Below are 144,179 nucleotides of genomic sequence, written 5' to 3'. Positions count from 1 at the left end.
GACCCCGAGGGGAGGGCAGTTCGACGAGGGGGTGGGGTGATTCTCAGATAAAATATGGTAAAGCATGAAAACCAGAAACCCAGGTCCTCTCGTCCGAAAAGACAATGGGAAAGGGTTCCAATCACCAAGTCGAAAGGTCCTGATTCTCGGGCATCCACCCCAGGACCAATGTTTCCATGATGGCTTGTACGTCCAACCACACCTCCAAAAAGCTATAAGCCTGTGCCCAAAGGAGGTCCCTTTTTCAGTTCTAAAAGGAAGCTGTCCTTAGTGGTCGGAGCCAGGATCCCCGTACACCTAGGATGGGGGAAACCCTACACACCCCACAGCTCACACACAAAGAGCCAACAAGCTGCAAGGCATCCACATGGCATCAAATCAGTTGGAGGGTTCACCAGGGTGATCAGGAGTCCCAGAATTTCTGAGTCTGTTCCAGTTCATAATCATCACCCAGCAGACTTCGGCAAAAAGTTTCTTGTCGAAGCCTTAGGTCTCCCATGTTTTCTGCTCCCAGCCATGTTTTTGATCGATTTCTTAGATTTCCAAGGTCTGACCACTGTGTCACACACCTCCAAAATAGCCACAAACATACCAGTTCATTAGGAGATCCCAAACACAAGCCAGGGACAGCAGGCCCAAATGCGATAAAAGTCAGCAGGATGTGATTCGAGGGAGAGAGGGGAATCCCCAATGTCCACTACAGGTCCAGGCGAAGACAGGACACTGGAGACGCTCACCCTCATAATAGGCCGAGCGATTAACAGACATTCCAAGCCTTGCAAGCACCATCCGGAAAAAGCATGAGGCACGACCTCTGACACCACACGACGGCAAGGGCAGGGGTAAATGGGAGCCATAGAGTAATCACCGACGTCCTCCTTCTCGTGGCAGATGAAGTAGTAGGTCATGCGAGACCTAGGAAAACACCCAGAATTAACTAAAACCGCCCAAAGTTAGCTCAAAAATAGGTTTCTATAGAAAGGGCAGGATCGCGAAACTTTTTCCCACAAGGGAGGGTCACGTTGCACATCACCAACAACACTCAATAGCGACGCACCCTCATCGCATATTCCCGTTCACATGCAGGTTGAAAGATGCAACTCACACGGATGGCACCTCTAGGCGCGCACCAGGCAAGACACGCTCTTAGGTAGCTAGTGGCATTCATGGAGCCCCGGCTAAATGTAAAGCGTTCCACTATTCCAAACATCCAGTTAGGTATGGACTAAAAGGGGGGGACTCAAGGGCTCATAAAAGAGATTGATCTATCTGATGACTGATAAACCACCCTTAATTTTTAAACTATCAAACGATACCCCAAATGGTGCCACCTTTCGGTGCCTCACTAAAATCGCGACTAGTCGTTTGTGGAAAACACAAAACTGAGGAAAATATAGGAGCCCTGGAAAAATCATTGATTATGATGCACATGTAATGTTTTCAAATTAACAAAATGAACCAAGTTATTATACACAGGTCAACAACAAGATCTCCAAGTACACCACGACTCCGCTGCCCCATCAACACCCCAGCACGGATCAGAAGTGTATGAATCAAGATTATGAACTAATACCGCAAACCTTTTGTTTGAACTGTTAGTGGAAAACCACAGTCACCAGAGGACTGCAGACACCTTACACAGGATCCATACCAAGACCTGCATTGTCTAATGAAAAGTTATGTATTATCGGACTTCCATGTACCCTCTGACTATTAAGGGTGATACCGCACCTATTCACTGCTAAGGAACTGCGTAGCCAAATTGAGTCAGTTCGAAAATTGTCCCAGCGCTTGCGTAGGAATCTCTCCCATGTCATCTACAATAACACTAATCCAAAAACTGGCATCCCACATGCACTACAAAGTGCCCTTTTGCACACCATGTGGTATTAGCACATGACCACAATATGCTCCCAGATATCAGCCAGGTCATATTATAGTTTGTTTGTTGATACTGCATGCAGTAGGCACAGACAGACTTTACTTATCCCAAGAGATAGCCCCTGAAAAAAACAAAATGCCTTCTTCACTTATATCTATGTAGAATTAGGGCCAAACTCCAATCCAACAAGGTAGAACCCCACAGGGTAGTAGTGAATATGAAACCAACCCAGAGGCTTTAAAGCTCTTCACTAAGCCTAGTGAGATTCAAACCGAGCTGGACAGGATGCACTGAAAGGGCACCATAGAGGAGGATAATGTTTGGCCCCAAGAATCCTCAGAGAAGAGATTCTTTGAGGTAGAAAAACCCCCAATTCAATGCACAAACACATCCGCTTCCGCCTCAATATGTGGTCCATGGATGGTCCTTAGCATATCCGGGGCAGTCTTCTTTAACAACAAGTGGAACCTCGACATGGAATGTGTTAGACCCGGCCCTCGTAACATAGCCATACCTGACCCCTGCACCTCACACAAGCCCCCGAGCCCACGGCCTAGCCGATCCTTCCCACCAGAACACACACACCCGACCCGGACTTCCCCGTCCGTGGCCTTCCTCCTTTCGGCCACACCGGGCCCGCATGCCCACTTCATGCACCATGATGGCCGCCCGACCCCAGCGCGACCCTGGCCTAGAGGCGCCACTCCGGCTGGGGGACATCGCGCTCCCTTTGGGATGAGAGAGGGAGGAGCAGTTTCCATCGCACCTCTGAACTTCCCTGGGAAGGTGGGTTTCGATCGGCCCACCGGCCTCCCCGAGGGCTGGCTCCACGGCTGCTGGGTGTCTGGGACTCCCGACCCGGCCCTGAAAGGATCAAACGACAATGGCAGGAAACCCCGACAAGCGGCCCCCAGGTGACAAGACCCCTGCCTGCACAGACTCCGGACATCAAAGAGGAGTCGCCCTATAACAAGGGCTGCTCTGGGACTGTCCGGCAGATTCGCCTTTGGAAACACCTGAGCCCTGTTGAGTGACTTGCGGCTCCCTGAAACTCGTAAGACCTCCGGACTTGTGCTTGAGCCCTGCTGAGTGACTCGCGGCTCCCTGAAGATCGTAAGACCTCCGAACTTGTACCTGAGCCCTGCTGAGTGACTCGCGGCTCCCACAGACTCTCTTGGTCCCGCCGGACCCCACGACGACAAGCGTATCCCCCAGCTCGAGGATTGTGAGCTGTGCGCCGGGTACGCTCCTGCATTTGATCCATATCCCCAAAGACTGTCCCGCTACCTCCTACCCCCCCTCCAAGACTCTGTGAGCCCGCGCTCCACTTGTATATATTGGCCTTGCTGATCATAAAGATCCTCCAACTCTGATCTGATAAAGATTTGTTCTTAAGAACTCCCGGTGTGGTGTCTCTTTGTCGTGTGGTGCCGAGTGTACGATCCTAGATACGAGTTTCCTCCCCTGAGGAGTCTCCAGCCAGTGCCCGGCTACGATACCTCGAGGGTTGGTCTCAGGATAATCAGGGCCCCCTCCGGGCTCCTCTGAGGTCACCCTCTAACAGAATGTCTCTGTAGGGCTGCCCAGCTCAGGGACAGAAAGGGGAATGAATCCCATTAGGGACGGTTGAATGACAGGAAATCTGGGATACCTAGGTGGGTGGATACACTTGGCTAGAAGGGAAGAGGCAACCTCTAATTGGACGGAAACTTAAACTGTATTCCTTGTGTTTCAAAGGTAAAGGAAAGCTTCCACAGGGCACAAATGAGAACTGTGGAACAATTATGCACATTCCAGATATGCAATGGGGCACCTACACTCTGATGGATTTCTACTGGAAAAGCAGTGTGTTTGCCCATACTCATCTCATCCCTGGATGATGCAGACTCTGTTCCCTGGTCACCATACACACCCTGACCCTGGTCATTCCTGGAGAAGAACTGTCATAATTGCACCAACACCCTTTAAGATAGAAGACAATTTAGCTGCATCAAGCTCATGAAAAAATAACTGCAGACTGATTTGGCTGGGCTCAGTACAAGGAAATTCCCAAAGAATGTGTAGTCAGGCAGGATCTGAGATTTAGGCCTGAGGTCACTGATTGATAGCTCACAGGTGGGGTTTCACATAGCCGGCAGGCAAACACACGAACAGGAAATCCCCAATCAATACCACAATGTTACTGGGGGATTGGCCCCCATAAAGCACACATGGCAGGAGGGGTATGCATGCTCCTAAAACACCATAAAGTGAGATAAATCAAGACACAGCACATGCAGAGATCACATGCTCCCCATGCCAGACATCTGGACACATTTGCCACTGGCCACTTTGTGTCCACGCAAAGTCGAAGCCCACCTAGATTATCTATTGAAAAATTAATTTATGACTCCAAAGGCAGCAACTTGCATTCTTTACCATACAAGGATCACTGTAATCGTTTATGACATACAATGAGCTGTATATAAAAATGTTCCAGATCAATTGCAAATTGAGAAAGTCCTCAGACCCTATGCCTATAACTGATCTCCCGGCCACAATGTTTAATTAAACAAATTGTTCCTGTTTTGCCAAACACCTCTTGTCTCTTGTTTTATTCAATGTATTAAATGTTCAAGCAACAAACTTAAGGAGCTGGACATCAAGGCCAGACAGGCAGAATCCAGCAGTAATGGTGGCAGCATACCTCCAGTGTCCCCTGGAAAAGTAAGGGTTGGGATACCAAAGGATTTGGTGCCTAATTATGTGGTGGGAGGCAACATTGACAAGTGGTTCTCAGCTTATTAAGTGGCTCTAACGGTGGACAAGGTTCCTGAGGAGTACTGGGTGATAGCTTGTAGAGGTACATGTCCCCGGTGAGGAGGGATATACTTCTAACACTAGAGGTAGAGGTCCAGGTAGTACTTCAATACTGTCAAGAAATTTGAGTTGACCCCCTGAGAGGTATAGACAGAAGTTCAGGGGCAGTCACAATCTTTCCACGTAGACCTGGGTGGGTTTTCTAGATTATTCCAGCAAGTCACTGAAGGGCTGGGTGAGAGGCAGCAAGGTAGAAGATTATACTGGGTTGTACAACTTAATGTTGAAGTAGCACATGCTTGATATTTGTTTAACAGGGCGGCACCAACACCTGTTTCATAGCAAGCTGACTAACCCCAGTAAGCCTGCTGAGTAGGGGGACCTCAGGGTCAGCACAAGAGTGTCCAAGAAGGCATCTGGGGGGACCAGAAGAAGGAAAGGGGAGATAAAAAGAAGGAGTTTTTGCGAAGCTCCCAGAACAATTCTCAAGGGAAAGGGTTCCATTTCCCCAAAAAGAGTTGCCCTAATAAGAATCAGAACAAGACTCCGAAGTGCTATGAGTTCATTACAAGGGGAATCCCAAATGTCCCAAAAGGGCACAGCCTCCCACTGGAGGTAAGACACCAGGGCTGGCTAGTGTAGTGCTTGGGGAGGAGTGTGTCCCATTCTGTGGGTTAGACATCAGTGAGGTTACCCTAGTGTCCCTGCATGATGTGGAGATGATGCCTAAAGCCCACACGCCTTCCAATACTGCAAAGTATGGTCAATGGGTCACCATCAATGGGAAGAGAGTTGAGGCTCTAACGGACACAAGAGCTTGACTTCGGTACGGAGTCAGCTGGTGGCCTCAAAGCAGAATGTACCCAATACTTTTCACCAGGTTGCAGTAGCTGACAACTGGGAGGGCCTATAAAGGTAGGCCTGAAGTCATGTTTGCACTGCCAATGTAGTAGATGGCACAACAGGTGCTGCAGTCCACTAGTGGCCACACTGTTCATTGCAAAATATGGAAACCAATTATAATTAAAATAAGCCCAAAGTTGGGTTATTTAGTCCCCTAAGTTATCCTACTTAGGAGTATACCAAATCGAACATGTTTAACCTCTTCTGTGCCCATGACGAGATAGTCTCGTCATGGAGCACGTTCGTGCTGTGCCCATGACGAGACTATCTCGTCATGAAACCCACCCACTAAGGAAACGCCCGGCACAGGAGGGGGAAAAGGCGTGGCACCGAAGGGGTTAAAGGGAGAGCACAGGCATTTTTACTACTGGTCAGCAGAGGAAAAGTGCACAGAGGTTTAATGCCAGCAACAAGAATAGGCTCCAGTAAAGGCTAAAAACTGGGGTGCTGCTATCTCCTGTGAATGCCAGCTCTCAGAGCAACCTTCTGCCGTCGGGATGTATTCAGTGCATATGAAAGAGGTTAACTCCTCCTCTGTGTGCTGCACCTGCACGCATGACACAGCACTCAGGAACGCGGAAGCACGGCAGTATCCCTGCTGGCTTCTCTACTTTAATCAGCCCCAGAGGTCTCCCTGATAACATCTGGATCATTGCACTGTTGATATTAGGCAGAAGCACGGGCAGCTTGCCTTGACAAAGTAAGTAGGGAGGCCTCATCTGTATGTACGAGATACCTCATCTGATTCACGTTCAGAGCAGTTAAGTAAGGATGACTTTCTTACAGTATTGCTGATGATATTTTGACCAGTGTGTGACTACAGGCCCCACCCACCCTGGCTGATCCATGTCGCCTGAAGTCCACGCGTCATGAAGTATGTTATTTTACGATCTATGCACTATCATTCACAGCTCTCAGTCAAATCAATGCGTACATTAAGATTTCACTTACCCCTGATTTTAAGAATTTGAGTTTGTATGCTGCACCTGTGATTGCACTGCACTTGCCCTGCCATTTTATATTTATGTTTCTCACCAATACACCACACCTCTTGCATAAGAAAGGTTATTGTTGACGGAATGGCGTTAATCCAATATTTTTCATCGTACACGCTTTTAAATATGTAAAAGCACTATGCAAGAGGAGACTTTGCACTCACTAAGTTGTGAGCATAAAAATGTTTGTTAACACAGTAGAACTTATTGTGTTTCGATGCCCTGAACACCATTACATGATATGGGCATGATAGTGGGCTATATATGTTTTGGAGGCTCGTCAAGCTACTGTTTTTGGCCTGTTTAATGTACTCACATTTTATTTACTTCAAATTTCAGTAATAGAGTTCAGTGGAAACCGTAAGTTACGATCAACCATACTTTCGCTGCATGCCTTAGTGCGTATGCTCACACAACACTAGGCTTGTTCCTAGTACACCTGGTACTGAACAAAACCACAGGGACTTCATATCACACCTAATTGACTGAAACATGTAATTCATACTCCATAATGTTCAAGACCATTATTTTCTCACTTTACATCAGTTGCTTTTACTTCCCTACCCAAGGCATCCATGAATAAAAAAATTTGATTGGAAAGGACAAAGCTTGAGGCAGTTTTCAAACCACTCACAAATTCGCAACCACATAAAACAAAATTCAGCTGTGCTTTAATCAGGCGTCGCAGCGCACAAAGCATCTTGGGTTGGAACCCAATGATGAAGCATGCCATCAACTAGGTTGGTGGGTGAGGGTTCTTTTAAAATACCTAATAGTTCCCTGGATGCATGAGTGAAGAAAATTCATGACATTGGTTGCAAGCTAGTTCTTGTGATAAAAACTGTGGCGACCATATAGAAAAGTTGGTTTCCTACCTTTTGTTTGTAAAGTTGCCTCGGCTAAATCAAACACCTTTGGGCTTATTTTCATTATAATTGCTTCCCATATTTAGCAATTAACGCAAAGTTATCATTTCTTCAAAGAAAATTGTCCTCTGGCTCCATTTCTCTAAGAAGTGTGATAGCCACCATCATCCTTTCAATCGGGGATTCTTTTCATGGGTTTGCCATGCCTGTCATGCCCATAATATGTACCACTGAACCTGAAACATCTAATAACTTGCCCAATAGTCTTTCCAATTCTTTTGTGGATCTCGGCCAATCTGAAAAAGCTAATTGTCAAGCTTCAAATTAGGTGTATTACACTCCTTGTTCTCATGATTAGGTGTTCGGTTCTCTACCGTCACAGTAGATCCATTCTAATATATAATGCCCGACATGCACCATGGGTTATCAATCTGCACTTAGGGGATGTCATAAAATTTGGACTAAACATGCCATTCCCAATGGAACCTTCAACACACCCTTGACACTCAAGTCATCATCTTTGCCCATCAAATTCTCCTGTTCATAATCTTCCTCTTCTACATCTAGTATGCATTCATCACCATATTGATCACCTTCTCTCTCATTAGAAAACTGATCAAAATGATCTTCCTTCTCAGAATACTGTGTAAGCTCTTTTGTTTCTCTAAGAACACCTTTCCTTTACTTACCACTAAGGATACACTTTGTTTCAATGGTGCTGTGACTATCTCATCGTACCATACTGAAAAAGTTTCCTCTTTATTTAATTAATTTAAATGCTTAGTTCACTTGATGCACTTACCACCATTAGCGCTCCTTACATTTCTCTTTTCTTTCTCTGAAAGTGACAAATAGTCTTAACTTTCTACCTCTGTTTGTACAAAACATGTTGTTATATCATCTTGTTAGAAATCACTAATTACATTTGCAATAATCTGCAATTTGCAATAATCTTCTCTAGCTCTACTATTTCTAAAACACCTTCTGTACATACTTCACACCAAAACATGATTTCAGTCTCATGGCCTTTCTTTATTTTCTCTTCCAATATTTCTGAGGTCATTAGTACGTCTTGCTCAGCTTGTTCTGACAGCTGTTTTTTGTTATGTTATGTATATTTGTAAAGTGCACTATCACTTGCAAGGTTATCCTGGTGCTGAGCAGGTCTGTGTAACCAGCTCTGCCTATGGTAGGTTAGTTAACAGAAAAGCCAGGGGGTATATTCTCAAGGAGCTATTGCCGAGTTATCGGCACTTTATCGCAGCCAAAGTTGCGATCAAATTACCGCCCCATTCACAAGCTGGTGCAAGCAGCCAATACCACCAGTTTTCTGGCGATAGCATCCTCCAAAAACATCGCCACGGATGACCCTGGCAACTATTGCTAATGAGATGCTGAGTAGGCGTTCCTGAGCAAAAAGCCGCGACAACACCACTCCACAACATTCACAACGACCAGCCTGATCTGCGATAAGAACACAAAACAGGCGATAAGGCGTGTTAGCAGCAGGAAACTAACACCTGCTCTGACCTGGTGCAAAGTCGGATGACAGCCGGCAGCAGCCAAGAGAGCATAGCCCATAGCCAAACATGAAGAACAGATGCCTGCGAGCAACTGAACATGCAGCCCGGAGCGCCAAGAGGGCAGCAACATACACCGCCAGCCCCCGCACCCCCCACCTTCCGACAAAGAGAATGCACATCAACTCCACGAAACCATGCCCCAAACAAATCGCCTGAAGTCACACAACCACAACACCTAACATACTGGTGTGGCCATAAAAATGGAAACACACATCCACATCATATAACCAAAAAAAAACATTTATTACAGATGAAACAAAAAAAATGAATCATGAAGAGGCACGACGGGTCTTCTCCGGGCATTCCGTAAGTCACAGCCTGCAAGACAGAAAGACAGATGAGAAGGTGTGACATGCGCCCATCAAAGGACAGAGAGGGAGAGCGACAGAGAGAGAGAGGGTGAGAGCGGGATAGAGAAAGAGAGAGGGAGAGAGAAAAAGAGAGGGAGAGAGAAAAAGAGAGAGAGAGAGGGAGAGAGAAAGAGAGAGGGAGAGAGAAAGAGAGTGTGAGAGAGGGAGAGATAAAGAGAGAGTGAGAGAGTGAGAGAGGGAGAGAGGGAGAGAGAGGGACAGAGGGAGAGAGAAAGAGAGAGTGAGAGAGGGAGAGAGAAAGAGAGAGGGCGAGAGGGAGTGAGAAAGAAAGAGGGAGAAAGGGAGGGTGGAGGAGAGAGGGAGAGAGAGTGCCGACACTGCGGACCCAGGCCCCACTGCTCACCTGCAGCCACTGGTGTGTCTCCAACCACGTGCCGGTACACACTGCAGTCCCCCATGTCACTCATCTGAAACAGTTGCCAGAGACATGAATGGCAGAGTCATCATCATGTGCATGCCCCTGCGCACACATGCTGCTGCACCCCAGCCCCTCCCGCTGCCCAGAAGAGACTGCCCGCCCCTGCGCGACCAATCCTCATTGCTCACCTTCTGCCACCGGCGTGTCTCCAAGAAGGCCCACCACATGCAGGTGGGAGCTCCAAGCCCGTGGCCCACGAACATGGCACCCTCCACATCATGCAGGCATGCCCCGCGGGCCACCAGGTCACACACCTGATTCTGGGTCTTGATTTTGCAATGGCAGAGAACACATCAGTGCACAGGGCATCATCGCAGGCTGCACACCAGCTCAGCCCAATAGGTGCCACTAACTCTGTGAACTGCGAGTCAATGCAACGTGGAGGGAGGCCCGCAGTGCTCGCTGGCCAAGCCTACACTGCAGTCCAGCAGGGCTCACACCAATGCCACCATTCCAGACCGCCCGGATGGTGCATCATTGCATGCTGCACACCCGCTCAGCACTGAAGGTGCCCCTATCTCAATGCACCGAAAGACACCGTCCCGTGGCGGTGTGCCTGCCGCAGTGCATCCGATGCCACCAAGTCTTTGCACCGCTAGCCATGGACGCTTTATGATTGAGTCCCGTGGTGCGGACGCCATCATGTCACCACCGGCACTGGGCAATGTGACGTGGCAGGGCCCTAGGCCCTCATGCATAAGTTGTCCAGTTTTAGGTTTAAACCTATAATAACTGATAAAACCCCACTGAAAGAGAAATAGCCCTCACTAGTGAAAACATATAAACATTGAAAAAACACCTGCACAACCACAAACTAAATGCCATTCAAAGAAAGGAAAAAGAGAGTGAAAGAGTAATTTTCTTTCTTACTGAAGCGGCAATATAATGTAACTTTGTTATACAAGCTAGCAGTAAGAAAGTCGGGGCTGACATTATTCTGCTTGAGTTTTGCTGTTTAGGGATACCACTAAAATATTGTTTTTTCTTCCTTTTGTTTTGTTCAGTTTTGTGGTCTTTGGTGTAAAGATGCAGGGTTTTGAACCATGTTTTAGGTCTTGTTTAATTATTTTATAATCTGTAGAGAATCAGGAAATATCAAAATTATATTTGATATTTTGGCTACGTTTGATTCTTTCACTGATAGGTAAAATGGCTGGTTTCATAAGAATATTTCCTAATATGTGTCATCACATTTACCCACAGAGAATGGGTAAAAACCGTTAATACATCAGTCCCCAGTTTCTGGTGAGTCAGTATTGATAGTAGGCGAATTGCCAACACCTCAGGCTTTAAAAAATTCAAAGCAAAGTATAGTGACAAGTAAATGTGAAAAGAGCGCTATTACCAAGCATCTGGGATCGTGGTTAAAACATGACACCAGGCTTTTTTGGAAAACATGGAATGCAGCGTCACTTGGAATGCTCTGCAAAAAAGATTCTTTCCAAGTTCAACAAAGATTGGAGTGATACTGTTTGTATTTGCAGTGATTCAGCTACGTATATATAAAAAAGTTGTGTAATGACCTGTCAAAACTGATACCTGAGCTGAAGTGCTTTCCTGTAAGAGATCCTTGCCTCTTGTTAGATGGTATGCTGAAAGCCTCTTTACAATCTTCAGAGTTAATGAGGAATGTTATTGATTTTTTAGTCCATTCTGGTGCACTGTTTTCTAATGCACAGGAACTAAAACGCAAATAATTTCGTGCTTACTGTGGCTTCAAACAAAGAGTCATCCCAACTGTGTCCCTTAGCTGATGGTTCTCGGTCCAAGGGGCTAGGAATGCTACATTATCCATGTGGCAACCATTTACAGAATTTTTGCTGCGTGATGATGCCAAAGACAAGAAATGTGAGGATCTTTGGTCACATATTGATAGTGATTTGAAAAAAGTACACTCTACTGCATTCTTAGATTTTTACAGGAAAACATAACTCCTGAATTGGACATAATAAAAAAGTAGTGTCTGAAAACACCCTTGTCTGCCAAGTGTTCAGCATAATTGGTGTAGATGTGAAACATCTCCTTGAGAGTAGGCTGGGTGACACCTTTAGTGACTTTAGCACTGCAACATGTTCCATGTTAGAGTGTTTGCCTCTTGGTAAGCAAAGCAATGGTGAAGAGCAATTCAGGAACTTTTATTTTACAATGTATGAGATATGGCTTTCAATGATACATAGAAATTCCCCTTCACCACCAATGGCATTTGAAGTCAATGAAACCTCACTGTGGTACTCTGTTCTAGATCCCTTCCGTAAAAGGGGAATTTCCTCAGTAGTTTCAAAAGTGCTGCTTCATTTTTGACCGCTTCAAGAACTCTGAGGGCATAAGCGCCCAGATCAGCGCAAATGTTGCAGAACCTGCCCTGAGAACCACAATTTTCAAGTGAACCAGTATTGCCATGGAAAGCTATGTTAGTGGCCAGAGTTGCAAACTTGAGTATTGGCTGTTTTGGTGTTGCCCATCTCAAGTGCCAATGTTGAGAGGGCCTTTTCACAGAAGTTTACATGGGAAGGAAAGAGTGAGCGCACATGACCAAAGACTCACTGAAGAAGTATTGCATGGTGTACTACATACAATAAGTTTAATTTGCAAAAATCTATTTGGACCTCATATACACTATACTTACTCTGTCTATATACCATGTTCTATCAGTGCAGAAAGTAAGCAATAATAAAAGCAAAACGTTCCATAAACACTGGAAAAAACACTGTTTCTGTAGTTTTTAATGGGGCATAAATGTGTAACCACTGTTTCTTAAGGTATTGAAATCTCTTGAAAACACTGAAAAAACCCCACAAGAATTTACCAAAAATAGAAACTAAAAACAGGAAAGCCTATGCATACCGGATACCCGCACGGAGACAGCCATTTGGAGAGTCGAAATTACGTCCAGCACGTGCACCAGGCCCTTTTTTTTGGCAGGGTCACATGTCCTGTGACGCCGGTGCCGAATGGGTGTGGTGTGGGTGTGAATCAGCCATGAGGGAGTGGCTGTGGCATGTAGACAACTAGACCTGTGAGCAGCAGATCCCTACAGGGTAGACCTGGGACATGTAGCATTGTCGACCCCCCTGTGAGCGTGAGCAGAGTGGGCTGGCATGGCGTATGACAGTCCAGCGTAAGTGTGTGAACAATGACCTCGGGGCTGTGGGCGTGCTTCCGTTCTGGCCTGGACAAGGAAGTATCAAATGCGTGTTTCCCCGTTCTAGTATCAGCGCCACCCGACATGCAATCGGCAATGTGTCACCCTGTGACCCAAGCCCCACAACATAAGCAACATGAACGTAAGGTGAAATCATTGACCCTACATGCATCCTTCCCACCACACTTGCAAGATCATAGACATGACACTCCGTTGTGTAAATGAATGTTTAAAGCACATTCAATAGAGTGTTGTAGCTGGAGTTCTACAGGGCCATGCAAACCCCACCTTGCAGCATTGGCCCATGGAGGGCCAGCAAAGTCCTTCTGGGAATACATGTACATCAGTAGTGGAGGAGTTCAGTCCGCAGTCTGATATCTGTGTCATTGGTGACCAAACAGAATATGGGAGTCCATGTCGAGGTCCAAGTGAGTGTCTCAGAGTGCATCGGGGGACAGTGGAAGGGGATGATGCTGAGGGCAGAACCAAGCAGAAACAGGCCATATGGCGGACATGAATGCTACCGCTTCCTTCTGACCACGGGGGCAGATTCATCCGCATCTTCGCCCTCTGCTGTTTCATGTGCCTCACATGTGGGTAGTGGTGTTCTGTCTCCAGCACTGTGTGGCAGTGACACCGCAGGGGCCGGAGATGTGAATGGAGTGCTAGCAGCAGCATGCATCAGTGCCAGGCCTTGTGGCAGCAATGCCATGAGGATGGTCTTTATGGCATTGAGGGACCCAGCTAACTCTCGCTGGTGTGAAGCCGTGTCAGCCGCTGCTTCTGCACGCTTACGCTCCATGTCCTCCATGAGCCTCTGCATGAGTCCCAACTCCCGTGCGAGCTTGCTGGAGCCACTATGACTGGCCAGTCATTCTTGCCTCTGACTCAGGACCCTGGCGATGTCAGCCGTGGTTCGTTGGAGAGCATGGAGTGGACTGTCTGTGTCCATTAGGGACTGTGAGTGGTCCCTGATGGGACTTAGACACCCACGTATGGCGTCTAGTTTGGCTGCCATGCGGTCGAACCCCACCTGCATCTGTTCAGCCAGCTTCTCCTGGCACCCTAACACACTGAGTTGGAAGGCCATGTGTTCGTTGTGGGAATCCTGGGAGGCAGCCGTGGTGGTGGGTGCTGCCTGCTGTGTGTACTGTGCAGGGGGTGGGTTCTCCTCGTAGCAGCTGGGCTGCCCTGCTCCTGGAAGTGGGCTGTGGAATCTGTCCACGTGCAGTTGGAGGGCATCAGAGTAGAAGGTCTGGTTGTCCTCTTCGTCATCAGAGAAGAGAGGTTGGGACTGCTCTGTAGGAGGTGTTGAATTTCCCTCTGCAATGTGAAGGGAAGATGCAGTTTAACATTGTGTTCACATGTATGTTGACGCATTGTACATGTTTACATGCAGACTCAATGACGGTGTGCATTGTTACTGTTTGTGGGGAGCTACCTATGTGATGTGGGACAGTGGACATTTCGACAACTTCACGATGTGTGTTTGTACTTGTACATTGTCAACTCACATTTCTCTGCGATGCCATATGTGATTGGCCAATTACTGCACACAAGCGGGACCAGTTGTGTCCCCTGTTCTGTTGTGGACGTGTTGCGGATTGTGCCACATCATTGTCAATGTTGATGTGCTCTGTATGTGATGTATGTGCCGCTTTTGGGGGTAGTCGCCCCTGCAACTCTGATTTGGCTGCCCCTGATCCGTTACATGCGGTGTGCCTCTGACGTCTGTGATTCTACAGTGCTGGAATGTTGCATTTTTAGGTGCATTGGTATCTTGGTGGGAGTTTGGGTTTCTGGGCAATGGTTTGTCTGAAGATGTGCTATGCTTACTTGTGCATGTGTGCCATTGTGCCCATCTCCCCCCTTCCCCCAAGTCCCTGGTCGTTACTCACCCTGTTGCTGTTGTGTACAGTCTTGTTGAGCAGTGTCGGGCCCCCAACTACTGCCACCGTCTCCCCACTGATGACTGTGGACACCATTTCCTCCATCTCGTCCAGTTCCTCCTGTGGCGCTGGACTCCCACCTCCAGTCTGCATTGCTGCCTTCCGGTTGTTTGCGAGCTTCTGCTTGGTTTGACGTTTGACATCATTCCAGCGCCTCTTGACCTCGTCCATTGTCCTCTTCAGCACTCCGACTGCATTCACCTTGTCCACGATGGTCTGCCATATTCCATTTTTAGTTGCCAGTGACACAGTGGAGGAGACAAACAGTAGTTGATGGTGTTCTGTCACCTCCATTATCAGGCTCCTATTTTCCTGCGGGCTGAACCTTTTCTTCCTACTCTTCTTCTCCTTGCCCTTCCCTGACCCTGAAGTCCCAGGCTGGTCCTCCAGGGTGCTTGTGGAGTTCTGGTTGTCCTCTGCACTTACTCCGGCTGACTCCATTGTGCTTCGCTGTTGTTTGGCTTTTGTATGTGGGTTTTTCACCTTTTGTAGTGCATTTTCCCGCATGTCGCGTGGGGATTGCAGGCCTGTGGCTGGTTTTCGCAGATTTTTGTATCGCGATTGGCGTCATCGCCACTTTTACGCGTTGGTGTTTCGCATTTTTGCAGCGTCGCGTTGATTTTAACGCGTTGGTTTGATGTGTTGTCGTGGGACTATCACATGGTGACGCTGGCTTGGGAATACCACGTTGACACAGAGTTATTTTCCCGCAATGGACTGCAATGTGAAGAGTTGCATTATGTTACTTTTGCCTTAGTTATCACACGTTCTTGAGAATATTCCCCTAGGTCTTCAGATTTTAGCGCAATTCAAGAAGAGAGGAGGAGGCTCTGATGTGGAGAGGGGGGATGTTTCATGCTTTAGGATTGATGTAAGAGAATGCCTGCCCCCCTCATCTGGTTCTGTGTATGAGTGGGATATGTGCGAGTAGGAGTCCTGGGGGGTGCGGAGGTGTCTGGTTGATTGGTGGAATAAGATGCAACTGTTCAGGTAGGTGGAGCCTAAGTTATGTAATGCCTTTAGGTATTTGAAATGAGCCTGCATGTGTATCTGTTGCCAGCCGTGTTCCCTGAGTTGTGGTGTGATGTGATCTTTATGGGAGGTTCCAGATGAGTCTGGCTGCGAAGTTGTGGATGATTTGTCGTTTTCTGGTTCTTTGCTTGAAGATCCCGGAGTGGAGGGTTTTCCAGCAGTCCAACTCGCTGTTGACTAGGGCGTGAGTTGTTGGGGTCTATTTGAAGATCTTTCTCAGCATCTTCAGGGTGTGGAATCAGGACGCAGTGATGGTGCTGACTTGTGAGTCATATTCAGATTGCTGTTGATGATGATTCTGAGGTTCCTGGCAAAGTACTGGGAGTGGGTTCAAATTTGATTGGCCACCAGGTGGAGTCCCATGGTGAGGTGTTCTTGCCAAACATCACGACTTCTGTCTGGTCAGTGTTGAGCTTGAGCAGCTAGCTTTAATCCAGTTAGTGACTTTGGTCATGCAGACGGTGAGCTTGTTTCATGTGTTGGGGAACCAAGAAGGAGAGTATGAGTTGCATGTTGTCGGCATAGGAGAGGTTGTGGATCTCGTGTGTGCAGATGACATTGGCCACGCCAGCTGCTTGAACATGTAACCCCACTGCCACTTATTTCTTACTATTTGTGTACTGTCTTCCTTATCCAAAATGACAGGTAAGTCTTGTAATACCTGTGATATCTTCTAAAACATCATGATATTTACATGCCACTTAATCAGTTTAACCAGTGAAATGCTTGCACTTGCAATTAATTGCAAGTACAGCAGAAATCCTGCAATCCAGTTTTCACACATTTCCTCCTGATCATCTGGCTGTTTTCCAATAGGACTAATTATTCACCCATTGCACACTGCCACCATATTTTGCTTTGTTTATCCAACATAAAAATAAATTAAAACTCCTTGCTTTAGCTTGCACAGCCATGCACAAATGCAATTTGTAATAACAAATCGAATTAAAGCTCATCTGTTAATACTAAAATAAACATCATTACTGAAATACCCATTCAAGCCCCAGCCTAATGCTCTTAGTAATTGGAAGCTGTAGCCCTCATCCTTTCTTATCACGCCATACAAATTAATACCCGTATTTTCTACTGAAAAGTGAAAACATCTTCAATTGCCATCCTTCTTAGAGGTTATTATGCCATATGTAGCATCTTCCCCAGCCCAGGAGCATGCAGGTGAAGTATGCCACCCAAGAGCTTTGGTCAAGCATTACTTTATTCTTCAGCACACACTCACACACTGTGCATTAAATCATACTTCCCATTAACCAAACCCTAACACCTCCACCCATATTACGCATTTCCTGTTCAGAGTCTGCCCAGAACCACAAGGGTCCTAGTGTACATAACATCAATATGCTACATCTTCCACTTTGATAAATAAAAAGAGCCAGACATCACCAAAATCACATTTCCTCGATTAGTCGGCGAGGCGCTCGCATTTGTCGGCCGGCTCAGTTGGTCCGAGGTGATCGAGGTTCACCCTGATTTGGCTACGGCGACATTGGCTCAGGCACTTTAGCCGGACCTGCTGGCAGGGTCACCTCATGTGTGGTTTCAGGAGTCAACAAGTGTCAGGGTAGGTGTTTAAAATGTGATATGTCCCGAGTAATGGATTGCCCAGGACGAAGTGCTGTCACCATATGTCCCTTGCATGCCATGACCTGTAAAGGATCTGCGGCAAAAGGAGTGTTCTTTTTCTGTCTTGTCTCTGCTTAACCAGTTCCCAATATTCTTTGTCAAAGACTATCTCCTGGGCATGGTGACTCTGATCTGCATAAGTTTTTATTTTCCTTTTCTGTGTTCCGTCGGTGTCTCGAACCTTGTCAGTATTCACTGATCCGGGTCAATTGAAGTTGTTTTGTTTTGATGGCTCTCCTAAATAGCAAGGTGGCTGGACTCTCACCAATTGTGGAGTGAGGAGTTGATCAATAGGCCCGGAGAGCCTGGCGCATGACTTGGTTCAGATCGTTTTCCTCCAAGGACGCTCGCTGAATGGCCCTATTGAGGGAGCCCATGAATTGTTCAGCTACACTATTGTCTTGGGCCAGAGGGGTGTTTGATGTTGAGTTGGACAAGAAATTCTTTGAAATGTTTGCGTTTAAAGGGCGGGCCATTATCAGATTTGAGGAATTTGAGGATACCCCACATTACAAAGATGTCCTCAAGCCATTCTATGGCTCTATCATAGGTTGTCGAAGATACGTCTTCCACCAAAGTAAAACGCGACTATTCATCTATGACTACCATTAGATGGTGTCCATTTCCGAAAGGCCCAAAAAAGTAATCTGCAACCCTCTCCCAGGCATAGGCAGGAAGGTTAGAAATTGTCACTGGGTGCTGCGTCACCTTGGAGGACAAACAATTGCAAATGTGGCATGCCTTCAGCTCTGTCCCAACTTGCTCATCTAGCCAAGGGAACCACATTAGATCTCTAAAGGCTCTCTTGGTGGCCACGATACCACGGTGTCATTCATGGGCCAACTCGATGTCCTGCTGCCTTAGGCTCTCAGGTATGACGATTCTCAAGCCTCGCAGTATTACACCTTCTTGGGTAACTGCTAACTCATCCTGTACATTTGTTTACTTGTGGCATTGAACAGCATCGGCAAGAGGCCGGGTAATTCTCCTCCATGATTGCGTGGTAATAAATTCTTCGATTAAGGCCATGTCTTTATCTGCATTAGTGGCAGCAATGATTTGTTCCACAGACAGAGTGGCTAGTGTGCGGATCTCATAATAAAGTTGAGGTATGCTTAATCTGTCTTGGATGTCGAATTGTGATGATGTAACAGTACTCGTGAAAAGCAATCTGCCAGGTTTTGATCCTTCCCCAATTTGTGAACGAACTCATAGTAAAACTCTTGCAGTCTTAACCTCCACCTCTCAAAGCGAAAGGGCATTTTAGAATTCGGGTTTCCAAAAATTGTAAGTAGCACCTGGTGATCCGTGATGACAATGAATCGTTTGCCTTACAGGAATACATGAAAATGTTTGTAGGCCAGGGTGGGCACTATAATGAATGTGCTTTTCATTAAAAGGACACACCCAAACCCTGCACTCCCACTTTGGAGGCAAATATACCACTGCACCTTTAAATAATATACACTTTGAGCAGCACCCCCTAAAGATGAGGAAAAGGAAAAGGACGCAGCATTCCCTTTAGGCGCGGCAAGAAAACAAATCGAAGTGCATTTGAAATGACACACACATTTATTAATGCAATATATTTAGAAAGGCAGACCGAATATATCAGCAATTGCAGACTCCCAAGTGCCAATTAACTACAATAAACAATTAGAATAAAATGCAGTATGTATACAATTAGCAAAGAGTAGATAATATGTACAAAATGGTTAGGAACACCTCACCAATTGAATTTGCACCATCCTTGCCAACTCAAGCTGGGGAAGCCCTTCAACGTCCCAGGAAGGAGTTCATTAAGTATTAAAGGGATAACCCCCAAAAAATCACCCGACCTAGGTTAGTAATGCAGTACAAATATTTACATGACCACAGATTTTGTAATCAAGAATTTTGACTCTTGGCTACACTCCTTTTCAGACATTTTGGATTTGTTCAGACCTACTCCAAGAGGGATTAAGAAACTGCTGTAGGAGTTTCTTCATTTATTGATGTCTGATTGATGCCTGAGTAAATTAACAAATTGGCACGACTTTAATTAGATTGGTCTCTGACTCAGATAGCAGATATTTGACTGTGTTTCACCTTCACCTTTAGGAACCATTCCAAGCCCATAACTTCAAAACATGCGGCGGAGTAGTCCCACTGTCTTACCGAGTAGGTATTATTTACCAGACACACCAATAGCATTCACACGATTTTTATGTCCCTATTCCCCCCCACACACACTGTTTTGATTATTCAGAGGTGCTCATTAACCCAGCCTGCACCTTAGGGGTCGAAACGTCGACAATACTCAGACAACATACAACACAAACTCTGGCGAAGGATTAAAAAAGTAGATGTTCATTAGAGTTATGTGTATAACCAGGAACATTTGACCTATTCCAGGACGGAAAGGTTCATACAGGTATAATTGATGTATATATGTCACAACCACCTCTTCCCTTCACCCACATGCTACCACTTGACCCCATACTTTTCCCTTCTTCTACTCACACTAAGAGCACTGTATATAATATATTGCACTGTGATATAATTGAGCAACTGTGTTGCCATCATCTATTAATCCTTTGAAGTTAATTGCATTAGATGCTCCTTTTCTAATTGAATAAATTGTGCTCATGCTTTATGAAAACTGGTGAATGCTATTTTTTATTGTCAGTCAAATGTGTTGCTACTGTGACCACTCTTCTATTTGTACTGCATGAAGGAGTTCAGTCAGGACTCCAGTTCCATCACCTCCACAGCAATACGTCTATTCTGTGGTGAACTTCCACCTGGTCCCCGTAGGTTCCCAGCTTTAATACCATTACTCAACGTGGGGCGAAGCTTCTAGAAAACCTCGCCCCCTTCTCATGAGAAAGAACCGAGCTGGCTGTACCAGTTTGCGTCAAGGCCAAGACGGAGGCTGGCCAAGCCTCCGTATTTTGACTTTGAGGCAGAGTTGCACATTCTACAGATAATATCCAGTTCACTCTGGTCAGTGAAGAGCAAAAAACAAGTGAGGAGCAGTAAAATGCCCTCCCCACTTTGAAGCTACGTGCGAGCATCAAAGGAAAAGTCAGAAAACAAGATGACATGAGGCCATGTCAAAGCCAATAGTAAGAGCTCATAATTCTCATCACCCAAATAACTTACAAGCAGTGCTGTGCACGCAGAAGCAAAGCAAAATCAGAAAACAAGATGACATGAGGCCATGTCAAAGCCAATAGTCAAAGTCAGAAAACAAGATGACATGAGGCCATTTCAAAGCCAATAGTACTGTTCTACTCCGTGACAGCTCCCAACACCACCCTCAGAGGAACTCTCGTCTACAGACCCCCCGGACCCCGAGCACAGTTCAGCGACTCCATCACCGACCTTGTCAGCACACACGCCCTCGCCTCCACAGACTACATCCTCCTCGGGGACCTAAATTTCCACCTCGAGAACAACAATGACACCAACTCCACCACCCTGATCGACAACCTCGACAACCTCAGACTCAGACAACTCGTCACTACACCCACCCACTCTGCTGGCCACACGCTTGACCCCATCTTCTCCGCAAGCTCCCACGTCTCCTTCAACCACACCACGGAGCTCCACTGGACCGATCACCGCTGCATCCACTTCACCTTCTGGAAACCCACCACGCACCACCGCACCCAACAGATGCAGCACCGCTGCTGGAGCAAAGTCACCGAAGACCAGCTTTCCACCACCCTCACCCGGAGCCCACCCGCAGACCCGACCGACCCCGACGCCGCCGCTCGCAACTTCAGACAGTGGATCAACGACTGCGCCAACACCCTCGCCCCGCTCAAGATGCCCTCCAACACCCATACCAGCAAGAAAGCCAGCTGGTTCACGAGAGACCTCCAGGTCTCCAAGCAAAGCTGCCGAAAACTCGAAAAAAACTAGATCCGTGAACGAAAGCTACAAAGCCCACAAGAACGCCACCCGCAGACACCACCACCTCATCAGATCCACCAAAAGGAGCTCCTTCAAAGACCGCCTAAACAACAACGCACACAACAGCAAAGAGCTCTTCAACATTGTGAAGGAACTCTCCAACCCCAGCTCCAACACCAACGACATCCCACCTTCACAAGACCTGTGCGACTCGCTGGCCACCCTCTTCCATCACAAGATCGCAGACATCCACAACAGCTTCAACGCCGTGACCACCCCGGCAACCACTGATACCACTGCTCCCACGACCACCACCCACACCAACCGCCTGCTCTCCTGGACCAACATCAACAACGACGACACCATCAAGATCATGAACACCATCCACTCCGGATCCCCGGCAGACCCCTGCCCACACTACATCTTCAACAAAGCCAGCAGCACCATCGCACCCCATCTCCGGCAAACCATCAACATCTCCTTCGAGACAGCGACCTTCCCGGAGAGCTGGAAGCACGCAGAGATCAACGCCTTACTCAAGAAACCCAAGGCGGACATCAAAAACTTCTGACCCATCTCCCTACTCCCGTTCCCGGTGAGGGTCATCGAAAAGGCCGTCAGCAAACAACTGAACAGCTTCCTCGAGGAGAACAGCATCCTGGACCCGTCGCAGTCCGGCTTCCGCGGCAACCAGAGCACCAAAACTGCCCTCATCGCTGCCACCGATGACATCAGGACCCTGCTAGACAACGGAGAAACCGCGGCCCTCATCCTCCTTGAACTGTCAGCCGCCTCCGACGCGGTCTGCCACCGCACACTACGCACACACCTCTACGACGCCGGAATCCAAGAGAAGGCCCTGAACTGGACCTCCTCCTTCCTCTCTGGCAGAACACAGAGCGTCCGCCTGCCCCCCTTCAACTCCGAAGCCACCGGGATCATCTGCGACGTACCCCAAGGCTCATCCCTCAGCCCAACATTGTTCAACGTCTACATGGCACTGCTCGCCCACGTCGCACGACGGTACGACCTCAACATCATCTCCTACGCCGACGACACCCAGCTGATCCTCTCCCTCACCAAGGACCCCACACCGCCAAAACCAACCTCCACGAATGAATGAAGGCCTTCGCCAACTGGATGAGGAAAAGCCAACTGAAGCTGAACTCGGACAAGACGGAGGTCCTCATCCTCGGATCCACCCCCTCGGCCTGGGACGACTCCTGGTGGCCGCCTGAACTAGGAACCCCCCCAACTCCCACCGACCACGCATGCAACCTAGGGGTCATCCTCGACTCTACCCTCTCCATGACAAAGCAGGTCAACGTCGTCTCCTCCTCCTGCTTCAACACCCTCTGCATGCTTCGCATGATCTTCAAGTGGATCCCCACCGAATCGAGAAGGACGGTCACCCAGGCCCTCGTCAGCAGTAGACTGGACTACGGAAACACCCTCTACGCAGGAGCCTCGGCCAAACTCCTGAAACGGCTCCAACGCATCCAGAACGCCTGCGCATACCTGATCCTCGACATCCCTCGCCGCAGCGATTTCACACCCTACCTGAGAGACCTGCACTGGCTCCCTGTCAACAAGAGGATTACCTTCAAACTCCTCACCCACGCACACAAGGCACTCCACAACACCGGACCAGCGTACCTCAACAGCCGACTCAGCCTCTACACCCCCACCCGCCAGCTACGCTCCGCAGACCGTGCCCTCACCACCGCCCCCCACATCCGAAGCGCGACCGCCGGCAGCAGATCATTCTCCCACCTCGCCGCCAAGACATGGAATACAATCCCCATCCACCTACGGCAGACTTCCCAAGACCTGGCTCTTCGAACTGTAGCAGCTTCCCCCCACCCCAGCGCTTTGAGACCCTCACGGGTATGTAGTGCGCTTTACAAATGCTATGATTGATTAATTGATTGACTAAAAGACAGCAAGATTACAAGACAGACGAGAAGCAGGCATATGCAGGACCGTCCTACATTAAGGCTAGGGTAGAATAACACACTAAAGTCAATTAAAATGGTGGTATTCGAATGTCATCATAGGGTGCCCAACCACAAGAGTGGCTCTTTCATTACAGGCATGTTCTGTTTTCAAACAGGCTTCGACTGGCATAAGCCACAATGTGTCTCTGAGCATTCAGATGGGCATTGTCCTGAGCAAGGATTGCCACTAGCCTAACTGGGCTCGCATCAACCATTATTTTGGTATGTAACTCGGGGTCAATGAACATCATTTTAGTACCTTTCTCAATTGCCTGTTTAATTTTTTTGAAACTCTGATCACCTTCAGGAGACCACTGAAAGTAGACATTTCGTTTTTTCAACTCTCTTAATGAGGCACCACTGTAGCAAAGCTGTGACTGTATCTTGAGCGATAGCTGACCATGCCTAAAAAGGATCGCAGCATGGTAACATTCTGGGGGATCTGGAGGGGGCCAAGTAGAAGACAGTACTTGCACCTTATCTGGAATCATTCCCTTATCAAAGAATAGGTGGCCAAAAAACTTGAGTTTCGTTTTGTGAAACTCACACTTTGCAGCGTTCAGAGTCAGACCTGCATCAACATGTAACTGGCACAGTTGGGTAAGGGGGGATGACATCACTGTAATTGAAAACATGTGAAACAGGTTGTATTGCTTGCCAAATTACATCCTGAAATATCTCAGCTTCCGAAGATATTCCAAAATTCAGTCTCTCATATGTGAACAAACCAACATGAATTGAAAAGGAAGTAATGAACCTGCAGTCCTCCTCCAATTTAAGTTGATGTTTGATCCTTTGTTCAGGTCAAGACGGGAAATGACTTTGGCTCTGTTCAATTGCATGATAATGTCTGCTATGTGTGGACCTAGATGTCTCTCCCTCTCAATTGCTTTGTTTTCCATGGCGCATATTAACACAAATGCACATTGTTCCGCTGCTGTCCATTTTTGGTACTACTACTATGGCATGGGGCCTATGGAGCGATCAATGATGTCATGTTTTAAAAGTTCTTCCAACTCTTTATCTGCAGGTTCTTGTATGTGAGAAACAACTCCAAGTGGCCTCTGAGCAACAGGGTAAATGTCTTCATTGATATGAAGCTGTACTTTCATTTTCTTCAGTTTTCCCAGGCCATGGAACAGCGACAGAACAAACAGACCCTTGACAACGTCCCTTGTATAACATGACTGGTGGCTTTCACCAATGTCTTTTTGTGTTGCTTTGTCACTTTGAACAACCCTTGGCTTTGCTGTGGCTCAGAAGCAGCCAACGTATATACTTTTGTGCCTGCTAGAGTGAGGCGGGGCACATGGGATAGGCTGTTAAACCTTTCCATTGGCATGATATTAATCGACTCACCACTGTCTATGAATAAAGTTATTGGGTGATCATTCACTTTCAATGTGATTTTATGCCAGTGTCCAAATGAAGTTTGTCACTTTGCTTGGTGAGTTTTCCTTGAACTGTGATCTTCTTTACAGGCACTGTGATCTTCTTTACAGGCAGCTAGCCTCACATGTGCACACCATTCTTTGGTAGATATCATCAGTGCACGCCCATCTTCTTTGCTTGTACTCAAAGGTGATGCTGAGGAACCTTTGTGCGATGAGCTTGACGACAACTGATTTTGTCTGGTTTCCATTTGTCATAGCTGATGTTGCTTTTGGTTTTGGGAGAGAGGTAAGAATGCTTCTGGAACGTTTCGTGTCCATTTTCTTTTGCCTTCTTGATTTTTCTTTAGCTCAGCACACAGTTATGAAGTGGTTCTCTTTCCCATAACTTTTGCAGACTTGTCCTGTGGCTGGACATTTTCGTAAAATCGAAAATCTACATCGGAAACATAGCTTTGTTTTCTTTGGAGACATCGACTTATGTGCATCTTTTTTATACTTGTCCTTGCTTTTCACGGTAAACCCTGATTCATTGTGCTGTTCCTGCTTCCATATCAGCAGCTTGTCGGTCTACTTGTTCTTGTGCTCTCACAGCCATCAGCATTGCTCTATACTGTGTGTTTCTCACATTTGGCATCGGATTGAACTTGGCCTCCAATGCTTCTTTTACCTTTTGGTATGATTTAGCATCAGTCTGTGAAATATTCTTTATCACTTCTTTCACTCAATCACCTAGAAGGTTTTTCAAGTATTTGAAGATCTTCTTGCCATCTTCTGTTTCTAGCACATCTCTGAAGTCATCAAATGTTTCGATACAAGCAGAACCACCAGGCACCAATGTTCTGATTCTTAGAAGTGCCGAAAGGCAGTGGTAGATTTAGGAACACAGCAGCATTGTATTTCGCACTCCTTTCTGCCGCCATTGTGTTGTCACGGGCCATTCAGGCACTCATGGTGTAGGCTGGCACCCACTGACAACTTCTGCAAACACCAGCCTTGTGCTTGGGCATGGGTCGCAGAATGTTTCATTCGCACTTAGTGAGTACGTTTTCTGATTCTTGGACCTTGTTGAAGTGATCATTATTTCTTGCTTTGTCTGAATTTTTGCTCTATATGTGGGGCACTGTGCAGATGCTCTGTTGACCACCTCATCTGCGTTTTTGATGAGCATTTTGAATATACTCCTCTGTAGGGCCTTCCAGTTCTTCTGCGGACATGTATGGGCTGGAGCAGGGATTTCACTCCACATGTGCTGGTCATAAACTGCTTTGCATCAATTCTGGGCACACTTGGCACCCACAAGCAGTTTGCTGTATTGTTGCAAACTCTCAGGGAGAGCAGTCTTGTTTTCTTTGGGCACGTATTCACTACTTGTTGCCAGTTGTAGCATTTTTCCCAGCCCAGGAGCATGCAGATGAATTACGCCACAAGGGAGCTACGGTCAAGCATTACTTTGTTCTTCAGCATACACTCACACACTGCACATTACATCATACTTCCCATTAACCACACCCCAACACCTCCTTGCAGATTACATATTTCCTATTCAGAGTCCGCCCAGAATCACAAGGTTCCTAGTGTGCTTAACATCCATATGCTACACCATATACTTAAATGTCAGAGGGAGAATATTGGAAAGTAGGGCTGTTATTCAGCCAGAAGAATTCCAGTTCCGTAGTTTGTAAGAAGTTATGTTTTATCTCTTAAAGTGATGTGTAGACGAGTAGCAATAAAGAGGTAAGGCCAAAGCTGGCCTCTGGTTTTCCAATTAAAGTTAATCTGTTTCAGTACTGATATTCTTTGCTCATTCAGCAAGCATTGTTCTGTAGCGGCCACCATTAAAATAAATTGCCAGAAAAAAGAAATAAAAACATCTAGAAGTCTGATTAACCATCTTTATTGGCTGAATATCTATATTAATATATTATATATATGAAAAGTGTTATGAAAAAATTGTTGTGTGAACTAGTAGAAAGCATTCATCAAGGAAGCACATTTCAGATGTAATGGAGTCCAACTTGCAGATTCATTTAGCAAATGTAGAAGAAGGACAACATGACAATTCTACTTATCATTTGAAGTTGCACACTTCCCACACTTTCCATGTTTGGGTATGCATTGCTTTAAAACAATAGTTTTAGTGCAGTGAGCCTCAATTCAGTGCCATCACCTAAGCCCTGATTGCAAGTATGGCATAGAGGTATCCCTGGATGGGATACCGCTCTGCTTACGTACTACTATTCTGCTGTTTCCACACCAGTATTAGCCTGATGATTGAACATCAAGGCCAACTTTATCAGCCATTAACATTGGCCCCAGCTCTGGTCAACCACTTTCTAGTGCAGGGGGGCATCAAGAAATGCTCCCCTATTTAATACCACAGCTTGCCCTCTTCTCTGTCACTTTCCAAACCCTTTCCTCCAGGTCCCATTTACCATCTGCCCAGAGCAGGTGGAAAATGCTAGTGTTAATCTACATGATATTGGAAATTTTATTTAGAAATTGAGATTCAGCTATAATGGCTCAATGGGGATGGAAGTCACACTGTAACACACCTAAATCCTGCCCACTCGTGATCGAGTCCTTTGTGTAATGACATACGTCTTGCTATCAAATCTAACAGTATAATAGTATGTGTAAGCATAAGCAAAATGTTCTCAGGTAGTGTGGAACACAATGGATGAGAAATACTGTCATCATTAGTAAGTAACCTTCCATACAACAAAGGGCATATGTTTGTGATTTCTTTTATTTTCAAAAAATGTGGTGTGATTAGAACAATTTGGAAATATCAGCCTATTGATATCATTGACAAAAAATATAACTGAATATGCACAAAACCTAGAACCTGGAATTGTGCAATATTTATACAACTACAAATGTGTTAAGAAATATGTGCACAGAGTGGAGCGATATATGGATCCCATAGCACCCTGTAAGCATGAAAGCTGTTCAAGCAGAGACAAGACACAAATTGATATGTTTTCATGCCTACGGCTTCAATGGAGACCCATACCCATACATTTCCTCTACATCCTCATCATTATCAGGTATCTTAAGTGGGAAGAAGGAGTAGATCCTTTGACCCAGATTTACTATCACTTTGCACCAGACTTACGCTTCTTTTGTAATGCAAACCTGACTCAAAGTGTTATGCTGGGATTTCCTATCCTGCGCAAATACCAATTTGCATTCAACAGTTTCCCAAAGTAACATAATGCACTATGCGCTGCTTTGTGTTACTTTGCATCAAGCGCGCATTCCAAGAGTGGTATGTGGGTATTCACAGGCAACCACCTATGGGTTATGATGGTAAACCCTATCGACAAACACTCATAGACAGAGATTAATGACAAAATCTTATGCTTCCTCGAGGCAGGCATAAAGAAGTGGAATGCTATCATTTCTCCTAGTTTTTCCTACTTTGCATGTGTGCTTCATTGTACAGCACACAGACAAAGCAGGAAAAGTGTTAAAGAATAGTTTTCGTACTGAAAGCAAAAACTATCCCTTGCAGAACACACAAACCCTTGCAGTATGGTGCAAAGGTGTGTGCATTGGCCCATGGCAGCCTAAAGTACGCCAGCACAGGGAGAAAGCAAAAGAGCACCATATCTTAGTAGATATGGCACTATTTTACTCTCTCCCTTTGATGCAATCGCTGCATTGATTGAATCTTTCGTACATTGGGCCCCACTTTTTAGTGAAGCAGCTAATCTGTAGTGGGTGTATTTGTTTACATGTACATTTTATACACGTTGAGTACTATTGGATCCTATAGGACTATTATACATATATTTCATTGCAGACGTAATGATCTGGAATGGTTGTATACTTATTAGTGACATTTCTTTTGTAGACACTCTTGTGTAGCATTTTTGCAATTCAAGACACACAGCATGCCTTTTATTCTGGAGAAAGGTCGAGGTGGAGATGCATGGACATGCCCATTATCAACAGCTTGTTTTCTGTCTAGAACTGCCGGGTACACCATGGTAGCACAAACGTGAAAATAACCTGCACATGCTGCGAGAAATCGTAATGAACATCCACACAATTTCTTTTTTATTTTACAAAAGCAACCCCTGCCCCGTCTTGGGGGATTGTGTTTGAAAAATTGAAATATTGCTGACCGTTTCGAATCTCTACGTGGAAAATTAAACAGACTTCAATTTCTTACATTTAATGAAAGGGTCCGCAGCGTGTCAGTGGAAGCAGTTTCAGCAAGAAACCCAGCCAATTCCAGACAAACAATACAGAAAGTATGAATATGGCCCTTCTAGGCCCTAAATGAGGGCCTAAACAGAGACGGTGGTCGTTGGATCCATCAGATTTTACCATTATAATATAGTCTAATCTGGTCACTATAGTGTGTACTCTACAGAAAGAATTAGACACACAGTCTCTTTTTCTCTCTCCTTCACTGGATTTGCTGCCGTAGAATTCTGGATAACAAAAAAAAGACAGCTTTGCAGATTGACAGTGGAAATACAGACACACTATGGCTGGGACCGGAGTGTCACTCTCTGCAAACCAGAGTGCACAATTAGGGCATAATTACGAGTCTGGGAGTCCTCGGAATGCCAGACTCATGGTGGGGCAGTGGTGGTGGTCTTGCGACCACTACATTACAGCCATGGAGGGTGTGCCGCCCTGGAACCGACGACTCCGCCAGGGAACCGCCATACCCTGGTGGTGGCACAGCGAGCTTGAGGCAGTAATATGCTTGGCAGGACCGCAACAGTCCTGCCAAGCATAATACAACTTTCCTCACTGATTTAATGGATGTCTTTCCTCCATAAAATCAGTGGTGATGAGGAAATAAACTCCATGTGAAATCACAAAGTGTGCATGCACCTCCCGTTCCAGCCCGGCATGGACTTCGCTGTACATGCCATGCTGTAACTTCCTTTGATATTCCTGTTGCAGTGCCTATTTTGTAGGCACCGCTGTGGGAACGCCAAAGAAACAGCCCAGCAGTGACTAAAAAAAGTAATAATACGGCAGGCGGTTCTCACGCAGATTTGGCGGTGAGGCGGCAGGTCGGTACCGCCGCCACACCTCTAAACTTGTAATTGGGGTCAAACCGTATTTGAACCTGTGTAAATGGTTGCTCCTTAGAATCTATGCTGACATGCTAGTCAGACTCCAGGGTATCTCCGAGTTTTCTAACGATAGAGCCACCTCTAGCTCTGCCATCAGGAACTTTAGATGTGGTGGCCTGTCCACCACATCCCTTTCAGATAAAAGTGAGGTTTGCCCTGCTGTAATTGCCCACTAAAAGTGGCACAGTAGCAAGAAGGTTAAGAGTATGTGCCTTTCCAGGAAATTCTCTTTTAGGAGCATTGCAAGGTGCTAGTACATGTCTCGGAGAAGCAGGAAAAGAAGGAAGGTCTGTGACTGGACTTCACAAGGTATGTTAAAAGGTTAGTGACACATACTATGGGGTGACATCAGAGGAGATTGTATGTTGATGTCAAGTTAACATAGACTTACAGATGCACCAAAGGTATACTGAAATGGTCTTTCTGGTGTGTGGCCAATGAGAGCCCCAAAGAGCAAATGATGTTGTAGACAACTGCAAGAATATGTCAAACCTTGCTTTAGTGAAGCTCCATGGAGAACTCTTTCTAGAAGGTATTGTAGCCATCCTGGCATATTCAAAGGTATGCATCCCTATGTTAACACTTGTGAAGCTGAGTCACATCATCCTTTTCCTTGCAAGGCCCCACCTGCTTCCCAGGAGGACATAAAAAGGAAAGTTCAAGAGATGTTGGTAATATGGACAACTAGCAATTTTAGCACTGAGTGGGTAAGCAGAATAGTCCTCACTCCAGAGGCTGATGTGACCACACAGGTTTTAAATGATTAAAGGAATTTTAACCACATTATAATAGGTGGCCTCAAATCCTTACACAGGGTTGCTGAAATGCTGGAGGATCTGGAGCCTTAATATATATTGTTTCTACCATGGATCAGATAAGAGGAAGCTGCCAAATGAAGCTTACAGACAATGCTAGTGTTGGTTCCTCTTTTCAGCCACCTTGGCATCTTTGAATACTATGAACATCATAAAAATGAAGAAGATTGTTGGGATCTGGTGCGCATTCTATCATTTTGACATTCAATTATATACCCAATTCCTTTCACCGGATAGTTTGCTCCCTTGAAAACTTGCTTGTTTTCACAGATTACTGCCAAGATAATAGTTGGAACAAAGGTTCGAACACTTGAGGTTTACTTCTCTATCATAAATCGATGGACTGAGAACATTTGTCTTCATTTTTATCTTCATTTTACTTTTGTTTTTTAAATCAAACAGCACATTTTTGGAGTGTATTTTTATGGACCGTTAATGGCTCAATAATAACATTCATCCACACATGTCTTATGTTCATAAATGTATTTTTCGTGGTCTGCCATTTTATTATTCTTTTTATTCTCACATTGTCGCATCTGTCTATTATGGACTTATAATTCTTTTAATTTCTTTTCCATTTTGATGTTATTGTAGCAATTGTTTATGACGTGTCTTCAAATTTGGCCAGTTTGAGTCTAACTTCAGTTATGCTGGTCACAGCTTGTTTTGTATTTTGTTTATTTCTATTTCACTGTGGTGTTGAGGTGGCACATGATATGATTAATCACATGGTATAATCTATAAGTATTTGACACACTTGTGTTCACCAAATACCACATTCACTAAAGGACTGCATCAGTGCAGTTCATTTTACTGCTGCAGGTAAACTTAGGCCCATATTTAGTTCTTGGGGGGACTGAGACGAAGTGGGCTTTTTTGGTAGGCTTCCTGCCCGCCTACCTGGAGGTCCACCTGCCTGATTTAAATGGTGGAGTTCAATGGGCGAGAAGACTGCCGCAGTCCCAACAATTCCGCCAGGACTCCCCCTTCACCCCTTTCAAGTGGTGGGCTGCAGCAGGCGACGGTGGGACTCCAGCCAGGATTCTCGCTGTAAGTATTTGGCTTGTTTCAAGAGGGATTCTGCCGGGAGTCCCTCCTACTTTGAGTTGGCAGAAAGAGACAAAAAGGGGTGAAACCCCACCTTTTCCGGGGCACAGGCTACAGTTTCCTCCTCTTCACCTTCGTGCAGGTCTCCCCTGTCCTGGCGCACCTTGACTACGACAGACCGGCACCCTGTTTTGATGGACTCAAAGGTAAGTGTACATGGTGTGTGCGGGTATACAGTGCATGGTGTGTGTATGTTGGCGGGGTTCAGTGCGTAATGTACAACATGGGGTCACTACACATATACGGACACATACATGTGCTATACGTACAAAATAAAATGTCACTTGCCTGTCTCCCCACCACCACAGTTGCCCTCCATTTTCAATCCGCGGATAGAACCCCAGAAGCCCAACGGAAACATCCAAATTGGCTCAGAGGGACCCCTCTGTCAGGAAGGCCATGGAGGGCGGGTTGCCAGCACAGAAGACTGCTGCAGGGGTGGTCTTCTGTGTTTCGCGTATACATTTAAATACGGCAGGCAGGATTTCATCAACCTGGCTGAATACTGGAGCCCGCTGCCACAGCGGGCTTGCAGTTGGGCCCCCAAGAACTAAATCAGGCCCTTAGTTTTCATGCAATGATGCACATCAGTTTGAAAGGCTTTGGTTTCTAGTTGCACACTTGCACGTTTTGCGCACGATTTTTGTATTCAGTTATGATTTATTGGATGCGCACGTTTCTGAGTTTAATTTATGAAAATGAGGGCAGATCACTTATCAATTGATGAACTTCTTGCGTACCATAATTATTTAGCATTTTTATGATTTTCAGTGTTTTATATATGTAGGTGTTAAATTAGCAGTTTTTTTGTGCTGATTTCTTGTAATAATCATGTACATTTGTACAATGTTTTACATGCAGTGATATAGTTTACATAGTAGTTTGTTTATGCTTATGTTCTATGTTTGCGGTCATCAGTGATGTCATTTGAGATGTCATCAGTGATGTCACTGACCATGTCATGAATGATGTAATATGTGACGTCATCAGCAGTGCATTGCGGGGCGCGAGTTATAGTTAGCTGAACTAACTATAATGCCGGAATTTTTTATGGTTTTGTACGAGTGAAATGTCCAACTAACTATAACGTCCCTGAAACCTATGTTTTTTTCAGTGAATTTCTAAGGTTTTTTAAATGCTAATTTCTAACTATAACATAGCAGTCACGTTTGCAGAGTGGTGGAGAAAGGTGAGCGTGGCCTTCAAGCACCTTTTAGCAATCCCACTGTGTGGGATTTAGCAAAAGTAACAGGAGGGATAGTTAGCCCCAACGTCAACCTTGCAGGCCAAAGGATTCTCGGAGGACGGACTATGCAGGAGGGGATGTGGTATGGTGGGTACTTTCCTGCATATCATTTGGGAATGTGGTGTCATCACGGAATTCTGGCGGAGAGTCCATGCAGTGATGGGGGAGGTGACGGGCATTGCTATGCAGCCGGAAGCGCGGTGTTGTCTCCTGAATGTCTGGGGGCCCACGGATCACAATGCGGCGCAGACCCAATGGGTGACTCTGGGCAACATGGTCGCTAAGAGAGATATAGCGCGATTGTGGGGATCCGTGGGCCCCCCCACATTGACCGCGTGGAAAGAAAATATGGACTGGAGTATGCTAAGGGAGAAGACGGTATAATGCGCTAGAGGCCGCCCTCGGAAGTGGCACGCCATCTGGGGGTGGTGGAACCAATACAGGGGGGGAATTTGTCGTGCCCCTGATCTGGATCCCCCCGAGGAACAGCTTTCCTCCTAACCTTCTTTCCAGCTCAGTATGGTTAATGGACTTCTTTGGCCTCTGCTGTCCCCCTTCTTCCTCTTTTCACGGTACTGTAAATGGTAGATGATTGGGGTCCTGCCTCCCCTGGGGGGCTATCACCATGGGCAGTCAGTGTTCTTGCCTTGCTGGGGGTTGTTGTGTGTTTTGTGTTTATTTAAAAAATGGAATCTTTGCACTCCTCCGTCACTGTACTGTGGACGCATCTCTGTTCCTCTTTACCGAAGCTGCCGAACCTCTGGGTTGTCGGCTGAATAGCTGTGTCCAGACTTTTGAAAATAAAGGTTTTTTTTAAAAAAAAAACCTTGCAGGCCAACTACCCCTTTTATTACCTCCAGTAAGTCCCACATTGCAGGATTGCTAACTTTTTATATCAGGCTCCACCTCCTCCCTGCAGCACTCTGCAAACGCGCCCCTTGGCGCATTCTACGTTGGGGGGATTATGTCCCCTGGAATCCTGCTGGTCCCTGGGGGCCAGCTAGGCCACCAGGTACCTCCATTAAACGCCACAGAGCTGCGTTGCAGAGAGGTGTAAAAAAGGGTGTGGCCTCAGACCACCTCTCTGCAACGCAGCTCTGTGGCACTTACTGGAGGTACATGGTGGGCTAGTTGGACCCCAGGGACCCTCAGGATTGAAGAGGACGTAATCCACCAATTTACAGCATGCCAGGGGGCGTATTAGCACACTTGTTATGTCAGGCCCTGCCCCCTCCTTGCACCACTGCGCAAACGCCCCCCCTGGTGCATTGTAAGTTGGGGAATTAAGTCCCCTTGAATCCTGAGGGTCCCTGGGGGCCAACTAGCCCACCAGGTACCTCCAGTAAGTACCACAGAGCTGCATGCAGGGAGGTGTAAAAAGAGGCGTATTAATTATTTCCCCAACTTACAACGCGCCAGGGGGCGCAATTGCTGAGTGCTGCAGGGAGGGGGTGGGGCTTCCGGCATAATGCCGGCTTTTTTATTTTTTATTTTGCAAGGTTGGCTGTGTGGCTCCCCTTTCTTTTACATTATTTGCGGCCCTGGGGACCCCATCCCCAGGGCCTGCTCTTTTTCTTTTACATTTAAAAAACAAAAAACGGGAAGGTGGTCGCGCGGCCTTCCTCCCGAGGCCAATTTTGGCCCCGGGGACCCCATCCCCCGGGGCATGGCCACATGTTTAATATTTTTTATAAAGGGGGGGCTGCGCGGCCCCCCTCCTGAGGCCATTATTGGCCCCGGGTACCCCATTCCCCGGGGCTGTGCCTCTATATTATTTTTTTTATATATATTTTTTTAATCAGGGAGGGGGGCCACGTGGCCCCCCTTCCTTGGGCCAGTTCTGGCCCATGGGACCCCATCCCCCGGGGCATTCCCAATAACTTATTTCTTTGAGGGAGGAGGGCAGCATGACCCCCCTCCCCAGGCTGATTTCGACCTCAGGGACCCCATGCCCCGGTGCCTGGCCATTCTTCTTTTTAATTCCCTCCCGGGCCACTTCTGGCCCCGGGGACCCAATCCCCCGGGGCCAGCCCTTTCCATTGGGGACCGTGCGGGAAGCCCCAATGCCCCCACGGTCCTGCCAGCTCCCCACGTCCTGCGGGAGCAGGCACTGCTTTTCCATAAGGGGAGCTGCTGACATGCAGCTCCCCTTGTGGAAAAGCAATCCTGCTTTGCTTCATTGAAGCGATGAAGCAAAGCAAAGTTTGCTATGAAAGGGCGGGAGCCGCACGGCTTCCCCCCTGCCATAGCAAACAGCAGTGTCCCAGGGGTGGGCACCCCGGGACACTGCAGGAGCCGGCACTGGGGGGTGGCGGTCCGCAGGGCCATCAAGGGCTCCAGAAGGGTGGCCGCGGGCCCCCCTCGCTTTGTCAAAATAGTCCCGGGGACCACCACCTCCCAGGTCCACTGCGGACCCCCAGATTTAAATATAGAGTGCCCTGGGGAGATGGTGGTCCCTGGGGTGTGTGGGGGTGCTCGAGCCCCCCACACATCTTTTAAATATTTATTACAGAGCCCTGGGGAGGTGGCGGTCATAGGGCTGCAGGGGGCCGCGTGCCCCCGTGGTTTATTTTGAAAGCCCCGGGGCGGCGGTGGTCCCCGAGGCAGTGTGGGGGGGATTGGGACCCCCCCACACATTTATTTTTCATCCCCCGGAGAGGTGGTGGTCCCCAGGGCTGTGGCAGCCGCATTGCCCCCGCTTACAATAAAATAAGCCCCGGGGAGGTGCCAGACAATGAGATTGAAGCTCGTGCTAGGGAGGGTTCGCGAACCCTCCGCGCCACAGATATCGAAACTTTTTATTTTTCTAATTTCTCAGCAACTACTGAACTGAGTTATACCATTTAACAAAAAGGGCTCTTACTGAACCAAGTGCTACCTTTTTTGCCAAATTTGGTGCAATTCCGTCCAGCAGTTCGGGCTGTAGGTTTGTCTAAACTTTCCGATGGAAATTAACATTGGGAAAGCACGTTTTGAGACCCCCCTTTTTTCTCGGCCCCCGCTTCACGTATCGCCCGGAATCTTTCAAGACAGGAGCTGACCAGAGCGGGCCACTAGTTTTGAAAATTTTGAGAAGATTCGTTAACCGGCGCCAAAGTTATTGGGAAAAGAAAAAATGCTTTTTGAATAGAAACGAGGTCCTAACAATAACTACCTACTGGCGACCGCCAGTAGGTAATATATATATGTATATATATATTTATCTTATAATGTTAGAAACACTGCTGTCCATCTCATATAATGTGTTATGCCCGCTTCCAGGATGCGCTTGATGCCCACAGCACATGTAATCGTCAGCACCTGCTTGTGCTATTCTTGGCGAACTGGAGTCTGCTTACTGCTCCTGTGTTGGCATTCACCTCAAACAGCTCTGCCTTAGCAGTATCAAGCTCTGCAGTTGCACTGTACACACACCAGTATTTATGCACAGTTTGAAGCAGCATAGATTATGGGTTTAGATTGTGGGCATAAATCATTTACCTGAATAGTTGGGAATTTCTAGATTAGAATCCGCAAAAAATATCAGATATTACCAAGTATACTTTTACAGTTTACAACGCAATTTTTATATTGATAGTTATTACCATGCAATTTAATTGAAGCTTTTGTAAATTACAGTTACTATGCATAAGGCTAGAACACGTTTTTTTACTATGTGTGTTGTAAATAAAATTGTTTTTAAGAAAATACAAATAATAATAATGGTAGTTATAATATAACAAACATTTATAAAAATGTAAATTTTAGTATTCTTCCCCAAGAAAGATGGCTCCCATATTTGGACATATAAAAAGATCAAAACTCATATTTTTAAAATCATTTTAAAAAAAAGTATTTCAGCCAGGAAATTAATAAATAAAAAACTACATTCCAAAACATATTTTTGTACACAAAAACATCTACATATGAAAACATATATAAAATTGGCTGCTGCTATTTCGTCATCTCTCCTCAAGCCACAATTCCATGGAGAGGATGTGATATGAAAAAAAATAAAACTGTGCCATCTATCTCTAATCTTCGGTAAGAATTTTTTTTTTTTATAGTAATGTATGATAAACAATTGCATTAATTTGCCAATAGACTCTTTCTTTTCCTAATATTTCTATTATCTTCTGCAAAACAATTAAGATACATTTGGAAAGTTTTTTATATTGTTACTAAACTGTTTCATGAGAAAAGTAAACTTGAACAACAAAGGGAACATTGGTAAATAATTAGAAGGTGTTTTTTAAACAACTACTTCTAAAATGTATTCAGCAGAAACCAACCACAATATCTAATTAAGCATATACGTTTTCAGAAAGGCAAAAAGGACAGCTACAAGATTAAACAAATATATATAACATACTTCTTTATATTTGAAATATTTTTAAATGTTTTCTCTTTCAGATTCCCCAAAAAATCTGGAAAGTTTTCCAGCATTAATGTAAAGCAACAAGTAACATGATCAACACGGTCATTCCCAAAAAAAGTTAACCAAAGTCAGTGGAAAAATCAACAAATAATATTGAAATAGAAGTAAAGTAAAAACTAACCAACCAAATACTAACTAATTACACCATCAACTTCTTTTTTTGAAAACATACACCTTAATGACATTGTAATTGTGAGGTAAAACATGGAAAAAGCATAATTATTAAAGAAAATAAAAATGACACTTAAGAAAACAGATTAGAACAGAAGAATTGAAAAAATCCCTCTTTAAACAATTGAAAACATCTATGGAAAATAACAGCAGGATAAGGAGTAAGTAGTTAGTATAATAATAGGAGAACCTTTGGTGGCAGCAAAGGGCTTCTTTGGTCCCCACGGACCCTCATTCCACCAGGGGACTTCATTCCCCAAGACTCTATGCGCCAGGAGGTGCACCTGTAGTGAATTATCTGAAGGGAGCGTAGCCAGCCGTATGGTGTTCATAGTGCTTTCTGTAGTCCTGCTGTGTGGGAACATTTGATTGCAACAAAGAATGTCTTTTGGCCCACATGGACATTAACTACGCCAGGGCACTCCATGCACCAGGAGGTGCACCTGCAGTGAGTCTTCTGAAGGGGGCTTGACAAACCATTTCTCACTCATAACTGCGCAGGACGTGCATGGGCTGCGCCCGGGCCAAGGATGGGCCCGTCTTCGCCTGTCAACGCCTGGAGGTGGCTGGGCTGGGCCACTCCTCTTGAAACCTGCTATCTACATTGAAGCTGCGCCACCATGAAGCAATTTTATTGTATTAAGGTACTGTTTCCCATGATAAGAGCATTTCCCAGACTACTTTAAGACAATGGGCAAGCGGAAAGCACCACCACTGGCCTCGGGTCCCTCTCATGCCCACACTCCTTCCACCATAAATGGCTTTCTGGTGCGGGCAGTTGATGTCATACCTGAGGACATCCAATTGGCAGAAAGAAGAGGGTTGCACACAGCTGAAGATGTGATTCCCTTAGTTTCACCATTCTCTCACCTACCTTTACTCATATGGCCTACTCCACTGGATCACCACAGTATGATTCTTGTTGATGACCAACCCAATGATTGTATTCCTATTAATATTAGTATTAAAAGTTTATAAAGCGCGCAAATACCAAAGTGTTTTGGTGCTGACAGCAGAGATCTCCAGAAAGGCGGTACTGACCAATAAGGTACGGATCACTTACCCTAATTGGTATCTCAAAGCCAAGTCTTAAGTTGTTTTCTAAAAATTAGCAGATTTGACTACTCTCACGGCCCGAGTAAGTGAGCTCCAAAGTTTACCTCTCAGATGTTGTAAGCTCCTTCCACCTCATTTAGTTTTTCTTATCCTGGGAATTTTTACCAAGTGGGCTACTTTTTACAGGAGCATCCGTTGCGGGCAATATCTACGGAAGGTGGTCTGATGGTAATGCGAACCCTTTCCGTGCAAGGTTTAATGCTTTAAACCTAATCCTGTCCAATACTGGTAAGCAATTCAGGTCCTGTATATGTTCAGTGAATGAACAGAATTTGGGCACTTTCAACAGGAGCCGTGCAGCCGCATTTTGCAACAATTGCAATTTTTGTATGGCAACTTTTGTACTGCCCTGCAACAAGGTGTTACAATAATCTATTCTAGAGAGTATGATTGCGACTACAACAGTTTTTTGAAGATCGTGTGGGATAAAATAGAACACTTTTTCAGTAGTCTAATAATAAAATGGCATGTGGAGATGGCATGATTGATTTGCTCAGTGAAACTAAGTTGGTCATCAAAAATCACCATAAGAATTTTTTTCCTTAGAAACCGGGGTGGGTAGTGGGCTAAAATCAGTTGGCCACCAGGAAGAATTCCAAAAATGTGTGTTTTTTCCAAAAAGGATCACCTCTGTTTTTTTGGTTTTCAGTTTTAGAAGATTATTTTGTCTCCAGGTTTATACTTGGGTTAAGCAGTTTCTGATCTTTGAGACTGTCGGATCCTCTTCTTCCGGAATGGCCACAATAAATTAAGTGTCATCGGTGTAAGAGACCGCCAACAGGCCCCAGATCCCTGCGGAACCCTGCACGGCATGGAGAAAGGTTCAGATTTAACATCATTACCTTTCACTCTATGAAGCTTATCTTTTAGGAATGAACTGAGGAGGGTCAGATTGTGAGACCGGCCTCGTGGCGTGGACCCTCCCGACCAGTAAGCAACCCGGCAACCACACCTGATCTCCCGGTATCACAGACTTCCGGCCACCATGGCCCAATAAACCCGATGACCGGCCCGGGCCCCAGCAAAACCCAAGACACTACCACGCCTGCCGGCCGAGGGAGAGAGAAACCCCCCCAAGCAAGACCGGGAGGCGCCGTCTCTGTCACACCTCTGATCTCCTCCCCAAGGAGGGTTTCGATCGGCCATTAGGCCCCCGGTGCGTGGGCGCCTTGCATGCTGGGCGTCTGGAGTCCCTCCCAGACCAACCTGAACAGATCAGAGGGGCCGAGCGGCAGGAAATCCCAACACACCGCCCCAGGCACCAAGACCCCTCTCTGCGAGGACTCCGGACTTCAAAGAGGAGGGGGAGTATAACAAGGGGTGCTGAAGGGACAGGCGGCAGAGAAGACCTGGACCTACGAGAGCCCTGCTGATGCTGTCGCGGCTCCCCGAACTCTGAAACCATCTGAGCCCTGCTGACGCTGTCGCGGCTCCCTGAACTCTGAAACCATCTGAGCCCTGCTGACGCTGTCGCGGCTCCCCGACCTCTGAAACCATCTGAGCCCTGCTGACGCTGTCGCAGCTCCCCGAACTCTGAAACCACTTGAGCCCTGCTGACGTTGTCGCGGCTCCCCGAACTCTTAACCATCTGAGCCCTGCTGACGCCGTCGCGGCTCCCGAGAATCTGATACCACCTGTGCCTGCTGAGAGACTCGCGGCGCTTCTATCCAGAAGGATCGGCGGAGAGTGCCGAGTGAACCCAAATCCCCCAGCTCGAGGATTGAGAGCTGTGCGAAGGATACTCCACAAGAGACGCTGAACTACAGACTGTCCCGCTACCCATTGATCCAACGGCTGTATCACGGATCATAAAGATCCCCAGAAACTATCGATAAAGTATACTGTCTTACTAAGAACGACTGTGTGGTGTCCCTCTGTCAAATAGTGTGAGCTCAGCGTGTACGATCCTAGGAACGAGACCCTTCCAGGAAGGGCCTCTTCACCAGCGCTTGGCCTAACTCTGGAAGAGGTGGGTCAAAGAGTGGTCAGGAACGTATTCCGAAGCCTCCCAGAGAACACCCTTCCAACACAGATCTATGCCATCAATCCTGATACTCCCCAGCCGCCCGATAACGACCTCATGGTTGAACTATCAAAAGCGTCTGAGAGGTCAAGAAGGATTAGCACTGCTCTTTTACCCCTCATCGATGACTCTACGGATTTATTCAGAGGCCTCCACTTAGGAAGATTCTAAGGAGTGCTGAGCTAAGAAGCCATGCTGGACCCGATTAAGGATTTTATTTGTTTCCAAGAAAACAGTGAGCTCTTTATTCAGTGCCTTTGAAAGGGTTTTAGCCGGAAAAGGCAATCAAAAAATTGGTTGATAATTCTTAGTGTCAGTTGGATCAAGATTTGGTTTTTTCAGTATGGGTAAAACTGATGCTACCTTCCAAGCTATTGGGAAAATTCCTGATTCTAAGGTCTGGTTCAGGAGTTTTGTAAGATGGAAACCCACTATATTTGGTGCTAGATGCCAAATGCACGGGCATGGATCATTTTGGAGAACCCAAATTTGAGGTCCCAATAAGATTCACAACCTCCTCCTCTAATATCAGGGAGAAGTTGTACAAATGTTCTTGATGGCATACACCCACTATTGTGGTGAATGGGGACATTGTGAGCAAGGACAATAGACTTAGGGGCCAATTACGATGGGGTAGGAAATGGCACCAACCCTGGGTCTGACGTTCATACAGCATCGTAATCGTCTGTTCGGATTCATTTCCAACTGACCCATTTAGATGGAGTTGGTCAAAAGGGAATCCGAACCGGATTTCCAAATGGCTTCCGATGGGATCAGAGAGCCAGTCTGTCATTCGGAAAGCCTGCAGTACTCCCAAGGGAGGTTCTTTACGCCCGAGGGATTACAATGTCAGATACCGACAGCCTTTCTGTGCCGACCTTTCAACACAGAAGAGCTGTTGGAAGATGACTTTGGGGGCCCCCAGCAGGGCCCCCATGGGTGCACGGACTCCGGTTGGAGGTCAAGGGGGCACCTGTGGGGGCCCCTTGTTGATCCCTGCACCCCATGGCAGGCACCTTGAGGTGCCATCCGACATTGAAGTCAGGCCCTAAGCGGTGACAGAGCCCTTAAAAGTGGCACCCTGAATATATCCTTCTCTGATTCTGGTGCCGCGGCTAGGCGTAGAAATGGGATTCTAAAAGTATCAAGTCAACCCAGTGTTACAAGTGTCAAACATTCTGGAATAGCTAACTCCCCGAGATTTGACAGCTCAATTTGGGATAACAATAGTGGGCTGTTGAGTGAATTATTTGATCTTAAACTTCGCCCTTTTTATGACCATCTTTCTGCAATTTAGAATGCCTTTGGGAAAGTCAGTAAGTGGGGGGAGGCATGTCAAATTGACATCTCTAAGGCTGGAACTAGTACAGGTATTATCCCAACATGTTCGGCATCCATGGGGGAGCTGCAAGTGAGATTAGCCCAAATGAAGCTTGCGCCACATAGATGTGAGTTGGATTGCCCCTATTGCCACGCCTTCTGTGCAGGAAAGCCATGGCCACCCCAACCATAAGAGATCGAAGAAAACCAGCACATCCCTTGTGGCGACCAGGGATAACATTCAAGAGGATCCCCTTCCTGTGATAAACTTACCCCCTGCTTCCTGCCCCTACATTGCTGTCCTAACCAGTGTCACAAGCCTCGCTCCTGATTTCACTGAGTCTACTCTTGAATTAAAAAACATTGGATTGGATTTATAGCAAAGTGGGTAGGGGACGTAACCTCCATGAGGAAATTATTTTTGTATGGAGAGTTGAGGGTATAGGGCCATCCACAAGCCTACTGACAGGGAATTGCATTATTAAAGCTTTCACAGGTCTTTAGTAGTGAGGGTAAGTCCTTCGCCAAGCTAACACCGACTTAATTTAGCTAGGGCACATCCCCTTTGTACCATTTTAAAAAACACCTAGGTCCTAAACCCAGAAGACATGTTCAAATCCAACCATATAGCCGTTTCCCATGGACAGACTAGCAGCTGCATGGGAATAGGTATCAGGCTCTCTCAGGATTGGAAGATAACGATTGACAGCAGGAGGGGGGGGGGGTGATCTTGTAATTGCCCTGCACAGCAGTGATACTGAATGTCCTCATACTATTTTCCCTGGTACCCCCTCCTAGCCTTGTTAACATCAACCCTAATCTGGGTAGTTTAACTACTACTCGTCAATCTGCAAAATTTCAATCTGATAAATTAGGCTTATCTGGTCTTCTGTGCATTGAAGATGTGGCCCCCAGCCTATGATATTCCAGGTAGTCTAGCTACTGATCCAGTAGGCTATCCTTATCCTCCAGAGCCCTCCATGAAAAATTCCTTCTCTTCTTTGACTTCGGTGGTTTCTTGGAATGTGTCTGGCCAGAGGAAAAAACTGAATAATCTGGTTGGAATGAATTAATTGGCAACTACAATGTATGCCTATTCCAAGAAACCTGGTCCCCGGAACTGTTATTCAAAGTGGGGTACTTATCCTACCAAATTCCAGCAAAAGAGAGCAAGTTTGTGAGGCCCATGGGTGGCCTAACAATATGGGTGAAATCCTCCCTAAACTGTAAAATTCTTCCCTTAGCAGTACACTGTCCTGACATTCTAGGCATTGAATAAGCAGGGATAGGGACTATAGTTTGATGCTTTGCGCGAGGGACAAAGGGCAGATATGCTTCCGATACTATAAAATCTTTGTAAGCACATCTGGAAAAGCTTGGGTGATGCCCACTGGTTATTTCAGCACTACATTTGAGCCCTTGGATACAGATGATGTTAAAATCACTGCTGAGGAAGATGAAAGACAGTCCATTTCCCACTTGGAGCTTGCCTCAATCAAAAAGTCTACATAGGCCACTCCTCAATGAAAAGCTCTCTCTATTGAATTGGGTGTGAGGGCAACAAATAGCCTAACTATATCTGAATTTAAGAGGGCATGTATATTTAATAAGTACATTTTCAAAAGCTGTATAGATGATATCCTCTGAATGGTTCATTCACTTCACAGCCCTGTACCATGTGGAGGCAGTTGCCACTGAGGAGGGGCCCTTGATGTGTAGTAGTCGTCAGGATTTTAATATCCCGCACTTTATTAGTGAGGGCGTAATAAAGTCCTTGTCAACCTTTGCGAGTGGCAGGGCTCCAGGCCCTAACTGCTTACCTGTAAATATATTTGCTCATGATATTGAAGTCTGGGTTAATTATATTTTAGTTCTTTCCAACGGGATTGCGCTGTGTGCCTTCATTCCAGAATCGTGGCAGGGTGCTGAGGTGAGCCTGGTTTATAAAAAGGGCGATAAGTCTCTACCTGTCAGTTACAGGCCCATTAGCCTCATTGACAGTATTCAAAAAAGTTTTTTGCATATGGTCTTGTCAAGAATTTAGCTTTGGATAGCAGAAGATGATATAAGCTTGCTACAAGCAGGGGTCAGGGTCTGAACCTTTACAATAGATCAGGTCGTTCAATGTGCCTTAATCTTTTGGAAGACCGTGTTGATCGGCAGGGGCAACTTGTTGATCTAAAATCTGCTTTCGATCTCTTCCTGTGACTGCTACTTTGGCAGGATCTGAAGGCGATGGGCATGCCTTATGACATGTTATATCTATTGATTATGGTTCATTAGAATAATTTGGCCAAGGTTAGCTGGGGGTCACAGGGCCAATTAACTAAAAAGATTCCAGTTTCAAAGGGTGTGCAGCAAGGGCATGTTTTGGCCCATGCCATTTTCTCTTTAAACTTAAATGAACCGTAGATTACCTCTCTGATTGTCAAGCGAATGCCCCCAGTCTAGCAAACATTAAGACCTCAATACTGTTATTTACAGACAACACTCTATTCATCTAAAAAACTCCACGTGGTCTGAAAAAAAACTGCTCATTATGATGTCGGTCGAAAAGCATTCTCGGAATGGTTTCGGACTGAATCGGATTTAGGGGGTCCAACCAACCAATTAGGATTTTTCCGAACACCGTTCGGTCGGACTCCGGCTCCCATTGACTTCAATGGAAGCCTGTGTTCAGACCAACACAGGCTACATGGTGCCTGCCATACTTTGCATAGTTGGAAAGAGGGGTCCCTTAGGTACCCCAATGGGCCCCATTTAGAGGGCCTGGGTGAAGTGGATTCTGACAGCCGATCCGTGTCGGAGAAACCGATTCATAAAGGCTGTCCGAATCCGACATTGTAATTGCTCGGTCGGCAACGCGGTCCGTAGAGCCATACGAGTCGGCTCCAACCGACTCGGTTTCTCGAAATGCCATTCGGACGCGAGTCGGAATGTCTGAACGGTTTCCGACCATCGTAATCGGTCGGTCAGAAATGTTTCCGAGTCGGTCTGAAGCAAGGCTTCCGACATGGATTCAGACTAACCAAATGCCATTCGGAGCTTTTCCGACCGACATCGTAATGAGGCCCTTAGTTTTTTTGTCAGGATCGTGGTCTAGAAATTAACATAGCCAGAACAAAATGTATAGTGTTTAGTAACCATAAAACTGTTAAGGGCTATCTATTGGTAAGGGGCAAGTCTCTTGAGAGGGTTGATTTGTTGGGTTATCTGGGGATCAAATTTTCATCTAATATGTCATGGTGCGTACACATTAACAGGGCTTGTTTGAAGCACATGCAGATTACTGGTGCAATTTTTAAATGAACACTGGGCATACTTTACGAAACCAATAGCACCAGTCCTCCAGGTTTATGAGTCTAAAGCCCTTGGTGCTGCGCTTTACGGTGCTGAGCTGCGGAGCATCATTGATGTCATTGTCAGGAGAGATCGAAGAATAGATTCTTAAGATCAATAGCATCTATCCGCCTAACACACCGTTGTATCCTTTATTTTTGGACATGGGGGTTAAGAAGGTAGCCCTCAAAGAATCTATACACCCATTGCTATACTGGCGAAGACTATGGGCTATCCCAGAGTTGGTCCATTGTGCTGCTGACATCATCAAGGTTGACAGATTTAACAAAATCCCTTGGTTGAGCTGGATTAAAAAAAATCACTGGTTTCTTCGGGCTTAGGTGAATTTTGGCAATATGCCACCGAAGCTCTAATTCCATCTAAAAGAGCATTGAAAAAACAGTACTGGGCATTTACATTACACAAGGAGGAGAAAAAATGGTGCTGGCACTTCTCTGGACAGGGGTCTTTTTTAAATTTTAAATCAGTTTGTGGTTTAGAGAAGTACTGGTATCTGATTACAGTCCCATCAGATGGCAAAATATACCACCAATGTAGAGTAGCAATGCTCCCCTTGAGGTTTTCTACCACAAAATGGGTGGTATTTGGTCTTGTATCTTGCTCTTTTTCCACTGGTCAAGCTGAGCCTGTGCTGCACATGCTATTTGCTTATGGCTGGCACCCATTTGTAGGCAACTGGGCACGTTCAGCCATTGTGCAGCTTTAAGATTACTGAGAATGGACTCCTCATCATTGATGAGGGCAAAAAGAAGAAATGCAATTAAATGATTATGGTTATATTATTGATTATTTTTAGGACACATTAGTATGTGCCTTTTTACAAACCTTGTACACTATATCAACCTTTTAATTGTATACAATCATATGTATGCACTTTTTGCACAGACTGATGTTTTGAACAGATTTTATGTTGCTATTAATGTACTTCCCCCATATCAAATTGCATTGTACAACTGTACATTTATTTTATTGTGTACTTTTTATGGCTTTGACGAAATAAAGTTTGTTTGACTTATTGACTGACTGACAGTATAAAAGTGAAAATAAAACACTTTATTACAAAATTAAAAAAACAAATGGTCATTTTTAATACATTTCTTTATAGATATGATAGACACATTTGTACATAATGCAGAACATGCCTATGTCTAATTTTATACTATACTTTATACCTGAACCTCTAACAAAATCATATAACCATGAACCCTTCACTCTTTATGACAATCACAACCCTCTAAAAGAATACTAACCTGTGCAATTCTTCATAATGTGGCTACTCTTGAAAATATTACATTTTGGATGATAGATGGGACATTAAAATCAACATTGCATCCATTTGCCCAGATTTACACTATTCGCTTGAAAATAAATAACACTACCATGCCACTACTGTATGCTACACTGCCGGATAAGCAGTCATAAACATATACTGAATCTCTAACATTTGTTAAAGACACAAAACAAAAGTCCTAAGAAAATAGGGATTAGATATGAAATGACAATAGTTATTATTAAAATTTACCCTTACACACAAATTCAAGGATTATTTTTTACTTTCCTCAGGCAATATGGAGAAACATTAAAAAAACACCCTTAGCAAATAATTACATGTCAGACAATAAGCTACAATTTAAACTAGAAAAAAAAGTGCATTAGCTTTTCTGCCTCCTACACACATTGATGATTTCTATAATTCAGTCAGAATATTTTACACAAAATAAATAATAATTGGCACTTTTACTAAATTACTTTACAGAAAAGTGGATCGACTATTATTAAAATGAAGTCAAACCAAATTAATGAATAAATGCCATTTATTGCAGCACGGTGAGAGATGGTCATATACGTGCAAGCTCCAGGTATAAACTGAGCCCAACAGTAGAATACAGCATTTCTCAAACAGTTAGAACAATGGAACACTATTGAAAGAATAACATATCGCATGCAGGAGCATGCGACCAAATGACATATGAATTTAAAGTGAACATACACATAATAAGAAACATAGAATGTAACATATCTCTCTTTTTAACAAAAGAAGACAAGGACAAAGAAAATGAAAATATTTACATGAAATCATTATATCTTTTTGGAACTTGTATAATACGTCTTGAATTTTTGACCCTGCGAGCAACAGAATCATTATTGTCAAGATTGACATCTGCATCAGAATTTCCTTTAAAGGAAGAATTAAAACTAGGACATTTAGCCAACCTTTTGACATTCCAAATTTTGCCATCGTGTGTCATTACACTATTAGTGAGGATTTCTTTTTAACTGGATGGCTTTGCCAAACTTATTGGCACCTTTGCTTACAAAACCAGGTTTGAGAATTTTTACCCAATCTCCTATTTGGAAAGAGTGTGACTTTGTCCTCCATTTGTTATCATGCCAACTCTTGGTTTTTAATTGTTTAATTTCCACTCATTTGACAACATCACTTATACACTCTTTTCTAAAACTAAGATTATGTAATTTCTCTCTTAACCACCACGGAAAAACTTTGGATGCAGGATTCCTGCCTTTGAAAAGTTTAAATGGACTCACCTCGGTGGTGGTGTGAGGTGTGATGCGGTATATCCATAAACGTTCTCTCAGAGCACTCACCCAATTTGACCCTAATTTAAGAGAATCAACAACAAAGCTTTTGAATACGCGGTTAAAACCTTCCACCTGACTATTTTCATGTGGTTCATAAAGTGACGTGAACCTGTGAATGATATTATACTCTTTAAGAAATTCTGCCATCTCAGAAGAAGTTAATTGAACACCATTATCTGTAATCAACACAGATGGACAACCTTCTCGAGTGAAAATTTCTTTAAAAAAATTGATCACTGCACATGTGGTAGGCTTAGGAACAAATTTTACTTCTGGCCACTTTGAGTGATAATCAATAATTACTAAAGCATATCGTGCAGACTCTGGCAACATGTGGAATGGACCAGAAATATCAAAAGCAATTTTTTGCCATGGTTCAGTGGGCCATTTGACAACTTTTAATGGTGGAATATGTGTCTTTAGCATTCTTTCACTTGAAACACAATCAGAACATTCTCTAACTACCCTATCAATAAATTTGTCAATACCGGGCCACCAAAAATAGCTTCTGACTAAACGTTTCATCGAAGAGATACCTGGATGGGTTTTGTGTGCAATTTGTAATGTAACTTCATACTTACCTTCTGGAGGAATGCATTTGCCCGACTTAAAGATGAAATCACTTTCTAATTCTAACTCTTCCGAAACATTGAAGAAGGGCAATCTTGAAGTATGTTATCAATGGTCTGCACAAACTCATGCTCTTTAACAACATTGACTTTGTATTGATCACACGGTAAGCATGATAGGAAATCAGCTGTGACATTTTTTTTCCAGGAACATATATTGTATTCAAATTATATTCCTGTAATTTGGAAATCAATCTGGCAATTCTGGCTGTGGAATTCCAACCCCCTCCAGCCGACAAGATGTTTACAAGTGGCTTATGGTCTGTTCTAAGAGTAAATTTTGTACCCCACACATACAATCTATAGTGTTCTATAGCCCAAACACAGGCTAGAAGTTCCCTTTCTATTACCGCATACTTCCGTTCACACTCATTCAGCGTTCTGGAAGCAAAATCCACATTCCACTCTTCCTTTCCCTCTTTCTGTGAGAGAACACCTCCTAAACCGTACAGGCTGGCATCTACAGTAATAATACATTCTTTATTGATGAGGAAAGGTTTGAAAGTGGGAGAATTGATTATATCATTCATAATGGCTTCAAAAGAACCTTGTTGTACATCAGTCCACTCATATTTGACACCTTGTCTCAAACGTTTTCATAAAGGTTCCATTTTTGTGGCAAAACCCTCAACAAACTTGCTGTAATACTCACACATACCAGCAAACGAAAGAAGTTGATCTCCGTTATTTGGTGAGGGAGCTTTGATAATTGCTTCTACATTGGATTTATTTGCAATAACACCATTCCCCGATAAGGTATGACCTAAATATTCAACTGATTTCTTAAATAATTTGTACTTGTGTGCTTTAAGGGTCAAACTATTTTGTTCCAATCTTTTACAAACTTCTTGTAAATGTCTTTCATGTTCATCCGTGTCCTTTGAAAAAACCAAAATATCATCCTGAAAGGATTTAACGTAATTATCTACATCTCTGAAAATGTGGACCATGACTCTTTGAAAAACTGATGCGGCTGATGCCAGTCCAAATGGCATGCAAGTGTATTGAAACAAACCTTGTGGGGTAATAAAGGCTGTGTACTTTTTAGAATCTTCAGTGAGTTCTATTTGGTGGTAAGCCGATCTGAGATCAAGTGTAGAAAATACTTGTGCACCATCTAAAAGAGACACCAACTCATTTATGTTCGGCAAGGGATGACAGTCTATAATTATGTTGGAATTTAACGCCCTCAAATCCACACATACTCTCAATTTTTGATCAGGCTTGCGTACCAAAACTATCGGAGACACCCATTCCGAAGACTCTATGGGTTCAATAATACCTTCCTTTGATAGGTCATCTAACATTCATTTAAGTTCTTCTCTGATGTTAATGGGGACACCTCTCAATTTTTGTACCACGGGTGTGTAATTTTCTTTTAACACAATTTTGTGGGAGACATTTTTGTGTTTGCCTAATTTGTCACAAAATACCATTCCAAACTTTTTGATAAGTGTACTTTCTTTGCTGGTTTGTGTCAAACTGTCTTCAACCACAGTAACCGTGTCCATTAAACAATCATCAAATAATGATACTGGTTCCTAGGAACGAGGATTCAGAATGATACCCAATTTCCACTGATCATACCATCCTAGAACATTTACACCTTTCTGGGAAATATATAGTTTTATCTCAGCCTTTCTATGTTTGAAATGTAATTCTACCTGAAAAAAGCCCATAATGTCAATTCTTGTACCACAAAAACTTTCAGCCACAATATCCGATTGTTGCAAATGGTTAAATGGGATAGAATCAGCTAAAGTGTCAATATAGTATTGATGAGAAATAATGGTCCATGGGGAACCAGAGTCAACCATAAGTAACAAATCGATACCATGAACTTGAAAGGTGCATTTGGGTGATCTCATTTGTACCTGTGTGTAGTTATCTAAATTAGACACCACAAAACCTTTGTCAATGCTGGGTGTAGTTTCTCTAATCGTGTTTATGTTATCTTCTGATAAAGAAAATACAGCTCCACGCCTCTGAAATTGTGGTAGTCTATCTCTACACATGTTGCTGAAATTACCTACCCTATTACACATTTTACACTCTCTTTTTAAAGCTGGACAACCTGGAAAAGAAGCATAGTGTGATTTGGTACCAGATCTGTAACATACACGATAGTTATTAAACCCTTCATTTCTTCTTTGAAGAGGATTCTGGTTAAACTTATTGACATTATATCTTCCTATAGTTTATGTAGTCTCTTGTTTATGTTCAATTTTGTGTCCAATAGCACAGATTTCTTCATCTGTAGATGTTGTCTGACAGTCTCCATCCACAAATCAGATTGTTCTTGGGCTTTGGCTGTGGCTATGGTTCATTTAAATTTGGATCACCCATGACCCATAAAATTGTAAAATTTGAAATGATTCAACGCTATATTAATTGTAGGTTTAAAACTCTTCTCCATTCTGGCTTGAGCTTCCGTATATACATTCATGGAATCACCTCCCCCTTCATTTTGTGTCGAAATCTGTGGTAAAGATCTAAATATAACTTGACCTTCCAAGCCAAGAGAATGTAAAAATATGCTTTTTTTCCTTTCAGAACCCATTCTTTCACCATCTATTGCTTTCATATATGTTAAGAATTCCTTTTTCCACCTGGACCACGGAATTGGTGGATCACCTTTAACTTGTAAACATTTTGGAGGTGGATCAAATTGCATGTTGTTTTGATAAATAGCAAAAATGCACTCCTAAATATGAAAAATAAATAAAATGAAAGAAGAAAAAAATAAATACCAACTTATTGAGATCCAGCGGTAGTGAGGATGTTGGCAGGTGTTTAATACAATACTGCGTTAAAGTAGGGTGAAAATGGGGTAGAATAAAATAACTCTCAATGCACTGTGGCTTAACAAATAAAGCGGACTATAATTATAAATTGAGTTGTTGCTTCGTCTGATTGCCGAAATATGATTGGTGAGTTTACCATAAGACAGTCGTGCGTGCGCTTAAAATAATAATAAAAGTTCAATTCGGCTTATCCAAACAAAGTTGTTGTTGTGAAGTGATCGCTGAAATATGTTTGGTGATGTTGAAAAGGCTGCCGTGCATGCGCTTAAAGTAAAATCATAGTTCCATGCGGCATATCCAAGCAGTGTAAAATTATGACGTCAACATGAAAGTTAATCGTAAAAGATGGTGTGCGTGAAGTTATTCTGTTGAAATAAACTTAAACGCCATGTCAGAGATAGATTGAGTAAACACTTACTTAAAAGCTTCAGCAGAAACGGCATAAATCACATCAATTGCCGGAGGTAAACTCTTCCACAAGTAACTATGGAGACAAAAGTTTTCAAAATGGCCGCCACGTAACGTAACGTTTTACATCATCACGTAGCTTACGTACGCGACGCGCTTGGACCGTACCTCCAAGAGATGAGCGTCATAAGAGGATCCGGCAATTTGGAACCCCGCCGATACTGCTCGGCACGCTCCACTGGAGGATGAAGGTATTTACTTTTAAAATGGTGTGCGCGCAGCTGAAGGCAAGGTTGATGAAAACCAATCATAAATTTCAGTCAAAAATCTCCAAATTAGTAAAAGAAAGGTCTTACAGAATCGGAATTTCAGCACATTGGGGATGTGAAGCTCCCCATATCTGCCGCAGGTACGATCAATGCACAACTTGTTTAGTTATGAATTCTGCCGCTGGTGCTATCATTACACTTAGTATATAACAATGAAAATGTGTCCAATATGAAACAAATGAAAAAACAAAGTACCATTCCAATGAAGTTGAATTTTGAAAGTAGACCTCTATCCATGGAGAAACTGGATGCTTCTTTTAAATCCGTTTAAATTTCTTTGATTTCTGGTGGGTTCACAATCACCACTCTGTGCTCGTGCTGCTGAAAAGAGTGATTTTCCCTCGTCGCCAATATTAAAATGAAGTCAATCCAAATTCATGAATAAATGCCATTTATTGCAGCATGGTGAGAGATGGTCATATACATGCAAGCTCCAGGTATAAACTGAGCCCAACAGTAGAATACAGGATTTCTCAAACAGTTAGAACAATGGAACACTATTGAAAGAATAAGAATTGACCAAATGACATATGAATTTAAAGTGAACATACACATAATGAGAAACATAGAATGTAACAGCTATCTCATGAGATATGGTCACAGAAGAGTTAAAAAATTCCAAATACCTGTCTTGTTTAGAGGGAGGAGCAAGGACTCGCAACCCAGGACTAACAACCACGAAGAGGGTTGGCATACTTCATTTACTAGTTCCATAGGAAAAGCACATTGTGATTTTTCGACTTTCAAGAAAAGGCACCAACGCCAATATGATGTTAGTCTTCAACCTAGAATCACTAAAACACAAAATAAATATTATTAACAACTCCTTTTGAAGATTGAATAATTTGGCATGCTTGGGGGTACAGACTATCTGGAAAATATAGCTTTTATCCTAGTAACAAACCTAACAAACTATTACAATATTGCTAAAGAAAACATTTTATGTTCCTGTTCTAAATTGAGAACAACTAAAATTGGATACTTTAAAAAATATAAAAGTTGTCCTACTTGAAGTAGACTTATGTTTTCAAGTAAGGGTAGTATTTGAAAATTATAACATCATTAGTCCAAATTAATCCAGAATGACAGAAACGATAAACAGTGCAATTTATCCCATAGGAATGAATTGAAAGGTGTGGGAAAGTGAAAAAGAAATTGTTCATAAAATTGTTTTCAAAGTTTTAGCATTTTCAAAAAAGTAATTAAAAGTAATAAAAAGATTGATGCATTTTATTAACTAAAACATCTTTTTAAAATATATATGTATTGACATTAAATATATATATATATATATATATATATATATATATATATATTGATCCCTGAACAAACAAGCATTTGCAATGCAATCGGTCTCGCCTTTGGGACCTTATATGCATTTAGCTATGCAGCACATTAGCCTGAATGCTGAAACATCTACTGTTCTTTAACATGGATGGAAAGTAAGCACCAAACTGTGTGACACGCCAGGTATCAGAAAGCATAGGAATGAATTGAAAGGTGTGGAAAAGTGAAAAAGAAATTGTTCATAAAATTGTTTTCAAAGTTTTAGCATTTTCAAAAAAGTAATTAAAAGTAATAAAAAGATTGATGCATTTTATTAATTAAAACATATTTTTAAAATATATATGTATTGACATTAAATATATATATATATATATATATAAATATATATATATATCCCTGAACAAACAAGCATTTGCAATGCAATCGGTCTCGCCTTTGGGACCTTATATGCATTTAGATATGCAGCACATTAGCCTGAATGCTGAAACTACTACTGTTCTTTAACATGGATGGAAGTAAGCACCAAACTGCGTGACACGCCAGGTATGAGAAAGCATGGAGAGAAATGTTGCCTTTCAGCCAGAAATGGTACAGTCCAAAGCTCTGTTTTTAATATAAAAGTAGGGCCTTCAGTGGTCATATCACTGAAAATACAAGATTTGAAAAAAATATTATTGTCTACGGGTGCTCGTGGAAAACAATTTCTATGGATTGGAAAATAGAGAATGCTAAAGTGATTCTGGTATTCTACTGACCTCTGCTGGTCGATTTCTATCAAGAAAGTTAAAAAGAGACAGTTGCAAGAAAAATAAAAAAAATAAAGTCCCTCAGCAGAAAGCAATTCTGGTATTTTACTGACCTCTGCTGGTCGTTTTCTATCAAGACAGTTAAATAGAGGCAGTTGAACAGAAAAAAAGACCTTAAGCGGAAGCAGATAAGTCCTAGGGCTGATCTCCAGAGCCCACAAAGTACATGCACCTTTAAGTATATACTAAAGTATATATACTAAAAGACCTAAAAAAATTATAGAGTCTGCAAATATAATGGTAAAAAACAAAACAGAAAAACATAAATAATATACTTAAACAAAAAGTATTCCCACCCATGGCCCCTAAACCCCGGTTTCACATCCCTAGAAGAACAAATGTACCAATTAATTTAATTTGAATTATTATTAAAAAAAAGTATTAGTATTTTGTAAAAATGCTTCCAGAAAAAACAGCACTTATCGAGTGCTAAAAAAAGGATTTAAAAAAATAAACCTCAAAAAGAAAAAAAGAAATACCCATATTTAAATACTCCTTAACCTGGTCCCATGTCCCATGGACCCCTAACATCCCTTTCCTGATTAAAATCAACTCCAAAAATATTTAAAAAAATGGATTTAACCCAGATCTTTTGACCGGGGGTGAGTATTTGAACATTTCCATCACTCCATCCATCACCTTGGGTTACATATATTACAACAGCCTTATCCCAAGAAAAGAGTAATTGTAGAGACAGATGCTTCTTACAGGGCAATTCGGGCAGTCTTTCTACAAGAACAGGACGAGAGCAGTCTAGAATATCTGGCATTCTACTTTTCCACACGTTCTAACAGAATGTGCGAAGAACTAATTAATGTAGGAAAATGGAATGACTGACCATGTATCTTGCCTGCTCTGAATGGACATTATTTGATATAAGCGCAAGAAACATTTGAAGTCTGAAGGGACCACAATAATTTACAATGCCTTCAGAATTTTCAGTGCTGAGATAGTTTTTAAACCCTACTATAGTCAATACAACTTTGTTGAAGATATCCAGAAATTCCATTGGTCGAACTTTGATTTCAGCCCACCAAATTGTTGGATCTGTTCATTCCTTCTTAGAAAAAGTTTGCTCTAATGATTCCAAACTGAAGGCTGAAGACTTAAAGTATCCCAAGGTTCCCCTATCTATAAGAGACACACTCTATTTCAAAGAGCAAGCTTTATATATTCCATCTGATAATTTAAAAGTTTTAAGGAAGTGTCATGACTCTTTGCTGACAGCACTTAGATGCGTTAAAAACACACTAGAAATAATCATTCAATCCTTTTGGCGGTCATCTGTCTGTGTAGACAAAGTACACATGATATCTTGCCTAGTCTTTGCCCAGAGAAATTCCCTGAGCACAAGGCCTTTTGGATATCTTTAACTACTAGTAATTACTCCTGAACTTTGGCGTACCACCTAAGCAGATTGCATTGCAAAACTTCCATGTTTTGATGGCTATTGTTTAATTATGGTTACTATATATGCCTAGACTAAGATGGGCCACATTTCTTCAATCAACAATATCATGAGCAAAGATGACTGTTAAAATGTTCTTTCACAAAAACATTAACTGAATTGATGTCTGGCTTCTGGCTTCTATCCCCAGCCAAAGGGTCATACTGACAGAGTTAACAAAGGATTAGAGCAATATTTGCACTGTTCATACAAATCTCCAAAAGAGGATTGGTCATTATATCGAGCCAAAGCTGAATTTTCTTGTAATTATTCAATTCACAGTGCAAGTGAAACTTCACCATGTTATTGCATACAAGGTTTTCATCCTAGAGCCTTCACAACTGTATCTGGAAAAATGCCCTCGGTTCCAATGGCAACTGAATTTTTGGATCAATTGCAGACTATGCGAACCAAGATTCAAGAACATTTACAAAAAGTGAACAAAATAATGAAACAGGATTCCGATATCCAACAATATCCTTTTCCTGGTATTAACCAGGAGGTACAGTTTGGCTCACTTCATGATTCCTTACATCCTATTTATTTTCAAACATATTTAAAGGGCGAACAAAGCAAACACTCGGAGATGATGGACGGAGCACTGAAACTTTTCACATACTCACTGTTAGATTTGGGGGTCTCTAGTTGGCATTGGTAGGTACCTTTGACCAAATAGGGACCCTGATGTCAATGTCAGGGTAAGGGGGTACACTCGTAAAATAACCCCTGCTCACCCCCTTGGTAGCTTGGCACGAGCAGGCAGGCTCATCTCAGAGGCAGTGTGTAAAGCATTTGTGAACACATACAGTAATCCAGTGACAACACTACAGATGGACACCACACAGGTTGTGTTAAAAAATTAGGTATTTTTTATATAGACTTAACACAAGACCAAACGACAAAAATCCACAGTACTATACTCAAAAATAGACTCTAAAATAGTAGAAAATAGCTCAGTTCTCTCAAGTTGTAAATGCAACACTTTACTCTCAAAGTACCTTGGATGCGTAACGCAATGCAAACAAAAGGGTTGCAGGGAAGGTGATGCGTCGGTTCCTTACACTCAGGGGAGTGGATGCGTCAGTTCCTTACTGCTGCGCATGGGAGTTGATGCTCGCTTCCTTACTGTGTGGGGAGGTGACGTGTCGGTTTCTTACTGCTCTCCGGTACGATGCAACAAGATGGCGCCTCGATGCGATATTCTTCTCCGGTGCGATGCGACAAAATGTCATCTTGCTCACGATGCGACAATGGTAATGTGATGCGTGCATGCCCGACGGCTGTGCGGTGACTCGATGATCTTTGGAGCCGCGACAGGCCCTGTGACGTGCTTCTCTGGTGATGTGAAGGTGACGTCTGCGGCGGCACACTTCTCCGGTGATGCGCAACACTTCGACGATGCGATGGCGACAGTGGCGGCATGCTTCCTTGGCGATGTGATGGCAACTGCTGCGGCGGCGACACGCTTCTCGTCGTTGAGTCGCGCTTCCAGCTCCCAGCGACACGCAGTCTCTCAGAAGGTCCAGCACAACAGCAGGCACTTCAATTCCCAGCCAGGGAATTCAGGGGGGAGCTGGTTGGTGAAGTCTTGTATCCCTGAGACTTCAGGCAGGAGGCAAACTCAAGTTCAAGCCCCAAACACACAGCACAGGGGTAGTCTCCTCCTTCAGCTTCCTGGTTCTTCTCCTCAGCAAAGGGTTGTCTTGATTACCAGAAGTGATCTAAAGTTCTGGGGTCTGGGTCCCCCTTTTTATACACCAAAGTCATTTGTCTCTGAAGGCTGAGAGTGTCTGTACCTAGTCCAAACCAGTTTTGTGCAGTCCTGGAACACTTTGTTTTTAGGACTCCTTCTTTCCTTTGACAGTGAGGGCCAGGGTCATCAGATAAACCACAGGAGGTGGAGCCAGCATTGTGGGAGGCAGGCACAGCCCTATTCAGGCCCAGGTGTTACTCCTCCAACCACTCTACATGTGAATGGGTCTATTCAGCCCTGTGCTGACTCGCCCTGTCTCCTGGAATCCCCCCAGCCCCTGTCACTCACAAACCAGACATGGAATACACAACCTAGCAGAGGCAGGCTTGGATGGTTAGGCAAGAAAATTCCTACTTTCTAAAAGTGGTATTTTCAAACACAGAATGTTAAAACTACCTTTAATAAAAGATGTATTTTATTATTCTGAGTTCAGGCATACTAAACTCGAATTTCTATCATGTTCCCTGGGTAAGTTAGGATTATAAGGTGTTATAATCAAACTGCCCATTCTTGCCTATGGGAGCAGGTGGCATGGCAATAGTGATAAATGCAAATGGCTGTAATTCACTATTAGGACATGCCACACACACCAGGGCATGTCCCACCTTTCACCTACAATACACCCTGCCCTTGGGCTTACCTTAGGGGTGTCTGATATGCAGAAAAGGGAAGGTTTGGGGACTGGCAAGTGGGTGCACTTGCCAAGTCAACCGGCAGTATCAGACTGCACACAGGCTCTGCAATGGCAGGCCTGAGACACACTTTACAAGCTGCTCCGGTGGGTGGCACAGTGCTGCAAGCCCACCAGCAGCATTTGATTTACAAGCCCTGGGCACACGCAGTGCACTGTACTAGGGTCTGACAAGTAAACCAAATAAGCCAATCATGGAGTCACTAATCCATACATCAATTTAGCATAGGGAGCACTTGCACTGTGGCACTGAATAGCAGTGGCACCGTGCCCAAAGCATCTAAAACCAGCAAAAACATCAGAGGCAACAGCAAAAAATGGAAGGGAGACCCACGCCAATGGTTCCAGGTCTAACACTCACCCTCAGTCAGGTGTTTCCCCGGAACAGGTACCAAGCTTCATGTTTTTGGTCCAGGGAATATCTGGCCTGGTAGTCCAGGCTGGACTGTTCCCATGAGGAATAGGGTCAAGACTGATTTGCATATGGCTGGTCTGAACTGGGGTTGCGAAGTAAGCTAAAGAATGATGATGTATTAAACCCAGATCTGTGACTGGGGTGAGTGTCTGAAACGTTTCAGCGCTCTCTCTGTCCATCATCTCCTTGTGTTTGCTCTGTTTACCCTCAGTAGGCAGGGTACCTCCGGTCACCACCAAGGATACTGCAACCCTCAGACCGCCACAGGACTGCCAGGGAACATTCGCAAAAGACGTAATATGGCAGTCGGACTGCCGGTGATGTGGTAACTGTACCGTCACTGCCGCATCCCCACAAGTCTGGCTGTCCTTGGACCGCTAGACCAGTAATCAGCCCCTAGGTGTCTAGGTCCTCAACCTCTCTGTTGATAAAAATGTTCAGTATCAAAAAAATTGTATTATTTCATTTTTTTTTTTAAAGCAGAAGTTTAAGCTAGCCTTCTTCACTGACTCTGATGCAATTAGCCAGTCATATTGACTGACTGAAGTACAAAGTACAACTTTTATTTTGTGTGACAGACTTTCAGAAATATAGAAAAATAACTTCTTTACCTCATCCTCTCCTCAAAATAAGATAAGCATACAATCTAAGGTAACTAATTGATTTTATTTAGTAGTATATAATTAGCAAATACTTTATTGCAATTTCATATATTTAGCAGTTACCCACCCTCAAGATGAAGACACCCACCCACCATCATACACTCACATACTCATAACTCTATTCCTAAGCTACACATACCAAACTATACATGCAAACAATATTCATGTTCAGCCTCTACATTAAATAAACACAAACATCATTACATACACAGTGATTCACTGCCTTAAAACATGTTTCCATACACAGCCCTGCCTCTCCAATAAAAGAGGATCTCTGTCATTATTCCACAGTGATATAACCATCACTTAGCTACACACCCAATATTATTATGTTTACATGCTTATACACAAGCGCCCTTTACCACTGCATATTGATATACTGTTCACATAAGCAAACTAATACTACAACTACCGCACACCAATTAAATACTCACATACTTTTTAACAGATGGAAACATGGAGAAAAACATGCTCTGCCTTTCTAAATACATACAACGATTATCATCAATGAGCACACCACTAACAATATATTTTTTCACCATTTACAATCATTCATGCACAAAAATATACATCTGCCCACCATTTCTTACTCATTTACACAATGAAATATATATACATATATATAGATACATCCTCATTCATTCACACTTTCACCCTTAATATTCCCCCAAGCTTAAAATAGACGGTTGTGGCCGTTTGCTATCTTGTGCATTCTCCCCACAGCCTTATTATTCCCTGCTGCTCAGCCAGTAAGTGAGGTTATTGTATGTTTGGAATGTTGAGAGTGTTTATGCTTGGATGAGTGGATAGTTGGAGTGGGAGGGGCTGAGCACCAGGATGCTGCTCTTGGTGGGGCTTTATCTGTAACCTACAACTAAGCTAATAAACCTACATCTTTATAACTCACGAGCAGCAATCCTTCATTGTAACACAGGCTCATTACTGGAAGCTGACATTGCCATCACCGACTTAAGAATCAAATTGCACATCCACATAATTTCATGCTACAAAAAAACACAAATATTAACCAAACTATTCTCAGAGAAATTCGTCCAAAATGCCTCAAAGTCAGCATAACAGAAACAAAACAAAACTATTGTATACAATCCAAACTGTTCACAACAGAACATTAAACAACCCACTGTGAAAGGCTTAATTTATGTAAAAAACAAGATTTTAAAACAAAAAAGCATTGAAAGATGCCATAATATACTAAAATATCTAACATTTATACATAGAAACCTTAACAAATGAATTGAACTTTAACAAATCTAATGTTTAGCGTGTATGAAAATAAATGAAAGAAGATCCAATATTTCTTGATGACTCCATAAATATTATAGGAGAATGGAAACGTACCAGCAAGATGGATTTAATACAGCAGAACAAACATAAAACAGGAACAAATATAATTTATTCTCTCCATCATAATGGTAGTTCTTATGAAATGAAATGTGAACATATCATGCCTATTGTACTTGGCCCTTTTTGCAGGGTAATCCCTGAACTTTCAGCCTTCCTCCTAGCTTTTTTCTGACCTGGTGTTGGTGGTTTTAGGACTCTGGGCACTTTAGCACTGCTGTCCAGTGTAAAGTGCGTTTGCTCTCTGTGGTAAACACGGTAAGATTGGTCTACACCTGTATTTAATTTATCTGTCAATCCCTTGTAAAGTGGTATCTCAGATACCCAGGGCCAGTAAATTAAATGCTACTGGTGGGCTTGCAGCGCTGATTGCGCCACCCACCAAAGTAGCCTTTCAAACCTGTCTCAGGCCTCTGCCATTGCAGGGCCTGTGCGCGCAGTGTGACGTGACACCTAAAGTGTGTGCCACGTCTTTGACCCCCCTTTTACTGCATGTCAGTCACCCCTAAGGTAGGCCCTAGCTAGCCATGTGGGCAGGGTGCATTGTAGGTAAAAGGTAGGACATGTACCTTAAATGTGAGACATGTCCTGGTATTGACAAACAGCCATTTTGGTTTCTCACTGCTGCGAAGCTGCCCTCTGATAGGAATGCATTGGAGATTCCCATATAAGTTTTTCAGTGGTATTTCCTGATATGAGAGGAGCAGCGTGGTCAGGTTTGGTATGTTTAGAATAGTAGTAATAAATGCTGCGCAATGGTGGGCACAGATTTGTTATCACTATTTTAGAAATGCCACTTTTAGAAGTTGCAAAAACAACAGTTGATTGACAGAATGCAGAACAATGTCATACATTCACCCCAGTACAGACATCTGGGCCTAAATCGATAATTTTTTTGCTCACCATGCCATTCCAGTTTGAACCCAGCCATATGCAAATCAGTCTTGACCCTGTGCCTCATGGGAACAGTCCAGCCCGAACTGCCAAGCCAGGTCCTCCCTGGACTGGAAATAAGCATCCTAGGACCGGTTTTGGGGTTTCACCCCTCTTCAGCCAGGATAGTTTGATTCCAGTGGCATGGAGAGCACAGGACCTACGTCTAGGCATACCCGTCCCACTCGGGGTGACAAATGCAAAAGCAACAGTTGATGGACAGAATGCAGAATAATGTCATACATTCACGCCGATCTGCCCCGGTGAGTGGGGCTGGTGTTGTGCATCAGTATTAGTGCTGAGGGAGTTTACCGGACGGAGCCCAGTGAATGGGGCTCTCAGGGCGCAGTTAGTGTCAGTGCTGGTTCATTTCCGCTAGCTGCACCGCAAGAGAGCGGGCAACTGCAATGAGATGGGGCATTTCTTTTGATGGCAGGGAAGGGGTGAGATACCCTCCCCTCCCCCCCAGTGCACTGTGCACAGTGTTTTTGCTGCCAAAGCAGCCAGAGTGCCAGTTGAAGGCCCTACAATTAGGAGCCCTGACTTTAGGACAGAGGGCATTTGGGCCCCAGCCAAAGGCCAGTTGGTCTGGGGTCATTTATATGGTGATGCCTAATGCGATTGCATAATGTGGTTATGCTGAAGGTGATGTATGCACCTCTGGAGTGCTACTACGGTGCACTCCTAAATGTGATTTATGCATAATGGGTTTTATGCCTAATGTGATGCAGACATAATGCGTTTCTGTTGCTTGTGATAATGCTAAGTACAGTATTTCTACCAGTAGTTGCTGTTTGCCTTATATTTGCTAATTGTGCTTTGTGATGGTCCTGAGAGCGGCCCGATTAGCCCTGTCATGTATATAATCCTCTGTAAACTACTACCTGGTGCCAGTTGGCAAAGTGTATATGTGTGGTTATGATCTAATGTGCTTTGGACATTACAAAGGCTATTTTTTATATAACCTTGTGTGGAGTTTCTTTTGTAGTGTGCCTAGTGTGTCACTGCTGTGTGTGTGTGTTGCGCAAACGCTTACACATTGCCTCTGGGATAAGTCTGACTGCTCATGCCAAGCTACCAAGGGGGTGAGCATGGGTTATCTTCAGCGTAAACCTCCCTTGCCCTGACTAGAGTGGTGGTTTCTGCCTGGCTTAGGCACAAGCCCTAGCCAACCAGAATCCAATTTCTAACAACGCCTCAGATACTTTTGAAGTTATATACAAAGCACAGGAAAGGGGGCCAGAAATAAGCAAACATGAAAGAAGAATTATTCTAATTGGGAAAGTAGTTCTACATGTTATATTCACAACCACTTCTATTTCCATTCATTAGACATTCTCAAAAAATCAAAAATGAAGAATAAACCTGAAAATAGAACAGCTTCAAAATATGGATCATTGTCCAGTCCACATCTCACAAATATAAAAGATCACTCCATTGCTTGTTTGAAAAAACTCAAAAGTGTTTAACATCCCATTTATTTGATTCTAGCACATCATATTGAAACCACAAAATTAGTATGTTAAATCTACAATGCCTGCTGGCCAGTGTTTGACCTAAAGAAAATATCATAAGTTAAAGGCACAACGTTTGTAGTAACAGTAGTAAATATTGGAATTATCTTCCAAGGCAGGCAGGAGAGAACTCTAAATTCTGACATGAACATGAACAGCCAAAAATACAACTCAAACATTATGAATAAAAATGAAAAATACATTCATAAATATGTGTTGACATCTGCTGAATTCTCGAGCGATATTTGCATATCCTGGTGAAGAACCTTTTATCACCTTCAAGTTCAGAGGATCACCTTAGCAGAAGAATTAGCATGTCAAAACAGTGACAAGAAGTACCAATTGATTACATATATTACTAACAAAAGAAAATATATTTTATCAGAACATTATACTATTTGCAAATTTTGCTATACAACAATTAAGAACAGCAAGATCACTGCAAGAAATGCACTTAAAGTCATAATTGTTGTTAAGATATTACAAGAATCCCAAACCTTAAACTCACATAAAAGTGGTTTAATACAAAGTGTGCATCCATTTCAAACTATTACTTAATTATGTGGAGTGGGTGCTATATTGCCCATTAAATAGAGGTGAATATACCATAACATTAGAAATCAATAATATTTAAGAAGACAGTTTCTACTGGGAGAACAACCTTCTTCACAGTGAGGCTAAGGCACCTGTGCATGGGGCAGCACGTGTGCCAGCAGTCCCCCATTGTTACAGGGCCTTCCGACTGGGTCTGGCTCATGAGATACCACTGGCCCCTGGGACAGGACAAGACTTTTGACAGACTTGTCACCCACTTTTATTGACCCAGGATGAGATGCTTTCTGTAGGACTTGTCTCAACTGCCAAGCTAGTGGGAAGACAGGGACGAAGCTCCTATTGGATCTGGTCCTTTTTGCAGGGTTAATTCAGAACTATTTGCCTTCCTCCTGTATTTTTTCTGACCTTTTTTTGTTGGTTTTATGACTCTTGGCACCTTGCCATTACTGATCAGTGCTAACGTGCATGTGCTCTCTCTTGTAAACTTGGTAACATTGGTCTACATCTGTTTTACATATTAAATGTACCTGTAAGTCCCTTGCAGTGTGGTATCCTGTGTACCCAGGGCCTGTAAATTAAATGCTACAAGTGGACCTGAAGCACTGCTTGCCCCACCCACAGAAGTAACTTTTCAAACCTGTCTCTGGCCACTGCAGCTGCAAGGCCTCGTGCGCAGTTTACTGGTATAGTGACATGGCATTTAAAGTGTTTGCCAAGTCTGAAACTTCTCTTTTACTACATATAGGTCACCCCTACGGTAGGCTCTAGGTATTTCACTGGTGTGATACTGCTCCTCTCATAGATTTGCACTGGGAGTTCCCTGATATGTGTTTCAGTGGTAATATCTGATATGAAAGGGGTAGCCTGGCCATGTTTAGCATGTTTGTAATGGTGGTGATAAATCCTGCATATTGGTGAAATGGATTTGTTATTACTATTTTAGAAAAGCCAATTTAAGAAGTGGGCTTCTGCATGCTTATGACTCTTTGTGCCCTGCCTAGTTGTGTATTCAATGTCTGCTTTAGACTGACAGGAGCAGGGGTAGGGCATTCACTCTAGACAGTCACTTGGGGGGTTGAGGTGTGTCCTGCCTTTCCTGGGTGATTCATAGCCAGGCTGAAAAGACCTGGTCTACATTTAGAGTAGTGGGAGGAGTTTCACCTGCACCTGAATAGGGCTGTGTCTGCCTTACATAATGCTGTATCTGCCGCCCTGTAGTATGCCTGGAGCCAGGAGTGGGGACTGAATGGGGGTGTTGTGCACATCTAAAGTTGTTTGAAGTGCCCCAGAACAATGACTTTGTTGGTATAAGTAGAGGGGCTGTGACCCCATGATTTTAGAAACTGCATGGACTTATACCCAGACACTGCTCACTCTACAAAATTCACATTGCCAGGAGTAGCTGTAATGCTGCCAGGAGGAACCACCATGGGACTTTGTTAGTTGTGGTGACCTGCCCAAAAGGACCCTGTGTGCTGACTACTGCCTGCACTCCTGTTTCGATGCCCCCAATGCTCTACAAGGAGTGATGTTATACCCCTTCCCTCTGTAAACTCTAGCGCATAGTGAAGCGCTTTATGTTTTGTTGCTAAAAGGTCTTCTTGTGTTTTTTTGCTGGAGAACCCCAGTGTGCCCTTGGGCCATCTCTGGGTAGAGCCCCCACTCACTGCTTTCAGCACTGTGTGCGTTCAAGATATCCCAGCGAAGATGGGTTCTGCATGTAAAAGTCCCCGGCATTGCCTGGAAACACGCCATGTTGAGAAGGGAGTGCAGCCCCGCCCTGCCTGCCTCAGAGTTGAGGATGCAGGGCGGAGTCTCAATGCAGCCGGAAAAAGGAGCTCTGCCTCAAGCGAGACGCTCTCAGGAGAAAAAGGGAGCACTTGCCAGCATCAGCCAGGAAGGCTGCACCAAGAAAGGAAGCCTGGATGCAGCCTTGCAGGTTTCCGTGGCAATTAAAGAGCCACAACAGAGACCAGCTGACACAGGAAAAGGAAGTTCCAGATGGGAGCTTTCCCCCATTGCTTCTCAACACTGATGCCAGAGGGTGCGGTGCCCAACCGCTGGAGGAAGCTGGAGCCTTGTGGCTCCGGCCAGCCGCAAGAGTTTGAGTGCCCTAGGGGTGAGCGAGTCCCAGCACAGTTCAGCCGCACCGAGGGCCTCAGGCCGCCGAGGTTGGGGCAGAGTCACCATATCACTACCAGCTGTGCTGCGGGCTTGCAGGTAGCCAGCCCTTTTACGAGGGGAGGTCTCCCTGCCAACGTGGGTAGTGTGGGTGCCTCCCCTCCTTGTTGTGCACATACTTGGGGGCACACGTCCTCCGCAGGCCCCCGTGTGTTATTAAAAAAGAAAATGCTGCATTGGTTCCGGCAGCTGCACCACATGCCCTTGTGTAGCTGCCTTTAAGGGCAAGGTCGCAGACAGTCACCCTTTTTTCTAGTTGAGGTCTCCCCACCTTTTGGGCACGTACCTGGGGCACTGTTGCTTGATTGTCAGGACGGGGTGATACCTCAACGGAGGCCCTAGATTCCCAGTGAGAAGTACTGCATTTCCCGTAATAGGGTCGCTGGTGCTGCTGCACCCAGGATCCTTGTGTTGCATTCCCATATAACGTCCAATTGGCGTACAGGTGCACTGCAGCCTATATTCTTATGGAGATATGTTGTGGTCCATGATGTTATTGTAGCATATGCTAATCCATGGTTTTCCATCCATGGGAGTTACTGCTGCAATTTATGCACTAACTTAGTGATGCAGGTTTGTCTGACGCTTGCACTGTCAGGTATGTGCAGTATTGGTGAGTCATTTGTTTTGGGTGCATTTGCCAAATGCTTCATGTTTATGCTCTGATATTGTGATGTAGGTTGTTTTCCTCACATTTCCAGGACTGGCATAGTATCCCAAGCAGCCATGATTTTTGTATGACCTAACCTGCATTTTAGCCCTGATGTTTTCTACTGTAGGTCGTTTTTGCCATGCATTGTCAGGATAATGAGCATTATTTCCAGATTTGCCTTGTGTGCGCAGGGATGGTGTTTCTATGATGTGTGCAACATATAAGTTCTTACTTTAGTGCACTAAATATGATGTTATGACAATTGTCTGGTTGGCAATGGGGTTTATGATCTATGTGATGTCATAACAATTGCCTAGTTGACAAAGGGATTTATGTGATTGTGGTCTAATGTGTTTTATGTATAATACAAAGGATAATTTGTATATAACTTTGTGTGGAGTCTCTTTATGTGTTGTGCCTGTTGTGTCCCTAGCGTGTGTTTGTTGTGCAAACGCTTTACACATTACCTCTGGGATAAGATTGACTGCTCTGCCAAGCCACCAAGGGGGTGAGCAGGGGTTATCTTGTGTGTGTAACTGCCTTACCCTGACAAGAGTGGTGGGTTCTGCCTCGCTTAGGTTCATAACCAAGACAACCAGAAACCCCATTTCTAACAGGTCCCCTGACTCTCAGGCCTGTCATTGGCACCCCGTTTGAGAGGGTGGGCATCAACATTGAATGAATGAATGAATGAATGAATGAATGAATGAAAAAGCATTTATGTAGCGTATGGCTACCCTGAGGCATCCCAGTGCTGATGTCAGACGCGGACCGAGAGAGCTCATGATTAAGTGGAATTTTGGAAAAAACAGGTTTTAAGGAGTTTCTGAAGGGCATCAAGTTGGGCTCCCCCTGTATGTGGGGAGGGAGGGCATTCCATAATTTTGCAGAGTTGTAAGAGAAGGAACGCCGGCCACATCCAGCTCTCTTTATTTTTAGGAGCATGGCGAGAGAGAGGGAGGCCGAGCGGAGGTTTCTGCTTGGGTGGTAGGGGGTGATCATGGATCGACTGATTGTCAGTCCATTCCCCCAGAAGGACTTATGTGTGATACACATAACCTTAAATTTGATTCTCTCCCTGCTAGGCAGCCAATTAAGGCTCCTAAGTGCAGGCCTTGCAGATTGTCGGGAGGGGATCTGGAGGAGCAGGCGAGCTGCGCAATTTTGGAGGATCTGGAGCTTGGAGATTGTGGCTTGGGGGCTCATAAATAGACGGCATTCCCACAGCACAGGCGAGATAGGATAAGAGCCTGGACCATTATTCTTCTTGCTAGGAATGGGAGGAGAGGGAGTATTTTGCGGAGCATCCTCAATAGGCCATAACACGTAGCCGATAATTTTGCCGCCTGATAATCAAAACTCAGAGACCGATCCAGCCATACGCCCGACTTTAAATCTGTTTTTTTGGTTCCGGAGCAGGGCCAAGACAGTTAGGCCAAAGCAGCTCTGAGTTGAAAGTTGGCGAGTTACCGAGGAGCATAAGCTCCATCTTGTCCCCATTGAGTTTTAGGCAAGAGAGCGCCATCCATTTGGCTTCCTCCTCAAGGCAAAGTCCTAGGCCGCCAGATAACTTTTGGAGATGGTTTAAGGCTACCACGAGCTGAGTGTCATCAGCGTAGGTGACAATTTTTATGCCAAATGGACAGACTATCTCTGCCAATGGACTCATGTAGACATTAAACAGTGTGGGACTCAGGGAGGTTCCCTGGGGCACACCACAACTGAGGGACATGCATTTGGAGATGATATCGCCTTCAAAGACCTGGAAGGAGCTGTCTTCTAAGAAATACTGCATCCATGTGATGACACCACCCGTCACCCCAAGACTCCTAAGTCTATGGGTCAGCGTTTCATAGTTGATGGTGTCAAATGCAGTTCAGAGGTCCAGGAGGATAATAGCTGCCGTGCCACCATGATCTAGAATTCTCCTGGACTCCTCAGTCACTGCTAAAAGGGCGGTTTCAGTCCCATGTTGGGGATGGAAGCCTTTCTGCGAAGGGTGAAGTAGCTTGTTGGATTCTAAAAACTCTACTAGGACTGTCTTGACGTGCCTCTCCGGGATTTTACTAAGCATGGGGAGGAGGGAGATGTGGCAATAATTCCCTAGATTATCCTGTTTAAGATTAAGAGCTTTCACCATTGCACATTTCCATGCCTGGGGAACGACTCCAGTGGAGATGGAGTTCAAGAAATACTGAGAGAATGTTTCCGGTAACGGAGGTCAGAGCAAGAAGAGGGGCGGGGTCCCTGGGGGAACATGATCTAACATGAGCTGTAACAGCTTCTAATGTTTTAAGGTCCAACAGAGGGATTTGTTCCAGCACTGCTTGGGTACAGTAGGATGGGGCAGTGATGGGTGCCATGTCTTTATGACTGTCTGTGGTGAAAGGTTGAGTATATCTTTTGTATTTTCTTGTGGAAAAACTCAGCCAGATTATTATAGTGGGCAAGGGCACCATCCGTAGTTATTTGTTGTGGGGGCATTTATAAAAGGGTTTTGGCGATACGGAAGATTTCCCTAGGGGAGTTAGATGCTAGATTGATTTTTTCCTCAAAATAGGAAGCTTGTCGGGACGTGGGCGGGTCGGTGGGTGGTCTGTATGGCGCTTTATGTTGGGTTGGTCTCTGAGCGAAATTACCCCTGAAGTGATGTTGCTTTTGTCTGATGCCCTTACATGTACTTTGTATAATTACAGACTGCTATGTGGTCGTGCCTACTGTAACTGCTGCGGATTTAATGTTAAAAAAAAGTTTATTTAAAAAAACAAAAATACTACTCATTGTATAAGTTAATGCAGCCTTGCATTTTCAATTGCCCGCTTTAAGTAACAAATCCATAAATTCCTATTTCAGCCCAGGAACAAATGTCATAATGAGGAACATGACGTGTTATTCAATATTAAAAATCTAATCTAAAAAAAAATAAAAAATAGGAAGCTTGTGCTGCTTTAATTCCGGCTTGATAGATTTTAATTGCCTCCCTGTATTTTAGTTTACTAGATTCCGCATAGTCCCTTCTCCATTTTCTTTCCAATCTTTTACAGATTTTTTTAAGTTCCCGTAACTTCGGAGAGTACCATGGAGAGATCTTTGGCCTACATTTTTTGTAGGTGTTTTTTTTTAGGAAGAACATCTTCTAAAGAGCTTTAGATCCAGTTGTTAAATTTGTCATTGGCCGAAATAGGGTTCGGGTCGCTGGCTAGCTTAGTGGCTTCAAGAACTGATATCCATTGTTCTAGGGGAAGCTTAGACCAGTTGAGTTCCTTGCTGCGACGAACTAAGTTGGAAGAGGAGATAGGACCTGTGATATCCCAAGACAGAGGGATCAGAAAGTGGTCTGTCAAGGCAGCGGTGATGGTGCTTCTACTTGCTGATAATGGGATCAAGTAGGTGCCCCTTGACGTGGGTCGGTCCAGAGACTAACTAAAACGCAGAGAGATTACTGATCATCTCAGCCGCAGTCGATTCCAAGGGATTGTCTAGATGTGGGTTGAGATCACCTAACACCGTGAAATTGGGGGGAGAGCTGGCCAGGTTAGCAATGGTTTCAGGGAGAGCCTTAAGAAATTGTCCATAAGCCCCAGGTGGGCAGTAAATTAATAGGCCTGAAAAGATGAAGGTGGGTGAAAAGTCTATGGAGAAGGAGAGGTTCTCGCAGTCCGGTAAAGGGTCTGCGGTAATGCGACAATTAAACAGATCTTTAAAAATGATTGCTATGCCCCCACCTCTGCCATTCTTACGATCCACCCGTTGTATAAGATAGTTATGAGGGAGGGATTGTGTGAGGACTGGATCGGATTCGTTGTTGAGCCAAGTTTCTGTCAGGAAGAGAGCATCTGGGCGTTCCTCCTCTAATAACATTGAGATTTCAGTGGCATGTTTATGAAATGATCTACAATTCAGTAGAAACATCATTAGAGAGGATTGCTTATTGGGAGGTCTCAGGACTTCAAGAGACGGACAGAATTTAAAAGCACAATGGGGACAGTTGGCCCTGGGCGTAGTGGGCGTAGTGAGGCTACGTGGAGCATTACGGAGTGGGGGCAAATCTACGCCCACCCGCACACTCCGCGTAGCCCCACTACATGCCGCCCGCCTCCCTCCCGCCCTCATTTTAAAATTACTTAAAACCTTATACAAATAAAGAAAATTACTTACCTGAGCTGCCGCGTCCCGCGTCCCGGGGCTCCATCATCCTGATTCCTGGCTAGCTTCTTCCTCACGAATGCGCATGCGCTGGCAAGAGTTGTCCTTCAGTCCCTGGACCCTAGTTTAGCATCAGTTCTAACTGTTTCTTAAGAAAAGCTGAGGATACAGACAATTTGCACTCCTCACGATGGAGAAGGGACCTCTTTGCACCGAGAATCGACAGCCAATGTGAAGCTCCAGTCAGACTTGCACCTAGCAGCAACAGTGACCATCTGTGATGACCAATAGTGCAAGACCTGCACTTCACTCCAACATTGACTCTTCACAACAATCAACCAATGCAACGCTCCAGCAGTGACCATCTCTTTGCACTACTGCAACAACCATCTACGACGCTTAACCTGCTGCCTCCTCGCAACCCCCTCCAACAGGAACACAACACTTCATCCGGACTTGAGAAAGTAACTCTTCAGCAGGACTAACCTGCTACATGTAGCTGACCCACACTCCATTGTGGTTGGCCTGAAATTGTTGCTTTTCCTGCGGTTTAGCAGAACCAGATAACTGTGAGTGGGACTTTGTGCTTCTTTGCGTTATTTCCACCTAAAACTTAAAAAATTAATATCGTCAGATTTATTGAATGGATTTTTGTCATTCTGGTATCATTCTGTTTATTACAATTTACTATATTTTTCTAAACTGCTTTGGGATTTTCTTTTTTTACTTTATTACTGTTTGTGTGCTGCATTAATACTTTACATATTGCCTCCAAGTTAAGCCTGACTGCTTTTGTGGCAAGCTACAGAGGGTTTAAGCACAATTTTATTTAGTGATTTTCTGGTTCACCCTGACAAGGATTGTATTTATTATTTGAGTGAGGCTTCCTCTCCTCTCAACCAATAACGCAATTCTTACAATTACCTTTGACACCTTTAACAAGAATGTATAGGGAACACTTACTTGCGATTTTTTGGAACTTTCTGAGCATAGCCTTTGGACTACATTAAAGAAACAGAACTGATTTTTAGGCATCATATGAAAGCCTATTTTAATTCCTTACTTCAGTGGTTTGCGGATGCACATTTTAAAGGATGACCGCAACCTGCCAACTAACACTTAATTTCTCATTCATGTTTCTAGTGTAGGCATCCATTGGAGTCAGGGCTTTGCGCCAACGAGCATAACGACTCCTTATTGAAGTTCCAGAGGAGTCAATATGCCTGAGTTGTACAATATTTATGGCTGCTGGCCCAAAATGGTCCTGAAAAGGGGAATAAGATAAGTAGCTGTTGGGACCCTGGTAAACAACAAGGACAGACAATAAATGCCGCCATACTGACCCTGTGACTCGTGCAAGCCTGGTGGCCTTACAGAACTGAATTCTCCATCTGGAGCAGGAGGGGGAATCTACCTATAAATGTATATCTACAACAGACCTTTCTCCCAAGGAAATTGAGTCACCTGCTCTACACATGATGCAGGGTGACATATTTGAATATACAATATTGGAGGTAAGGCTCCAATAGCCCGCAACACCCCGGAGCTCAAGATGCATGTAGTTCTTACCGGGGTGGATCAGAGAGTTAGAGGCAACCAAGGGAGAGGAGGAATGAGGCTGATGGGCACTTGCTAAGTGAGCAAGTCCCTCTATTCCAACTTACCTTGAGTGGGAGGATTGGAGATGATCACCGTCAAATATAAGAATAAAAAAGAGGACTATTACTGGAAGCGGAAATCATGAAATGGTCTCCTATTCTTAATATCACCACCATCAAGGCCAATCACACCATCAAGGCCAAATCACACACTCCTGACAGACACAGAAAGAGGACTTCTGAAACTGTAGGCCATCTTGGCTTGCCTTCATACACCAGGCCTTATACTTGAATTACCCTGAACACATCTTTAATGGACAACATGAATACATATATATTAACTTACAAAGGGCACAAAGTCTTGAAGGGTACAGAATCCCCCTAGAACAGTGACATCTATATTTTCGAAGATTGGGCAGCAGATACTTGTAGGACATCAGCTGATGCAAGCCTACAGAAGAAAACGTCCTACCATAAATCAGGTGTATAGATATTGCACACATAATCAAAGACAATACTAAATCTGGGAGTCACCCATTACTCCACAGCAGCATACCAAGTGCATCAGGGATGCCACACATTTCATCCATAAAGATAACCACCAAGCCTCCATTGGACCTTTGCGCTTTGCACGATCACCATCTACCATTGTGGATATATTGCGAGACCCAAACAAATGAGTCAATACCTCTTCTCAGAGGTAGTGGCTAAACGCCCACAGTAACAACCCGTTGCATCCGCCAACCTGCCTACTGCTCCCACAGTTACAGACACAGCTCTCACAGCGCTTTTAAAGGAATTAGCAGATATTAAAGTTTCAATAGAATCAGCAAACACAGCAGGTGAGGTGACCGAGGCATAAGTGCAGTCTTTAGGGAGGAAAGTTACAGCATTCAAGGTGTAACTAACAATGATGGAAAATCGGATTTCAGATGTTACAGAGTGAGCTTTTGTGCCTTCACAAGAAACCATCGATTTGGAGGACCTGAGCTGACAAGATATTGTGAAAATAATTAGAATCCTGGAGCCAGGGGAGAAAGATGATATAATGACCTTTCTAGGTAGCTTCATAGCAAAAACATTTAACAATACTTTATATCCTCCTTTGAAATTTCAGAGGGAACACCGAGTGCAAACTCATCTTATCTCCTCTCCTACTCATCTCAGACACATCCTAGTCTGCTGCATTCACAATCAACAAGCCAGGCAATTTATAATGATGACTAAAAAAACATGGCCCATACCAGTATTAGAACAGCTAAGTATTTCGCAGCAGACTCTTCAGTGGACACCAACGTTAATAGAAAAAGACTTCTAGCAAATTGCCCATGACTGTGGAAAAAGGACATCAAATACAGTCTCCTGAAACCCGCAACAATGATAGTCACGATTGATGGCGGCACAAGAGAATATGGAGAAACACAAGACCTAGAGGTCCTTCTGGACAAGCTAGAATGCACAGATATGGAAGCACAGTTTCCCACCGCAGCTGTGAGTCACCCAGGCCAGAGACTTCAGATCAGTGTAAAGATACGGTCATGCAGAACGACTAGGTTGGGAAAAATTGCCACAGAAATGGCCATCTATCAGTAAGCACGATACCTGGAAAACTCAGCAGTAAATGAACAAGTCCATATCACCCCTTAAAGTATGATAGGGATGAATAGATAATGGATCTACTTCATAAGGCTTATGGCATTTTGTGAAACATGACATTTGACCCACAGATCTGTCCTTCTCTGCTTGTTTGAGATCACAAAAGAAAACATCAATGACTATATGCTTGCAACTGACTCCGTTAGACCCTCAGATGTACAATTGGACTTAATCTAAGTATTATGAAATGTATATATAGTAATGTCTACTCCCTCTGTTTACTCGTTAGATTGATAGAGTGCTTTCAGCACTCTATTTTGTATGGGTGCATTATATTCATGGTTGTCATGCACCTATATACAATTATTTAGTTTGCAGTGTTTTTTGATCATGAACATGTATCCAGTAGACTAATTTAACCATTCACTGTAGTGCAATGTCTTAATATGAACATGTATGTATCGTCATGCCTGCATATACAGAGAGCAGGACAGTTTATAACCATATAATGTAACCGTTTCTTGTTTAAGTTGCCCGACTTCCTAGGCCCAAGACTGTACTTGTTTTTGCACCTCCTTGGCTTCTCGAGAAATAAATAATGAAATGCATATTGTTTTCAAGAAATAGCAGTGTTTTCATCCTACTGCAGGTATCGGAATGCCAACCCGTTATTTTCAGATTGGAGAAGATACAAGGAATGCTTTGAAGACAGTTAGAAGCGAGTAGGGAGGATGTCTTTCGTGTCTGGCTGCTCTGGGAAACAAGGCCACTTGTTGAACAAAGGAATACTAATTAAAAGAGCGTGAACCTCCCCACATAGAAAAAGTTGCAATGGAAAGTGTTACCAGGGTGAAGCAAGGAATCGATTTCTATATCGTATGATGTGCAGGGAAAGAGACCTCAGACTTCTGCTAGCTTTCAGAGAGAAAGGAGCATCTTAGAACTCGCTCTAGCCTTAAGCACCTTAACCCATTTGACGTGAGCACTTCTCAGGAAGTCATCACATGCTGACACCTTTGGGAATAGATGGAAGGGTATTAGATAGCATCTCCTATTAGTATAGTGTAGGGACACATTTGTTTTATTCCTAATGAGAAGAGATTTGGACTCTGCTTCTATTCTGAGTTGTATCTTGATCCTTGAATTCACCATTGTATTCTTGTTTTGCCGAATTACTTATATTCGTAGAATCAGCTCTGTATTGATTTTTCTATATCTATACATGCTAATCTTACGATGTGTATACATCTTATTATTCTTGGCCTTATAATAAATTGACAAACTTAAAGACTGAGGGCCCGATTCACAGAACTAACTTAAGACAAAATCCTAAACTTACTACCATTTTGGTATTCACAGAAGGCACTTACTCATTTCGGTATTCACAGAAGTTAGGAGTCCTAACTTTAGGACTCCTAAATGCCTTCTGTGAATACCGAAAGTCTTAAAATTAGGATTTTTCTCAGTTTAGTAGTAGTATAGTTAGGACTCCTAACTTTAGGACTCCTAAATGCCTTCTGTGAATACCGAAAGTCTTAAAATTAGGATTTTTCTCAATTTAGTAGTCCTAAATTTAGGACTCCTAACTTTAGGACTCCTAAATGCCTTCTGTGAATACCGAAAGCCTTAAAATTAGGATTTTTCTCAGTTTAGTAGTAGTATAGTTAGGACTCCTAACTTTAGGACTCCTAAATGCCTTCTGTGAATACCGAAAGTCTTAAAATTGGGATTTTTCTCAATTTAGTAGTCCTAAGTTTAGATTTAGGACTACTAAATTGAGAAAAATCCTAATTTTAAGACTTTCGGTATTCACAGAAGGCATTTAGGAGTCCTAAAGTTAGGAGTCCTAACTATACTACTACTAAACTGAGAAAAATCCTAATTTTAAGACTTTCGGTATTCACAGAAGGCATTTAGGAGTCCTAAAGTTTGGACTCCTAACTTCTGTGAATACCGAAATGAGTAAGTGCCTTCTGTGAATACCAAAATGAGTAAGTGCCTTCTGTGAATACCAAAATGGTAGTAAGTTTAGGATTTTGTCTTAAGTTAGTTCTGTGAATCGGGTCCCTAGTCTGTGGTATTTACAGGTATGATATTGCCATCTTGTTATGAAGTGTTTTCCCCTCCACCACTTTTAGTAGGTAAATAAAAGATCTTGAGCGCTAATTGTTAGGAGGAAGACAGGGGTGCAATTTAGCGTAATCAGATTATTCTAACTCCCGATACATATATTTAAAAGATATGCCAGCCTGTTTCGTGTCTGAAAGAAAAATGGGATGAGTTAAGTCCAGAAAACCAGGTGCCCTATGATGGCAAATAGATGGGTGGAAACTGTCAATGCCCTGCAGTGGGCAATACCCCTTGCGCCTACAGTAGTAAAGTAAATGGGAAGTATTAGGGTAGATAGTTTCAATCAGAATTTATTTTAATTGATTCTGTAGTCAGTAAAGTCTTTATCAAGTTGATTTATGAAACATGATTCAACCATTCCTAAACTTTTGATGAGCCAGCCAAGACGTGTTTTGCCCCTTAGGTGGCGCGCAGGCCTGTAGCTTTTTCAAGGATGTGTATAGTTATGTAGAGTTCCACACGTAATTTAAAAAAAAAATAGTAACAGTCATAACAGACATACCATAAGGAAAACACTGTAGAAAACACAATGGGGTAAAAGCATAATACATGCGACAATTAAATTTCAGGGAAAAGCAAAAAGACAAAAAACACAAAGCAGAAGTTGCCATTATTATTCGTTCTTTGGAAATTGTATCAATTTACAATGTATACAATAAACAGTGTGCTGTACACTCCGTGTGATCCCCACTGCCTACCATGTCAGCAATATGTCTAGTAAGATAATTTATAAAGTATCTGGCGGGCACACGTCATTCATTGTGAGGAGCCAAAACAGATGAAAAGTGCTCAAAAACACAAAAGGTCATGCTACTATCAGAATACGTATTACCTGGAAAGGGAAAGGGAGCAACTACTGTCTTAACTATAATTTCAAGCCTACGAAGGCTGAAAAGAAGCCTGTTTTGGGACTTGTTGCTTTATATACTGAGGTCCTTGACTCCTATGGTTGCGTCATCACCCGCCCCTCATGTTAAAAGGGCTATTCAGTGGTGCCATTTGACATTATTTCCCTTTTCACACACTACACACTAGCACAGTCCCACAACCCCTTTCCACTGAAGATCTACCTCACTAAGGTCCAGATTTACAAAGACCTTGCTTTGCCATTGAGTCACGAAAGGTGACTGCCTTGAGTTACTCTGCCCTGGGAAGGCATTCCATGGGTGGAGCGTGGGTGTTCCCACACATCCACTCATGGATTTTGGCTCATTCCCAGATTTACGAGGAATAGTAAACCTGGGAATGTGTCAAAATGCTATGTCTTCCCAGGTGAGGAATAATGAGGAGATGCATGTTTATTTCTGCTCATTAGTTCCTCTTTCTACGTGCGTTGCATTCTGCAGCACAAGGTGACAGAGAAAAAAGCCTCAGAGGAATGGTTGTGTGCAGAAAGATATTCCTTCCTGCACAAGAAAACAATCCTGGCTGTACCGCAGGCACCTTTGCACCATGGCACAAGGGGGCCTGCATTGGCATTAGGTTATACTCAGTGAACCAGTGCAAGGTGATGGCAAGTTGTCTTGCTGCTTTGTTTTGCGTGACTTGTTAGTAAATGTACCCCTAAGACATCATACATCACCAGGAACACTAATTTATACTTATACTAATTTATACATCCCCACAGTTCTCAGAACAGTATCCTAGAATGTTTGCTCAGAATACTACCACCCCTTAAACCCTCCCTCTCATACAACGTTAATTTAATAGACATGGACTATAACTTAACTGAACCGATACCCGATCCTGTGCCCTAAACCTGAACCATAACATACACAGATCATTGCGCCCACCCTTAAGGAGCAAGACACTATCTCTAATAAACTGGAGCACCCCAAAGTCACTGAAGTTTATTTCCCTTAATGTTAATGAAATGGCCCACTATGTCAAACTTAAAAATATTCTGACATTTTTAGGGTGGCAAAAGCTGAACATTGCATACATACAAGAGACACACCTCACCCCAGACAAGAGTGACAAACTAGACGGAGATTTGGTGGAATATATCATCCTTGCAAGCTCAAAGGATGAACAATACACACCTAATCTGCCCCCGAAAATTCTCCAACAAAAAAGGAGTAGCAATGCTTATCCGTAAATTGTTTTCACATACAGTCCTTCAAAAGAGAGTTGACCTGGTGGGGAGGTACATTTTTGTGAATCTCACATTCATAGTGGGTTCCATACGCACTTCAACTGGTAAAAAGACAGACTTCCTTTCCCTTATTCACATACTTCTTGTTTCTTTTGGTAGCTCCAAGGTGACATGATTCATGACATTGCCCTAGTGGAATCATGGCACCTCCTCCATCCTTGGGAGAGGGACTACACATTCACCTCCTGCCTGCATAACATTTGCATGAGAATTGACTATTTTGTTATAACACCCGTATTAGTTAGACACCTTGTACAGATGAATATCATACTGACAGGGGTCTCGGACCACAGTCTTATTGTACGACATCTGGATTTAGGAATGCAAATTTCCTCTAGGGGGCCATGGCAAATTAACATTTCCCAAATGAAGGACCGGCAAGATAAGGCATGACTATGCTTTCATCGCTACCAGTATCTTCAGGACAATAAAGATACAATGACATTCGCTCAGACACTATGGTGGTGGGGAAGGCTTGCATTAGGGACCTCCTGATAAGAGATGCGGCAATAGTAAAGAGGTGAACAAATGAAAAGAGACTGCTTGGTAGCGACATTCTGCACTCTATACAATGCTCTCAATCTCAGTCACTTATTGACCTACACTCCTTACTACAAGCCAAAACAGAACTAAACAGTCTCTAAACATCAGAAGTGGAAAAATCATTGTCCCGTCTCCACCCACAGCATTTCCAATGTGTGGAAAAGGCAGGCTGTCTACTAGCGGCACAACTTTGAAAAGCAGAAGCAGCTAGAACAATACCGGCACCCAACAGAAAACTCAAAAGAGCTTCAAAATCACTACAAGACTTTATATACATCCCTTTCTGGAAGCAGAGGCATCCTTCTTCTGTGATTTACAGATACCACGTCTATCTAAGGACAAAACTGACACCTTAGAGAGGGACACGTCCGAGAAAGAATTTGTAGATGCCATTGATAAACTGGTCACTAGTAAGTCACCTGAGGAGGATGGTTTCCTTGTAGAATATGTTTAAATAACAAAACCTCTGATTGTAGCACTGTTAGAGACCGGTTACTTAAGGGACGCATTTAGTAGAGCCAGGATTTCTGTAATCTTCAAACCGGGTAAGGATCCTTTAGAATGCTCAAGTTATAGGCCCATCTCCCTTATTAATGCTGATGTTAAAATTTGGAAAATGTCCTAGCAAATCGCCAGAAAAAGCTCATTCTCTCCTGTTTCTCCTTGATTCATCCTGCGTAAGCAGGTTTGTTTTTTTGCTTCATGTTGCATATGACATGGCCAGTCAAGCATGGTACAAACGAGAACATTCTCTTTTCATTAGACGTAGAAAAAGCATTTACCAAGGTGGAATGGGGAGATCTTTTTAGAACGATGACACACATGGGAACTAGCCAAAACATCCATCATCAGAGCAACAGGATGTATTCCAACTCAATGGCTTTGGTCACTTGTGGAGGCTTCTCCTCGCCTTATTCTAAATTCACTGCGGCACAAGGCAAGATTGCCCACTGTCACGATTATTGTTTATGTTGGCCTTAGAACCACTGGTGATCTCAAGTAGGAAAGATGAGCAAATTAAAGGAATAATGTTGACAGCTGGAGAACTTAAGGCATTCTACTACACTGATAATATTGTATTGACTACAACAAACCCCTTAGAGTTGGCACACTCATTGGTGAAGGTTATTAGATTGGTTTGCCACATTCTCGAGATTTAAAATCAACTGCCTTCCTCCATAGTCAAGTAACTGTAAAGACAGCAATTGTCTGTTTACCCTTTTACTGGCACGCAAATACGCTGAAATAACTAAGTGTGTATATTAATCCAAGACTTAATGTTATGGTTTAGGACAACTTCTCCCTCTTACTGAATGCTGCAAAGTCGGAACTCCTAAGGAGGTCAGGTTTCAGCCTCTCATTGTGGGGACGTGTCCAAATCATTAAAATTATTATAGCTCCCAGGTTCCATTACCTATTTAGAGTATTACCCATAAAATGTCCGAAGACCCTCCTATCAGAGTTGGAAAGGGTAATACTTAGTTTTGTGTGGAGTGGAGAAAGGCAAAGACTGAATAGTTCCAAACAAAATACAGCAAAAATGAAGGGAGCATTATGCTTACCACATATGGAGAGTTTCAGGCTGGTCCACCAATTGTCTCATGCTGTCTACCTTTTATCCACTCAGAGAACAACGCCACTGTGATTCTTTTTTTTTAAGTTCAAAAAGTAGGTTTATTAAGAGGAAGGAAAAAGATAATACAAAAAATATAATAATCAAATGTTACATATAGTAAGGCATATTAGAGGTAATAAACACAGAGAATACAAATGTTAACCAAGTATACATATCAAATATATGTGAAAATAACAACAATGTACAAATAGTCAGTGAACAAATCAAAAGTACAAGCTATGCTGAGATATAAAATATGAGAATTAAAAGGAAATAGAGTTAAACAATATGAAAACAATGTAAGGAAAGTCATGGAGGTTTGGACACTTCTTGTTGAAGGGGGAACAAAGGTGAGGAACGTTGGGCACTAGCAGCAATAAACAATGTAACAGGTGACCATAGGTTTAAACGCTTTGATGCCAAGTGTAGCGGATATACAAAAGTAGTATCCAGCCTGTGACTGTAGCAAACAGCATACCACCATGCTTGGTACGACAGTTTAGTGCAATCCTTCCAGTTCTTAGTTATTACTTGAAAGGCAACTTCTAGTAATAAATCAATTATTCTAACATTAGAAGTGCAGTTTGTCCAAATAGGAGCTAAACTTCCTAAAAAGACATGCAAAACTGAAAAGGGATAGCAAGAACCGAAGATCGAATTGATTTGAGACCAAACCTGCACCCAGAAATCATGAACAGGTGCACATACAAACAGTATGTGATATAGATCAGCATGCGGTGAGGAACAAGTCTAACACACATCTGGAGAGTCAACGTACCTAGTACTGAGAGTGAGTGGAGAAAGTAAAAGTCTGTTATAAATAAAAAAAAGTGTTTGTATGGTATTCACAGCTCTAGATGACCTCCTGAGCTTAAGCCAAATTTTGTCCCACAGCTCAACAGGCCAAAGAGTACCCAAATCATTCACCCAGGATAACTCAGTTTTGTTTTTTTCTCTTGGAACAAGTGAACTATGCAAGAACTTATATATTACAGAAGCTTTAGAGTTATTGATTAGCGGCGTGTGTAATTTATCCATAGAGAGAGCCCTGGAGTCAATGGTTTGAGTGGAAGCTTTAAAATGAGTACGAGCGTCCTGGATAGCTTGTGATAGAAGGGAGTATTTTGAGCGGAAGGACATAGGTAAGTTAAAGGAATTGCTGGCTTGTGTAAAGGGCATAATCTCATCTCGATCATATAATTGATGCACCCAAATTAGGCCCCTCTGTCTCCAGGTTTTCCAATATACGGGTTTATTACGTATTACTATGTTCATGTTGTTCCAGATGGTAGAGTTGAGAAACGAGGTCCAGTCCATAGAAGTTGAAGAGGAAACGGATGATATGATTTTGGAAGTATGCTTGAGTAAAGGAGTAGATAAGACTTGCGGTTTACGTGTGAAGGACAAATATTCTTTAAAAGAGAATGGAGAGATAAAGGACTGCTCGAGTGTAGTCCAAAGAGGGCAATCCATAAGAGACTCAGAGAGCCATTTTGAAGCTTGGCGAAGTAAAAAGGATTTATGATAGGTGCAAAAATTAGGAAAATTCACTCCACCTTCCGACTTTGGACGGGTCAATTTTAATGTAGACATACGTGATTTTTTCTTATTCCATAAAAAGGAGGACAAAATGGAATTCAATTTCTTGAAGTATTTTGATGGGATAGAAAGTGGAATATTAGAAATGATATACATAATTATAGGGGATAACATCATTTTTATAGTGTCAAGGCGGCCCCACCAGGATAAATACAAAGGATGCCATTTCGACGTTAACGAGAATAATCTCTGTGTGCAATTTTCCATACTGCGTGCTATAGTTCCGGAAATAGAGGGAGTAAAATGTAAACCTAAATACTTAATGAACTGGGGACTCCATGTGAAACCTGAAGCAGAGAAGTCATCCTTAAAAGTATATTTTGTTAAAGGTAAAATTTCACAGTTATCTTTATTTAATTTATAACCAGAAATGGTTGCAAAGGAGTTAACCTCTTCCAAAAAAGCGGGTAGAGAGGATTGAGGTTCCGAAAGGAACAAAAGGACGTCATCAGCATAAGCTGCCATTTTAATTTTAGACTCTTTGAAATGAAAACCATGGATATTATCATTTTGACGAATCTGTAACAAGAAAGGCTCCAAAGCAAGATTAAAAAGAAAGGGAGAGAGTGGACAACCCTGTCTGACACCCCTACCCAGCTGAAAGAATGAGGAAATACCACCATTTGCACAAACCGCCGCTCTTGGGTTGGAGTATAAAATAGATATCAGAGCGATAACTTGTGGACCAAATCCGAACCATTTAAGTGTATGAAAAAGATAGGGCCATTCAACTCGATCGAATGCCTTCTCTGCGTCTAGAGCTATTGCTGCTAGAGATTGCGGAATATGAGATGCTTTGGACAGGATGTCAAAAAATAAGTGAGTGTTGTCCGTAATTAGTCGTCCCTTGACAAAGCCAGATTGTTCCTAAAAGTTCAGGTAACTGGGATTCCAATCGCAGTGCTAAAGTCTTTGAGAAAATTTTGTAGTCAATGTTGACCAAAGAAATAGGACGGTAATTTTTGTAGTGTTGTGGATCCTTGCCCTCTTTCGGTATAAGGCAGATGAGAGCATCCGAGAATGAACCAGAGGATGCACCCGATTCCAAGAAAGTGTTTATGAGAAAATGTAGTTTGGGAATCAATAGATGTGCGAAGTGAGGGAAAAATTCGACAGTGAAACCGTCAGGGCCGGGGGCTTTATCCTTCTTAAGTATGTGCAGGGCAGCGAGAAGCTCCCTCTGCATAAGGCCAACTTCTAAAGATGAAAGATCTGGGCGTGTGGTAAAGGGGAGTTGAATAGTAGATAAGAAGTGAGAGATAGAGTGGTCTGAAGATGATGTTTCGGATGTGTACAAGATCTTATAGAACTGAAGAAATTCATTGAGAATATCCTCATATTTAAACTTCAGTGTGCTATGCTTATCCAAAATAGATTCTATGTTGAGTTTGTTTTATTTGACCTTCAAGTAATTAGCTAATAATTTCCCAGCTTTATTTTGGCCACCATAAAATTTCGCGCTAGATTTTAGTAAATAGTTCGAAGCATTATTAGTGGTATGTTTATTAAATTGAAATTTGGCATTTATGAGTTCAGACAGACTATCCTTCGACTTGGAGGAGTAATATGAATGTTCTAGCGACTTTATTTTGGCTAAAAGGGCAGTAGTGCGCTCTTTCGCCTCCCTGCGTTTTCAGGAGACATACCTAATAATGAAGTCTCTAGCTGCTGCCTTGAAAGCATCCCAAACTACATAAAAAGGTAAGGTGTCTGATTGAAGAAGAAGTAATCATGGGGCGCTAGAGGGCGCCGGACTGTAATGGCCGCACATACGTGAGGCTCCCGCCAGCCGGGCGAGATTTCACTTCATCAGCCCATCCTGCACCCTGGGAATCGAAATCTGACCAGCGCCGAGTGTTGGGCTGGGGCTGCGACGCACCTGTAGCGAGTCCTGGGCTGTTCTGACAGGTGCACCCGGAGCAATAGCCACCGCAACTTCCAGCGGGAGCGGCTGTGGAACCTGCGACGCGAGGCGGCCGGCGGAGGTGTGCACGCGAGGCCGCGGCTCACACGTGGGCGGAAGGCCGCGGGACGCTGTGTCTGGAGGAGGAGACGCTAGGTGATCGTGGCTCGGGTCGGCTGCCCTCCCGGAGTGCCGGTAAGGTGAGGGGGAGCTGAGAAGTCGTTGGGGTGGAGCTGCCTGCGGCCCCGGCGTACCAGCACTTGACCTTTGGGGACGGGGGGGGTGCTGCATCACCGGCCCGAATTTCGCCCTGTAGCTCCGAGAAGGTTGGGCTCCTGGCTGCCGGGGGACCCCCCCCCCTTATTCCCTCCCCCCCCTCCTCCCGATTCCCGACAGAGGGTTGATCGCTGCCTGGGTGGAGCCGCGCCTGACCCGGTGGAGACCCAACTGAGGGTGCAGTCCCTCCGACACCGGCTGAGCCCCTGGGGATCGGTGGGGCCCACGGAAGGTGCCGCTACTGGCCCGTTTCATTGCCGCACCAAGTGATCGACATACCCGGTGGACTGTGACCCTGACCCGGGCTGCTCCCACTTGCTGTACCGGATTGTGCCGTCCCCCTTGATCTTTTGAGGCCTCTGTGGAGTTGGACTAGCGGACCCGCGGCGGAGCGCTTGGCCCCCGCCTCGAGACAGAGCACTACAATCGACGCCTTGGATGGGGTGACCCGTCCCCCTTTCTTGCCAATCTATTGCCCTTATATCCGCTAACACCGAGTGGCGTCGGGTGCGACCGCTGCACCTTATCGACCTTCACGGCGTGGTAGCAGCAACTCCGAAGAAGGTCTCCCACACCGACGCACCTACAGGGCACTTCAAACCTGCCAGCTTCCTACAATGGGGAAGACGGACACTAAGCAGTCTCGGCTCCCCTTTGACACCCCAAAGAAAAAATCCCGTGCCCCGCCGCCGGGAGACGGCGATTCCGATGGTAGGGATACTGACGAAGTGGACTGGAAGGCGCTTTTACTTAATATGCAAACCAGCCTATCCTCCATAGACTCCAAAATTGACGGTATGTCTCACCGCCTCGACTCAGTGGTGCATAGACTTGATCAACAAGAGGAGCGAGTCAAGGAGTCTGAACAGCGGATCTCAGGCCTGGAGGATGGGGCAACGGCCACTGAAGTCAAAGTATCGCAGATGGAGAGACTGCTTAAAGTGATCGCCGACAAGAATGAGGACTTAGAAGCGAGATCGCCCCCCACGGCCTGTACTTATCAGATTCCTGAACTATAGAGACCGCGATACCCTACTTCGCCTCGCCCGGGAGAAGCAGCCTGTCCAGTTCGAAAACGCCACCCTCTCCTTTTTTCCTGATTTCACGCAATCGGTGCAGGAGGCGCGCCGTAAATTTGGACCGGTCAAAAAACGACTTATGCAAAGCGAAATCCAATACTCCATGCTTTACCCGGCCCGGCTTAGGGTGTTTCATCAGGGCAAGCCCCACATTTTTCAGGACCCTGCTCAGGTGGAACTCTTCCTGAAAGACCACAGGCGGGCCCGCGGAGCTGCTGGGTCCCCGTCGGGGGGGGGGCTGGCTCCCGCTCGCCCACTTCTGCTCTGGACTGATCATGTCTTTACATCTCCTGCATTGGTTCCTCTTATTGCTGACATTGTGCTTTGCTCCCGTCTGGGGTTTAGGCCCGGGCGCTCGCTATTTTTTGGTTGCTCTCGGCTCTAGCCTGGACTTGGTAGGCTACAAACAGTTGAGCCTTCATTAACTCATGGTTTCCTAGATGTGCACTACATCTGTTCTTTGCCCTGGCACCTACCTCCCCCTCCCGCGTTTTTCCGCAGGCTATTATCGCTAGCGGACAGCGGGTGCAATATCGGGGGAGTCGGAGGCAGGTCCGGAGCCCTTGTGTCCCCCAATTGGGTATTCCCCAGTAGGATATGATTCGAAGTTGTGGGATTAAGTGGGGTGGGGGAGATGCCCGACGGGTTGGGGTTGTCGGTGTGGGAGGGCGGGGAGGATTTCAAGGGGTTGTTCTTGTTTGTTTTGCAGTAAATACTGATATGGTTACTTGGCATAGAGTTGATGCAACATCCGACACCTTAACGGCACAGTGGCACCAAAGAGGGGATGGCACAGTGCGTCCCATGACTTGTTCTTCACCTATCGGAAACTATGAGTCGCATCGTGAACCTTGACATCAATGGGGGGGGACTGCTCTCCGTTATCACCTGGAATGTAAGAGGGCTGGGAGACCCTAGAAAGAGGAGACAAATTCTGGGAGCCCTTGACAGGCTGGGGGCCCAGGTCGCCTTCTTACAGGAGACTCATATGGATCCCCGACGCGGGGGTTCCTTTGCCTCCGGGTGGGCGGCGCACTCTGCCTTTGCCTCCTATTCGTCCTATGCGAGAGGCACTGCAATTCTGATAAAAAGAAATGTCCCTTACGTTCCCATGGGTAACGCTGTAGACCGGGAGGGACGGTATTGCATGACTTGGGGTAGGATGGGAGTTGAAACTGTCACCTTTGCCTGCTCATATGGCCCTAACTGTGATGACTCGAGCAGCTTCATCGCTCTCTGGAACAAGATCAGGGAGGTGGGCTCAACGCATCTCATTTGGGGGGGAGATTTTAATGCTGTGCTTAATCCCGCTCTGGATAGGTCCAACCCCTCTGCCCAACACTACACCACCACACACAAATACCTGCGTGACATTTGCGACGCACAGGACATCGTAGATACCTGGCGCCACTTACATCCGACTCAGAAGGAGGGCACACACTGGAATACCGCTCATGCCACGTGGGCCAGACTGGATTACATTTTAGTGTCCAGAGGTTTGGCACCCTCACTGGTCACGGTCCAACATGTGGCTCGCACGTTTTCGGACCACTCCCCGGTGTTGGTGAAGCTCCGCCTACCGGATATAATGGGAAGGCCACCTTCCTGGCGACTCCAACCCAACATTTTACTCGATGAACTATTCCGCTCTGAACTAGGTCAGGAGATTGCCGACTTCCTTACTCATAACAAGGGTTCGGTGGAGCGAGTTGCTACTCTCTGGGAAGCGCTGAAGGTCACAGTGCGGGGAATCTGCATCTCAAAGAGCTCAGGAGTACTGAGAACTTTGCGTGCTTCATTGCGCACATTGGAAACTACACTACACACGCTAGAAACCCGACCGGACTATGCCACCGACTCGGATACACAGGTACAATACAGGAAGGCCCTATCGGACTACACCTCCACCGCCGAGAGAGAGGTCAAATTCCGGGGCAAATATTTCAGGGCGAGGGCCTATGGGGAGGGAGAGCGGCCCGGGAAATTTCTGGCGGGAATGGTTCGGCCCCCACGAGGCTCAAATTTCGTTCTGGAGCTGGAGGGAGATGACGGAGTGCCTCTGCGAGACTCGGACTCGCTCCTGGCTGCCTTCACTGCCCATTATTCGGCCCTTTACTCAACTACTAGGGTGGGTGCACTGGATATGGACGACTACTTGAGGGAGCTGACGCTGGGCTGGCTTTCAGATCGTCATCGGGAGTTCTTGGCTGAACCCATTGGCCTGGACGAAATTAGGGACGCTATCAGGCAGATGACACCCGGGAAGGCCCCTGGCCTGGACGGCTTGCCTATGGACTTCTACAAGGCATACGTGGATCTACTTGCGCCAGTGCTTCGGGAGGTTTATATGGAAGCTCATGAATCCGGCGCACTTCCCCCCTCTATGCAGGAAGCTCTAATCACTTTGCTTCTAAAACCCGGGAAATCGCCTCAATACTGCGACTCCTACCGCCCCCTTTCACTAATCAATTGTGATGCAAAAATTTTGGCCAAAGTGCTGGCCAATCGCCTGCAGCTAATACTGGGGGGCCTGGTACTGGCAGACCAAGCTGGATTTGTCCCCGGCAGAGCCACTTCCCACAACCTCCGGACCCTTTTTTCTATAGTGGATAATGTGGACCCGAACTTGCCTCTGGCGGCTGTCCTACTGGACGCCACCAAGGCGTTCGACTCCCTAGAGTGGGACTATCTCCAATGTATCCTGCGGAACATGGGGATGCCGATAGGATTCACGCAATGGATCAGTGTCCTTTACCGCGGACCTGTGGCTCGGGTGGGGGTGAACGGTCGGATCTCTGAGGCTTTTGCTGTATCGAGGGGGACTCGTCAGGGGTGCCCCCTCTCTCCATTATTGTTCGCCATAGCGATGGAACCGCTTGCTGCTCGCCTTCGACAGCATCACCGGGAAAGGGCTCTGCGATGTCTTCAGAGGGAAGTGCTTATATCATTGTATGCGGACGACATCACGCTGTACGTCCGCGACCCTGCTGCCAATCTTAACCCTATCTTGAGAGAATTAATTCGGTTTGCCGGCCTGTCAGGTATACACATTAATTGGGGCAAATCCACTATATTCCCGCTCACCGCGTCCGTCCAGCCGTTTCCTCTAGATTACCCACTGAGATGGTGTGAGGATGAGGTCCGTTACCTGGGCATTCTACTCTCTCGTGATAGGGCCGAACTGATGCGGATGAATTATGGTCGCACGTTTGACCATATCCAAACTTGTGTGACCAGATGGATCACGCTGCCCCTCTCTTTTGCAGGGCGGGCGTCTCTCATTAAGATGGTTATCCTTCCCAAGCTACTTTACCTCTTCTTAAATATCCCATATTACCCGGGCAGGTCCTTCTTCCGCCTTCTGCGCTCCGAGCTCATCCGACTGGTGTGGGGGGGGAAGCGTCCGCGCCTGAGCTGGGACATCTTGACTCGTCCATTCGCCCAGGGGGGCTTCGATTTACCGGAGCTCGAACTTTACTACTACAGCGCTCAAGCCCACTATGTGCACCATTGGATCCACCCCACTCCCTTTATGCCACACATAGCGGTGGAACACTGGTTAGTGGATCCCATCCCGCTGGAGGGGGCCATCTTTAGTGCGCCGGAGGCTAGAGCTGCACACCACACCACAGTCTCCAGCTCGGCCCTCGCGTGGCGAAAGATAGCAAAAGAAGCCAGAGTGACACTTCTGTATTCTCCTCTGTTGCCCTTGTTGTCTCCAGACCGCACAGATCTCCTCCAGTAGTCGATTCAGGGTCATCCACTATAAGTTCCTGCATCGTCTTTATTGTACTCCATCTCACATGTGTAGGGTGGGCCTCCGAGGGGACGATCTCTGTTGGCGCTGCCGCACAGCAGCGGCAGATTTTTTGCACATGGCTTGGGGCTGCGGGGAAATAGCCGACTATTGGCAACAAATATATTCCGGTATTTCGGAAATGATAGGAGTCTCACTTACGCCATCTCCGATGCAGGCACTTCTGGGTTACACGAAAACCATAAGGAAACCGGTTCGGCGGTTTGCCACCATTGCTTTCCTCATTGCGAAGAGGCTCATCGCCTGCAGGTGGGGAAGGGGCAGGGCTCCTAAATACAAAGACTGGATCGAAAACATGGTGCACTGCCAAGATACGCTGCTCTGCTATGCTGAGCTGCTGCCCACAGCATCCAGACCGGTAGATATTTGGAGTCCCCTTACGACATATCTATTATCACACCCGCTGACATAGCGCACCTCCACTTACCCGATTGCCCGAATTCTACGCTCTTGATTCCACTGGGTCACACCACCCGGGAGGTGGGAGGTAGAGACTCTGTTGGGAAGGGGAGGTCCTAGGTCTCACTCTTGATCGGCAGACCGGAGCTTCCATTGCTAATTGATGGTCCCTCCGAGAGCTGGCATGCCCCTCTTCGTGGGTTCAGAAAGGCGACGGGGTTGTAGCCATCCCGAATGTCTCCATAGACCATGAAACAGGTGCCACTGTGACCAAGTTCTACTATGTTCCTCAGGTGTAGCATAAGAGGTCACTACATTATATAGATTCAACCTATGCACAAATTGTAATGGTTTATCAGGTTTAATAACAAATACAAATCACATGACGTAAAGTATGTTGCAGCCCTATTAAACATCATAATGTGGCATTAATGTTTACTGCAACGCTGCCGGCCCCTGAAGGGGTTGTAGGCGGACAGCTGTGTACTTCACCATCATCCAGTTTGTGTATTACGCTGCCGGCCAGTTACTGGTTGTAGGCATAGGGGCTGTGTACTGCTTATTTCCGACTGAATAAAGGTTTTTGAAAAATTAAAAAAAAAAAAAAGAAGTAATCATGAAAAAAAGAGGTAAAGGATGACGTAAAAGCTAAATCTGAAAGTAGAGTATTATTAAATCGCCACTTTCGAGTTAAGTTAGGTTTCTGCAAAATATCAAGTTGAATAGTAGTGGGAGTGTGGTCAGATATTAGAATAGATCCAATATCTGCCGACAATAACGATTGAGAAATATTAATGGGATATGAAAAAATAATCTAATCGTGACTGTGTGTGATGTGTCGGGGAATAGTAAGTATATTCGCTTAATGTGGGATTGCAAAGCCTCCAGGCATCTATAAGCTTATACTGCTGAATTGTTTGTGTAAAAAGTTTGTGAGTTTTGTGAGGTACAAAGGGGAATGATGAATTCCGGTCCAAAAAAGGGTCAAGGGTTTGATTACAATCACCTGTGAGGATAAAATTATCATCAAAACATTGTGTAATTTGTTGGGCCAAGGCGATCCAAAAAGAGGAATCTCCAGCTGTGGGTGCGTAGATATTCAATAATGAAATTGGAGCATTGCCCACCAAAAATTTAACAAACAACCATCTACCATCTTGATCAGCACATTGCGATAACAACTTGAGAGGAAGTGATTTACGACAAAGGGTGAGAACTCTGTTACGTTTACCATCACCTGGAGAAAAAAAAACCTCGCCCACCCAACTCCTCTTTAATTTTACAGATTCTTCAGCCGTTAGGTGAGACTCTTGTATGCATGCAATCTCTGCCCCAATTTAGCTAAATGAGTCAAAATGCTCTGTCTTTAAATAGGTGAATGCAAACCTCTGACATTCCATGAAACGAGTTTTAAAGACATTGAAAAACGATGAAAATACATATGATGGGTGTAGAATATGAACACCAGTCATAAAAAATCACTGGCTGACATGACATGTACCAAGTAGAGAACCGACCATAAGTACTTTGAATCAAATGAAAACAGAGAGAAAGGAGAAAGGAAGAATAATTGAAGCGGGTGAACAGCGTATGAAATGTGAAAGAGAGATATGAAAAAAAGAAGAATTCAAAAATGTCAGAAAATTGAAGTAAAGCTATGAGAGAAAAGGAGGGAAAGGGAAGGAAAAACACAGTGCAAGAGAAAAAGAAAAAGAATAAATCAAGAAACTTACAAACACTCCAAAACATACGAGAGGTGGGGGGGGTGAGACCACACGGAACAATGACGTGTCCGAACTCCACACGGGAAGGCGGGAAGGAGAACAGTAGCAATGGATGATGAAACACAAGGGAAGCATGACACGAAGATATAACCTGTGAGGAGAAAAAGGGGATTAGTGATATAAGCAAAAGAGAAAACAAATTAAATAAATAACAATGAGAACTTGAAGTTATAATAGGTAACAACACGCATGTAGAACATTAACATTTCAAAATCAGAAGTCAAAACTAGATGCGTTTCAAAAATAACAACGTCTTATTTGACGTGATGAAGAGATATCCATAGATTCGGCATGAAAAGAATAGAGGAAGCTTTTCAATTTTACTGGTTCCTCGTATGTGGTAGTTTTGTTGTTAATGGTCACTTTAAACAGACAGGGATGAAAGAGGCCATATCTTGCGCCTATTGAGCGAAGCTGCAGCCTCAATGCCAGGAACTCCTTGCGACGGTCAGCAGTTGGCTTGGCATAATCTTGAGAAGAATAAGGAGTTACCTGACCATGTGATGCGGTTTAATGCCCTGGCTGCAGATAATATCCTTACCAAATCAGTGTACTCTAGAAAGTACAAAATCACTCCCTCGGTTTTTTTGCTGCTGTAGAAGACGCTGAAGAGAATGATGCCGGGCCTAATCGATGAGCCCTCTGGATATTAGGAGGAGTACCATCTGGCAAATTGAGGCGTTTTGGAATAAAGGATTTTTGAAGAAGGTGATTGGGTCTGATCCTTTCACCCCCTCAGGCAGTCCATAAATGCGGAGATTATTTCTTCTGTTCCTGTTTTCTATATGTTCAATTTGCTTGTGTAACGTTGAGACCTGAGAGGATAACGAGTCTACTTTGGATATAGAGGAGTTTAGGGAATCCACATTCTGTTCCATTGTAGTAACGCGCTCTTCCAAATTTGACCATCTGTCAGTAAGAAGTTGTATCTTAGAGTTAGTTTCCTCAACAAACGGGCGTAAAGCCCGAATCTCTTCTAACAATAAGTCCATTGTGACTGAAGTAGATTGTTTGGGAGGAGAAGGAGGATCCTTCTTCAACCGCTTACCCGGCACTTTAGTAACGCCAGAAGATGTGGTGGTGGCGGATGTTGAAGCACCTTTAGGTGATATGATTGTGGGGTCCTCCATGTAGAGACAGGTAAAACGAGAACTGGTATGAAGCAAAAATGTCCCGGCTGAGGGTTCTAACTGGGGAAGATCTTTAATTATTCGTCCCATATATCCACTCAAAAAGAAATTTGAACGTGCAACACTTATGGAGTGTCAAGTCTCAAGGCCACAGCAATTGACTATTTAGGTCAGTATAAATAAATAAATACACGTACTCTATGCTATGACTATCCAGCAGCAGCCACGGGAGCCAAAAAGACATTCACATCATGACCACCATTGCCAAACACCATGGATGTTTACAAGCCAAGAAACACAACAAGGACGTCAATGAGGAGAAGCAATAAGCATCAAGCACTATGTTCAGTGAGGAGCTCGGGTTATATGCCACAAGCTGTAAAAAAGATCAATTTTACCTCATGAAAAAAGGTAGGCAAAAACTTAACAAACACTTAAAAAGCGCTATTTATCAGGCGGCATAGTTAAAAGAAAAGTCTCATCCTCACATGTGAAATATTCGAGGAGTGTGATGTTGCGACAACCCCGTTCTGAGGGGAATATAACAGCATCGGGAAGCCAAGAAGGCGGCCGCTACAATATCAGAACCGCTCCACAGCGCGCCAAAGAAAAATAATTGCTTGTAGCTCACCAAGCAATAAAATAATCAGCTCTCACGAAGCCTCGTAGCTTCGGACGATTATCCCCTCATTTCCGCGATTTCGTTCGCGGCAATTACCGCGTCAGGCCATCTCCGTCTCCGCCGTCCTGGGACAACTACGGAGCAACCGACATTTGCTATGGGCGCTAGCCACGCCCCCCCTCAACTGTGATTCCTCATTGAAAATATGTACAGAACATCAACACTTCAGGAGATCTAACATGGTATGACAGTAGGCACCCATGCCCAGCTGTGAGCAATAATCCCATCATCCCAGCCTCTCAATATGCATGATGCAGGGTTCAGAAGCTCTTAAAAATGATATGAGAGTACACTAAGAGGCACCCATTTGGCGCAAAACAGCCATTCAAATAAAGGGAGATGAATTAAATTGGGTTGTCTGGAAGGCACATGTTTTCAAACACCTGGAAGATCTTCTCATTCATGATACACTAAAAATCCTTTGATGCATTATGCCAAAATATTAGTCTCCTATTAGCACAAAAAGATAGGTATCTTCAGGTATCCCAAGTGTTACCTGCTCCACAGAGACACTCTCAATTCCCTCTCATAAATTCCCCACTAACACACTGCCTAGACACAGGGAAGAATTTCAGAGGCACCATTTCAGGTATATTCTCTCAACTGATTGAGGATCAATTCTCATCTGAAACCCTGACTACTTTACAACAATGTTGGAGGGACAGACTTCAAGCCTGGTTCCAAAGGGGAGAATGGAAGAAAATACTAGAGGCCTCTAACAAAGGATTTAGGGAATACCTTATCAAATACAGTAGTTTCAAGATCTAATAGCAATGGCATTAGTCGCTGGTAAACCTGCTCCAGGCTAAACTATGCACCAGATCCAATGGTTGTTGGTGTGGTACACATGACAGCAACATAGTGCATATTTTGTGGGAATGTCCCTCCCTGACTACTTACGGGCATCAAATTTGGAATCACATAACACAAGGCCTCACAATACACATACTCTTGATGGCCATAATGGTACTCTGACATGACACTGTGTCCCTGCCGGGTTTCTCATAGCGGGAAAGTAGATGGTTTTCAATGGCTATGCAAGTAGCTAAAATAGTTCTCCTGCATCTAAGGACGACTGACAAGGTACCAACCTTACAGACTTGGTTAAAAGATATTTATAACGTGGCCACCTTCGAAAAGGTTATCTATAAAGTCAATGCCAAACTTTTACAGTTTGACAGGCTTCCTCTAACAAGGTAGGCCTTAGTTTGGAACCTGCCTGAGCGGTTCTGATGAGTTTGGCAACATACATGTTGCTACAACCCTACTCACATAGCATCTCACTACCCCATCACCTCCACCTCTTACCTTCCCGGCCCACACAGGATGCAGAGCACGAGGAATTACCACTTATAGCGATGGGAGGGCCCCCTCCGGTTCATTGGTGCAGAGGATGATCTATTGAAAATATGTATTATCTCAGAGGGACAGGATTTTGGATGACAGGGTGCCCGACGTGTTTTTTGTGAATGAATGTGCGTACATGTAAAAGTCTGGTTATTGTTAATTTGTAATGAAGGACATTTCCTCCTTCATCATAAAGGTCATTGGATACTGAAGTATTGCATATTGTGAAATTACTAAATGCAAATAAACAAAGGTGATAAAAAAAGTTTCAAGTGCAAACTGAAAGCACGTTTTGGGCAATGCTAATCTGGTTAATTTGTATAATGGATTACGGAAATCTAATATATTAGTGAAGTAGATTTACAGGTTCAAGGAATATATTTTTGTGGATCTAGTATAAAGAATAACTTTATGAAAATGTTTTGCATGAGCCTACATCTCGCAAGGTTGTTAATTATGCTCCTAATCAGAACTTAATCAGGTCCAGAGAGGCAAGATTTGCTGGGTTACAGACCGTTTTGTGTTCAATACAAGGTTGCAGAAAAATCATGCAGCTGTTTTTTGAAAATATCTGCTTGATAAACATGTCAAGCTCTGAGCACACAGAACGTGACAATGCAAGGTTTATTGCTCAGAAAATAAGTGCCCTAAATATGAATCACATTAGTTCAAATCTTAAATTCAAACAAATGACCTACATCAGATAATTTGTTTTTGTACCTCTTGTACCAGACATACCTGCTTATGTTACCATGCACTAACGCAATAATTGGAACATTCTAAAATTATACCTCTAGTCACTCAAAATGCAGTGTTGTCAGAAAATGTTTTAGAAATCGGAGAGGGGTTGTTTAGGAGTTAATATTCTATGGCGGAAAAATACGGCAAAATAAGAGCTGAAGATGTTTGGAGAGAAAACATTGCTGAAATATTGTGCTCCCCAGGGAGGTGGCCCTGTAAGCTTCCTGTTATGTGAAATTTGCAGCTATTTGCTGTGCTGCTGGCTGTATATGCTTGTGGCATTATGTATTCTTAAGTACTGTCAACCCTAATGAATAGGACTGCGGGCATGGGATTCTCTGGCCCTTCTGTGGCGACAAGGATGTAACAGCAGCAATAATTTGTTATACGAAAGGGAATTACAATTCGGTATTTCGTTCTCTCAGAAATCCCTAGGACTATCCGACAGCAAACAGAGAGAGGCTAGGGAAAGGCACAGAGATGTGTTTACACTTCACAGCAGATCAGCACCGAGTATAAATACATTCCCTTTAAACTGCGGGTTTCGCAGAGAGTCAAAACATTGAAATCCATCGATCCCAGAAGCAGGTACGTAGAATTTCACGTTTATAATGGCGATTCTTATAAGTAGGTAGGTAGGTATAGCTTTATTCGATAAAAATATCATAAAAGCACAACATACAGTAAAATTTAAACATTGACAATAAAAGAAAGAATTAATCATAAGTATATCTAAAAGTGAACTACATCACAGGATAAAAAACAATGTGCAAAATACAGAGAGCAAAGGGACACAAATTTCATTGTGTAGGTATTGGTAGCAGGGAATAGAAACAGACCACTAGAATGATTCAGTGCATAAGGGTGGCAAGTTTTTTTTTCCTCAAGAGCCAAGCACGACCCAGATACTTGGCCATTCCACATACAATAATGAGAGACGAAGTATCTGTTTTTAAGATGCGCAACACAGTGGCAAGATCACGATTACCCAGCATTCTACAAATCGGTCTCAGCCACTTAGATGTCACTCTTCTATAGGTAAAACAGGCGAAGAGGAAATGGGGAATAGTCTCCTTCTTATAAGTTATATTATCTGCCTGCAGGGACAGGGGGTGGAGTTCACTGGAGATTGTAGATTGAGACACAAAATAGACAGCTCTTATGTTAAGATTGAGAGCATTCACAACGTTTACTGGGTCTAAATGGACTTCAAAATTGTAGAAACAGAATTGATGTTTGCAAAAATGTTGTTCAAACAAGGGCCAGGTGGTGAATAAAGCACAAGGGTTTAAAGTTACAATGTTACAATGTTTTGACATCTACAAGAAGGTTTAGGAACAAACTGTGGCCCAAGTTTGCTTGTCTGTGATGCAACACCCTGGGAATAAGTGGGTTTAGGGCTCATCTATGGAGTAAACATGAGCATTGGCGGTTTCTAGCCTGACTGCATATGGGTATGTTGTATTCATTTCTGCATATAGCTGTGAATGCTGCAGGACAAGAGAAGTATGCATGTTACATTGGTGATGTAAGTCCTGGTTATATATAATTTACCTGAGATACTGATCTATTTGCTAGTGGTGAAACAACAAACAGGATGAAGCCGGTTTGTCACACTGTCAGTGGAGTTTGAATGTAGAAATATTGCTTAGACTGTTTTGAGTGGAGATAGTTACATGACTTATGTGACCCAGGAGATGGAATAGGAGGTGCCAGTAGGATATAAGTGCAAACCTCAGGGTAGGGCCTTTTTAGTCAGTGCCAGTTCAGGGTATCTCTGTCGTGATTGGCGGTGTGAGTGGTTCCATGCTGTAAAGTCAGCGGGTGCTCTATTTTATTGACTTGAATCCTGGGTGCTAGGGCCGAGATCATCTCATCCTGAGTGCAGCCCATATAATAAGGTTGAAACGATCCACTCCAGGGATCGCTCTGGTTCCTACACCAGAGTGGCTTCCCTCTGCTACCCCCTGCGCTGGATGGCAGCAGAAAGCCATGCAGGGCTCCTCCCAGTTTATCCTATGACATCAGCAAGGGCTAACATAAAGGGAAATGCGCTGATACTGTATAAGCAGTGCGCCCGAGCAGGCAGAATTCTTTCTTCAAGATTGGCCAGCAGAGGGGGGATCAATTACTGGAAGAGGCAACGAAGGAGTGGTAAGTGTTGTCCTTGTCCCCGGTGCCTCTCCCATGAGGACTCCTGCTGGATGATCATGCGGACAGCGCGATCTTCCAACAGGAAACCTTATTAAACACCAGGGATAGCAGGTATCTATAGCAGGCCTCCCCAGGCATGGGACCTAGCTCCCACTACCCCCAATTACAAATAACCTCACCTGGGGGCTGATCTCATCATTTGTCCCTGAATCTGTCCCAAGGGTAGCCGATTACCCTATTAGGCACCTGGGCTTGTTGTTTTGCTGACTGCTTCGTGGGTTAGCTCCTACTAGCCCCAAACACAAATCAGCATCCAAGGGGGTAGATCACGGTAATCTGCCTTTGTATTATCCTAAGGTTATTCCTTCTTTGCGCAGGTTTCCTGGGTCTGCCTCCCTAAAGAGACAGACCTCTGTGATAACATTGGTCAAGTTGTCTGGCAGTGCTGTTATGCCAACAGCTCATGGAACAGATCACTAGGCCCATATGTTTGGTCCTGTGGTTTTTTCTCCCATAGCAGCAGCTGAAAGTTGGTTTGCACCCAATATGCTCCTGTCTGTGCTGCTACAGTTTACTGCTGCTACAGGGTGCACATTTAACACAGATAATATTTTGCTTCTCCTACAGTTTTTTTGATCTATTGACATGAATGATCTTTTCGTGTAAGAAATAGCACATTAGACCAATTTGTATTCATGCAGCTAAATGGACTCCCAAAAATGTTGTTGAGTTGAACTACTGTTGGGGTCTCACTTTGCTCAAGGGAGTGGTTAAGAAGCCATCCCTGGTTTCGCATTGGTCCTGTAATCCCAAGATAGCGACTCCTTATTTTCCGCCCATCATGTGTAGAGACTATTTTCAGCTCCTACAGAGAATGCTGCATTGCACTGATAACGCAGCAGCATTGCTCGGAGACCACCGAGATGATGATAGGCTCTTTCAAATGTGGCCACTGTTGAATCTATTTATACAGTGCTTTTCTGGCAGATATATTATTGGTCAAAATATATCTTTGGATGAGTCTCTGGTGATGTATAAGGGATTGCTGCTATTTAGACAGTGTTTACCCAGAAAAAGGGCTTCACATGATATCAAATGTTACATGTTATATGACAATTCCATTGGACACACTTATACTTTTCAAGTGTATACTAGAAAAGATTCCACTATTAACCCTCCTGATTGCCCACCATCTTTTGGGAGTCTCTGGGAAAACTGTGTGGGACTGATCTCAGTCTCTTTTTCACAGGGGTCACCATTTGTACTTGGACAATTTTTACACTGGATTGAAATTGTACAAGGGATTGTACAAAGTAAAAATTGTGATTAGCCACACCATACACTGCAACTAAACAGGATGACCCAGACAACTTATTTGCAAAGGGTGAATGCAGCGCCATGCAGGGTACTGAGCTGCTTGTTCTCAAATACCACCACGTCATGATGTCTTTATGCTGGCTAACATACATGATGAGAGTGTGTCACTGTTCCCATTTGGGGTCATGTTGCTTGAGTCTAAAAAGCAACTTACTTTTTAGACATCAACAAGTACATGGGTGGTGTAGATAGAGTAGATCAAAGCTTTCAGCCTTAAAATATTGCACGCAAGGCTTCTGTGTGGTATAAGAAGTTGTCAATGCACCTGGTGCATTTATCGTTCGCGAGGTGCACCAAGCCACTTCTCCAGAGAACAAGTTCCGGATCCTGGATTTCGAACTGTTTGTGGTAGACAGCCTTATTGCTGTTGAGATATTTACAACGAAGATTGGAACCAAAAATATCATGAGACAAAACATCATGTCAAGCATACGGACAACAAAAATATTGTGAAGGTAAGTAAAGTTTTACTATATAAATGTACCTTGACGACATATATATATATATATATATCTTCAAGGTATGTAGATGTGTAGTTAAGAATAGTAAATCTATATTTACCCATTTGCACTTACCTTTTCGATATATTGGTCCTCAATATTTTTGACATGATACTCTGTCCACACAATATTTTGGGGTCCGATATTCTGTCAGTGATTTGCTGTTGATGCTCCTGATGCTGATCCGTGCATTAGTATGTTGGAGGAATTGTCAGGTTAGGGGGCCACCTCTTTGCAGACTGAGTTGCTCCAACACCTAAAAATAATTCACAACTCAGATGTGCTGAGTATATGACCAAATAGAGGTACATAAGGAGAGTCATTATTACTGTAATGAGCGTCCTCAAAGTCTGACCTTTGTTTGCCTTCTTGGTATAGGCTGGCTCATACATTGTTAAAATATTGGAAACATCCTTGAGTGCTAACAGATGTCCCTTTTTGCCCACAGTTTAGTGGGCAGTGTATCTTTCCCTTGACTGATAGGATTTTAAAGCAGAGTTTGTGAATGTGGGATGTGATATGAAGTCTTGCTTTTGTTGGGAATAAATGTGAGGAGAATGGCATGTATGACTCGAGGGATGTGAAATAGGGTATAGATCTGGATGCTGTGTGACTGAGGATACTAACATGACGTTGCGTAACGTTTTGTAAAGGAGCATGATGGAAATGGCATGTGTGACTCAAAAGTGATATGGATAATGAGCACAGATGTAGACGCTATGTGACAGAGATTTCTGGAATTAGGCCCTGCAACGTTTGGTAAATGAGTGTGATGGGAAGGGCATGTGTGAATAAAAAGTGGCGTTAAGGATGAGTGCAGATGTGGATACTGTGTGACTGCATATGGGTGAATGTCAAGATATGTGGTAACTGGTGGCAAGGGGAATGCTCTTTGTAGATATAAGTGTTGAGTGTATGTAGATTGCAATGGGGAATGCTTGTAGATAATGTTGTTGCTTGCCTGAATAGGTGTAGTAGTGGGTGTGGATACATGTGTGACAAGTAAGTTTTAAAGTGAGTGGTAAGCAATTGTGATGTTAGAGATTGCTGAGTGTTAATATTATATAATATGAGAATATTATAGTTGTGGAGTGAATGGGCAGTGAAATGATTGGTACCTTGAAGTGGTTGGACTGCTAATAATGTGTATCTGTTGGGACCCTAATTTGTTGGTTTTGATTTTTGAGAACATCTCAATGAGTTCTTGTAATTAAATATATATATATATATATATATATATATATATATATATATATATATATATATATATATATATATATATATATATATATATATATATATATATATATATATATATATATATTGTCTTTTCATTTTGGGGGCCAAGTTATACAGTAGCCATTTACACTGCCATTTTCCTTCATGGGAAGTAGCACTTCAAAAATACTTTTGTTCCCATGAAATTCCACTTTTTTTTAGTACTCCTCCTTTCTTTCTCAGGCTCCATCCATTACTGCAACAGAGCTATGCTGAACTCATTATGGCAACTTCATATTGATGCTTTCATATTTTGGACCCAGTGTCTTACCTTGTGTGAAACTAACCTGTTTGAATTTAATTGTTGTGTGTCATTGTGTAAGTTCTTTTGTGTGTCGGATGAGTCTGTCTTTTAAATGTGAGATCTCAATTGGGTGAGAGGAAATCTGTGTATCCCTGCAGATATTATACCTTTCCCTCAGAGAAAATGGCTGCAAATGTGTGATTTTAGCCACAAAATAAGGTTTTCTGTGTGTGCTAAGTAAGAAACCCTCACTGGATCCTCGAAAGTCACCAATCTGAAATCGTCTGGGTGTCTATTTTACATAAATGTCTGAGTTTAGTAGCTTTCTGTGGTTGACTGCTGAGCTAGAACCCAAATTCTACAGCTACCCACAACACAAAGAATATGGGGGATCGTACTAGGTGAAATGTGATGTCTACACATGGTGTGTTTTGTGGTTTATCATGTAGCAGGTGGTGGGCCCATCCACAAAAGTGAGTTACTGTTTTTATAAGGAGAAGTGTGGAAACGCTGGGTGGCAGGCAATTTATGGATCCCCCACAGCTTCCCGAACCTTCTGTCATGGAAATGTGAAGGGAATTTGTATTTTTAGCCAATGTTTGAGGTTTGCAAGGCCTTCTGGTATGAAACCCTAGTGGAACCCATGCAAGTGACACTCCCCTGGACTTTCCACGGTGTCTAGTCTTAAAAAATGTCTGGGATTGATAGGCTTTCCTCGTTGGCAGCCGAGCATAGGCCCAAAGTCTGCAGTTACCCATATCTCCTTTCCTTTCATAGGCACTAGATGCAGACACACAAGTGGGGTAAAATCTGTACTCGGAGAAGTGTAGAAATAAAGAATAATTGGGCGGGAAACAGATTTTACAACGAGGGCCTAACAGGTATGCCATTTCCTCGCAAGCTGAACAGCGCTTGCCTTTAACCACACTTACGCCTTAACCATGCATATGCGTGGTTAAGGCAGTTGGCATTCTAGCTGTCTGAGTAGATGGGCGGGGGAGAAACCAGAAGGCATGTGACAGGAAGGACTGGGACTTGGTTTGGTAAGTTGGGCTGGGGTTGGGAGGAGATGGGTGGGGAGGGTTTTTGGGGGTGGAGGCAGGTTTTAAGGCTCACGGCGGGGGGCTGGATTTGGGGTAGTTTTTAGGGCAAGGTGCAGGGTTTTAGGGCACAGGACAGGGGGATGGGGCAGTTTTCAGGGCAGGGGCCCAGTTTTTAGGACTCAAGGCAGGGGTGCTGGGGTTGGGGTCGTTTTTTGGGCTAGGGGCAGGTTTTAGGGCTGAAGGTAGGGGCTCAGGGTAGTTAATAGGGCTGGGGTGGGTAGATTATAAAGCAGGAGGGCCGACTTTTAGGGCTCAGGGCAGAGGGGGCAGGGGTGGGATCTTTACCACACTTATACCTTTACCAAAGATACCATTACAATGAAATTTGTTGCAAAGCCATGCGTGATAAAGACACAGTCATTGTAAAGACGACGTGGTTAAGGCATGCTTGGTTTAGGCATGCATGGTTGTGTCATACAACCTAGTTGGAAATTTTTAATCATCATTTGAATTTACTCCATTTTTGACTTCTACTTGTAAGACAGTAGGCAAAAAAGAGCACATTTTGCAAAATGTCCTCTGAATCACATGATAGTATGGGTAACCCCAAATTGAGAGTGGTACAAATATCAACTGTTTACAAAATCATTATCTTGTTCTAATTTGGATTATACATAGGTCTTCTTCATACACATTTTCCATTCATTAGATCTCACCATTTGAGATACTGCATGATCTGTTGGCAATGAAACACCATTATATGTTGCAGTATCGTTTTTTTGGCTTGGTGTTTTACAAGTCTTTAGCTTACCAACAAAAACTTTATAGCTATGCAAGCAGAAGGGTCTGCTACAGAGAATTAGATTTAACATTACTAAATTGGTGATTCGATAAAAAACTAAAGATGAAATCGTTGTCCCAGATTACTCTTTTTTCCCTACTGATTTTCATTATTTTTTCATTTCAACTCTACATTTCTGAAAGTCAGCAGTGATCTACAGGGATTACCCCTTCATAAAGTTAAAAATAGTCTACTTTTTAGACGTGTTTAGGTTTCCGGTTTCACACCTTTTCGCAGCACAAACCTCAAATAGGTTGAAACAAAAAATAAGAACCATGGACCACCACTTCGAAAAATATAAAAAGCATGATAAAAAGTGATTTTATTTCACAACTCGGTTTTTTCGTGATAGCATGAAAGTGGTGATGTTAGCATAATAAATCATTTGCTGATGCCTTTTTTTTTAGAAAACAAAAACACTTTTATGCACTTTTTTCCCCAAAATTGCAACATTTTACTCCATGTTGGCTTTTTTTGTGGTCACCTCGAAGGGAATCCACAAACCCTGGATACCATTAGATTCCCCAGGTTGCTGAAACAAAAGATACAATTATGGTGCGGATGCTTTATGTGGAAAAACGTTATTAAAGCTTAAGTGCAAAGTATCACAAACATAAAAAAAGGCTTAGCACTCTAGGGTAAAAGGCCTAGAAGCCAAATAGCTAAGGAAAACACTAAGAGCAACACAATGAATGAGCTCCTATTGTCCAGTGGTCCATGTGGCCATTGTCGTTTTCCCTATGTTAACATGAAGCCGTGGCAGGCTGTCTTCTGCACACGTTACTACACGAACTTAAAAATAATAATAATAATTTTATTTATTTGATCAAAACATGGCCATTTACATACAAGTGTCTAATCATGGACGATAGGTAATAATACACACTGCTGTGTTGATCCATTGCATTAACATTGTATGGTAACACGATTTCAAAAGGTATATTCTCCCGCCGGACTTTGTGCATCTCCCAGTACCCCACCGCCCTCCACATCCCCAGAAAGGCTATCCCTGAGATTAGTAATCGCCTCGTTATTTTATTTTTATTTTACAGAGTATATAGTGCAAACTTGACCCAAATCAGATAGAGCGCTTTACAAAGCACCAGTTGCATTACATGAGGACACATTCATTTTTGTTAGGCACGAGGAGATTAAGTGATTTGGTGTATTCTGGGTCAGGCCAGTTGTTTATAAAGATTAACTGGCACATGCATCAAGCAAAAATCACCTCGCAAAAATACCGATTCGCAAAAATCTCCCGTTAGCGAGTGGCAAACAACGGATCCCAATGCATCAACAACAATAGCGAAAAATTAAAGAATCGCAAAAATAATCCCCGTTAAAATAAAGAATCGGAAAATAAAGATTCGGCAATACCGAAAAAGCAAATAGCGCCTGGCATTAGCGAATCGCAAATAAAGAATCGCTAAAGAATGCATCAAAACTCGCAAATACCGAAAATCTAAAAAATCGCTATTTAGCATGAGCAGATTAAGGGGAATCAGAACCAGGAGGTAAAGTTGCAGAAAAAGTACAAAAAAAAAAAAAAAAAAGTTGCACAAGTGTTCCACAGATGCAATCAATCAGAAAGCCATAAAATGTGGGCCTGGAGACCCTGTTTCCTTTCACAAAATGGCAGCCCTCTACGTGCTTGCAAGGAGGATGAGGATAAATGCAGCAGCACAGCGCAGGAGAAGGATCCAGGAGAGGGTATTCAGAGTGCGCATTACATTGCTTGGCCAAAAGGAGGATGAAGTTTACGACAAGTACCGTCTCAAACGTGCAATGATAATGCGCCTAATTGCTGACCTGGAACCACTACTGCAGCACCAGACACGTCGGACCAATGCCATTCCTGCGCACGTCCAGGTCCTATGCAGCCTGCACCTACTGGCGTCTGGAAGTTTCCAGGGGGTCATAGCGGTAGCGGGAGGCGTATCACAAAGCGCACTTTCACGCTTCTTCCGTAAATTCATTAATGCCATGCTGACAATGATACATACCCACATCAGCTTCCCCACAACCCCACAGCAGATGGACCACACCAAACAGGAATTCTACCAGGTGGCCCAATTCCCCCATGTCATAGGATGCATTGACTGCACGCATGTCCCCATCTGTCCCCCCTCAGCCAATGAGTACATCTTCTGTAACAGGAAGTCCTATCACTCCATCAACGTGCAGGTCGTGTGCGATGCCAAGCACATCATCACAGACATAGTGGCACAATTTCCAGGGAGCACACACGACTCATATATATTCAGACACAGTGGCATCCACAGGCGTCTGCTCAATGGAGAATTCGGAGAGGGACTCTTGCTTGGTACGTACTCATACCTATTCATAACATCTGTATCACACATGTATCATCATAACAGATGCTAAGCCTTTGATTCTCCCCTGTAGGTGACAGTGCATACGCCCTGCGGGAATATATCCTCACCCCCTACATCAACCCAGCTACACCACAGGAACAACGCTACAACGCGGCCCATATTAGCACCAGAAATGTGATTGAGAGGACATTCGGGATCCTGAAGAGTCGCTTCCGGATCTTACATAAGACTGGTGGTGCTTTGCAATATAAACCAGACACCTGCTGCAGGATTGTAGCAGTATGTGCCATGCTGCACAACATTGCAACCAGAAGGGGGATACCCATAGAGGTGGACAGGAATGACAACTATCGGGATGATCAACCACCCGCACAACACCGACAGGCACACGTTCCAAACACAGCTGAAGGTCAAAGGAGGCGGACATACATCACACAACATCATTTCAGAGCCAGGTAAGAATGAGCCATGACGATATCATTAGGAGTGCTACTGTTTACTTCACATGAGCACTTATGTGAATAATGTAACATTAACATGATATTTAGAGTTCCCCCACACATTGTGGGCAAAAACATGACCGTTGGCATCACGGGAGTTCTAAGGCTAAATTAAAGTTGGCCATGGTTACCCCACCATGGTCAGGGATGCAGGACTGAATGTCTAGTGGCGCTTCCCACGAACACCCAGCCTCCTATCGCGTGGCTACTCCTCCTCACCACGCTGTGTCTCTGTGGCTGTGGAGCAGCGCAAACTGCGCCTCCTGGTGCAGGTCTCCAGCACCAACACGCTGCTCACACTGGATGCAGCCTCACTGCCCTCCTCCCCTCCCAAGTTGCTGCCACTGAATGTCCCTGACTGCAAGTGTTCCACTGCAGTGGTCACCTGGCCTAAGGCCACGTCCCCACAGTAATGGCCGAGGTCCACCTGCAGTGACACTGATCGGCGGGACAAGACAGAAGTGCTATTGCAGAGCTTTGTGATGGCACTGGTTGATGCTGTGGTACGGAGCAAGTTCTGCCTATGCCTCCTGCGCTCGCTGTGTTGGCCTGCTTGGATGGCACGGGTGAGCTTCTGGAGGTTCTGGCTTATGTCCCTATTGCCCTCTGCCACAACTGTGGTCATGTGCCGCACAGCGTCAGAGTGCACATATTTTTAGCCAGTTTTGAAATATTGAGGTTCATTGTCCCCATGTGTCTCCCCTGCACATGGGGACTAAGGCGCTGAACACGCAGCATCTGGGCCTCAACACCACCATAGATGTTCCTTGGCTGGTCGCCTCCCTCGCCAGTACTGCGCATGGACCTGCGCCGCTGCGTGACTCGGCGTGACTCGGCCACGTGCTGGTGGTGGAGCTGGCAGTGTGACACGTGTCTGACATTGGCCACTTGTGGGTGCAGGACTCGGGACTGCATCCATCACCTGCAGGGAGGGGACATGTGCCCTGCGTCTTGGTGGTATTGTCGCTGGTGGTGCTGGTGGTGGTGGTGGTATTGTCGCCGGTGGTGGTGGTATTGTCGCTGGTGGTGGAGGGGATTGACCTTCCTGTGGAGTGTCGCCATCGGTATCTGCCGGTGTCTCGGAGATGATGAGGTGCTCACTATCATCCGAATCCCCAGGAGATGCATCTGTGTATGAAACAGTGCGTTGTTAGTTTTTTTGGTGACTACATCTGTTTGTCATTCTGCATTTATTTCCTACAATGAATTACATGATTTGACACTCTGTTGGCCCTGTACTGATGGTCTCATTTATTGTGCTTTGGTCACTATACATGCACACTTGGCTGACATGACTACGACTCCCATGATGCAATCCTAATGTGAGGGCATATGTGTTATGCACTTCTCCCTGCACACTGTGATTGACCTGGGGGGATGGGTATACAATATGCAGCGGATGGGCGCAGGTATGCATCTTACCTTGTTCTGTGGTAGCTGCGCCGCAGGTGTCCATCTGCGTTACTCCGACGACCACCTCTGGGTCAATGGTCCCCTTAACGAGCTCCTCCAGGGCAGTCTTGGCAGGTACTGTGGATGGCCCCCCTCCTGTGCCAGCTGCCTCCTTGACCCTTTCGGCAATTCGTTCCTTTGCCCTCTTCCTGAGGTCATACCACCTCTACTTTAGGTCGTCGATGCTGCGGGGCGTCACTACTATGGCATTCACCCTCTCCCTGATGCGAAGCCAAATCTTCCTCTTCTCAGCTTCGGGCACCTTGAGTGACAGCTTCCCAAACAGCTTGTCATGCTTGCTGCTCACCCCCTCGATCAGGTGCTCAAGTTCCCTGTCAGAGAACTTTCTCTTTCTCTTCCTGGGCGTGTCTGAAGTGGCAGGTGCATCCTTGTCCATCCTGGATGAAGGTAGGGTGGATGGTTTCAGTGGGTGAAGTATCTTGCCTCAGCCTGTATGTTCTGCCTCCTCCTGTGAGCTCCTCAGGGCAGTGAATGAGGGTGGGGCTGGTTGACTTTCTGGTTGTGATGTCATCAGCCCGCTTCTAGAGCGACACGTTTTTTGCGAATTCGCTAATACCGAAATCGCTAATACCGAATTCGGTAATACCGATTTCGGTAATTGCTAATTTTTATTTTAAGGATTCGCTATTGAGTTTTCGGTAGATTTTAGCGATTTTTAAGGAAACGCTTAGATTTACCGAATCTGTTCATGCATTCCGAAATGTGATTCCTTATTAGCGATTCTTTATTTTTCGCTATTAACGAATCGGTATTCTGGATGTTGATGCATGTGCACCTAAGTGATTTGCCCAGAATCAAAGGATGTTCAGCGTCATTGCCGAGACTCGAACCCAGTTCCCTAGATTCAAGGTCGTCCGCCCTAGCCGTTAGGCCAACTCCTCTCCCCAGGTGATGTATATTGAACAATGCTAGGGTGAGGTTATGTAATCTATGCCTTTCTACATCGGGGAGTGTTGTGTATACAGGTGTTACAGCAGGTCCAGTGTCGCGGCATCTGAGGTAAGTTATGAACAGTTCTCATATATCATGAGGGCGACTTACCTTGTGGCTGCAGTTCTCAATCGCAGTTGATTGTTCTTGGCAATGTCTGTTAGCCAATCTTGAGATCTGGGAGCTCGCGATCTCCCCCAATGCATAGCCACTTGAAGCTTTGCTAAAAGGAGCAATATTGCTACCAATTTCCAAGCTTCCCGGGCGACCTCACCCTCAGAACCCAGCAGTCCCAGCAATGCTGTAAACTCGGCAGGCAACCCCGTGATCTCTTCTATTATGGTAAATACCACACCCCAGTAGCATATAACAGAAGGACAGTGCCATGTAAGGTGAATAAATTCTGAATGTGGCGCATGACAGCGTTGACATGGGGAATCGGGACTCAAACCCATTCGAAATAACTGCGCCGGTGTGCGGTATAATCTGTGTAAAACTTTTTAATGAATCAAGCGCAATCAGTAATTGAGAGACACCATCTCTAGCTGACTGCAACAAAACGACCATTGTGCATCCGTCAAAGTGATTGCTAGGTCTGCATTCCATTCATGTCTTCAGAGATGTCACGGTTGCGGTCTGTTGCATATGTTGATAAAGATAGGTTATCATCTTGTGTTGTTTTAGAGGTTGTATGTATCTGCTCCATGGCTTATAGTGTCTTTGGGGGGCTGGGAAGGCGATGTGTAGCACACAACATGTGGCTTGTATCTGGTAGTCAAGGAGAGCAAACAGCGGTGCCAGTGACTTCGCTGTGAAGTCAAGGAAACAATCTCCTGGATATAGCTCTGCAAATGTGTTTATGTCTAATTGTTTTGTGCGGTTAATTGTGCTTTTGTCCTGTAGAGGAGGTAGTGTGGACCAATAAAGCATAGAGCTGTGTAATGCCAGCGCGCCTCCCAAATCCCTCCCATGGCAATCGCATGCATTGTGTAGGGTCGATGTTTGGGTTGGGCGATTTATATGGGAGAAACAGTGCTGTGGTTAGAGCCCAAGAGGAGACCTTGTCTGTCTCAATCGCGTCACATGGTTGAAATGGTGTGGGGTTGGTCCAGTAACGCAAGAAGTGTGCTTGAGAGCACAATGCATATAGATACAAATCAAGGGCATCTAATACGCCCTGTGACTGTGCTAATGTTAAAAGTTTGTATTTCACCCGTAGCTGCCTGCCAGCTCATATTAGCGTAATTAGGTTGGAGCGGAGTCACTTAAAAAAAACTAATGGTGAGCTGGGATGGAACGTTCACAAACAGGTAAAGAAATTTTTTGCAATGGCAATTCGTACTGCCATAGATAAGGGGAGTTTAGACCAGACTGGAATGCGCTTCTCCAGCCAGTTCATGGCTTTTTGCCAAAATTGCACTGTCATAGCTCCTCAATGTTCCTTCTTAACATTACACCTACGTATTTAACTAGACCCGTAGCCCACTGCAATGGGTTATCCGTGACAAAAGGGGCCGTTGCTTCTGTCAGAGGAAAAAGTAAAGATTTTGCACAGTTCACCTGGATACCAGAGATGCCGCCGAAACAGACCACCTCCTGGATCAGAGGGATTAAATTAGTCTCCGGGTCTTTAATGTACAGTGCAACGTCATCGGCATAGAGAGATATAAGGAGTCCCCGAGATGTAAACCCCAACCCCCTGTCAGCGGGTTGCTGCCATAGCCGTGCCGCCAGGGGCTCCATGGCAATGGCAAAAAGTATGGGCGAGAGTGGACAGCCTTGCATCGTCCCCCTTGCCACTGGAAAAGGATCTGATAGCAGTCTATCGAGGCGTATCCGGGCAGTGGGTAAGGTGTATAATTAACATATTTGCGCTATAAAGCTGGAGCTCAGTCCAAGCCTCTGCAATAGGGAACTAGGAAAGTCCATTCTAGCGAATCAAAAGCTTTAGTCACGTCTAAGAGCGCGAAAGCTGCAGATATGTCTGGATGTAAATAGTGCATAACTGCAAATAGAGTACGGAGATTGTGAGCCGTTGACCTACTGGGAATAAAGCCGGAATTATCCGGTCTGATCATTAATGGTAATAGTAGTTGGAGGCGGTTGGCCAGCACTTTGGCAAATATTTTGTTATTAGTGTTTATTAGTGATAATGGCCGGTATGAATCACATTGATCAGCCGGTTTATTGGGTTTAAGTAGCGTGATTATGACTGCTTCTCTAAAGGAGGGGGGCAAGACACCGATTCTATGGATTCTTGATACATGTACAGAAGCTTGGGTGCAAGAAGTTGGGAGAATTCTTTGTAGAAACCGACGGGCAGGCAGTCAAGGCCGGGGGCCTTATCAAGGGCTAGACCTGCGATTGCTTGGTGTACTTCCTCTACTGTGATTGGGCAGTTCAGGACTTCCCTATGCGCATCGGATAACCAGACAAGTTGTAACAACTCTAAATACCCCTGAGGGTCCTTAGCACACGCCACGGGAGTGATAGAGTACAACTGCTCATTAAAGGCGACCATAGTCTGCAGAATATCAACAGGAGAGGAGGGGTTTTGGCTCCCTGAGTCTGAAAAGGTTGGGGATATAGGTGGAGGAGTGCGGTTTCTGGAGGAATACGATCTACGGTTCTACCAGGCCTATCTCTTTTCCCATAATTTTGGGCCTAGGTATCTTTATATAAAAATTGTGTTTGGCCAAAAGATTCTTCCTGATGTGTAGACTTTCTTTCCCGGATACTGGCCAACGTGCCCGGATCATCAGTATGGAAGAAGACAAATTTCAATGCTGTAATGTAATTTTCTAGTTTTGACAGTGAGCCCCAAATAGATTTTAATATACCATGCTGTTTTGCTATGCAGACGTCACGTATGACAGATTTAAATGCGTCCCATAACACAGAGGGAGAGCTTACTGACCCTGTGTTCAACTCGAAATATTCACATATAGCTGCATGTATTTCTGCTCGAAAGGCGGTATTACATAGGGCTCCCATGGGTAGGAGACACGCAAAAGCGTGCGGTAGGGCATGCGGGTGCTGTATAGTTAGTAGTACCAGGACATGATCTGAGAGTGTATGTGAGAGGTGGTAGTTAACCAGTATTCAATCCTGAACCAAGCTTTGTGTTGTAGAGATAAGCAAGTACCCTCCCAGTTTTCCCAATCCGTTGCCCGTCAGATGTCAACTAGATCATTATCCGTGATGATTGCGTGTTGGGTGGCTGCTGCTGTTGGGTGTGGATGCCTGTCTAACATGTCATCTAGTGGAACATTAAAGTCCCCACCCCATATCATTGTCCGAGAGCCTGTGTCAGTGATCAAGTGCTATACCTTGGTGAAGAACTCCGGATCATACATATTTGGTCCATAAATTGTGGCCAGCACTATAGGGTGGTTGTGCAATGTACCTGGTAATATAATATATCTACCATTGGTATCACTAATACATTGGGACGTCTTCCAGGCAGTGCCCTTACGTATGAGAATACAGATCCCTAGTGCATAGTAAGAGTAGGTATTGGTGTACGACATCCCCATCCCGTGTTAACAAGTTGGGGAGCTCTGCCCTAGATAGGTGCATTTCTTGAAGTATGCATATGTCAATGTGGTGTCTGATTAAATATGCATGTACGAGCCGTACCTTCCTGCCGTCATTGAGCCTGCGTATATTCCACGTAAGGAACTTAACTGTGGCCATTTTTTTTAGCGTTGGAGAGATGAAAAAAGGAATTCTGCATCAGTGAGATCGCATTATAATATATCTGTATGTTGCATACACGACCGATCTATGATACAGTCAATGCCGAGGTATCTGTTTGTAAATATAGGCCAACAACAAAAAACAAGCTTGTCTAACCCCTCCCACCCCAACTTCTTAGCAACAGTAGGAATACACCCCCCTTCCCCTCCACCACCCACACCAACCCCCAATCAGGTGGTGATTCCCGCCACCCCCACAGTTCTATCCAGAAATAATCCCTTGGGAGCATGGTACCGCCAAACTAACCGCCCACTATAACGGCTGGGTGCCTGAGCATGTTTGTATGGGGGCGTCCCAATTATGACAATAAACCAGAGAGGTGGACACTGTTCTAGGATCATGTAAGAGCCCAGAGGGGCACATTCGCCCGAGCAAATGCATCTAGAGGCCTAGATGTTATTCTGCATTAACTAAGTAGAACGAAACAGTTGTTAGAGCGACTATCCTACAACAGTATGCTAGCTATTGTGCATCATTTACTAGCAGATTCAAAACTTATTTACTAGTCATTGTCACTCAAATGTTTCTCAGCCAAGGAGTGTGGTGAGCCCGCCAGAGATCTTGCTGGTGTGATTTTCTGTTTGGCATATTTGAGGGCCTGTTTTGCGTCCGTGTAATAATGAGTCTTACCATCTTGCATGGTCTTGAGCTTGGCTGGGTAGAGGAGGGCATATTGTACACCCGCCTGCTGCAGCAGATGCTTATCTGCCAAAAGGTAAATCCGAGCAACCTGCACCGTCACCTTGAAGTCAGGATAAAAGGACAATTTATCACCTTTGTACTGGATCTGTCCCTTTTCCCGAGCCAGCCTGAGTATTGTGTCGTGGTCCTCATAGTTCAGCAGGTGTGCCACGATGAGCCATGGGGGCGCGCCAGGAGGGCACCAAGGGATCTGTGGGCCCTTTCGATGATGAATACCGATGACAGGTTAGCTCCAAAGAGATCTCTGCTGATTGAGTCCATGAAATCCTCCATTTTAGCAATTGCCGTGCACCCCCACTAAGCCAAGTTATTTCACCTCGAACTAGCTTCGAGGTCTTCATTCTTGAGCTTAATAAGCTCCAAGACCTTATCCATGCGCATGAGTTGTTCTTTCACTACTTCTTGGTGTCGTTGCTGTTAGAAAAAGGGAATTCTAGCTGGTCTATAAAGGTATCGTGCTCATCCACTCTCCATTTAACCTTGTCTAGGCGTCATGTGAGTAGGTCCAACTTGGCATTAATATTTTTTACGCTTGTTGTGACTTCCAGGAGTATTTCTTACAAGTCCAGATCATGTTCATCCGAATCCTCTGTTCGGTCAGGCACAGTACGACTGTCCTCTGTGTGATCCGCCTGCCTAGCACTTCTCTTTCGCTCAAATGACAGTTTAGTTTGTCTCCCTTCATGTTTGCCCATGGTGGCTGTGGCTGAGGGCAGACAGCCGGTGTCCTAATGGTGCAGGTAAGGTACACAGAACCGTCAGAGGGTAAAATTCTGTCAGTCACAGTGCCTCACTCTGCACCCTCACTCCGCCACAGCGTGTGCCCAATAGTGTACCCGCGGGGCCAGCTGGAATGGTGCTATTACACAGGGTCACATGCCGCAGTCACAAGCCCATCTGCACCTCTGCTTCTACTTTGTGCCTGCTGCTGATTCATGTGAAAGTGCTGCCTTGCCCGGCACCGCCAGTGCTGTGCAGCGGGCATGTGGGCCCTGTTATCCTGCAAAAGATCGTCGCTGAAGTCGGCGGGGCCTGCACAGTTCGCCCTCTACACAATCGGGCCCGGGCAGCCGGGCCCATCTGCCCGCGTACATCAGCCAAAGGCAAGGCCCCAATATTGCCAGCCCAGGCAACAGCAGGTGCAGGGCCCCTCCCTCCGATACATCGCGGTGGAAAACTGCATATGCTGACCGCACCAGAGCCAGTGCCGCAAGGATCGTTGTTTACAGGGCGAGGTACCCTGAGAGTATACGCGCCGCCACCCCTTCCCCTGGTCACCAGTGCCCGCTCCTCATCCAGGGCTCGGTGTTCTGGCATTCATCCAGGTCGGCCAGGTGCCTCGGAACGGCCGCTCCTCACACAGGCTCCTTTGTAGATGGAATCGCCGGCCGGCAGCCCAGGAGTAGAGCCCACTGCCGCTGCAGGCCGCGCCTCCTCTAGGCCACGGCCACCCGCATCATGTAGCCCCTGCAGGCACTCCGGAATCAGGCCTCCCACAGCCTGAAAGCCTCTTGCGCGAGGCCGCTGATGAGCGCAAGTGTCCCTTACACGCAATTGCACCAAATGGGCGCCCCAGGTGTAATTTGTGCAGTCGGATAAATGACTCGGCTGGCATAGCTCGCCTACTTCGCGGCCATCTTGCAGTGCGGCGAGACCACGCCCTCTACTACACAAACCTATTTTGTTTTTTGTCACACTGCAACTTTCACACAGAACATGCTGTTGTTTTTGCGTTCTTTTATTTCCTGGGATTTAGTCTGAACATTGCAGAGAAGGTCAAACAACAATGCCCCTTGCTATTCTGTTCTGGTGAGGCCTTAACACCTAGACAAAAAATTGCTGATGCAGTTGTTGTTTGGGAACATATACTTTGGTCAAATAGGTATACATGGATGGGTGACACAGTCACTTGGAGACGGATCTTTCCAGAGAAGGGAGCGTGGCAGCACCTGTGATGTAGATCTTCCATCCATAGACTGAGGTGCGGGGTCTGCTGCTAACACCCAGAGATCTTCTGATATATAATAATTTTGCATCTATAGAACGGGTGGAAGGTTAGACTACACTATCGTATATAATAACAGCACCGTTTATGATCTACGGACTACTTGCTATGCTAACCGTATTTGTGTTAGGCATTTTTTTAACTTTTTGTGGCACGTATGCTGCAAACTAGAGCATGAACCTTAAAATAAATATTTCGAACTTTTCTTTTGTCTCTGTCAGATCTTATTGTGGACTAGTCCAAGTGTGAGAGCTAAAGGGGCGTGTCCTGCAACTGCGATTCCTTAGAGGGTCGGGAGTGTTGTGGTCTGGGGTGTCTAATCACTTGTTCCTCTGTGAGTGAGTAGGATGGCAAGTGAGACACTATAGCTAGTCAGTCCCTCGGCTCATGGGTACTCAGGTGGTAGGATGACTCAGTCCCTACCTCCGAAGGTTCTATGATCCCAAGCATAGTTCTGTGACTCCGCAGAATCCCTGCAACACTATTGCTGCCAATGATTGAGGAAGCATGTTGAATAAATGATGGAGAGTACCAACACAGCTCAGGTATTTTAAAATATGTAGTTGTATTTGTGCTTGAAAGCAAAGATAAATGGCTGTTTATTCATGTGAAGTTCAAGTTTATATCGAAATAAACATCCATATGAAAGTACGCTACTGGCATGAAAAGCAAATGAAACCCTTTCATGCGGCTTAGGTTAACATCAAATTCAAAGATACATTGAATCCACAACCAAACAAGTAATGTTTATAATAGCTTTTGGGTAAGAGAATAGGAGATGTGTCTCACAGACCGAATAAAATGATGTTTTGCCATCACTAAATAATATGTAAAAAGAAATGATAGGGCAATATTTTTAAATGACTTTTCCATAGTACGTTTTTTTGGAAAGTAAGCAAGATTTAGCCAACGGCAGAAAAATATGTTTGCTGTCGGAGAGATTAAAGTGACAAAGTCACCAAGGACGATGGAGAAGATAAACTGATAACCAGCAGGTTATTTGTTCATGAAATACATTGTAAAGAATGTATCCTGTTTACAAAGCCTTGTGTTTACACAAATACATTTAAACACTCTATGGCACCTGTGCCATTTCCAATTGTTTAGGGTATCTAATGTAAGTAATGTACTATTGCTGTGAGGTTTATTTTTTTTACACTGAAATTAAAGCGATTGAATAGATGCCCTGATAGCCATTAAATAGAAATGTGAACAGTAGTATTGCATTAAATATATGTGAGGTGCTATTTATTCCTTATAAGATAAGGACGTAGACCAAACAAATTCTTCCAAGGAGCATCACACAACTTTGCCATAACAGCTCAGGCTCAATGGAAAATGCTATTCCTTTCTGCTCGAATAGGTGTGTTTAAGTATAGACCAGGGATAAAGGTAGCATAACGTCCATATTTGTAAAGCGAGCACCATGGGACTGAGTAACACATATTTGCTGTCCAACTTAGTGCTGCTGATTTTATGGATGTCGGGAGAATGAAAGGCCGTAAACTGCACCTGTGAGAGTGATGTCATTGATGGATCCATTGAGTCATCTGACCTGGCTCAACGGGTGCCATAAGTGTCAAAGTCATATTTATTGTACAGTTAAAAAAAATAAAGCAATTATATAAAATGCTGCATACGATTAAAATCCTTTTCAAGTAAAAACAATGTTAAAGTGCTATGTGCTGCTAAAGATGTTATGTATAGTCCGTAGCAAGGCTAGCTATCGCCAGCCTTCCAGGCATCACTAGGAGAACTGAACCAAAGTTTCAGCAGGCCGGATCCATAGAGTTAGTTGTACAGGGGGGTGACTGGTACCATTGCTACGGCCTTTCCCCAATGTGTTCGTGTAGCATGATTTGAAATTTCCAGTCCGATGTACTTCATCCTAAAGCCTCAAGAAGCAAGCAGGGCTTAGAGTCTAAGGGAGGCTAGCCGTTGGCAGTTTTACTCCCCCCCCCCACCCCAGCTGTATTCCATACGCTTTATGTCCAGGTGCATGTTTTATATTCTATATGGTTATGCTGACTGCGCCTAATTTGGTGGCTACTATTTTAAGGAATGTGATGGTTTTTATATTAAGTTGGCAATTTTGTGGATTCAGGCTGGTGATTACTGCCTGACGGCACGTGCGTACACCTAGGGGCATATTCTCAAGGAGCTATCACCGAGTGAATGGCACTTTATCGCAGCCAAAGTTATGATAAATTTATCACCCCATTCACAAGCTGGTGCTAACAGACCATAGCACCAGTTTACCTGCGATAGCAGCCGCAAAAAACTTCGCCACAGATGACCCCGGCAACTATCACTAATGAGATGCAGAGTAGGCGTTCCCGTGCAAAAAGCCATGACAACATCACTCCACAACATTCTGAACGACCAGCCAGATCGGCGAAAAGACCACAAAACATGCGATAAGGCGCGTTAGCTGCAGGAATTTAACACCTGCTCTGACCTGGTGCAAAGTCAGACGACAGCCCAGAGCCACACCTGAAGAACAACAGATGCCATGGAGCCACTGCACATGTGTGCCGGACACCCAAGAGGGCCACAACACCCACTGCCACCACCCCCAGGACCACAACCCCACCCCCCCCCGGCACCCTCCACCTCCCCCGGACCAGGACACTGCACATCAACGGCACGAAAACATGAACAAAAGCACCCGCCTGATGTCGCACAATTGCAACAATCAACATACATGTGAGCACTGAAACCCTGATTCATACATTCACCATTGAAAAAACAAACAAAATGTCACATCCTAATTTGTCACCAAACAACTATTTTGAAGAGTCATGGCAGGGCATCCCTGGGCAATCTGTGACTCACAGCGTGCAAGACAATATCCAAGAAAAGAAGGTGTGTCAGGCACTCATCAAAGGCCAGGGAGAGAGAGAAAGAGAGAGAGAGAAAGAGAGAAAGAAAGAAAGAGAGAGAAAGAGAGACTGAACAAGGAGCACAAGCCCAATCGGGCCCTTGGCTCATGCAAACATGCCAAAAGCTGTGTGTGTCTCGAAATCTGTGCACCCCAAATCACAGGCCTGGCATCAAAGTCAGCGCAAAGTCCACATCACATTAAAGAAATGCAAGCAGTAGCCAGACTGAAATCAGGAATGAAAGCTCCTTTGTTTCAACACACAAGGCTGAAGGCCAACCGAACCCCCGACCTTAGTCCTGAATGCGGCTGGCACACCCTGCGTGAGATACCATTACAGCCTCCGACGACTCCCACACCACGAACTGCGCTAATGAAACACCAAAGTGCCAACACCCCACACACACTTGTCCCAGCACGACCTACACCTGCAAGGGATGCCCTTGACATGTTGGCTAAAAACTACCCATACGTCCAAACGTTGCACACACATACGACTCATTGCCCAGAGCTGTGGTATATCGTCCACCAAACTTCCGCTGGTCTGAAGAGTGCCGGTGCCACGAGCCGAACAAACGCAATGGCAGGCATTCCCGGGCACATGCACAACCCGTCACGTGGAACTGTACTGTGCACGAATGCTGCATCTGTTGGTATCCCTGCCAATGGCAGTGTTGCGAATCAGTTTCCATCTGAGTTTCCGTCTTGCCTACGTCACCTGCATCCAGCCCTGGTTCCACTGTCGATCATGCACATTCGAGTGGCCCATGGAGGTCTGCCTATCCAACGCAACGGTAGCTGAATTAGATTATGACCTGACAGTGCGCCCCCTGTTGGCCCACGAACAGGAGTGTCACCGGGATAGCCGTGCATGGGATGCACTGATCTTTGGCATATGTGCTGGCAGTTTTGCATGAGAGATTGCACAACTCCTCGTGTGCAATGACCACATCGAGGCGCTCCCCTATTGGGCTGTGATGCGGATTGGTGACACGGCGTGGGCTGAGCACATCTGCCCGGACCTGTTAATGGATTGGCTGACCCTGGTGTTCCTTGAACCCGACAACGGCATACAATTGAAACACATTGCACATGAAGATGCGCTGGCATTCATGGACGAGTAACTACGTTCCTGCAGCCACATCGGATTGTCACCTACAGCACAGGTCCCAACACCTTGTTGCATCGTGGGGAATGCTCACATATCCCACCACAACAGAGGACATGGCTGCCTTCGTCTGGACTCGGAATGCTTGTGCGTGGATCTACGTGTGTGTACACACACCTATGCAAGGTGATGCTGTTCCATGGTCGGAGCAGCACAGCACCATTTGGCAACATTACCAATTTGGACACACTGCTGGGGGGAGAGCACACACATGGCAATGTAGCACGACATGTGACCTTGTCAGACCCTTTCACCTGATCACTGTCAGTAGAGCGGACAATCAGTGCAGTCCGGTGGCAGAGCACTATGCAGACCCTATGGGCTGTAACTCGTGCCCCCTCACACGGGGCAATGGGCAGACGCCAAACAACACATGACTTGTCCAGCAAGGCAAGGTGGGCTGAGACCGTTGCCATCCGTAATGATTGGTTTTCATTTCTGCCTCTCCATTTCCTGCACCTCGACATGTTCCCATGCTGCGTGTAAGTGTCTTAAGCATGTCCCTGCATGTTTTGGCGGTTGCCTTTTCCGTACTGACATGCACATTCCAATAAAGTCTACACAACTTCACTGGTGTCTAACTGTGATGAGTGTTGATTAGATTGACCACTCGTGTGCCACAATGAGCATCGTCCCTACACAGGGAGGGTCTGACTGATGCATGCACAATGGGGGTGGGTCCCTTTTGACAGCTCCACCTCTATGAGCCAGACATTGTTTTGGTATAGTTGCTGGCAGACCTGTGCACTTACGTGTCTTCAGCAATGTGAGTATGGTGTCTAACCTCTGACTATGTGGAGCAATGTCATAAATCATAACAGAATGTGTCCACACCGATGTGTGTGAGTAGGTATGCAACGTAAAGTTCTGTTGTTACATGTGATGTAGGACACCACTCCTGGCCTGCTACCGATTTGGTCATTCCTCCACACAGCCCTATTCAATACATGGACGTGTGCCTACGTTGGGGGGATGTGAGATTGTTGTTAATGTGCAATGGGGACACAGCTAGTACTCACCTTCACAGTCATCCAATTGGCCATGTGCCTCAGGGATAAACAAGCGCATTGATGTCATTCACCAGGGTGTACCTTCTTCTGCAATCATTGTCCAGCCATACTTTCATACGTGAGTGAACATAGTCATGAAACATCTGTGTGATTTCAAATGTTTTATTCACATTTTGGTGAATGACTGAGCTGGAGCTGTACATGGCCATCCAAGCCCATGCGATGGACTGCGATATGCAAAGTTGCGTTAAGCTAAATTTGCGATGGTTATCACACGTTCTTGAGAATATCCCCCCTAGACTATTAAAGTCGGCACAGAGTAACAGTGTCCTTTGTAACAGGCGCTGAGGGCAGATGCATAACACGTGGGTTAAGGTTTCTTTTCTGAGCCCACATAGGCTGCAGCTTGAGTCGAAATCAACAGAGGCACGCCAGGCCGGTGGTCCAAAAGGTTCCACTCCTGCATTCTTAGTGCCACCAGCATGGATTTAATCCACAATAGATAGGTGTTAGTTATGTAGCTCTGTTGCTTTGTTGAGGAATACAAATTCATCACCGACCATGCGTGCGCACGTTTACACAAGGCTGCCTTGTCCTACAGTGTCAAAATGTTTTGGGCCATGGCAGAGGTCAGTTTCTTGAATATTTGCTGAGAAAGGTGTTTGCTCCAAGCTTCTATTAGTGAAAAGCACCTCAATAAAGTGTCTAGTTGGATCTTATTTGATGATCGTCGTCCAGAATGCTCTAGTTCGAGCCAGATTAGAGCGTGCATAGAATCATGCGGCGCCAGTCTCAGCTGGTGGCAAAAGTTGAGAAAACAACTAACTGATGCCCAATGCTGCTTTTTGATGGCGTATTCTAGTCTCACTTGGGCAGGAGATGCTCCTTTTGGCAGGCGCAAAGTGGAGTCAGACTGTGCCCTCCAAGCTTGAGGGGATGGCAGTTTACTTCATCGAGGTGTTTGGACATGTATGTTATAAAAAGGCTGAAGAGCAGGGGTGCCAGCACACAGCCTTGCTTCAGACCAGAATTTGTTTGAATCCTCTTTGAGAAGCAGCGCCCGTCGCCCAGCTTGATCCGTACCCAGGTATTTGAATGTAGTTCTAATTTTGCCCTCAGCAGGGTGTCCGGCAGGCCCCAATCCAGTAGCTTGCTTCAAAGCCAACTTCTAGAGATGCTGTCAAACGCGGCCTTAAGATCAATAAAACAGATGTAGAGATTTCCTTTCCGTTTAATTGCTTTATCACACATCAGAGCAAGAGCCATCAAGTTCGTGGTGGTGCCACAACTGTCTCTGAAGCCACATTGATTCATGGGAACAATCCCCTGTTCTTCTGCCCATGATCTAAGGTCATCAAGGAGTAGACTTGCATATATCTTAGCGTCATTGTCAATTAGTGAGATCAACCATTATTGTTGGGGATCTGATTTAGAGCATCCTTCAAAAATTGGTTGAATAATAGTGCTTCTCCAAGAGTCTGGAATAGGGTTAGCTGTTAGACAGTGTTTGAATAGCAGAGTTAGTATCTCGGACCATAGGGTCGGAAGTAAAAGGGCAGTGGTTAGCCAACTGGGGCTAGGGGCACAGTCTTACCATAGTCTCAGTTTGATGGTGCAGCATTCTTCCATGGTGCTGGTGGTCGTGACAGAAGTTAAATAGCCTGGTGTGTGGCTTGTGGACTGAGTCGAAGGTGGTTCAATTGACATTGAGCTAAGCGGCAGCAGACATGACTGATGAGCATAAGTGTTCAAAGTTAGGTTTTGCCATTTAAAATACGTTTGCAGTGATAAAGCGGGCAAAACATACTTTATTGTGGTAAAATGATTTTTCTAAAATAATTTAGACTCAAAAATAAGATCCAGAATCCTATTTTGCTGAGCATATAGTGTGTGTGGGTAAAATTATACTTTTTGTAACTCCTACCTTTTATAAGACTACTCTGAGACTAAGTAATTGAACACGTTTTACATTTATAATTGAGTGACATTCACACATGGCTCTCCAAACTTACAGTCATGAAATACAGTTCATAATGACATCATACTGCCGTACACAATCAAACAGCCCTATTATTTTAATTACTTATCATTGCAGGCTCGTAATGTTTGTAAGTGCCCCTTGGAAAATGTTCCCATTTTATTGGCATTCAATAAAAACCTACTGCAGTCCTCTATTCCACTGAAGACAATACTATGATTTGCCAGTCAATAAAAAAACTAAGCTCAAACCATACCTAATTTCGTCCTCATTTTAATTAGTACTTGGCATTGGTTTATTGGTTCTGCCCTTCTACTCACAGTTCTGTACATAGTTATTATTAACGTTTACATATAATATTTGAAAGGTACATGGGTACATCAAAAAGATATACAACATGAACAAGAGGAAAAGGTGGAGGCAAGAGATAACACAATGTTTTGACTGTTTACATACAAAATATTAATTCGACCAATGGTGTTACTCATTTCCTAAGTAGCGGGTATTTGTTGGACTTGGCCCTTTTTGCAGGGTCACCCACAAACCTTTTGCCTTCCTCCTCCTATTTTTTGCTGAATTAGTTTTGTTGGCTTTAGGACTCTGTGCACTGTACCACTGCTAGACAGTGCTAAAGTGCTTGCACTCTCTACTAAACATGGTGGGATTGACTTATACCCAATTGGCATATCTAATTTACTTATAATTCCCAAGTAAACTGGCACTACATGTGCACAGGGCCTGCACATTAAATGCTACTAGTGAGTCTGCAGCATTAATTGTGCCACCAAGTTAAGTAGCACTTTAAACAAGTCTCAGGTATGTCATTGCAGAGCCTGTGTGTGCAGATTAAATTCCCATTTCGACTTGGCTTACTAAACCTTTTGCCAGTCCTTTTTAATACACATAAGTCACCCCTAAGGTAAGCTCTGGACAGCCTAGAGGTCATGGTGCAATGTATTTCAAAAGCAGGGCATGTACATTTGAGTGTTACATGTCATGGTAGTGAAAAACTCTTAAATTCGTTTTTCACTACTGCAATGCCTATCTATCCCATAGGATTACTTTGGAGTTGCCTTATTAAATTTTATAGGTGTAATTTCCAAATGGGATGAGTTAACCAGTTCATCTTTAGTGTCTCTGGAATCACAATTTAAAATCCTAACTTATGGTAAAGACAGTTTTTAAATTACAATTCTGAAAACGCCAGTTGCTATTTTTTTGCCTTAGCCATTTGGTGACTGCAGCCCCTCTCTGGGTCTCATGACTAGGTGTAGATGACAGTTGGGCTTTGTATATTCCTCATAGACAGCCACAAACTGGCAGAAATTGTAGGGAGAAGTGGGGTACAGCTCTACTCACACTTGAATAGCCTGTGTCCTGCCCTCACACAAAGGGCTGCATACCCCAAGTAGTTAGTCTGGAACCAGGGAAGGGAAAGTAGGGCATCTGTGCACTTCAAAGGCATGCCTCTAGAAGCTTCACCCCACTTCAACGGCACAACTGTGTATGAAAGACAGACCTAAGACACCAACTCTTCAGTACATTTCTGACTAAAGGATACTGTTTCAGGAAGAAGGACTGCTGTGCTGTTACAAGGACTTCCACTCCACTGGAATGTTGCTCTAAATGAACTGCTGCCCTGCTGTGCTGACCGGCTGCACTTTTGCCTTGAGAACAAGAACTGGACCGGCATCGCAGCTTTGGAATGCTTTGCCATTGTCTGTACGTAGCACGTCTAATTTGCTGACCTTTAGGAAGGGCCTTAAAACTTGGCTCTTTGCCTCTTAGCATGCTTTCTTCCTTAGTTTTGCTGTCTTTCTTTTGTCTTTCTGTGTTATGATTTTATGTTTTCAAGCTGCCAATAAAAAGCGCCGGGACACTCCAATGGAGTAGCCGTGCGCTATAGAAATCCAAAATAACATAACATAACATAACATAACGTCATCTTGAACCCATGACCCCTGAGTGACTCAAAGGACTAGTCTGCTGACCTTCTGATCTGAGCTTCAGGAACATAAAGGGCCCTCAAGTGGTGCCTCTCAGGTCCTGGACCATTGGTATTGCTCACAAGCTCTTGAAATAAAACATTTTGGCTCTTTACGACCGCGAAAGGCCCGGTTCACACCAGAACTGCGCCACTTGCACCGAAATCCAGAGCAAACTGCCGCCAGCCTGTCTCTTCCCACAGCAGCATTGACTGGGCGTGGGGGATCACCAACACAAAGCCCCAGTTCACCCAGCTGCGACGCCCAGCCTGCTCTTCACACCACAATGACTGCCACCCTCCTTGCTCTTCTTGTTCCTTGTGACCCTCTCCAAAGCAAATGGGACTCTTGTCACAAAGCTTGAGAAGGAAATCCTTCAGTGGGGCTAATATGGGACTGTATCCGACCCACACTTTATTGCGGTTGGGCGGAAATTTTGACTTTGACCCAGATCAGAAAGCTGCGTTTGGTGCTTTCCTCTTCTAGGTGCTATTTTATGGTTTATTCTTTAAAAATTCATAACTCCAGTTCCATTGATTGTATGTTTGTCATTTTGATATTGTTTTATTTATTAAATTACACTCTATTTTTCTAACCTGGTGTGGGATCTTTTCGTGTTTTCACTGCTTTACTGGTTGAAGTGTTGCACAAATACTTTTACAATTGCCTCTATGTTAAGCCTGACTGCTCTGTGCCAAGCTACCAGAGGGTTGAGCACAGGTAAATATGGGGTTTGCTTGGGCCTTACCCTGACTAGGATTGTGGTTGCTGTTGACCAAGGCTCACAAACCTGTCAACCAGTAACCCAATTTCTAACAGTGCTGATGCGCCTGGAGTTAATGTGTCAGTAGTGTTTCTATGTCCTTTATATCTGATACCCAACCTGTTTAACAAAGAGAAAAAAAAGATATGGTCCAGAACTAGGTGGCTTGATTGTCCTTGGAAAAGTACATGGAGCTCAAAGAACCTGAATCATGAGGAACAGCTGTGCTTTTGTATGATGAAGAGGTTGAGGTTATAAGAGCAAACTAGTTATAAAGAGACTTGATACGCGGTGAGTTGAAAGACAAAGGAGGGAGAGGGCCATTGCACACTTTTGGATCTGGGCCACATTCACAAAACTATTTGTGACCATACTGAACTATGCTTGGAGTTTTTAAGGCTCATATTTAATTTGAGCAAGGACGCTAATTACCTGAAATACATGCTTGCCATAAGTGCAGAATATTACAACCACAAAAATGTACTACCAAGGTAGAAATGCAGACCTGGACAGAATAATGGACTCCAAAAACAAATAATGGCTTATCCAAAGCAGGTGTGACAAAGTAAAAAGGGGTTGAGGAAGGGCAATGCAAGTCTACTGACACACCCACAAAAATGTAGGTCAGGCCAAATTCAGAAACAATTCACCCAATATTACTCAAGTACTACCACAGTCTATTAGTCTCAAAGCTAAGAGGCTTGTCCTGCCCTCTCTTTAAAGCACAATGTACAGTACCAGTTATCTATAGATATTTGATTGTGCTTTGAATGCAATACAACCAAAGTTAGCATAGGTGTGTTAAAGTTACTAATAAAACACCATTAACAAAATGAAATAAATGTTATATGTTCAGCTGCACGCTTATGTTGGAAAGTTATGTAATTTTCTTTGCGTTTATGCATTACATCATGCATTGAGATGAGAACTGTTTGCTGACTTTCCAAAGCACTGCTTGGTGGAAACTCATGCCCTTGGTAGTACTGGAATCTTATCTAAACATAATCAGGATGAAAGTCTGAGAATAAAAAAAATCAAAAGAAACATCTATAGCCCTTAGACAATTGGCACAGCCTAGCCTAGATTTACTAACATTTTGAGATGGGGTTGCGTCACATTTTTAGAGCAACCAGACGTAAAATTTATTTCTGGATATTCTAAGTGGCGCAAAGCCAGATTTGTGTGGCTTTGCGTGGCTTACTAAAAGAAATGGTTCAAGAGTGCCTGGGTTGGTGCTAGGCTGTCTTAGTAGATAAGGTGCATTTCTGCTCTCTCCCTCTCACACAACGCAGCACAGCATGTTACCTTGCGGTGTTGCGTTGCATGAAAGATTAGTAAATCTGGCCCCAGATGAGAGACTTTGTAGCGCTGTAACATTAGCTAAACATTAGTTCAAAGTTTCCAATTGGCACAATAGATCCAAACATAGGGGTCCATTAGTATGTCGGGCGGATCGCCACCGCCCGCATGGCGGTGGCAATCCGACCGACATAATCCCCGCCCGCCTCCCATTTCCCCCCGCCATATCAGTATGGCGGGGGTACCGCTGTAGACGGGAAGACCGTCTGCCGCTTTGCCGCCCGGTCGACGAGTCGACCGGGCGGAAAAGGGTTTAATATGGTGGCGGTGTCTGCTAGACACCGCCATCCATATTTGTATGCATGTAGGGGGAAGCCTTTCTGTGGTGGTGTTGCCGCCACAGAAAGGCATGCGGGAATCACATTTGGGGGCCCATTGCGGACCCCATGAATTTGGGGAGTGCACATGGGGTACCTATGGTATCCCCCTGCATTTACATGCACAATGTAGCAGGCACCGCGCAGTGCCTGCCACGTTGTGCATGCAAATGCACTACATGCATTTTTGGCATTGCGGCGGGTGATGCTGAAAGCACTGCCCGCCGCAATGTTAAAAATGCAGGATGCGCCTGCCAGTGTGGTGGGCGCATCCTAATCACCCCCACGGGACCGCCGCACTTATGGCAGGCCGTCCCTTTTTACGTCAGGATGGCGGGCAGACAAAGTCCGCCTGCCATCCTAATGATGCCCATAGTCTTCAGCTGCACCACTGTAAAATGAGTATTAAGCAGGTAGCGGCAGCTCCTCAGTTAAGCCGGAGGAACGTCGCTCCACCGTTTAAAGGAAAAATAAAATTATAATGAAACATGTTATTATTGATTTTATTTTTCCTTGCTGAGCCCAGGGCGGGGTGGGGCCATCCTCATTGACAACAGCAGTAGTGGCACTGCTGCTAATGTGCATGTCCTAAGAGGGCCGGACAAACCGACATGCACATTTAGATCTCTCCACCCAAGCTGTGTTGCACAGCAAGGTGGACACAGGCACAGGCTCCCAGCTTTGACTGAGCGGCAAATCAGGCTGCTCAGACCAATTGTGGTGCTGCTATCATGCTGAGTATTACCAGCATGACAGCAGAGTCTGAATTGGTATAGGGAGTCTGGGAGCCTGAAGAGAGTCTAGAGGAGCAGAAGAGAATCAAGACGGCGACCAGCAGGTAAGTGCTTTTTATTTTTTTATTTATTCCCCCCACACTTCCCCTGCGCTGGCTCCCACACACTTTTTTTTCACAGCAGCCACCACTGGAAGCAGGCAAACTAAATCCCTAACTGACGAACTAATCTTACTTGGATATTGATCTTAAAGTAGGCACAGAAGCAAGAACTCTGAGCAGGTGTTGGAACTTGAACTCTGGAGCTGATGAGTCATGGCTCCTTGATACTTGAGATTATGATGAAGCACTGCTGAAATCCACAAATAATGCTGTTGCTTCCTGTTCTGAAGTAATACACAGGCAGCCAGAGAGATTCAGACTAGGTGTGTGTTTTATATTGAGTCGCGGTGTTCTTACCTGGTGTGGAGGCGAGGAGTGATTCTGCCGGATTGTGTTCCTGACTGCTCTCCTGGGCTTGCGGTCTGTCTCCCTCCCGCTCCCGCCATTGCTAACGCGGATGCTGCACGGAGGGGGACTACCATCCCCAGGATCCTCAGCGGCGCCACGGGAAGCGGAACCCGAACACGCCCACTGCACTTTCGCGCCGGGAGGCGTTTAAAAAACACTGCGAATCACTGACAGAGCGGGCGGTGTTCTTACCTGGTGTGGAGGCGAGGAGTGATTCTGCCGGATTGTGTTCCTGACTGCTCTCCTGGGCTTGCGGTCTGTCTCCCTCCCGCTCCCGCCATTGCTAACGCGGATGCTGCACGGAGGGGGACTACCATCCCCAGGATCCTCAGCGGCGCCACGGGAAGCGGAACCCGAACACGCCCACTGCACTTTCGCGCCGGGAGGCGTTTAAAAAACACTGCGAATCACTGACAGAGCGGGCGGTGTTCTTACCTGGTGTGGAGGCGAGGAGTGATTCTGCCGGATTGTGTTCCTGACTGCTCTCCTGGGCTTGCGGTCTGTCTCCCTCCCGCTCCCGCCATTGCTAACGCGGATGCTGCACGGAGGGGGACTACCATCCCCAGGATCCTCAGCGGCGCCACGGGAAGCGGAACCCGAACACGCCCACTGCACTTTCGCGCCGGGAGGCGTTTAAAAAACACTGCGAATCACCGCGTCGCGGGACCGCGTCGCGGGACCGCGCGCGGGCGGCGCCGGGAGAAGCCCGGGACAAGGGCGGGACCGTCTGTGGCCGTCCGGGGCCGGAAGAGGCCGGGCTGGGCCACCCCCCTTAGCTGAATATATTGTGGATATTTTATCTTTTAACATTGGTGGTACCATTTCATAGTAAGTGCTATTTTAAAGTTGGCTGCTGTTTTTAGGAAGTTTATTAAATTGACTTTTTCATTTTGTGCAGCATGTCTAAAACGTCTGGGACCCCTCGTTTAACTGTATCTACACTTGATAATTATTTAGTCAAAGTTGTAGACAAAATCAATAAGGAACGTAGACTATCCTTAGGTTTGACCAGCATTTGTGGCCCTGAGAATATAAGCCAATCAGTCTCAGCTGAGATCCATCCATATGAGGACAGCCAAGTACTGGCACCTGTAACTTCCCCATCGAGGGTGAGCACCTGTAGAATAGACCCTACCTCAGCCCCTCTACCCAACCCAGAATTGCCCTTGGATCCCGATACCAGCATGTCTTCAAATGTCACGGTAGTTTCAACCCCTGTACCTCATAAGACACATAGAGTGCTAAGATCAGGTACACTTGCTAACAGATATGTTCAGCCTAAGAAGGGGGTCCGTAAAAGCAAAAAGAATGCGGTTATCAGTGTTCCCCCTGAGCATACCTGTTTAGATAATGGTGATAATTCTACCCTATTGACATTAGCACCAGCACAATTTGACATGTTAATCGGTATGATTAATAGTAAATTAGATAAAATTATCATACCGCTTTTAGACAAACTTGAGGCTGTATCCTGGGAGGTGAATAGATTGGGCGAAATGTTGCAACAAGGTCATATACCACGTAATAGCTCCCCATCGATTATTATGGAGGGGGAGACCAGGGATCAAACGGGTAATACCGTGCAACAATCCAAAACCTTAAAAAGTACTGGCCAACCTTGTATGGGTCCTAGCTCTCAGAATCAGTTAATTAATGGGACTACATCAAGCAATAACCAGCGGGGGTCTGCAGGAAATGCAATACAATGTGCCTCTGGGGATACCCCTAGTGCCAATTCTGTTATCGGTGCCCCGATTAATATAATTACCGATGATACAGCGAACTTAAATAGGCCCCTAGGAGGAGGGAGGTTTAATAATCCTCGGCTCCCCCAACCTAACCTGCCACCGGACTGTGCACCTTATGTGGCAGTTTTAACCAATGTGCCAGTTATCAGTCAGGACGGGTCTAACTGTCCTGCGGAATCACATGATTCCCTTAAAAATAAAACTGTGGCCTGGCTCAATCGAGAATGTGGTTTTCCGGTGGCTAAGGCGGACCAGATTTTGACTACCACCAGAACAAAGTGGATTGGATTTACCCCCAAAAATATTCCTGGTGACTGTGTCATCATCAATTTTAGTAACCCTCATTTAGCAACAACAGCACTGATTTATGCCATGTCCCGCCCCAGTACCAACCAGGGAATCGTACTTCGTCCCCTTGGCTTTTTTTATAGGCAACATATCGAGCACCTCCCATCGCAGCGGAGGAGAAGGGTAACGAGGGGAAATGAGGGTTTTGGTCTGATCAACACCGAGGTAGCAACTGCCAACCGCTATCAATGCCTGAGTGGATTGGACCAAAATGATTGACAAGAAAAGGGCAATGCCCCAGGTTATATAGATGAAACCCCAGGAAACCCAGGCCAACTGACAATGGACCCGATTAATGGTTCACCAGGGCCGTTGGCAGAAACCATGGTAATCCGTCTGCCCCTAGCTGTAACGGGAAACATACCGGGTAATACTATGTTGGAAGATGAGAGCCCACAGGCTGCCCCCTCCCAACATGATAAATCCGGTATAAATTTGGAGACAGGCGTACACTCCTCATTTGATTGTCACATTGCAAGTTGGAATATCGCTGGGATTCGTTCTAAAACAGATAGTTTGGGGTGGATGGAATTCATAAATCTTTTTGATATTATCTGTTTGCAGGAAACCTGGTGTACTGATTTTAAAGGCTATAATGGTTTTAACTCTTACCAGCTCCCTGCGATTGGCTCGGTCTCAGGTAGAGCCAAGGGTGGTTTACTTGTTTTGATTTCAGTTAAAGCCCCTTTGTCAGTTATTAAACATGTACAAGTTGGGGTCTATTCCCAGATCTTATGGCTGCATATTAACGGAGGTAGGAATATTCTTTTAATCAATTTTTATAACAATTATTTTAATGATTCCAGGGATCAGCCGGTCAAAGATCTCTCAAAAGCATTAGAAGAGTTTTATATGGACTCAAACGAAGTCTTTGATTTACTTCTGGTTGGGGATTTTAATATTACCACCTGCCCTTTTTATGAGGATAATGTTTGCGGTCTAGTGGACACTCACGAGGAAGGGATTCTCCATTTTAAACATAACTATTATGGAGACGCCCTAAATAATTTCCTCGCTTCCTTTAATATGCTCATCATGGTCAATGAGAAAAATGCACAAGGGGAAATCTGTCCCACTTTTATAGGCCGTGGTTTGAACTCTGTAATAGATTTTATTTGTATTTCCTCGGGCTTGGAGATCCTGTTTAGGGCCCCAAAGGTAATAAACATTCAGTTAAGTGACCATAACTGTTTGGAAGTAAAGGCCAGGTTGTGGGAAAAGGAAGATGTCATTGCCCCTGGCCGTTTTAATAATAGCATTTAGGTAGAGCGCCCAAATGGTATTAGGCTTAGGTGGAAGGGGGACAAGGCAGTTATTACGTCCGATTCGATCATAACCAATTCCCTGCCACATATTACCGCGATTCTTGAGGATAATTTATTTACTTTATCTTCAATTGACCATTTTATTAGCATTAACGCGGCCATTGACTCAAAACTCACAGGTACCTGCAAACATAATGGGGATAAACCGCGGGGTTGGTTTAATTCAGCTTGTACCTCGGCCCTGAGGGAGCTGAAATCTGCCCTATCTGTTAAACCCAGAGATAAGGGATTGGTCACAGACTTAAGGGCCAGATATAATGAAACCCTTAATATTAGGAAGGCGGAACTTCGGCAAGAAGCCTGGGAAAACCTATCCATGGCAGCTGATATGAATAACTGTACCCTATTCTGGAAAACGGTTAATTCACCATTTCTTAAAGACGAAAAAATTCCAGATCTAAACTCCCATGTTATGCAGGCCGACTGGATCACACATTTCTCTAAAATTTTCCAGCCAGATGGTGGTGGGCAAACTTCAGGGAAACAATGGCCGCATATTCCATTAAATTTTAAGGTTCAAGAGGTTTTAGATAGTATACGGGACAGTAAGGGGGGGAAAGCACACGGCCCAGATGGGGTTCCAATAGATTTATACAAATTGGTCCCAGAAATTTGGGGGCCTCTGCTTACAAATATTTTTAACGCAGCTGTCAGTAATAAGATGCCCCCGACTTGGGAAGAATCGATTTTAATCCCTATATTTAAGAAAGGTAATCGCGGCGAGGCCAAGAATTACCGACCAATCTCCCTGTTGGACTCTTCTGTTAAGGTTATGAGTCGAGTGCTAATGGTGAGATTGGAGGAATGGGCTGAAGAAAACGGCATCTTAGCCGATAGCCAATTTGGCTTCAGGAAGGGCCGCAGAACAATGCCTTAATTTAGATCTACTGGTGGGTAAATATACCCTGGCAAAAACTGGCACTATCTATCTCTGCTTTGCAGATCTTAGTAGTGCATTTGATCTGGTGGATCATGGTATCCTTTGGGAAACTTTATTAGGAATGGGTGCCCCAGAGGGTATTATTTTCTTCCTTGCACGCCTATACTCTAAACTAAGAGCCTGTGTCCGTTACGGGCCACAAGGCGAGTGTACACCTATGTTTGAGATTGGGCGTGGAATTCGTCAGGGTTGCGTGCTAGCCCCATTGCTTTTTATTCTGTTTATTAATGAAGTCGAATCCTTCCTTAAAACTCTAGCAGTGGACGCCCCCAAAATTAATAATGAATATGTTCCCGTGTTACTCTATGCGGATGACGCGGTTTTAATTTCTCGTACACCATTCGGTCTACAATTGTTGTTGGATGGTTTTATGCAATTTATCAAAGGTAGAAAGCTAGTCTTAAATAAATCCAAAACTTTTGTTATGGAATGTGGCAATAGGATTGGTAAGAAACAACCCTCCTTTTTTATCGAGGGTCAGAAGGTCCAGGCTGTCGATAATTTTTCCTATTTGGGGGTTACGTTCTCAAATAAAAATACCTGGACAACCGAACTTAAGAATGTAAGGTCTAAAATGGCCAGGAGTGCCTTTGGTATTTTTACTATGGCAACTAAACTAGGTGATAGGCGGATTAAGGACATGCTCAAAATTTATCAGTCCCGGTGTGTCTCTATTGCTCTGTACGGAGCTGGCATTTGGGGCTATGCCCCGGCAGGCTGTTTGCAGGTTGAACAGAACACCTTTCTAAAAAAACTCCTGTGTTTGCCAAGCTCTGTTTCAAATACACTTGTGCATGACGAACTGGGGATCTGCCATCTTTCCGATTTGACCCCCCTTAGACCTTTGCTCTTATGGCGCTCTATTTGGTTTAAAGAGGAGACATCCATGTGTAGAGCAATCATCTCTGATTGTCTTAACCTGGACCATTTCATAAGGATCCCGTGGCTGAAGTATGTTATCGACAACTTTCGGGCGGTCTTTAACATAGACATCCTAGTGGACCATCATGCGGTAGAAATGTTGTCTAAAATTGATCTCAAGCAGCGTTTTCTACAACAGGCTGCTATTAAAAGACATCAGAATAGCTCCAACCTCTCCACATATACCTTTTATCATGACTTGAACGAAATTGGGGGCTTTCAACCTTATCTGTCACAAATCACCTGGAAGGCACATCGGTTTGTGTTGACTAGATTTAGAATGGGAGTTGTCCACAACCTTGTTGCCTTCCCGACCATGAATTTACATCCTGTTGGTCCTTGTTTATGCGATAGCTCCACTCCCCAAAGCACTGTGCACTTTCTTTTACTTTGTCAATTGTATAAACACTTCCGGATTGCTTATCTGAAACCTTTGTTTTTAAAATTCAAAGTCAGAACAATACGTGACTGTATGTGTCTACTTTTTAATTTATATCACCCGGTAATATGTTTTTATACGGCTACTTTTCTTCTCAAATCCATTAATGCAAGGAAAAGTATGCTTTTTAAAAAAAATGTTTTATTATGATGAATTTTTCTGCCTCTGTATTTATTACTTATTTTGTTGTATTGTGTGCTTTTATGAACTTATTATATGTTCGAATAAAGCCTTATGAAATGAAATGAGTCACACCCAAGAGCTGGAGTTCTAGGAAATCTCACAGGCAATCAAAAAGTTCTTGATTGGATAGATCTTTCAAACTGAGTCATACAAAATGGACAAGGGCATGACAGCAACATGTGTCCAATGCCTGCTGTCCCTTCATACATGTGTGCATCAAATTTCTTGGTGCAACCCATAAGACCTTCATCTTACACATCAACTGATTTTAGGGATCATTCTGACATGTGGCAGCTTGGCAAGTATAAAAAACACACATAGGACCCTAATATTCATTGGTGACTGTCATACATTACTGCACTTTTCTTTACAAATCTTAAACAATGGAGGAGGATACACTATAATCCATGTATCCTTGATTTGTTTGCTGATTACAGTGCATATCTGTCTCTGTGATGAAATAGAGTGTATTATATGGTGTGGTTGTGAGACCTCACTGTGTAATACACTTACCGACCCCTTTAAGCACTAGTGGGTTTCGTCTGTAAAACCCTTCACTCAACCCTGGGTCGCTGTGACACTGTGCAGCTAGGCTTACACAGAGGAACAAGTGTTAAACATTTAAACAATACCAAAACAATTGAAAAGAAATCAACACAACACTCAAGAAATCTGACACCAATTTATAAAAATAGACTGTTTTTTTTTAAATAGAAATTTAGACACTAGAACAAAAAAGATCCCCCAGAGGATTCCGGTGTTATAGATTTTACAAGCAATAAGAAGTCAAAGCAATGTCAGTCAACTGTGGACAAGCCTTGGTAACGTCAATGAAAGGGATCCTTAGAAACATTTTTCACAGAAAACCTAGGTAAGTGTCACTGCGGTCGGTTAGAAGTGCTTTGGGGGACCAACTCTGGCAAAGAGCTAGTCAGAGCGACCAGCAAGATCTCAAGAGCAGTCACCTGAAGAAGCAGTCCTTCAGCAGCTCCAGGCATTTTATCCACATTGCATTGGATTCCTATAGAGTGGTCCTGATGCAAGGGATGAAGGATGCTAAAGATGCTCTAAGAATGCTGCAAAAGTCAATGCGGATGACTGGGGTCTTCCGGCAGGGATTTCTCAGTCCACGAAGATAGTGAGGAGGTTCTGCCTGCAGGGTCGACGTCCCATGATGTCCTCTCTAGTCTGGTCGAAGTCTATTCACCAGTGGACTACCAGATTCCCATTATTGTTGTTACAGGCCAATTCTTCCTGGGTCAATAACTCGTCTTCTGAGGGTCCCAGCAACTCGCTGACATTACTCCTGGGCTCAGCAAACTCGGGTACAACTCTGTACATTAGTTGTTGGTCCTTGGTGCTGCACGGCGGCAGTGGTAGTGGCGTGAAGACTTTGGGCTACCAACTTGCCCCAGCAGGCTTCCTCAGCTGTTATGTCCATTTGCTGCGAACAGGAGGCCAGTCATCTGGCCCTTGGAGTTCTTTTGGCTTGACTGGGCTCTGGAGACCGCTTCACCTTGAGCAGAACATGGGGCACAGTTCCTTCTGTTGCATAAACTGAGTTTCTGGCCCAGCTCCATGAGGTTTGTTTTCACACCCACGTGAGATACGAGTGAACTTTGCCCAATGCATCAGCGCTGAATGTGAAAGACAGGTTACTGTAGGCCTGTAGAGCCCCACTCACTGTATAAATGAGGTGGTTTCAATGCTTTGGGGTTACTAACAGGGAGCTGTGGTAACCCAAGCAATTGCTCATAAAGGATTTAAACACTCAAGATCACTAGAAACGGAATATGCATTTCAACATATTTATTTTAAAATACCAGGATCTAGTGCACGTAATATTGGTAACATCACAGAAGGTAATAAAAAGCAGCTAAGCTTAAGCTTTTTAATAACAGTGAAAACAGAGAAAAGTCACACCATCATAATTTATAGCCATTACATCCTCACTGTGCTATCTCTAAAGCGCTATGCTAGGTCCAGCAGATGAAGATTATAAGCTTGAGACTCAGAGGTGGTGTGCATACCTGGACAGAATGGGTCTATGGGTCTATTTGGAATAGTGTGTTAGCTATTATAAAAACAAGGCCAATAGCTAGGAGTTTGTTTCTTTGAGAGAACACTATCCTAGCACCCGTTCATGAAGGTAGAATGGAATGCTTAGCAGAACTTTGGGGAGTCTTGCTTGAGGCTCCTTTGGTCGGGATGGAATCCGGTGCTGTGCTCATCAGGATATGAGATCTGCGTCTGTGACCTGGGTGAAGTTTCTCTCCTAACTAAGTGGTCAAGTGAAGTTCCTTATATACTGAATCTTATAAGGCGTTGGAATTTATGATGTCTGACATTGATTATTTTTATACCAGATATTTCCTAATGGACATAGAAGGTGAGAGGACATCAATTTTGGCTTTGGATGTATAAGAGCTTGAAAAAGGCACATGCCCAGACTGATGGCATACTGGGAGTTTTGTTGATGTCAATATCTGAATCACTTGACACTTTCACAGTTCTTTGAAAGATAGGCACAGACGACATCTGCGCCAAAGGCGGAGATGTTGATGATTCTGCATAATTTGAGGAACAACGGCAGTCTCCATTGTCAACGATGGAAGCCTTCATTACCTATGATGGATTTGGGGCTAAAGGTAAACAAGCTGGACATACTAACGAAAATGGAAACTGTAGCTATAATGGAACCTGTCCTGTATGTGTTTCAGAACTTAAAATTAAAAAAAGAAGTCTCAAAGCAAGTGATTTATAAAAATAGAATTATGGAAGGAAACAGTCATAACATTTATGACATTGCAGGAATAATTTCTAAGCTAACTAGTTGCTAGATTATCACTGAATGTGTTTTTGATTGATCTTGCTCATCAAACTTATTCATTTCATAATTACAGAAAAAACATTCATTTGATGAGACAGCAATTCATCACTTGTTACATTTTTAATAACACAGGTCTTCAAACGCAAATGAAAAAGGGGTCTCTCCGCTGGAAGACATAATCCTTACAACACTACCAGTCACGCATTGACGCAGTCAGAGGCCAATTCTTCCTTGGTAAAAACTAGCCTTCTGAGGGTCCCAACAACTCTCCGGCAGCACTCATGGCTCAGTGAACTTGGGTGCAGCTCTGTGTGTTCGATCTGGGTGCTCAGTGCTGCACGGCAGCGTGTTTGCCCAGTCAGCATGAGGGTGGTCTTCTCCCAAACATTTTGCCTGCTTACCTCTTTTTTTGCTGATTCTTTTTGTTGGCGTTAGGACTGTGAGCACTTTACTACTTCAGACCAATTATGAAGTGCATGTGCTTCTGCCCTAAACATGGTAACATGTGTGTATACAAAATTGGCATATTTAATTTACTTGTACGTCCCTTGTAAAGTGGTATACCATATACAAGGCACATGTAATTAAATGCAACTAGTGGGTCTGCAGCACTGATTGTGCCACCCACATCAATAGTCATGTAAACATTTCTCAGGCATGCCACTTTGACTTGGCATTTAAAACCCTTTTCCAAGCCTTACACTCCCCTCTTATTACACATGTCACCCCTAAAGTTGGCCTTAGGTAGCCGATAGGGCAGGGTGTTGTGTAAGCAAACATTTTTGCATGTCCTAGTAGTGAAAAACACCTACATTTATTTTTCACTACTGTGAGTCCTACTCTTCTAATAGGTTAACATTGGGAATTACTTAATACAATTTCAAGCTGTAATTCCTGAGTAGAAAGGAGTGTCTGTGTCAAGTTTTATATCTTTGGAATGGTAATGACAAATTCTGTTCACTGATAAAGTTGGATTTCACATTACGTTTTTCAAAATGCCACTTTTAGAAAGTGGATGTTTCTCTGTTCTTGCAGCTCTATGCACCTGCAGCCTGTCTCCAATACACAACTGGGATGGGTGACAGCTACAGTTTGTGCATTTCCTCTAGACAGCCACAAACACAGGAAGGTTAGATGTGTCTGATTACTCATATGCATTCTGATGGCTCTTCCTCGGCAGGAAGGGAGGTAGAGGCTGACACTTACACTTACATCTGAATAGGCAGTCCCCTGTCCCCACACACATGACTGATTGCCTCCTACTTAGAATCTTCTTTGAAGTCACCCTCACTTCAAAGGCATACTTGGGTTTAAGTACTAGGGCTCTGATCCCACCAAATGTGACACTTCTTGACCTACAAATGGACTCTGTCATGAGAATTGCTGTGCTGCATCAAGGACTGATACTCTGCTGGACTATTGACCTGGAAGGCTTGCTTTTCTGCTGAGCTACCCTGCTACCTGCTGCTCTCTGACCCTGCTGAGGAGAGCTGGACTCTGCCTCTCAACCAAAGTGATCTCCAAGGGCTTGTTGGCTTGCCTTCTATTGCTTGTGACTCAGGGTTATCAAAGTCTCTATACCTGCTCTTGTGCTTGGTTCACTGGAAGTGGACTCAAATACTTGCACCAGAGAAATCAAGGTATCGCCAGCCTGGGTGTAGCAGAACCAACACATCCCCCCTGCTGTGGGAGTAGAATCAGCGTATCGCACCTGAACCTCTGCATCGCATCCGGAACCTCTGCTTCGGAACCAACGCATCACTGCCACTGCGTTGAGAAGATCAACACATTGCTCCTCCAGCAGTCTTCGGGAACCACCACATCGATAACTGGTGCTTTGCTCAATGGACTTGATGCATCAAGGACGCTGCATGATGAAAATTGATGCATCACCTTGACTGTGGGCTTGACATTCATCTTGCTGTTGCGACCCAGGTATTCTGTTCAGCGGGCCTGCATGGCTCTTGTCCTGTCAGCCAGCGCTCCATTGTGATCGGCTTGAATTGTTGACTTTGTCCTGGTCCAGCGCGACCAGATAACCCTGATAGGTGCTTATTGCTTCTAAGCGCTAGAAACACTGTTATTCTTTACAAATTCGGATCTCAACTTCTACTTATTGGATTTTTGTTCGATTGTCATTTTGATCTTGATTGATTTATAGAATTGTTGTCTGTTTTTCTAACTTGGTGTAGAGTCTTTTGTGATGTTTTCATTGTGTTAATGTATGTGTGGTGCACACACAGTTTACCTAGTGCCTCTTTAGAGAAGCCTGACTGCTCTGTGCCAAGCTACCAGAAAGTGAGCACAGATTATCTTTTAGTGTGTATCTGACTTACCCGGACTAGAGTTGTGGTCCCTACATGGACAGGGTGCATACCTCTGACAACTAGAGACCACGGGGCATATTATCAAGAAACTGCGTTAAAATTATCGCCGCTTTAGCGGCAGAAAACTGCCGCTAAAGCGGCGATAATGGGCTTGATAATATGCTCTTGAGAATTCCCATAGAAGCCCATGTTCTGGTGTCAACATGGGCTTCTATTGGAATTCTCTGTGGCATATTATCAAGCCCATTATCGCGGCTTTAGCGGCAGTTTTCTGCCACTAAAGCGGCAATAATTTTAACACCGTGCTTGATAATATGCCCCCACATTTCTAGCATAGCAGCTTCAAGTGTTTGGGCAACTAACTTGCCCTAGCACACTTCTTCAGCTGCTGTGTCCATTGTAATGCAAAAACGGACGCCAGTCAGCAGGCCCTTTGGGTTCTCTTTACTTGACTGGGCTCTGGAGATAGCTTCCTCTTGGGCAGCACATGCCAGGCACAGTTCCTCTCTTTGCTAGCCACCAAGTACAGCAGGTGCAGTCTTTGTCAGTGAAACCTCTCTTTGCTGGTCCCTCGGTGCAGCAGGGCAGTCCTCCGTCAGTCCTTCTTTTAAGTCAGTCAAGATCTGAGGGATGGTGACAGAGGATGTCCTCTTTATGCTCAGAAAGTGCCTTCAGGGCAGGATGTGGTTGGTAGCCAATAGGCTACATGTTCTCATTCACCTGGTGACTACTTCATGTGGAGTGTGGAATCTGGCTATCCCAGGATGCAACATTCTGCTCACTCCCAAGATGGGGAGGTGAGACCTTTTTTTTTCTTGGTGTTCAGACCTCCCTGGCCCACCTCCAGGGTGTGGCTACCTCAGGGCTACAAGCCTCTTGGGAGACCAGTTTGGCAACTGGTTTTGTCTCTCTGCTTCCTGTGCCAGCCTGTCTATCTCAACAGTGGTCCAAAAATAAAGATGAAGAGAAAGAAGTAGTGATTTATTCAGCTTCCATGCATAATAGTAATTAATCAAAGGGAATGAACCACATGTCTTGGAATTCCACGGTCTATAGGTATTGTACAAAGGTCCTCATACACTGAAAATTATAGCACCGAGCACTGTTTGTAATCTTACCCCTTCCTGATCAATAAAATACTCTTTACACGATAGGAGGTATTTTTAACTCCACACTTTTTTCTGCTAATTTTCACGTAATAATCATGAACGTCAGAAAACTAGATGCTCTCCCTCCAGGAGGAGGAAAGATAACTACCTGGAGAACGGGAAACTGAGGCGGAAAAAGGCCCAATGATGAAACTACTCACCTAACTTCTTCAAGCAGAGAAACAAGATATACCGCTACCAAATAGAGTGTATGAGGGCCTTTGTACAACATCTATAGACCCAGCCATTCCAAGACACATGGTTCATTCCCCTTTGATTAATTACTATCTCAACAGTGGGGCAGCCTTCTCCCTGGTTTTACACATCTGCCCTTCAAAGGTGGCTTCACCTTTGAATTCTGCCTAAGTGGCTTCCTGCAGGAGGGAGGGGATACCTCCCTAGCCTGCAATCATTTATTGTTCTCATCCCTGAGAGTCACTGACACATTTTTTCAGGAGGGTGGAAAGCAGTCTCATCAATCAGGCTCCATGTGTGCCCAGAAAGACACAAAAACTTTAAAGACAACTATGTGGCAGCTTTGCTAATGTTGCACACTGCAACAAGTTACATTAATTCCAACCTAAGATATATATAAGTCTGGCTTAATGTAATAGATACCTTGGATGGCCTACTTTGGTGGCACTGTTCGGGAGTTAGCACAGCTGAGGGGTCAGCATGTAACCGTGCACTTGTGATATGGGTGACCAAGTCTTACCACAGTAAAAACAATAGTTTTGCTTGTTTTACTGTCAGGATATGCAAAGTACATGTCCTGCCTGTTTCTTATGTTGCACTCTGCCTTTAGGACTCGGTAGGCCTGCCTGAAGGATGACTTATACACATGTCCAGGGGAAGTGTTGGCTTTGCCATTGCTTTCAAAGGCAAAGTCTGGCTAGCTGTGCACAACTGCTCTACCAGTCTGCAGTGGTGGACTGGGGGACTTTTTACTTGGGGGTCCTCTAGGGTGGCACAATCAGTACTGCAAGCCATGAGGTATCCTTCCAACTTACTTGCCCCAGGTACCAGGGTACCATTTACTAGGGACTTATAGGTAAGTTAGCAAATTCCAATAGGGTACGACCAATTTGACATACACTTTAGGGTCAAGGCACTGGCACTTAGCAGGCCTCAGAGCACTCTTAGAGTCGAAAAACCGACAGCATCAGTCGAAACATCAGTCGAAACACTTGAGGGTGACCACACAGAAAGAGGCATTTCCTTACAGCCTCTTGTCACATCTCATCACCACTTCCAGACACCTAACTACTATGCCTAAAATGAGGTGTGACAGAGTACACACACTTATCTGAAGGATCACAGTGCATTCATTTGGCATCCTCAGGGCACATTTCATGCGTATTGATCACACAGTGCTGGTGCAACCGTTTTTTCCTGAAATAGAGTGTAAGAGGGGGTGGTCAGAGTGCCAGGTTCAAAGACAGCATCACATGTATTACTGTTCAAACAATGAAAATCATACAGCAGAATCTTCATGTAACAGCTATCAAGCAGTAGCTCTGAGCAATAATGAAAGAGCCAAAAGGACACAAAATACTTTTGCGAAGAATCAGGAGAGCCAGACGAAGTGACATGTTATCAATCACCCAACCTTGCTGCTATGAACACCTGCTGAATACCTGTTGATCGTCTCTTCCTCCTGAAATTACCTATGTGGCAATGATATTGCACAATAAATTCAATCAAATTAATGCCTCTATGATGATTTATTAACTTGTTGTTGTCTCTTTTCTTAACGTTTTATCGATTTGTCACATGTACGTATGATGACGTTGTTTTTTTATTAATTGTGTCATTTATGAATGTTTATATTAAATTGAAAATAAAAATTCTGTGATATTTTTATATATATAATTGTATGTCTATAATTTTGCTGGGTTTTCCTTGTGCTGATTAGGTTGATACATAATGGTGAGGATGATGTGTATTTTGGATGATTGATTGTGGTTTACACGTTAGTTACGCCAAGGGAATCTTGTATTTGCTTTACTCCCAGAGAGTTTGCCATGGTCCTGCAAAATGCTTTTGCGTTCAACATGTGCGTCAGTCAAAGTACAGAATCGATGATTGGCGTATGTGGAGTCAAAACGCAACTCCAGCCTGTGTAAAGCGTTTGAAGATAACAAATGCTTCACTGAGAAGTCTACACATCGTTGGCCAAGAACGTGCTGGTAAGGCCGTAAAGAGAGGTACCGCGCCCTAATGCTATACATCATACAAGGTGATAATGTTAAAGGCAGATACGACCAGGTATTAAGAGACCAGCGAATAATGACAGCAAATTGCAAGATAACGCTGTGATCAGAAGCGATGTGAGGCAGAGATCAACCAGGTGTCTGACAGTACAAAGAGACCCTTAAAAGCAAAGTCATTCAGATACAAGAAATGATCATCTGCTTACCAGAACCGATTATAGAGAGTCATCTTACCACAGGAGTGACCCCCAGAAGAAGCCCCTGGGGTTATGCTTATGAAGCCATCCATACCCACAGCAACATGCCACCAAAGCTGCTGGGTGGTACCAAAGCTGCCGGGTGGTGGCTCAGAACAACTCCAGAGGTCTCCAGAAAAGGGAAGGACTCCAATGGAAACTAAGAGGGAGGTTATGGATGAATATATTTATTTGCAGAGTTTTATATAGCACGACCGTGACCCTTCAGAGTATCAGAGTGCTGTACATATAGCAGTCAGGTCATACATATAAGAAGAAAGTGCACGAAGGAATATGCGGTAAGCAATACAAAAATGAATACAGACACAGTATACCAAGGTCCACATTAAAATGGGCAATCTGAGTGACTAAGAATAACTACTTAAGGAATCTGTTCATCAGAAACTTCTTAACTTCTTTTTTGAAGAAGGTAGTGGAGGGGTTTGTCCTAGTTTAAGGCATTAGTGCATTCCAAATTCTTGGGGGTAGGCCGGAGAAGGAGCAGTTGTAGGTCTTCCCTTTGTTGAACTGCTATGGCTTCAATAGAAGGGAGTTAGAGCTTGTTGAGGAGTGACTACCACCAGATTGTACAAATGTTTTGGCCGGGTGGACAGGTGTGTTGTTGTAAGAAGTTCTGTGAGCAAGTTGAATGAAGCGGGTGAGAGCATGGATGCTCGAAGAACTACAATCCTGACTGGTGTGGTGTCTGATAAGGTATGATTGATTTTGATTCTTTGGGCTCTGTTATGAAGGAAGGAGGCAAACCAGTTTAAGACCGGACCTGATAGCCCTATCCTCTTCTCAAGAAGGTCAATCATACTATCACATTTGACAGTGTCAAAAGGAGAGGAGAGATCAAGTAGAATAAGAAGGCAGGGTTTTTTCCAGTCCAGCATTCTCAGGGCATCTTCGATAACGTGAGTTAGAACTGTTTTAGTACTATGACCTGTTCTGAAGCCAAATTGAAGATTTGAACCTGCTCAATGTGGCTGCAGAGTTGCAAGTGTACATATTTTTCTAAAAGCTTCGCTAGTGTTGGATGTTGGTGAATAGGCAAAAATTGTTGAGGTCAAACAGGTCCGCATTAGGTTTTTTAAGAATAGGGTTGACCTGTCCTACTTTTACTGATGGGCTCTTAAAATGTTGACAATAAATGGTGGAACACACTGGATGTTTTGGGATTGTGTTTTGTTGGTCTAGACTATGAAGAGTGTCATTCCTATCGACATATTGGTATTTGGGACCATTGTCAATATGAGAACACCGTGAATATTGCTTGATTTTTTGTATGAGGATCGTGTTATTCATATGAGGACCACAGATGTCACATTGCAGAGATCCACCCCTTTACCTCTGCCCCGCCCCCTCCTTTTTGGGTATCTTTAGTTGTTCTGGCCAAATAAGTTTGAACATGTACATGTTTGGGCCACACATTCTAGGTATTACCCAAATATGAAATAAAGTGTTTTGAGTAAAATGTGTGCATAACAAGTTTGATGTCCAAACACTGTTGGGTGTGTCTTTTTATGGTGATCTATGATTTGACTAAAATGAATAAAATCTTTTTAGGTATCATACGGGAGACACTATTTCCGCACATATTACCGGACCATTGGAATATGTTTCTGGTGGATCTTTCTTCTGGATATGGGGATCTTTCAAACATAGTTTTTATCTGATCTTACTAAATAATTTTATGGATTGCTTCCAATAATCTCCGCACCAGGAGTATAAAGGACATTAATATATTTGAGGTATGTTTAAGTTTACCCAGATATGGGAACAATGAAATGATACATAGGAACTTTTTTTATTAAGGATTAAAAAGAAGTATTGCAAATATGATATGCTAACATTAAGTATAGTTATAATTTACCAAATACTGTACACCTGTGCAACAAATCCTTTTGAAGTGTATTCCTCTCTTCTATGTTACTTACTTTCAAAGAGATACACGATGAGCAATGTGTGCAGGTCCTCTCTATTTCATTTTGTTTTATATGATGGGGTTTTCTTGCACACCATGAAATTATTTTAATTCTGTGAATATGGATTTAATGTGTTGTGTTTGTTGTCTTGTGGTATGTTATGCTTTTTTGTCCATATATGTATTGTATTATTTGTTTGTACTAATTTATGTCGTTATGTGGTTTCTTATTTTTTTTTTTCATATTATTTACAGCCCTGATAAAGTTCAAAATGATTTTCGAGTTAAATGCATTGGCTGGATAACCATTTGTATGGGAATTTTATGAATATGAATTGAAGGAAGAATAAAAAAAACGTTTTTTAACACTACTAAGGATTTTTGAACTACTAAATTTCTGGGTGCACCATTCCACTTCTTTATAAAAGCCAAATCAGAGTAGCCTTGAATCTCAAGTTCAATCCAATGCGAATGTAGATTACGAAAGGTAAATTTTCAGTAATGAATGACAGAAAGTTGGTGAAACCATCGCCAACTTTGTTGAGAGACTCTATAATCTCATTAAACACTGTAAGTTTAATTAATTTAATGATGAGGAAGCTATACTTCTCTGAGTTATTGAAGAACGCATGT

This window comes from Triturus cristatus, chromosome 6 (genome assembly GCF_964204655.1).
Source record: "Triturus cristatus chromosome 6, aTriCri1.1, whole genome shotgun sequence".
Taxonomy (NCBI): domain Eukaryota; kingdom Metazoa; phylum Chordata; class Amphibia; order Caudata; family Salamandridae; genus Triturus; species Triturus cristatus.
Note: the sequence above shows the minus strand (reverse complement) of the source record.